A 113,687-nucleotide genomic window follows, 5' to 3' on the forward strand; every position below is an offset into this window, starting at 1 on the left:
GCTGGCTGTGTGACGTGGGATAGGTCACTTTCCCTCTCAGGGCCTCAGTTTCCTACCCCTTCCAAGGAGAATAAAGGAAGACCCTTGTCCCCATGCAGCTCCCAGTCTAGAAAGGGTCATAAGGTAAAACCTGACCAGTGACTTCAGGGGTGTATCAAAGGCCTTGACTCTGCACCTGAGAAGAAGCTTATGGAGAAAACCTTGAAGAATGGATAAAATTACAACCAGTAGAGATCGAGGCAGGGGAGAGCACCCCCGGCAGAGGAAACAGCCTGTGCTGGGAGGCAGAAAGTTCGGGGGGTGTTCGAGGAAGAATGAATGTCTAGATTCTGGTTTCTTTCTGAGTCAACAGCTCGGATGCTTTTTGTAAGCTGGCAGCCCAAGCCAGGCAGCCTCCAGTAAACACCTGTTTACACAATCGAGGTCACACACAGGGACGTGTTTGCACAATGACCTGTTTGCACAATCTCAGCCGACAGAGTATCCCAGCCAGGCCAACCCCTGCTGGATGAGCACAGCCACCACTTCCGGGTACTCACCCTGGCTGACCCGCCCCGCCCCGCCCTGGCCCGCCCTGACCCACCCAGCAGCCCCACACATCAGGGCAATAACAGAAACTGAAACATCTGACCCTCAGCAGGGCTGCTGAGAATGGGGCTCCCTCCCCAGGCCTCTCTGTGGGGTTTCCAGCCCACAGAGGACACCCTGTCCAACGGAGGAGGGGGTGGGGCAGAAGAGGTGGAGGAGGAAGTATCCAGGCTGGAGGGGTGTGGAGGGGATGACTCCACATCCGCCTCCTGCTTTTCAGCTCACCAGAGTAAACATTTATTGAGCATTTACTATGTGCCTGGCTCTGTTCCACGGGGCCTCACGTGCATAATGTCGCCGATTTCCCTCAAGAATCCCATGAAGCGGATTTTATTATTATCGTCATTTTAAAAATGATGAAACTGAGGCTCAGAGAGGTTGAACAACTTGCTCAGGGTCACACAGCTCGTATGTGGCAAACCCAAGCAGACTGACTCCTTAGCCTCTGCTCTTAACCTTTCTACATACTAATGACGCTCCCTTTAAAAAGTTCTTCCTTACATCTAACTCTCACTTGAGCTGCTGCAGCTCCATTTCCTGGTGCAGGTCAGCAGTGGAGAATGAAGCACAGATGAGATCAGTAAAATTTCGTTCTGAAATATTGAACTATGTATACAGAGGGTAAAAAAGAAACACTTTTATTGAACACCTATTATATGCTGGTTCATGTGCAAGGCTCCCCTAGCTCATTGAATTCTCACAAAACCCGCAAGAGGAGTTAATATCCCTGTGGCAGATAAGGAAATGGCTTAGAGTTGTTTAACTTCTCCAAGATTCCGCAGTCCAGTAGCCATGCACTGAGAATCCCCTGCGTGGCCTGCACTGTGCGGAGGCTGGAGGCAGAGATGAGAATATGGTTTCTGCCTTCCGGGAGTTCACAGTCTAAAGGAGGAGGCAGACAGCCCAGGCCCACTGCAGGCTCACGGGAAGGACACTCAGCACAGGCTGGATGTCTGAGCTGTGATAGAGGCAGGACTGGCTAGCCTGGCCGGAGGTGATGGGATCAGCAAGAACAAACAGTGTTCCAGAGCCTGAGGCAGGTAGGGAAACAAGCAAATTCTGCATGAAAAGCATGACTAGAGCATGAAGTGTCCACCTGGGGAAATGGAGGCAGATAAGGCAGCAGAGGGAGGCAGGGCTGGAGGAGCCCAGCGGGCAAGCTGGCACATCCAGGCGAAGGACGCAGAGACCTGACAAAGGCAAGGAGGGGAGATGGACTCACGATGTGGACAAGATAGAGCCCCATTGCCGAGACCGGTTTGGTTCAGTGGATAGAGCGTCGGCCTGCGGACTGAAAGGTCCCGGGTTCGATTCCGGTCAAGGGCATGTACCTGGGTTGCGGGCATATCCCCAGTGGGAGATGTGCAGGAGGCAGCTGATTGATGTTTCTCTCTCATCGATGTTTCTAACTCTCTATCTCTCTCCCTTCCTCTCTGTAAAAAATCAATAGATTATAAAAAAAAAAAAAAAAAAAAGATAGAGCCCCATTAAGGCAGGAACCAGAGCTGCTTTTGCACATCACTGTACCCCTGCACCTGCTCTAGGCCATGCTTTCTGAATGATGAACAAAAAGGCCCACCCGTTCTCCTTCATTCTGAACTGATTGGATGTGGGAGTATGGAGAAGAGGTGTGAGGAATGATTCCTGGGCCCCTGGTCAGGTGACTTGGGGGGATGGGGATAGTGGACTAATTTACCAAGGTGAAGAACCTGGGGGTTGGGAATAGGTTTGGTGAAGTAAAGGAAGGTTCATCCAGTCAATCCATTCATTCAACAGATATGAACTGAGGGCTCACTGTGTGACAGGCAGTGTGGTATACACAACAGATAAGGTTTTAAACAAAACAGACTGAAGCCCTTGCCTTCAGGGAGCTTCCATTGTAATGGGAGATGAGGACGGGGCAACCAATGTCAGATGGTGAAAAGGGATGCAGCGGGAAAGAAGGAAGGAGTAGGGCTTGCAGTTTCGTGAAAGGGTGGTTGGAGAAACCCTTGATGTGAAAGTGATATTTGAGCAAAGACCTGTAGATGGGGAGGGAATGACCCATATCATTGTATTTTGGGGGAAAGAGTTCAGGCAGAAGAAACAGCAAGTGCAAAGGTCCTGGGGCAGGAGGGAGCCTAACCAGTTCAAGCAACAGCAAGGGAAGCAGAATGGCTGAGCGGAGCAGAAAGGGAGAGAACTATAGGAGAGGGATCGGGGAGCAAATGGGGGTGCTCCAGGTGGAATGGGAACTTGCAGTTCATTGACAGGGGTTTGACTTTGACGCTGAGATGGGACCAATTGGGGGGTTTGGGCAGTGGATGCTGGGAACCGGCTTCTGTTTGATCAGCATCGCACTGGCTGCTAATGGACCTTTAATTAACAGGTGGAGGGACGAAGAAGAACGGAAGTAGGAGACCTGGGAGGGGGCCAGTGCAATCATCTAGGTTTGTGTGATATTTACATCCTCCAACTATTTATCATGAAAATATTCAAACAGAGCCACGCTGAACTTTACAGTGAGTATCTGTCTACCCAGGATTCTGGTTCTATTTCGAAAGAAGAATCAGTGGGATTCGCTAGCCTGCAGGGGCCTATGGGACATCTCGGGGAAATAACAGCAGACAGTTGGGTATTTCGCTCTGGAACCAAAACTGCAGCCCAGGTCGACCCCCTCACCCCAGGCTCAGAGAGCCCATTTTTTTCTAAAAGGGTTATATGTTAGGGACACTCTACTAGTCAGGTGGGACCTAACCTTCCTGGGTCATAAATCCAATAAACTATGAACAGAAAAATGCACAGAAAATTATAAACAATTGCAGGGAAATCGTGGATATAGACAATGAAAGACGTAAGATGTAGTCTGTTCCACTCCCTCAGAAAATGTCCGTTTAGCAGAATCCTTGTGAGCGAACATGACTAGTTTCTGGCGATCCTCTGAAGACCCTGAGCCTCACAGGTCTTCCCTCTGGGGTCCCAGAGTCCCCATTTCTCCTCTGCTTGGCCACAGGCAATGGTAGGAGCTGAGCGGTGAGGAAGGTGCTGCATGACTAAATGCCTGTAACCTGGAGGCTGCCCTGAGTATTGTGAGGATCAGGGCTCCAAGGCTGGTGCCAAAAAGAGGCTCAGACTGAGCGAACCTTCCAGCCAGGGTCTGTTCTGAGCGATGCTCCCCAAGGCAAGGGACAGGGGAATGGCACCCAGCTGGGCTGGAGCCTGGGCCTGGCCGGGCCTCAAAGCTTTGAGGTCAGGAAATCCGGAGACAGAGGAGGGGACATCGTTGCCACATCCCCCAGCCCCTTTAAGACCCCCAGGGCAGGAAGGCTGCCCAGCCTCACCAGCTTCCCTCCCAGGCTCCTTCCTGGGAGGAAGGGGCTGCCTGCGCCGCAGCAACAGGGCAAGGGAGGGAAGGAGGCTGGGCAGGTGTTGCAATCCACAGCCCCTGGGTCTGTCAGAGGCCAGGAGCCACTAACGACAGGCTGGGGAGAGAAGTCAGAGGCGCTGTTTTCAGGAACTTGCCTGCAGAAGAGAGCGGAGACCCGGAGGCCAGGCGGCGGCGGCTGGCTGCGGGGCTGCAGGCTCCAGCGTGAGTAGGGGAGCCCCTAGGAGAGCTGAGCCTTGGCCTTGATTGGGGCCTGGAGTGCCGAGGCCATCCCCTCCCGCCCACCCCGCCCCCCAGCTCTGCCAAGTGCCAGTATTCAGGGCCCCTAGGCCTGGGACCAGAGCTCCTGCCTTTAAGGTTTGTCCCTTGGGCCAGGGAGCCTAAGCACTGAGTCTCTTTTCCCAGAGACGTCCCCGCTTGGGGGTGGGCATCACAGACAGCTGGGCTCAGGGAAGGGCCTCCTTGTTAGCCCTCCCAGGCCTCTGCCTCTCAGAGGTGTGTCTCCACCTCCGTCTGTTTCACTCTCCGTTTCTCTTTCCCCCCCGCCAGCCACTCTCTGGCTTGCCCGGGGCTCCGAGCCTCTCTCTGTCTCTCACGTTTCCCTGTCTTTAAATCTTAAACTCTCGTGGGTATCAGACTGCTTCTCAGCCTCCAAGTGCCTCAGTCTCTCTGTGTCAACACCATCCTTGTCTCTTGGGCTCGTCTCTCCCTGACTCTCAGCGGCTCCCCTGCCTGACTTTATCTCCATCGTGTGGGTCTGCCCTGCGTAACTTCACTTTCTTACTCTTTCTGCCTCAATCTCTCTCTGAACCACACCTGGGAAGGCCTCTCCCTCTGTTCGTTCCCAGCGCCCTCCTCCCTCTCATCCTCCTGCCACAGAAACACCGCCAGGTGAACTAGAGTAGAAAGAACAGGGAGAGGGGAGGGAACTGGGGAAGGTGGAGTGGAGGGAGAGGACAGGGAAGCGGAAAGAGGGGGTGTGATGCAGGGCTGGGGCGGGGGGCGGGCAGCGGGTGTGCTGGGACCCAGAAAGAGCCAAAAAGTGCCCAGCGGAGATGGCTGGAGCGAAAGGGAGACTTGGGGGCCAAGGAGCTGGAAGTAGGGGACCCAGAAATGAGGCCTTGAAGCCATGCAGCATGACACAGACAAAGCAAGGTGGCCGTCCCAGGAGGCGGTGACCACGCAGCCTGCAGGCGGGAGAGGCGCTGAGCCCTCCTGTGTTCCGTGAGGTGGTGAAAATAACTTGGTTATTGAGTTCTTTCTCCTGGCGGCTCCGGCCCCGCGCCAAGTGTTTTTCTCAGGTCGTCTTGTTTCATCCTCACCACAACCCTGAGAAGAGGATGCTGTTCTTATCCCTCCTTCACAGATGGGGAGACTGACGCTCAGAAAGTAACTTGTCCAAGGTCACCAGGCTGGTAAGTGGCAGAGCTGTGGTTCAGACCAGCTGGTCTGACTCACAGCTGGGCTCCCAAGCTCTCTGCACACTGACCCCAAGAGAGGAGCCCATGTTCCCACAGGCTCCAGTTCTCACTCACGGGGGCTGGGAGGCACCCGGGCTGCCGTGAGGGACCAGGGACCGATGCCAGGGTCCCAGTACCCAGCAGCCCAGCGGGGAGGATGACTGGCCTCTTGGGTTTTGGGGGTTGGTTGCCCACTCTGAGCATGAGCCAGTGGTGAAGTGGTCCCTCACCAGGCACAGGCTGGGCCTGAAGCTGCCCCTGCTAGGGCAGCAGGGCTGGGTAGCACATGGAGATGGACACCAGTGTCCCAAAACCTGCCAAAGAGGATCAATCTTCCCCCAACAAGTGTGTGTGGCGGGAGGGGGGGTAATCAAACCAATGTGCTCTAGGAAGAAGGTTGCCAACCACTGAGTGGGGCGCTCTGAACAGCTGTACACAACGCTACAGGGCTGAGGGGCAGGCGGAGGCTGAAATCCAGCTTGTTCTCCAGTTACCAGGTCCTAGTGTGGGCTACGTCCAGATTAGCCAAAAAAAAAAAAAAAAAAGTAACTTATGGGCTAGCCACCTGGTATCCTGATACTGTGACTATGTGGGGAGCCTGGGGGTCTTAAGGCCCCTACAAGCAGAAAGAGCCTGGGGTATCTGGGCAGTTGTTAGCCACACCTGTGTGGGAGGGAGAGAAGCTCTCGCCCTCCTGAGCACAGAGGATCTGCTGGGCCCCCACCTATGTTTTTATGAATGCACACGCTGGCTGGTCAGCGAGTCCCATGACCTGCCACCAAGTGTCAGTTAGCGCTGGAGGATCAGGTGTCTGGCCCCCAGCCCCCAACGGGAGGGATCAAGTGGATGGTTAGGCTGGAAGCCCACCCGGCACCCTTTCTGAGAGGGGAACTAATGCTCCCTCCACCCAGGCACTGTCGCCCGGGGACATCTCTGACACTTCTGGCATGACTCACCCAGCAGAACCTGCCTCACACTCATGCATGTGCAACCTGGATGTGCCGGGCAGTTAATACCCCAAGGGACATCCCTTGACCAATGGGGACGGGAGTCGGTGCATAAGTGTTCCCATCCTCCCTCCTGTTCAAAGGGTAAACTGTCCCTTGGGTGGACAGTTCTGAGGCATGTCCACGGCTCCTTGGAAAGTCCCAGCAGACTTGAATCCTAGTTGTCTACAGAGGTGACATGTCCTTGTATTGGCTTTCCTTTCTTACCTGTTTCATTCTCCCTACTCCTTTGCTCTATTCCTGGGATCTTCCTAAATAAATTGCCGGCATGCAAGCCTCATCGCAGGCTCCTCTTTGTGGGGGGAGGGGGAAACCCAGCTAAGAAAGAAGGGCAGGGGGAGTGCTGTTCCTTGCTGCTCCCTTCCCTGCTCACTCTGGAAGGCAGGACAATAATAACAGTGCCTGTCACTTACAGTCATTTCCCATGTGCCCTGTGCAGTAGTGTGGGCTGTTACCTCCATTTTACAGACAGAGAAACTGAGGCTCACAGAGGTCAAGTAACCTGGCCAAAGCCACACTGCGGCAGAAAAGCGTTAAGCTCTGCTCTGACTCCGAAGTCCAAGGCCTTAACCGCGCCCCTCTGCTTCCAGGTGAACAGCAAGTTGGCGCGATGGTGGTGGGGCTGGGAACCTGGAGCCTGGCCAGAGCTGCCCTGATCATCCTACTGCTCCCCAGAAGTGAGTGTGGCCGGGGTGGGTGCTGTGGTGAGAGGGGAGCTACAGGGAGAGGTTTCAGGGTTGGAGGACAGAAGCATGTTCCTGCGCTGCCACGCGGCCCCTGGGGATCCTAGAGAATGCCCAGAGAATGAGACTGGGCCACAGGGGTGGGGTAGCTGGGCCCCCATCACGGACTTCTGCAAGCCGCCACCCAGGAGGAATGGTGAGGGGACCTGAGCTGGTCAGCCTGGAAAAGCCCGGGGGTCGGGGGTGGCAGATCTTTCTGCTAATCTCTGCCAGGCTGTCAGAGGAACCTCTGGCTTCTGGGCAGTCTTCACGGGCAACAAAGGGATCAGGTAGGTTTCCTCCTGAAATAAGGAAGCAGGCAGAGCCCTCCTACTACGGAAACTCTGTCTTGAGAGGTGAAGAGCCTCCCATCTCTGGGGGCATCCAAGTTGAGGCCAGGATTGACAGGGATGTTGCACAGCAGGGCTTGCCAAACTTTGTCTGACAGTAAATTTCAGGTTTTGCAGGCCACTGGCAGTCTGTATTGTATGTTCTTATTTGGTTTTGGTTGTTTTTAACCCTTTAAAAATGTAAGAACCCTTCTTAGCTGGCAGGCCATACCCAAACAGGGGACCCAGGCCCTGCTGTAGAAGACGTAGCATCAGGTGTTGCCTTGAAGTAAACAGCTTTGCAAGGTTCCTTCCAGTCTGAAATTCTGAGTCTGTGAAGTGCTAGGAGTCCCACAAATTTGCTCTGTGACCTGGACAAATTGTTCCTCCTCTTCGGGCCTCGACATCCCCATCAGGAAAATGGGCCGAAGGACACCTGAGAGAGGAGAGAGGGTATGGCGGGCAAAGCACAACACTTTATTCAATACATGTTCACCGTGGGCTACTCTGCTAGGTGCTGGGAATACAGCAGGGAGCAAAACATCAAGGTCTCTGGCCTCACGGAACCTCTGATCTAGCTGGGGAGACAGACAAGCAAATAATCACCTGGCTATAATTATGAAGGATAATAAGAGCTTTGGGAAAGTTCAGGGGGCTTGGCCTGGTCTGGTTACGTCCAAGATACCTAAATGTTAACCAGGCGAAAGAGAGGTGGGAGGAAAGGAGCCCCTCAAAAAGCAACAGCAGGTGCAAAGATCCCGAGATTGGAGAGAGCCTGGCATATTCAAGGAATTGCAAGAAGCCAGGGTGATGGAGCTGAGAGAGGGAGGTCTGAGCTGGAAGTGGGAGGATTAGGCAGGAGCCAGGCCACGCGGGCTGCGCGTGGCTCTGGGTCTTTATCCTGGCAGCAAACACTCACTGTTCTACGTGCCTTACACACGTGATCACACCTAATGCTTCCATACCAGGGTCACATAATTAACAAGCAGTAGGATCAGGCCCTAAACCCAGGCAGTCTAGTTCCAACAGTCTTGCTCCTACCTGTCAACCACACTGCCTTTCGGAGCAATAACGTGCCACTGCAATGCTGAGATCGAGGTGCGGAAACCATCAGATCTGAATTCTGAAAAGACGGCTGTGGCTGCGGGGCTCTTATCATTCTAATCACTGCTTTCTTTCACCACCCTGGGGGCGGGTGGTGAGCCGCAGCAGGCCTGCCGGAGCTAATGTGCACAACTCTCCTCAAGTTCCCATTCAGGGATTTCCGGGATGTCACCCTGGTAGCTTGCAGCCAGCCACGGAGGAATATTCCACCAGGGAAAGCAGCCGTACTACAAATCAGGATGGGTTTTTCTCTGCACAGCCGGTTGATAAACTTTTATGCACACATCACTGTCTCTGTCTCCTCCCCAAGAGCCTCTCACAGTCCCAAACGCGGCACCCCACTCCAGCTCCCACATCTTGGGAGGCGGGGGAGGCCCTGAGTCTAAGAGTACAAAGGCCTAGCATGTAGCCCGGCTCTGCATGGCAGAGGAGTCACTTGTGGCCCATTCTCTTGCCCCATCCCAGGCCTGGAGGAGTGCGGGCGCATCAGCGTCTCAGCCCCCATCGTCCACCTGGGAGATGCCATCACGGCCTCCTGCATCATCAACAGGACCTGCAGCCACCTGGATCCAGAGTCACAGATTGTGTGGAAATTGGGGACAGAGCTTCATCCCGGGGGGAGGCAGCAGCGCTTGCCAGATGGGACCCAGGAATCCACCATCACCTTGCCCCACCTCAACAACTCTCGGGCCCTTCTCTCCTGCTGTCTGCGCTGGGGCAACAGCCTGCAGATCCTGGACCAGGCTGAGCTGCAGGCAGGCTGTAAGTCTCCTGCTCTGCCTCCAGTGCCCCCCTGAGATACTAATAAGAACTCCTCTTTCTTGAGCTCTTGCTCAATAGCACTTTATGGGCACGATATTAGGTCATCTTCCCTACCAGTGGATAGTGCTGTTTGGCCCCATTTTATAGATGAGAAAACTGAGGTTCAGAGAGGGTAATTAACATGCTGAACGAAAGTCACAAACTAATAAGGATAGAGCGAAGATTTATACCAGGCAGCGTGGCCTGAGAACCAGTGTAGTAACTGCTACTTTATATGGCCGCCGAGTAAGCCCAACTCCCCAGTCTCAGGCTTCTGCACAAGCGGCAAAGGATGGAGTTTGTGCCAAGCCAATGCACAAAGACAGACCAAGGTTCTTGTGTAAGAATCAACATAGTGCTCTGAGCACTTTACATAGAAAGTCATTCCGCCTTCACAATAGCAGTGGTCGGCAAATCGCGGCTCGTGAGCCACATGCGGCTCTTTGGCCCCTTGAGTGTGGCTCTTCCACAAAATACCGGCTCTTCCACAAAATACCGACTTCTGCGCATGGGCCACGAAGTTTCAGTCGCACTGTATGTGCACGCCCGCACGTGGTATTTTGTGGAAGAGCCACACTCAAGGGGCCAAAGAGCTGCATGTGGCTTGCGAGCCGCGGTTTGCCGACCACGGACCTAGGGGACAGGTACGTTACCATTACCCCCATTTTACAGATGAGGAAACAGAGCCCTTAAGTGACTTCAGAAGCACACAGCTAAGGAGTGGCAGAGCCAGAGTGAAACCCAGACACTACCTGTCACTGTTAAAGGGGGTGGAGTTGAGGGGGTTTGAGGCTCTGTGAAGCCTGTCCCTGTGCGTGCCTGCAACTCGGCGTCCCCCCCCTCCCCCCCGGGCTGCACGGAGACAGGCGAAGAAACAAAGTGGCCCCAGAGGGAATGACCCAGAGCAGGGAAGCAAGCCGGGTGGTCCCAGTGGGAGCTTTCTGAGTGTCCTACCCAAAGCCCTCACTCTCCCCACCCTGTGCACAGACCCTCCCGCCACACCCCACAACCTGTCCTGCCTCATGAACCTCACCATCGAGAGCCTCATCTGCCAGTGGGAGCCAGGACCTGACACCCACCTGTCTACCAACTTCACGCTAAAAAGCTTCAAGTGAGTAGGGTCTCTATTCCAGTGCCATCCTGGGGTGGGGCACAGGTCGGACTGTGGGTTTGGGGGAGACAGACAGAGATGGGAGGGAGAAAGGAGCCTTGCTGTCTTCCTCTGCTTGACACCCAAGCCTGGCCTATTGGCAGGAGCCGGGGCAACTGCCAGGACCAGGAGGAAGCCATCCCCGACTGCGTGCCTGAGGACGGGCAGAGCCGCTGCTCCATCCCACGCAAACACCTGCGGCTCTACCAGAGTATGGGCCTCTGGGTGCAGGCAGAGAACGTGCTGGGGACCAGCGTGTCCCCGCCGCTGTGCCTGGATCCCATGGACGTTGGTGAGTGATGCCCTGGGTACGGGGGAGGGAAGAGGCTCCCACAAAGGGTAGACCCAGAGAGGCAGAGAGAGGGAAACACAGACCCAGAGACAGACAGACAGACATTGGAAGACCTAGAGATGGAGGAAGAGAAGAGAGAGGGAGACCAAGGGGGATGCAGTTGGAGACAGAGCTATGGAGACACAGAGACGTGGAAGAAACACAGACACGAGGAGACACATTCATTCCTTGGGCAGGATTCTTGGCGTGCCCAGTGGGTGCCAGGTACTGTTCTAGGTGCTAGGGATGCAGCAGTGAACAAAAGAGCAAAAACCCTGCCCCGGAACGTTACCTTCTAGTAGACAAAATAAATAAGATAGGCTGTCAGCTGGTGATCAGTGCGATGGGGACGTTGAAGCGGGGAAGGGTGTGAGGGCTGGGGGTGGGAAGCAGCTGCTATTTCAGTAAGGTGGTCAGGGAGGCCTCACTGAGAAGGTGACACCTGAAAAGATCCTTGAAGGAAATGAAGGAGCAAGACACTGGGTCTGTGGAGGGACAGTGTTCCAGGGAACAAACAGTGCACCCTGGGGTGAGAGTATGAAACAGACCCAGAGAGAAACAGACACATACACAGAGGCAGACCCGCAGAAACGTGATAACACAGAGATGAAGAGACAGAGCAAGAAAGAAAGACACAAGACCCCACGGATGGAGACCCAGGGAGAAAAATGGAACCACAGACAGGGAGAAGAGGGAGCTAAGGCAGGGCCTAACAGATGGGGGAGGGAAAGGGTCTGACAACCCCTCTCCCTGCAGTAAAACTGGAGCCCCCCACCCTGTGGGCCCTGGACCCCAGCCCTGAGGTGGCCCCACCCCAGCCAGGCTGCCTACAGTTGCACTGGGAGTCATGGAAGCCAACCCTGTACATAGACCAGAAGTGTGAGCTGCGCCACCAGCCACAGCCTGGAGGAGCCGGCTGGACCCTGGTGAGGTGGAGGGCAACCTCAAGAGCCTGGGGTGGGGGTGGCTGAGGGGAGGGTACATTGAGCTGGCCCTGAAAGGCACAGGAATCCAGGCTCAGAGCCATGCCTTCCTCCCCCAGGTGGGCCCCCTGCCCTCCAAGACCCTTCAGCATGAGCTCTGCGGGCTCCTCCCATCCACAGCCTACACCCTGCAGATGCGCTGCACCCGCTGGCCCCTGCCTGGCCACTGGAGCGACTGGAGCCCCAGCCTGGAGCTGACCAGCGCGCAACAGGGTAAGCGGGTGGTGAGGGGCTGGGAACGGCCAGGACCCAGTCCCACCTCGAAAGCCCTCCCTGACCAGCACCCCCTCCTCTCAACGCCATCCACAGCCCCCAATGTCAGACTGGACACGTGGTGGCGGCAGAGGCAGCTGGACCGCAGGACAGTGGACATGCAGCTATTCTGGAAGGTGACCCTCTGAAGCCACCCCTGAAGCTTCCTTCAACCCACACAGTCCCCTGTGAGCTGGGGCTCAGGACTCCACCAGCTCTGGGTGGCTTGGATGCATTTGTGTGTGATTTGCATGCACTTTGCATGTGCCTTGGAGACTTCTGAAATCTCTGTTAGCAGACACCGAAGGGTCTACCTGGCACATACTAAGGCGGGACTCACCGATGGCAAAGGGTTGGCTCAGTGGATAGTTAAGTGCCTGCCGCACACACCAACTTGCTCCTTCCTTCTCTCCCTCCTAGGACCTGGCACAGGGCAACAGAGGGAAGCAGGGAGGAAGGGAGGAAGGCTGGCCTTCCTGGGGGGGCTCAGCTCCTGCAGTCCATCCACCCCATCAAGAAGCTCTCCCCCACTCAAGATGAGATGTGCATCCCCCTATCTTTTTCCTCCTCTGCCCACCACAGCCAATGCCCGTGGAGGAAGACAGCGGGCAGATCCAAGGGTACCTTGTCTCCGGGAGACCCTCGGGCCAGGCTGGAGCAGTCCCACCCCTCTGCAACACCACCGAGCTAAACTGCACCTTCCACTTGCCTTCGGAAGTCCGGGAGGTGGTCCTTGTGGCCTACAACACCGCCGGGACCTCCCGCCCCACCCCTGTGGTCTTCTTGGAGAGCACAGGTAAGGGGCTGGCAGCTAGTAGAGCATGGTGGTTAAGCATGTACATTTGAAGGCTCGACTGCCTGGTTCAAACCTAGTCCTGTCACTTGCTAACAGTGTGGCCTGGGCAAGTTACTTACCTCCCTGGCCTCTGTTTACTCATCTAGCAACTGGGGGTGATACAGCACCTACCTCAAAGGGGTGTTGTGAAGATTAAGAGTTAAGACATGTGCCTGGCACATAGTAACTGTTCAGTACGTGTTAGCCATTATTATCATGAACCAGAACCAGGTTAAGCTATGGTGGTGCCTACACACACACACACACACACACACACACACACACACACTCACACACAGTCCATTCTGCCAAGGAAGATGGTAGAGAAAGCCCTACGTTTTTCCAACCAGAACACGATCCCTGAATTAATTGGTCATTCTCCAGGGACCAGCCACCACCACTCCCAGGTTCCTCGGAACATGGGTCCTCACAAGGTGTGACTAACAATAGCAATAGCTAATATTCCCACTGTCTAGCTGCATACCTCAGACGTTACTTAACCTCTCTGTGTCTGTTTTCTCATTGATAAAATGGGGACAGTAGTAGTGTCCCTGTCATGGACTGTTAGCAGACACCAAGGACTCTACCTGGCACATACCAAGAACTCCATGGTGTTAGCTTTTGTAGACTCTATAAGGGAAGAACTTTTATCATCATTTCCATTTCACAGATGAGGAAACTGAGGCTCAGATATTGACTTGTAAGGAGCAAAGCCAGGATTTGGACCCAGGCTTCTGGCTCTAGGGCAGTGATGGCGAACCTTTTGAGTTCGGCGTGTCAGCATTTTGAAAAATCCTAACTTAACTCTGGTGCCGTGTCACATATAGAAATTTTTTTATCTTTGCAACCATAGTAAAACAAAGACTTATATTTTTGATATTTATTTTATATATTTAAATGCCATTTAACAAAGAAAAATCAACCAAAAAAATGAGTTCGCGTGTCATAGGTTCGCCATCACTGCTCTAGGGCCTGCGTTCTTTTCACCTTCATCCCATCTTCTCCTACTCTGTCTCCAGGCCCACCGCTGGGCAGACTCCATACCATGGCCCGAGACCCTCACAACCTCTGGGTGGGCTGGGAACCCCCCAGCCCTCGGCCTCGGGGCTATGTGATTGAATGGGGCCCGGGTCCCCCCAGCCCCAGCGGCAGCCATATGACTTGGAAAATGGAGCATAATGGAAGCATTGCAGGGACCCTGCTACAAGGTGAGGCAGGCCTGGGAGACGGGGAGGCAGTGGGCCAGGGGCAACCCGAACCACCCTGGACAAATAGATTCCCAAGTCTTTCTTGACCCTTCACTGGTCTCACCTCATATCCGCAGAATCAGGAAGTTCCTCTTGCAGTCTAACTGGACCCTCTCTTGCTACAGCTCTGACCCTGCCACCCTTCTAGCTCTCTCTCTCTTCCCCTTGTTTGCCCTTACCCCGACCAAACGATCTGAAGAAGCAGCTAGGCCCAGGTTAGCCCGACGAGAGGTCTGAGGTTAGCTCCTGATCATCGGCAGAGGTTGCCCCTAACCAGGGTGCCTCCCTATTTTCTCTCCACAGAGAACATCAGGCCCTTCCAGCTCTACGAGATCACTGTGACCGCCCTGTACCAAGACACCCTGGGACCCTCCCAGCGCATCTACGCCTACTCCCAAGAGACGGGTGCGCCAGCCACCAGGCCCCTCCTCAGAATCTCCTCGATCTCAAGGCCTGCCTAGGCCCCACCCACCAGCACTAGGAGGAAGCATTTCCTTCTTCCCCAACCTCTGGCCCAAGGAGGGGTCCCCCCCAGCCCTAAGATCACCCCTGGCTTACACTGGCTCCCTGTGGCTACAAAGAAGTCAGGTGGTGGGGTGATAGAAATTAGGCAGTGGGTTTGGCGGAATGCAGGGAGCAAGTCTGGCAAAACTCAGTCCGTTGTCCTGACAGAAATAAGGTGTCACGTGTGATAGAAATAGAGAGAGGGCCTGGCATCGCTTCAGAGAGTGAGGGGCAGAAATCGAATAGTGAGTAGGCCAGATTCAGGCCTGGGAGGAATCAGGGAGTGAGGCTTTGGAGTCAGAGAGAACCAGGTGCAGATCCTGACTGGGCCACTTCTTAGAAGTAGATGGGATTCGGTCCAAGTTCCTGAGACAATGAAGCTGGGATGGGCATCCCCTCGGACTCTGATGTCTCCCACCTCGCAGTGTGTCCCAGTTCTTGGTCTGAGGAGTCACGAGAAGTCCAGCCGGGCTCTCCACCCGGCCCCTGTCAACCTGCACCTCTCTCTTCCGGCAGCCCCCTCCTACACCCCGGAGCTGCATCTAAAGCACATTGGCAAGACCTGGGCCCAGCTGGAGTGGGTGCCCCCAACCCCTGAGCTGGGGAGGAGCCCTCTTACCCACTACACCATCTTCTGGACCAATGCTCAGGGCCAGTCCTTCTGTGAGTCTGTCCTCAGCCCCAGAGTGCCCGGGAGGGAGCAGCCTTGGAGGGAGCCTCAGCCTTGGGGCCCAGCTGACCATTCTCCTCTGTTCCCAGCCACCATCCTTAATGCTTCCGCCCATGAGTTTGTCCTCCCCGGCCTGGAGCCTGCCAGCTTGTACCACGTCCACCTCATGGCTGCCAGCCAGGTGGGGGCCACCAACAGTACAAGCCTCACCCTGATGACCTTAGCCCCAGGTAAGGGGAGGAAGGGGCTGGCCAGACAAGGCTGTTGGGAGGGTGCCTCAGACAAAAGATCTTCATTTTTAGAGTAGACAAGGCTGGCCTGGATCTCCTCCAGGTCCGAGGGAAGAGACCTAGCCCTGCCCTTGGATCCTAGTCTGAGAGAGGAGGACCAGCCTTACTCTCACACACTCTAATCTCTCCTGGCTTTCCCCTCACCCCAGGGGAGTTCGAGCTGCGCATCTTCCTGGGCCTGTTCGGCCTCCTGCTCTCGCTCATCTGCCTCTGTGGGGCTACCCGGTTCTGCTGCAGACCCAGGTGAATCCAGAGATCTGACACCCAGATACCCCTCCCCACAAGGAACCGCAGGCCCACCCCAGCCTTCTCAGGCCTCAGGGCCCGTGTCTGGGAGTCAGGCCCTCCACCTTCTCCTCTCTGCACTAAGCAGCCATGCCTTCAGCTGTGGGGGGATGGGTGGGAGACAGGCTGGAAAGATGGGGCGGGGGTTGGGGGGGCATGCCTGGCCCTACCTTACCTGCCCCCTTCTCCAGCAGGAAGAATTCCCTCTGGCCAAGTGTCCCAGACCCAGCCCACAGCAGCCTGGGCTCCTGGGTGCCTAGCATCCCTGCGGAGGTGAGAACCCTGGAGGAGGAGGGAAACGGGACTGGGGGTGTGGGCCCAGGCTCAAAGTGAAGAGCTGCCCCTCTGAGGATGAGTACTCAGGCCTTCCCTTCACTTCCTAGCAAGGCGCACTCCCTTTGGAGTAAAGCAGACCTGAGTTTACCCAGTTTATCCCAGCTCTACCCATTTCAAAACCTCAGACATCCCCCTGTGAAATGAGACTAATCAATCCCACACAGAACTGTTGGAGAGATTCGCCAAGATGAGTCTGAACAGCACATAGCACAAAACTCGAACATATGAGGAGCTTTGCAGGTGCAAATCTTCGAGTTTCAACCGACAGCCGCAGAAAGGTCCCCACACTGACCCAGCTCAGGCAGGGACAGCGGCTGGGGCAGACATCTGAAATGAATCGTGCCCTCACCCCATGTTCCTGTCTCCAGGAGATCTTCCAGCTGCCCAGCCTTTGGGACACCAGCATGCCACCCATCACCAAGATCACGGTGCTGGAGGAGGAAGAGAAGAAGCCTGGGCCCTGGGAGTCCCATGAGAGCTCAGGAACCTGTGGCCTTCCCGCCCTGGTCCAGGACTATGTGCTCCAGGGGGACCCAAGAGCATCTACTCTCCAGCCCCAGTCCCAGTCAGGCAACAGTGACCAGGTCCTTTACGGACAAGTGATGGGCAGCCCCTCCCGCTCAGGACCAGCGGACTACATCCGCTGCGACTCCACTCAGCCCCTCTTGGGGGGCCTCACCCCGAGCCCCAAGTCCTATGAGAACCTCTGGTTCCAGACCAGCCCACAAAGGACCCCAGAGCCTCTAGTTCCCAACCAGGAGGATGACTGCATCTTTGGGCCACTGCTTGACTTCCCCCTCCTGCAGGGGCTGCAGGTCCATGGGGTAGAAGGGCTGGGGGGCTTCTAGGGCTTCCTGGGATGCCCCCGCTGGGTCTGCCTCTTGAAAGGCTGGGGCCATCAGAGAGGAGGCGAGGGTCAGAAGGCCCGTCACTAAAAAACCACCCTGCCCCAGGACAGACAGGAAGGCTCCCGGCACCCCTCCCCATGTGCCTAGTACCCATGGGCTGGGCCCTCCCACTGCAAAGGTCAGGAATGGCTTCCCCCAGCCTGTCCACTACAGTGCCCTCTGTGCTTATTTCCTGTCATTTCCATCTCTTAAACTGGTCTATGGTTCCATTTGACTTGGTTTTATTTTAAGAAACTCTTCTGTGTGCCTGAGTCTCTGTTCTTTTCCTTTTCAGGACCCTGGCATTTGGGGGCGGGGGTCTGTACCTCTCAGAATTGTTGGTTGGTTGATTTTTTTCCTTCATTCATTCAACCAGAACCCTACTGGCAGCAGGGACTCAAGAATGCCTTGGCTTAGTAGTCCATTCTCAGAGAGCTCCATTTTAGTGGAGAGTCGAAAACTGACCACTAGGACCCAGTGGCCAGGGTTACCTGGAGGGAGTCACAGAGTGCAACATAGGAATACAGACCTCAGAAAAAAAGTAACTTCTGTTGGGGAAATATAATTCAAAACAAAATCTCCCACCAACCCAGAAAAACTTCTCTACAAAGGCAGAAAATGAAGAAACCAGTTTTATTACTGAATGAGCATTAAACCAGAATGTGATGTGCACCACAGGCAATTAGCTAAAGATCTTGCAAAAACAAGAAGAAATCATACTCTTGCCCGGCTGGTGCTGCTCAGTGTGTGAGCGTTGACCTATGAACCAAGAGGTCACAGTTGATTCCCAGTCAGGGCATATCCCCAGTGTGGGGCAGGCAGGAGTCAGCTGATCAATGACTCTCTCTCATCACTGATGTTTCTATCTTTCTCTCCCTCCCCCTTCCTCTCTGAAATCAATTAAAAAAAAAAATACATTTAAAAAGAAATTGTGCCCTAGCCGGCTTGGCTCAGTGGATAAAGTGTCAGCCTGCAGACTGAAGGGTCCTGGGTTCGATTCCAGTCAAGGGCACATGCCTGGGTTGTGGGCTCGATCCCCAGTAGGGGGCGTGCAGGAGGCAGCCGATCAATGATTCTCTCTCATCATTGATGTTTCTATCTCTCTCTCCTTCTCCCTTCCTCTCTGAAACCAATAAAGAAATATATTTTTAAAAAAAGAAAAAAAGAAATTGTACTCTTTTATATAGCCAAGTGGATCTGACTTAATACATATATTTTCTCAAGATAAATAACTAGTTCTTAAGCAAGAAGACCTGACAGCATCATTTGTCACACAGGGGTCATTCTAAAGTCACCTGATAAATGGGGTAGTCACCTGTATTTGCTAATTGCATTTATCCAAAAGAAAAACAAATTTCTCATCCTATATAATAAAAGCATAACATGCAAATCGACCGAATGGTGGAATGACTGGTCGCTATGATGCATACTGACCACCAGGGGGCAGACACTCAATGCAGGAGCTGCCCCCTGGTGGTAAGTGCGCTCCCACAGGGGGAGTGCTGCTCAGCGAGAAGCCAAGCTCACCACTGGTGAGCACAGAGGCGGTGTCAGGAGCCTCTCCTGCCTCCATTGCAGGCAGGCGGTAAGGAGCGAGGGGTCCCAAACTGTGAGAGCACTGGATTGCAAGAGTAATGTCTGAGTGCTAGGGATCGGGCCTAAGCTGGCAGGTGGACATCCCCTGAGGGGTCCCTGACTGCGAAAGGGCACAGGCCAGGCTGAGGGACCAACCCCCCCCCAAGTGTACGAATCTTGTGCACCGGGCCTCTAGTATCTTTATGAGAGGACATAGGTTTGCAACTTGGAGCTAGGCACCAGCTGAAGTTAGGCTCCTAGCCTGCCTCCCACAGAAACTGGGAGGGAGATAGGAGCACGATCTTCCTTAATAACTGCATTTCAAAGAGATGGCTCCGAGGTCCTAGGGCAGTGGTTCCCAACCTGTGGGTCGCGACCCCTTTGGTGGTCGAACGACCCTTTCACAGGGGTCGCCTAAGACCATCCTGCATATCAGATATTTACATTACAATTCATAACAGTAGCAACATTACAGTTATGAAGTAGCAATGCAAATAATTTTATGGTTGGGTCACAACATGAGGAGCTGTATTTAAAGGGCCAGAAGGTTGAGAACCACTGTCCTAGAGGAAGGCACTCCTGGGTTGTAAAACTGGCAAGAGGCTTACTTAGCTTTTAAAAAAATGTACACACATTTCAAAAGGGCAGAAAGAATTCACAATTAACAAGTATTCTTTTCTCTTTTTTGCCACAGGGAGAATTAAGTTTTATTTTCCCTACTTTTCATTTGGGTTTGTCCTTACATTTCACAAATATTTTCACAGCTACTGCTTATTGAATGTTCACTAAATACCAGATGCTTCGCACACAACTGCCTCAATTAACCCTCCTGCAACCTAAAAGATAGATACTGTTACTGCCATCCTCCTCTGATGGATGAGTACACCGTGGCCCAGAAAGGCTGGGTGGCTTGTCCACAGAATCACGCGGTGAGTTAAGGGCTGAAGTAGGATTCCAGCCCAGAGCTGTCTGACTCCAAAGTCAGCGACCTTAACCACCAGGCTACGAAGCTGCCAGAGAGGAGGCTGATACCCAGGGCCTCATCCTGGACTTGGGGGGTGGGGAAGGGAAGGGTGAATATTAGGTTCGGGAGAGAAGGCTACAACAGACCCCACGGAAGCCCCCAAAATAATCGGGGCCGAGATGAGAAACGCAAAGTGGGATTCAGGGCGGGGTGCGCGCCCGAGAAAAAGGGGCATCTTAAAGTGTAGATGGCACCGCACCCCACTAACGCGGTCGGGCAACCACCAAGTCCCCCACCTGGAGCGACCGCTAACCCCACCTCCCCGCTCGCGCCGGCCCGCGTCATCGCCGAGCCCCGCCCCTGCGATCAGCCGCTCGGTCCTCCTCTGCTCCGGTCTCGCGGCTGCACTCGATTGGTCGAGCCTGAGCCAGCATGGCGGCGCCCATGTAACCCGCTCCGCACCGCGAAGGCCACGGCGCCGCCGCCGCTGGGGTCAGAGGCCACCATGCTGAGGGCGGCGCGGAGGGTGCTGAGTGCCGTCCGGACCCAGGCCCCGGTCCTCGGGCGGCCGGGGGGAGGGTGCGCCCGGCTTCCTTCCGACCCCCGGGTCCTCCCCTCCCCTCCCTGCGGTGAGGAGCTGAGAAACGGGACTGCAGGAGTAGGGGAAGGGTTCGGCGGAGGTGGAGGCGGGTAGGGGAGAGAGGGAGGGTGGCGGGTAGGGAAGGAGTGAGACGAGGAGGGGGAGGCACAGGCAGCGGGGTGCAGGAGCCATGGGACGGCGTGAAGGCGCAGGGGTGCGGGAGCCATGGGACGGCGTGAAGGCGCAGGGGTGCAGGAGCCATGGACGGCGTGAAGGCGCAGGGTGCGGGAGCCATGGGACGGCGTGAAGGCGCAGGGGTGCGGGAGCCATGGGACGGCGTGAAGGCGCAGGGTGCGGGAGCCATGGGACGGCGTGAAGGCGCAGGGGTGCGGGAGCCATGGACGGCGTGAAGGCGCAGGGTGCGGGAGCCATGGGACGGCGTGAAGGCGCAGGGGTGCGGGAGCCATGGGACGGCGTGAAGGCGCAGGGTGCGGGAGCCATGGGACGGCGTGAAGGCGCAGGGGTGCGGGAGCCATGGACGGCGTGAAGGCGCAGGGGTGCAGGAGCCATGGACTGCGTGAAGGCGCAGGGTGCAGGCACCTTGGAGGAGGAAGGGCCGTAGAAAGGAATCAAGGCTGGACTATTAAGGCGATGGCCTCAGCCTCTCTTTTCTGCACAGGTCTCCTCCCGGCCGCCCGCGGCTATGCCATCCAGAGACCAGGTAGGAGCTCTCGGACGGGACGCGGGCGGAACTTGGGGCGGAAGAGAGTGTGCCCCGGAGGCTTGGGGTGGCGGAGAGGCCGGAGGCGGCTCGGTAGCCACGAGGTGGGGTGGGCCCCAGGTCCCACAACAACCGCGTCCACCTTGTCGCAAAGCTTCGGCCTGAAGCCCGCGTGCGGGGCGTGGGGAGCCGGGGCGCGGGAGCAGGAACCTTCCGCCCGGGTGAGAGTGGGGGGGAGCCAGGCAGGGGGGCCTCCCCAGGCCTACCTAGCAGACAGCCAGCCCTTGCCTTTCTGAGGGGCAGGGGGGTTTCCGCTCCGAGGCAGTCTGCACGTCGGTGAGGAGTCAGTGATACTGGGCAATCGCTTCCTCGCTCAGTCTCATTCTGAAATGAGTGTGGGAGTATCTATTTGAGCGGATCGTTGTTGGGACTCGATGACACATGAAAAGCATCCTTAGTACTGTGTGCAATAAACGGTAGTATGTATTTGTATTTGTTGCTATTCTTTGCATAGCGGCAGAGTAGGGTTTGACCGGAGGGGACAGGTTGCTCTCCCCCATACCTCTCCCTCTCCCTCACCTCCAAGCGAAGACAGGGATGCACACGCCAGGGCTCAGCGTTTCCTGTATTTGGTGCTTACAAGTGTCCCAAAGCTAGGGCTCCCTCCTCAACCCCCTTACTTCATTCTCGCAGCCAGCGGGCAGTTGTTTTGTGGAGTGCCTGTTCCGTGCTGGGCTATGGATCCGACTCGGGGCAGTGGGAGGGGAGATTCAAAGGAAGTTACATTCAGTCCACATCCTGTTGGGGATGTGATAACTGTAGAGCCAGACAGGTGTGAGAGGTGACAATACGGGGTCTTGGGAAAGGCCATCTACTCCCAGCGTGAAATATCGGGGCAGGCGCCCAGGGAGTTTGCAGAGGAGAAACCGAGCCCACAGATGTCCACACCTTGCTGGAGACCCTGGGCGTCTCTGATGGAGCTGGTGAGAAGAGTGAAGTCTGGGAGGATGGGCAATGAGAGTTAACTCTGGGTGTTTTCCATCCTTCCACTTGACAGTCCGTCCCAGCCAAGAAGATGACCCGCCCCCTTCCACGCTCCTCAAAGATTACCAGGACGTCCCTGGAATTGAGAAGTAAGCAGGAAAAAAATCTCTTTGGTGAAGCAGGGGGCCCTGGGAGGATTGGCGAGGAGAGGGGGGAGACAGTGGCTTCCAGGCCCAGCCTGATCTATCTGAAGCTTGATTATAGAATGGGGCCGAGAACTGTAGCAGCCCAAGCATGGTGAGGGTGAGTGGGCAGCAGGGACAGGTGGAGCTTGTGGGGCTTAACTGATGACTTTTTTTGTGCTCTGGGTGAAGACCCTATACCAGTGGTCGGCAAACTGCGGCTCGCGAGCCACATGCGGCTCTTTGGCCCCTTGAGTGTGGCTCTTCCACAAAATACCACGTGCAGGCGCGCATGTACAGTGCGATTGAAACTTCGTGGCCCATGCGCAAAAGTCGGTATTTTGTGGAAGAGCCACACTCAAGGAGCCAAAGAGCCGCATGTGGCTCGCGAGCCGCAGTTTGCCGACCACTGCCCTATACTATTAGATACCAAGGAGGTAACATGCCTCAGGTTTTTTTTAGAAATCTCTCATGTCTTGATCCTCTCAAAAATCTCTGTAAGGTAAGACATACCATCCTCTGTTATAGATTATCAAGCTGCCCAATGTCATACAGCTCCAATGGGACAGAGCTAGGGTTTGAATCCCCGGCCAAACACCACCAAGGCCGGGATCCTCCTGCTCGGCCTGTTGTACGGTGGTAGCTGGGCAGTCCCTCTTGCCCTCCCACTGTGCAGTGTGACTTGAGAGAGAAACAATGATTATAGAATTGAAGTGTCTCAAAACAGATTGAACCATATTCTAGCTAAAACGGAAATCCTCCTTTACCCTCCCTATGGCGATCCTGGAACACTCGAGCTGACAGCCTCAATTTTCTGTAGTTATTACGTCGTTCCATGTTCTCAGCCCAGCAGGTCAGATGCGGGTTGACTTCTAAACTGTGGGAGATGGCTCCCGACTTCCAGAGAGACTCATTTGTTGTAAAAGAAGTTTTTTAATCATCCTTGCTTTGCCAACTAAAATGAAAACAGCATTGCTTCCCTTTTCTCCTCTACCCTAACATCTCTCTCTCATTGCTATGACTTTTCCCCAGGGTTGATGATGTCGTGAAAAGACTCTTGTCTTTGGAAATGGGGAATCAGGTGAGTGGCCTGTGCCAAACCTTGGCCTCCCTCAGTCCTCTCCTCTGGGACTCCCTCCTGTCCTGGTAACACCTCCCATCCCGTGCTTTTCAGGTGGCAGCACTTATACAGTGTCACTCTGTCTGCTTGTTAATACCTCGAGACTGAGCGCTTAAGGGCAGTAACAGTCTTGTTCCCCACAATACCCCTAGCACCTGACAAACAGTAGGTGCTCAATAAAGATCTGATGTCTGAATGAATGAGCAAGCTTTAGGGACATTCATCCAACTAGCCGTTTCTCCTGTCAGTAGCCTTGGCCTTGGGCTCACCTAGATGTGACTAGCCAAGTGGTTGGCCGAGGCCAGGCCCTGGTAGCAGAGTGAAGTCAGGCCCTGAGCTTATGGCCTCGTTGCTATGACTGAAGCCCATGGCCTTGGGGGTGTGAGGACCAGTTCTTATGATGGGGTAGCAGACGTCATAAACTCTCTCTGTCTTCAACAGAAGGAGAAGCTAAAAATCAAGAAAGAACAATTGATGAACAAGGTTGTGGCAAACCCTGAGGACACCAGATCCCTGGAGGCTCGAAGTTGGTTAGGGGGCCCTTGGGGAGTGTGGGTTAAGGGGGGGCTGCTAGCTGGTACTTGATCCAGGGCCCTCATCTGCAAATACATAGGGATTAGATGTGGCTTATTAAAGGAGAGACAGAAAGAACCATGGATAATGAAACTGGACTGTGTGTCCTGAGCTGTGTGATGTTGGAGTCACTGCCCAGATCCTGCTTCATAGCTCTCTGTGAGCTCAGGCAGGATTCCTCAGGAACCCAAGTTTCTCTCTCTCTCTCTCTCTCTCTCTCTCTCTCTCTCTCTCTCTCTCTCTCTCTCTCTCTCCACTCTGCAGCTAAGGTGGTGTGAAGGGACCATGGGGCCAGAGCCAAGGTTCCCACTGCCCTGTCTGAGGGCTCCCAGAACTCAATGTGTGTACAGAAAGGGCCTACCATACTTTCAGCCTCTCCTTCGGGCCACCTTCTGCTTTGGCCTTTGCCCACCTTTGCAGGAATCAAACAAGAGGATACCTGAGGAAGGATATTCTGGGGCTTTAGGAGATGAGTGGGAGTTGATAATTCTGAAAACTCATTTGTTAAAAACAGAGATAAGGGTGGTAGCTGGAAGGGGAGAGGCAAGGAGCAGACCCTTGGCAGTTCGGGAATTTCATCTTATTGCATTGGCTAGGACCTCCAGTGCAGTGTCGAATCATTAGCCATGATAGCATGCATCCTAAACTAATTCCTGAATTTAATAGGAATGCTCTAAAGTTCTACTGTAAAAATGCTATTTGCTATGGTTTGGGGATATAAGATTAAGGAGCTTCCCTTCCTTAGGCTTTGCTTGCTAAAGCAAAGATAATCCAAAATCTTTTGAGATCTTGGAATTACAGAGAGCTGTACAAAAGCCTTGGTGATTGTTATTCCTTGAGGTCTTAATACATAATCCAGGCCCCTGGCCCCAGGCCCGGGGCCCTTCCTTCCTCTGTGCCCAGCTCTCACCCTCTGTGGTTTGTGGTTTCAGTTGTTGCCTTGACTGTCAAGATCCGCAATTATGAAGAACACATGCAGAAACATCGAAAGGTAAGCCTTAAGCATCACTCACAGCTAAACACCAGCAACTGGGCCAGAGGAGCCTAAGAGGTAAAGGGCTCTGGGTCCTAAGGGTCAGCTTGAGATGCCAGGAGGCTACAGCACCAGAGTGCCCACTCCTCAGTGAGGTAAACATTTCCTTTCTGCCTCCAGTAGAGAAATGGAAGCCTTTCAGGGCTGTGCTGAATGTCACCCATGGTCACAGTGTCTGGCACCTAGTGGATGCTCAGTAACTATTTGTTGAATGCATGAATAGGGTCAGATTGCTCTGGGTTCAAATCCAAGCTCTGCCACTTCCACTTAACTAGTTAGGTGATTCTGGGAAAGTTACTTTACATGTCTGAACCTCAGTTCTGTCTGTAAAATGGAAATCATAATATCTACTGACAGGATTGCAAGGACTATATAAAATAAAGCAGCCAACATGATGCAAATATAGTATTTAGGCTTCTTCCTAAATATTTTACATGCATTAGCTCATTTAATCCATCTTCCTGTCCCACTTTACAGAGGAATAATCTAGGCATGGAGAGGTTAAGTTATTCTCAAGGCACAGCACTAGGAAGTGAGTGCTAGGACTTCAAACTAAGGGGTCTGACTCCAGGGCCCATATTCTTAACCCATATGCCATATCTCAGCACAGTGTCGGGCACAGAGCTGCTGTAATTAGGCAGTTGCCAGTATTTTTAACAAGCACACAGTTTGTGAATGCAGACCGGTCCAGCTCCAGGCTGGCATCTCAGTGTTCTCCGGAAGCTGGTTGAGCCTGTTCCTCGGAGGTCAGAGTTTTGTTCTAGAATGTGGAACACCAGCCACACTGCAGAACTTTCTCATGGAGCAGTACCTCACTGTGGGTAGGCGTCTCCAAGAAGAGTGAAAGTTCTTCCCTCCTCTCTGCTCCATCTGAAAGTTTGCTGAGCTCTGGAGAGGCTGAGTGAGTAGTATAGGGAAAGAGCATGAAATTTAGAGTGAGATGAGTATATCAATATTCAAGACCTGATAACATTGCTGACCCTTTATTTTCCCATCTGTAAAATAGGAATAACAATACCTACCTCAGAGTTGCCCTAGTATTTGCAAGAGATTGTTGGGAGACTTCAGTGAGATGATGAAATTACTATCCTTTGTTACTATAAAGTGGCACACCACTTATTTATATAATACTGAAAGGGATACCAACCTTCTTCCAGGACAAAGCTCTCAAGCGCTATCTGATGATGAGCATTGACCAGAGGCAAAAGATGCTCAAAAACCTCCGTAAGACCAACTACAGTGTCTTTGAGAAGACGTGCAAGGACCTGGGGATTGAGTACATCTTCCCCCCTATGTACTACCGAAAAGCCCACCGCCGCTGGGTGACCAAGAAGGCTTTGTGCATTCGGGTATGAGTCCAAATTGCTGCTTTGGTTGGTCCCGTTCTGGGACCGTGGTGGAAAGAGCAAAAGGGAGGGGTTGTCACTTTCTGATAAAGGCATGGAACTGGCGCCAAGGCCTTAACCCCATGGAGAAAGGCTGTGTTCACCAGCTAGGGGAGTCAGTTCCCAGCCCGTTTGCTCCCAGTCAGAGTTTTCACATAGAATTACAAAGTCTTTTTTTGTAATCTCCAGGTTTACCAGGAGGCTCAAAAGCTAAAGAAGCAAAAAAGGGCCTTAAAAGCAGCAGCAGCAGCCCAGAAACAACGCCTGATGAACCCAATAAGCTCTCCCAAAGCTGAACCAGAGGCAGTCAAGGAAAACCAATAAATTTTGTGGAAGTTTTATCTTTCTGTCTTGAAGAATAATAGAAGGTGGGGCTCTTTGTGGCCTGAGGAGTTCATTCATTCATTGTCATTCAGCTCTGGGATCCCAGGGTTGTCTGAGGCAGAGTCCCTGCCCTCACGCTCAGGCAGAACACACTCTCACAGCACCTCACACATGCACAACTCCCTGTCATCCAAGTGGTATTTCAGTAGAGGGGAGACCACAGCAGCAGAGGAAGCATGCTGGCTGGCTGCTGGGTGAGAAGGCCAGGGAAGTGTAGATGACTCTAGAAAGGTAGTTGGAGTGCCCTGAAGGCCATCTATCAAATAGCAGGAAGCCGCTGAAGATATGTCATGTTGAAAGTGGTGTCTTCTGAAATTTAGCCTAGCAGCCAGTACGGCTGGAGGAGAGAAAGGAGCAGTAATATGGAGGACCTTAGCGATGCAGACAGAGTAAGAAATAGAGGAAAATAGAAATATTTTGGTGGAAAAAGCAGAACTTGGTGACATAATAGGACCCAGGGCGATAGAGTTGGAAGCCTAGGCTCAGGTTTCAAGTCTGAGTGGCTGGAAGGAAAGATGATTAGTAGGTTTTACAAATACTGAAATTTTACAGAAATGGTTGCTCATCAACTTAAAAATGTGCAGCAGATGAAGGAAAGGTGATCCTGGAAGGCAAGATGGGGGTGAAGGATGGGAAGCTGCTTAGCAGCTGGAAGGAGGGGCGCTTGGGGCTCCCAGCACAACCTCCAGGAGCGAGCAGACAGGATTGGGATATAGGCCACTGGGCTCCACTCCAAGTGGCATTAGGGAGGACATGCAAATAATTCAAGGACTTCTGGTCCTTGCTGCATCTAAAAGAAGAGTCGGTTACATTAGTGCTTTAATGGCACTTGACATGATCTCACTGATTCTTCAGCAACCCGATCCGCTGGGTGTCCTTTCCAATTTAAGAAAAAGGAAGCTCCTTACTAAATGGTTAAAATAGACTTGCAGGCCAATCTTAAATAGGGTGGGAGGGGCTGAGGGTGGGGTGGGCAAAGATGTTTTGATATAAACAAAACAAATGCACTTTGGGTGTGTTTTGGTATTTTTCTGGGGCTAGAGGGTGGGTTGGGATGTCCCTGTAGGGTAGTTCCAGAACGGGCTGTCTATATATATATTGTAGTAATAGGCATGTTTGACCCTTGTGAAGGGACATTAGTGGCTGCTGCAGGTCCTGTTTGGAACCCCATGTACAGTTCCCAGTTTTTTGTGTCAGTGCGGGAGGCATTTGACTCTTGTGTTTGTATCTCCTTTTTATGATTGCTGTACTGACCCGTGTCTTTTGGGGGAGGGGTGAAAAGAGATTTGAAATAAAACTGTTTAGAAATTACTTCCAAAAAGAAAAAGGAAGCTCCGCCTCTACACGGCTGTGCGGTCGCACCCTCAGCTCCGAGACTGCTCTAAAGATTCGCCTGGGTTGTCCTCGTTCTCGGGCACCTGCGCACGCGCCCGGGCTGGGTGAGGGTGTCACGTTCCTCGGCGCCAGCCCCTGTCGCCCACCAGCCTGGCCCGGCCCTCGCCCCTCCGCGCAGCTTCCGAAAGTCAAAACCAGCGCTCCCGCCAGGGGCCCGCCTCCGGCCCGGACCAATCGGCCGCGTAGGTCTCGGGCACCAAGCCCAATAAGCGTACTCCCCCGGGCGCCTCCCAACAAGGGGCCTGTTGATTGGTTAGTTTTGCCGTCCGCTGCGTTGCCCTAGCAACCAGGTTACGAAGACGCGGTGGTTGGGCCTCCAGGTCTCAAGCGACCCGGTTTTGGGTCTCTTCGCCAGCTCTCCGCGCTTTCGGCATCATGTCGGTGCGGACGCTACCGCTGCTCTTCTTGAACTTGGGCGGGGAGATGCTTTACATCCTGGACCAGCGGCTGCGGGCCCAGAACATCCCCGGAGACAAGGCCCGCAGAGGTGAGAGACGCCCGGCCTGCACAGCCAGCCCCCTTATAGACTGACCAACACCCCTGCACACTGCGCTCTTATAACCGGGGACCCTTCTCACGACGTCCACACGCCCATCCAGTCAGGGCACCTCAGGAGCCAAATTCCCCCAAAGGTCTTTTCACAGCAGAGGAATTTAATACCCTCCTTGGATGTTATTACGGTACCTCATGCCCCCTCCCCCAATTCTCTCCTCCCCTAATTGGCGAAGTGATTTCCCAATCTCTCTTGACAACCAGTCCCTCCCAAATACCTGGTGTCATCCTCTTTGCTAGTCCAAGCACCCTCTTTCCCCGCATGGACAGGTTCTGACTCTCCATTCCTCTGTGTGGTATCCCTCTTTTTAAACTGGAAGCCAATCTTACTAATTTCAGAAGCTATTTCTGGAAACGTGAGGTCCTGAGATAACATAGATAAATTAGAAAACATAAGAAAAGTATAATTCTTTCCCATCCCAATTGTTGGAAGAGAATATAATTGTGGAAATAATTATGTGACAGCTTCTAAAATGTAAAATCTGTCTCCCATCTACACCCCATCTAATCCCCAGAGAAAGGACCACCCAGAATTCTCTGCCATCCTTTCTCTCTCCCTCTTTTCCTCCCTCTCAACCAACAATTGCTTTCACCAACTTTCCTGGGATTACATATTATATTTCAAGGTAGAGGAAGAAAAGTTGATATAAAGGTAACTGGCATGGTCACAATTAAAACATTTATTCCCTTCAATAGTATCTGTATGCTCAGTTGACGTTAAGCATACATATTCAGATATTCACCATTGGGTCTGTGCTATTGAGTCCAAGTCCATTCATAAAGAGAGAAAAAGAGCTCCCTATAGCACACCCCTCCATCCATTTCATACCCTGCTGCCAGTGCACTTTTTGACATGTAACTCTGTCCATAGTCCCTGCTACTTAAAACCCTTTGTCAGCTTTCCACTGCTGTCTGAGCAGAGGCCAAGTCCTTGTCAGGACATTTCAGGACCCTTCCTGATCTGATTTCTGTCCACCTCTGAAGTCCCACCTTCCACCACTGCCTGCCTGCCTCCTACTTTGTCTATTAATACCAAACTGCCTGTGGGTCTCCATTTAAAGCATGTTCATTCCTGTTTCCATGCTAGTAATCTCCATTCTAACCCCCAATCTCCCACTTCTGTGCTAGGTAAGTCTCCTCTTGTCCTGCATTATTCTGCTTAAGATTCATTTCCTTTCCCACATGGGAAAGAGCCCACACATACTCCCATAGCACCCATCCGTGTCCCTCTACCTTATCACTGACCATATTACCCTGTATTGGTCCATGTATGTGTCTCCCCCCACATGATTGTCTTATTCATCTTTGTACTCCAGCCCCTAGTATACCTAGACCAGAATAAATTGGTGCTCAGTAAATATTGAACTGATTATTTAAATTCATTGTTTTTGTGTAACATTGCCACTTCTTCCTCTAGAACAGTGGTTCTCAACCTGTGGGTCGCGACACCTTTGGGGGTCGAACAACCCTTTCACAGGGGTCGCCTAAGACCATCGGAAAACACATATATAATTACATATTGTTTTGTGATTGATCACTATGCTTTAATGATGTTCAATTTGTAACAATAAAAATACATCCTGCATATCAGATATTTACATTACGATTCATAACTAGCAAAATTACAGTTATGAAGTAGCAACGAAAATAATTTTATGGTTGGGGGTCACCACAACATAGGAACTGTATTAAAGGGTCGCGGCATTAGGAAGGTTGAGAACCACTGCTCTAGAAGGTTCCGTTTTCCTTGGCGCCTATGTTGTGTGTGTTCATTTGGGTGAATGTCATTACTGAGCTGGCAGTCAGCTCTTAGATGGGTAGTCTCCATCTTGGAAGGCGGTGTAAATTAGCAATTAAGAGCATGCTCTCTAGAGTCATACAGATATGGGTCCCAATTCCAGCTTTGCCATTTAACTAGTTGTACGACCTTAGAATGTAACCTCTATAAGCCTGTTTCTTTTTCCATAAAATGGGAATAATAATACATCCTATTAGCCAAGTCGTAAGGATTGAATGAGATAATGTATATATTCAATATATTTAGCATAAGAAGTAGCAGATGTTGTCTTTCAAGAGGAGGTCTGGACAAGACCTGTGAATACTGGGGGACTGGCTTCTTTGTCTTCAGGAGAGGTAGTCCTTAGGGGTTCACTAGATATAGCTTAAGGGAGTGTCAGCCATCTTTGGTCATTCACATTCACAGACTAATTCCTTCCACAGTTGGGAGACACTGAGATGCTGAGTGGAGCCTGATCCAGCCCTTCTGCACTTTCACTGGAAGTAGGGCTTTTGATCAGTCTGGTTCAGTAATTGATTCTAAAAGCTAGAGGACATCGCTTCTTCATGACAACAACAACAAACATTTATTAAGCACTTACCATAAACTGAGGACTTCCCTGAATCCCCACAACTATCCTATCATGTAGGTCAGTGATGGTGAACCTATGACACGCCTGTCAGAGGTGACACGCAAACTCATTTTTTTGGTTGATTTTTCTTTGTTAAATGGCATTTAAATATATAAGATAAATATCAAAAATGTAAGTCTTTGTTTTACTATGGTTGCAAAGATCAAAAAATTTCTATATGTGACACAGCACCAGAGTTATGTTAGGGTTTTTCAAAATGCTGACACGCCGAGCTCAAAAGGTTCGCCATCACTGATGTAGGTAATACTACTATCCCCATTTTACAGATGGGGAAACTAAGGCTAATTTGCCCAGGGTTACATAGCTGGCAAGAGGAAGAGTAAAGAATTTGAACCGAGGCCATCGGGCTCTAGAGCTCATACTCTTAGGCACTGCACTACACTTCCATCTCTGATGGTTACTGTACCAGAATCGTTGTGGGGGTTGGAAGGTCAGGAGGAAAGGGAGAGGTTTTGGAAAAAAATATATCCAATATACCAACTGATTTTTTTTAAAGAAATGATAAAAAGTATCCTGGTTGGCAGATGGGGACTTGTAGAAGGTAGAGTGAAAAAGCAGGGCTGACAGTTTGGGATTCAAAGTTGAGCAACACTAATGTATGCCACTATAGAGATGGTGTAGCTACAGGAAGCAGGAGCCGCTGTGACAGATGCCTGTGCATGGAGACCTATAAAACACCCGACACAGTAAGCTAGTCTTCGTTGAAGCTTTGAATGGAAGCCATGTTTCTTCTAGATGTTTCCATTATCTTACACAACTAAGTGGCGTCCTGGAGGCCATCCTGCTCCCACAGGGCCAGTGCAGATAGTGCAGTCCCCCCTGCATCGCAGCCTCTGGCTAAGCATTCAACAGAAAGGAAGTGCTCTCTATGGAGCAACTTCTGAGTGTTGCCTATTGAGAGTTGTCCCACATTTTAAGAAATAGTGAGAATAATAACACCTGCCTCTGCCTCATTCCCATCCTCTTAAAAATACCCAGAAATAAGACCCTATTACATTTTGTTTACCTTCTTCATTTTACAGAAGGGAAAACTGAGGCATGGAGCCATTCATTGATTTTTCCAATACGTGAAGATCACATATTGGATCCAAATGGTTGAGGTTCTATTTTTATTTTTCTAGTTCCAATGGAACAGGCAGCTCTGGATAGCCTTGGGCATGCCTCCCACTCAAAATATAACTGTAGTGGGATTGTCACAAGCAAGTCTTCTGGAGAAATGATGGAAAAAGAGGACATGATTTCACTTCCCCTGGATCTGCAAGTAGACAGGAACCCTGAGCGCACAGCACTGCAGGGACCTCTGCCGGAGCTGAGCTTCATTGCCTGTGGGAACGCCTCCTCCCCCTGGGCATGCACTTGCCAGCTTCATTTCGTCAGCAGCCGTAGTCCCTGTCCCTTGGAGTAGATGAGCCCCTTGCAGCATCGTTGTTCCCTAACACACCTTGACGAGGGTCGAAACTCCACCTTTCTGAATTCCCACCAGCCTCTTAGGCAAGACCACCTGTAACCTAAATGCCACGGCAAGATAGCAGATGTGGGCATTATGCTACCGCAGCTGGTATCTGCTTTAAGAAGGCCTGACTCTTGGTGCTGCTTCCCCAGTGTTTTCTCTCCAAACACCTATGATGGTGAATTTTCCCAGAGGAGACTGATCTGACAAAGGGAGCCCTTTGCAGCCAGTTAGGGCTCAGCATGCCTGTGTTTCCAGACTGGTCTATTGGGAACTATTGTTATTGTGCATTGAAGACACATACATGTTTTTTTATTATAACTGCAGAAATTACCTTTGAAACAAGCTAGTGGCAGATGTTTTCAAGGGGGACCATTAGTTATGTTTTTTAAATGTGGGTGTGTGTAGATTCTGTTTATCTGGCAGTGGTTTTTCTAGATTGAAATCTCCCCAAAATATAAAGGGGGGAAAAAGTCATCTTTCATTCTTTATGGATAGTGCCCAATGTCCTTCAGTAGAGAAAGAGGAACTAAAAGAGAAGCCAGCTAAGTGCTTGATATTTCATATTTCATCCCCACAACCCTATGAGGTAGGTTCCGTTATGATCCCATTTTACAGATGAAGAAACTGAGGTTAAACAAGTTGGCTTGAAATTATATAGCTAGTAAATGATAGAGCCAGGTCTCATCCCATAAAGGTTCTTAGCTCTTACAGATTTCTCTAGACAAGTACATTTTCCCTTATTTGCATTCCTTTTGACATCCCCTGATTGCTTTTGTCCTCAAGACTTCTCTTTACAGAGGCCCCATCATTACTCCCCTCTTTTTACCTGGAAGTCACACGTCTCTGTATAAAAAGTAAGTCAGAAACAAATAGACATTTTTTTCTTTTTAATTCATGTTTTCTAATTTGAGCAGTTCCATCTGTGCTCTAGAAAGGGAAATCTTACTTTATAAAAAAAATCAGGCTATACGTAAAGGAACTCCTTTGTCTACCTGTTCTTGGAATTACTCTTCCTCGTGGAAGTTAATGTGTTTTGAAAGCCTTATTTTGGATAATATGTATTCTCGTGGCATTAGAGAGGATGACTTCTTGAGCCTTTCAAGACAAAGCCCAGGGTAGCTAGTCGATCTGAGTTTCCTCTCCTCCTAGGCCACTCTCTGTAAGTTCGAGCCTCTACGGCGTTTTTGAAACGTCTTTATCCATCATCCCTTTAAAAGTTTCACATGGAAGGTAGAGTATGCACATTAGACATTGATGCAAACATGACAACGTTTCATAGACCAGATAGATCATTGGTATTTTTAAAGCCTCCTTGAAAATGATGTTTTTGCTTCATGAACTGGTGTTTTCTTTTTGTATGCTTCGTGTAGATGAATGGACAGAGGTGGACAGAAAACGAGGTATGCTATCTCTGGGTTGCATGTATTCAGTCTGCATCCACAGTTCAGCCAGTCCTCTATCAATTGGGTTTAAAGTGGGACCACTCTAAATATCTATATCATAAAAGGCCTGTGGCCATCACGCCATAACGGCGTCAAGACCAAACTAGCAAACCATCTGGATCAGGGCATGGGGAGTGGTGCTGGCAGGCCAACCTCATGGCCCCACCCCCCTGCCAGCCTGTCCCTGATGGGACTCTCCCACCCTGATCAAGAGCAGGGTGGCTGGCCAAACACCCCCTCCCGTCCCCCCAGCCAGCCCTGCCCCCAATCAGCCCTCCCCACCATGATAGGCCTGCAGACCCTCCCCCTGGCCAGCCTCCCCTGATCACACCCCACCACCCCAATAGGGGGCGGGGCTGACCGGCTAACCTCCTGCAGCTCCTCCCCCTGGCCGGCCACGCCCCTGATGGCCCCCACCACCCTGATGGGCCTGCAGCCCCTCCCCCTGGCCGGCTCCACCCCCTGTGGGCCCCCACCACCCCGATCAGGGGCAGGGCCAGCCAGCCCACCTCCCACAGCCCCTCCCCATGGCCAGCCCCGCCCCCAATCGGCTCCCCAACCCCAATTGAGGGTGGGGCCCACCGGCCAATCACCCATGGCCCCTTCCCCCAGCCGGCCCGCCCCTGATCACCCAATCAGGGTGGGCTGGCTGGCTGGCCAACCTCCCGGCAGGCCCAGCCCCGATCCTCCCTGATTGGGGCTGGGCCAGCTGGACCCCACTCATGCACGAATTTGTGCACTGGGCCTCTAGTTTTAAAGAAAATAGTCATGTGTTTCTCTTTAGCTAAGACATTGGTTATACTATATTTGAACCTCTTGTGTAAAAACAGCATGTAAGATAAAAACCAAGCAAACTTAGGCACAAGGCCATATTGCACCTGAGGTACTTTTCTCTCTCTTCATCTTCTAGGCTTTGTGGGGACCTCTGGGGCAGTAGTTACACTTCTGGGCAGGTTGTCCTGTAGTGTAGTCCTTAAAGCAATTCTGTGATAGTATCATGTTACCAAAGAATTGTGGTTCAACATGAGTGGCCTTCCTTGAACCATTCTCCTTAGCACGCAGAGATATCTGTTGAGCAACTGAGGAAAATGGAAGCATGTGGCTGCATGGCTGCCAGGGTTGTGGGCAGGAGGCATGATATCATGCATGCAGTATGGGCCTATCATGCCAGATCTTCAGTTTCTCCTTCACCTGCAACCAGCAGCAAACCTGAAAAAGTTGCCAGTTCCTCAGAGCAAAGCCTTAGCCTTTCTCCTCTTTAAGTGTCATGAGTAGCTCTCATCATTCGGCATTTGGGTGCAATTTATGCATGTCATCAGCCATCGTCCTCAGTATTTTAAATGCTCTCACCACACCAAGTATGCTGAGGAGATAACATAAAAGATTTTAGAGGAAGGGAAGTTGAATCAAACAGCCCCATTCTAATTTCAACTCCAGCACTAGCTGTGTGACCTTGGACTTAACCTCTCTATAAGACTCAGTTTTCCTCCTTGATAGAATAAGGATAATAATCCAGAGTTGTCTTGGGGGAGTCAAATGAGATAATGCATGGAAGGTTCTAAGCCCAGTGCCTGGAACATGGTAAGAGTTTGAAGCATTGTAACCATCCACAAGTAATAGCTTCTCTCTTTTACCCTAGGTTCCAAATTGCATGTTCCCATAAACAACAGAGGTTTCAGTTAACTGGGGTATATTAAATACTCAGGCCAGGCTCAAAGAAAAGCCCAATAGGAGTGCTTGATATGCTTTTATTATATTTCACAACCATCTTTGGCCACTTCTCTTGAGCAGTTTCTTGCCCACCTCTTGATGTGTGGCAGAATTTCAGATGAGAAGTGTGGGTTTTGAGGGCTTTTTGTATACATAACTGAATCACTGGAGTCAATGTTAACGTAAGCATTCCAAAATAATGAGCAGAAACGAACTTCATAATCTGACCTCAGGATGCACCTGTGAAGTCACTTCACTCCCTGGCCTTAGCCTTTTCCTGATGGAGCCTGGCACCTAGAACATTCCTGCCTCATGTGACTGCTAAACACTCACTGAAATAGACTGACAGGTGTGGTCAGACCCATTTCTCAGGTTTCACTGAAATAGGACCGGGACTGGTTCTCCAGGTGAAGGACACCATGTCCTTCCTCTGTGCGCCCTGGTGTTTATCTCAGTGTCTGGTACGTAGTAGGCCTGCCTCATCCAAGTGCAAGGGGAAACGTTGTGAGATGTAGGCTTGTCCCCCATATTCTTTTGTGGCCCCACATTCTTTCCAAAGAATTGTATGAGGGGGGGACCCTGGGTTCTGGGGCTCAACCATAGAACTGCCCTTTTCTCCTTGGGGACATTTGTGGTCACTGCTCTCTCAGGGAGAGGGCCTGCTGTGCTCTCTCTCCAACCAGTGAACTTCCTGGGCATTCCTGTGCGAACAGCCGTGGTGACATACAGCTTATTCCCTTCCCAGACGGAAAGGCCTCGTTTTGCTTTTTACTTTGCTAGAGTGGCCAGCAGTCTCCTCGCGACTTTCTTTCTTCTAGCACTGACTTATTTGGGGGGCGGGAGGGTAAGCTGTTTTCCTGGATCCTGCTAAGAGCTGAAAGACAGACACGCTCAGCCCCGAGGCGAATGGCAGCGCTCTGTAGCATTAACACTGTCAGAGCGGGTGTGATTCTTTGAGTTCCTCTTTGGACCTCCTCCCTGGCCTACAGAAACCTGTGGAAAGTTCAGACTCTCTCCTTTGAGGCCTTAGGTGTGGGTTTTCAGTTGCACCTGTTTCCTTGCCGATTCTGTGTTTCATATAGGCTGCAGGAAGGAAAAGGTTAGGAAATCCAGTTACCGCAGTCCTTGCTTGTTTAGGTCAAAGGTAAAAGGCTATGCATGAGGCAAGTCCGGGAGAGTTATGTCTCCAAGCTGTCCGCACTGGGGACAGGTTAGCGTGCATTAAGGGCAAGCTGTGGTGGGTTGGAACGGTAGGATGTGAGGGATGCCCTGCTTTGGAATGGAGTTGGGTCTTCCTCACAAATAGGAAGGAGTCCAGCATAAAGTCCAAGGGCAAGTGTGAGTCAACGTCAGTAAGAAGTGTTAGTTCTTCTGTGTCAAGGTCCTTTTCCCCTCTCCCCTTCCTCCTCTCTCTGTAGTTCTTCCATTAAGATTTAAATACATATAGAATTGTATACCCGAAACCTATATAATGTTATCAACCGATGTTACCCCAATAAATTCAAAAATAAAAAAATAAAGATTTAAATACAACCAGCCCTGAGCTTCCCCTGCCCACCCCCAAAAAATGCTCTTGGACCTGCTTAAAAATGCCGGTCTGGGCCTTCAGGGTACTCCGATCAATTACTTAAAGGTAGAGAGGGGGCCTGAAGTCTCGACCTCAATGCTCACCTTGCCTTCACTCTCATAGATTTTTGGCCACAGCCAATGCCTGGTGTGTCCTTTTGTGGCAAAAGAAAGAGGCATTTGTATCTTTCAGCAACAATCACTCGTGATTAATAATTGATTTTGCATAATTATTTTGAGTAACCAGTTTTCTTTCAAATTTTAATTACTATGAATGTATATCTTTTAGGCAAAAATATACATGGTTTAATTAAGAATAATCTGTGTTCATCCATCCTTGTTTCTATTTCTTGTACCAGAGGGTTTTCCTAGCCCTCAACTAATGATATTAGAGTAGCAAAAATGTCTTAATGAATGAGTGAATGAAGGACTAGATTTATAGACACTTTGGTTTGCACACATCTTAGGACCTTTTATTCTCACTAGATGAAAGTTTTCCATTTGAGCAATAGTCTGAGACATAGCACTACAGTGTAATATCAACATTATAAATCAAATGTAAAAATTAAGACATTCTAAAATGGTACTGATCTGAAGTACATGTCTTGTAGAAACATTAGAAACATTTTAATTTCTAACCAGTGGGTAGACTTGTCAATTTCCATAAAATATTTTACCAAAAATAGTCAACTTACCATTATTGGTCCCATTTTTATAAAATGTAATTTTAAGTAAAATGTTATAGATTTGCTAAACAAACAACAAGAGTGATGCTGTTTCTCATGTTAAGGAAGAGATCTAATCTAAAATGTTTATAGGAACATTTTTTTAAAGAAAGAAGAAACATTTCTGCTATCACCAAGTGAGAGAAGTATGTAAAAGTGATTTGTAACCTCTCATGACACATTTGTACATTGTCACATGTATGTTAGCCCTGAGATGGCCTCATCGGGCACTCTGGACCCCTCCTTCTATTGGAACCTCTGTGTGGTTTCTCCGCAGGGAGCAGATCTCACCAAGCATATCAGCATCCCACTCTGCTAGGCTGGCTCCTCCATCACACTTGTACAGAGCATCTCCTGAATTAAGCTTCCTCCAGTACCCTCCTTAGCTGTATATTCTCTCTTGTCTCTACAGTTCTTCATGACATCATCTTAACCATGTTCAATAAAAGCTTTATAGAGGAATTGTTAAAACCCCAAGAGCTCTACTCCAAGAAGGCCCTCAGGACCATCTATGACCGCCTGGCTCATGCCTCCATCATGAAACTGAACCAGGCCAGCATGGATAAGGTGAGCGAACAGTTGCCTCTAGCCCCTTGATTGCATGTCATGTATCTTTGGTGGATGATTATAGACTGGAATCAAATGAGATGATGTAAGCAATGATGCCTTGTAAGAAAAATGGCCTTGTAAATATTAGTTGTTGAGTTTCGGAGTTGGAAAGGACCTCAGACATCATCCACCCCAGTCCCTCTATTGTTTATGTCCCTCCACCTGCCCAAAGAGAGTGCTGGTCTTCATGCCCATATTTATGAACACCTTAGCCCCACCCTAAAGACTTTAAATCTGCTTCATTCTTGAATCTCAGCTCTGACAACCAGGAAGTTTTTGAAGCAAATTCAGAACTGCTCAGTCTTTACTTATAACAGGGACATATATATCTTTTGGGGGAACAAATTATTAGGGCACTCTGATTTTTTTAAGTTAAGTCCATACATTTTTAAAATGTGTTTTTATTGATTTGAGAGAGAGACAAACATCAATGTGAGAGTGAAACATCAATTGGCTGTCTCCCGCACAAACCCCAGCCTGGGATTGAGCCAAGCCTATATAGATTGGGGTTGGCAACCTGGGCATGTGCCCTGACCAGGAATTGAACCAGCAATCTTTTGATGCATGGACGACGCTCCAACTGACTGAGCCACCCAGCCAGGACAAAAATCCTTTATTCGTTAATGTCTTTTCCACAGCTAGTTTTGTAATATCTTTTTGCCATTTTTAAATTAAGGTATAACTTATATGACATATAATTCACCCTTTCATAGTGTACAATTCAGTGGTTTTTAGGATACTCATAATGTTGTATAACCATCACCACTATCTAATTAGAGAACATTTCCATCAGTCGGTAGTAATGTCCTTTGTTTCATTTCTGATTTTAGTAATTTTAGTTTTCTCTCTTATTTTCTTGGTCAGCCTAAGTAAATAATTGTCAATTATCTAGCTAAAGGTTTGTTGGTCTTTTCAAAGAACCAACTTTTGGTTTCATTGATTCTTATCTACTGTTTTTCAACTCTTCATTTCATTGATTTCGGCTTTAAACATTCTTTTCCTCCCTTCTCCTTGGTTTCAATTTAGTTTGACCTTCTTTTTCTAGTTTCTTAAGGTGAAAGGCTAGGTGTTGATTGGGGAAATGCAGGCATCCACTGCTGTAAATTTCCCTCTGAGCACTTCTTTAGCTGCATTCGAGACTGTTTTGTGTTATTTTTTTAAAATATATTTTTACTGATTTTAGAGAGGAAGGGAGAGGGAGAGAGAGAGATAGAAACATCAACGATTAAAGAGAATCATTGATTGGCTGCCTCCTGCATGCCCCCCACTGGGGATCAAACCCCCAACCCGGGCATGTGCCCTGACCGGGAATCAAACCCGGGACCCTTCAGTCCGCAGGCTGACTCTCTGTCCACTGAGCCACACCAGCTAGGGCTTGAGACTATTTTTTATGGATGCGAAAACTCAGGCTCAGAAAGATGAGAAGACTTCACCAGGCCCATTCACCTAGTCAGTGGCAATGGAGGGCTTATTTTAGGGATTTTGCTCTCCAACTCCAGCACCCAGTCTAGGGCCCCCCAGCTGCCAATATTGTTTCAAACATATTCCATCAGCAATAAGCTGACCAGAAATCCTGGTTTGCCCAGGAATGTCCTGGTCTAACCCTGTTGTTCTGGCTTAATTATTATATCACCCCCCTTTTACTCTCAAAAGTATCTTGGTTTGCTCAGCTGGTGTGGCTCAGTTGGTTGAGCGTCATCCCATACAATAAGAAGTCACCAGTTCGATTCCCAGGTTGCAGGCTCGATCCCCAGTATGGGATACGCAGGAGGCAGCCAACCGATAATTCTCTCTCATCGATGTTTCTGTCTCTCTCGCTCCCTCTCACTTCCTCTCTCTATAAAGTTAATAAAAACATACATATTTTTTAAAGTATCTTGGTTTGAGGGATAACTGATATAGTCATTGAGCTGTATAATATACCCAGTACTGGTTTTCAATAAACGCTTGACTGCTTCATTGTGTGGAGGTTCTAACATCTGCTTTTATGATCCCATTTATTTTGTCTGCGTATGGGTTGGCAGCTCTATGACCTGATGACTATGGCTTTGAAATATCAAGTACTGCTGTGTCCCCGTCCCAAGGACGTGCTGCTGGTCACTTTCAACCATTTAGATACCATCAAGGGACTAATCCAAGACAACCCAGCCCTCCTGCATCTAGTGGATGAGACTCTCCGGCAGCTGATTGAAGTAAGACACCATCAGTTTATCACCTCTCAGCCCCATACTGGCTCTCATTCCTCTGTTAGGAATGGAAAGATTCTATGGCAGAGAGAACAGGATGAGGAGTGGCAAAACCTGCCACTCTCCCTGAAAACCCTAAAAATCTCCAAGTATCCATTTTGGTCATACAAGAGGCATTATCATCTTAGGACCTCTTAACTGTTGCCTTCGAAATTGGGAAAGCAATGATCCAGACCCTGGCATTTCCTCCTAACTTTTCGGAAAGGGGTTGGTGGTGGATGTTCTGCTAAATCTTGGGGAACGGCTTCTCTGGGTCTGTGGGGGACAGGAGAGGTGGTGTGCCCTGCTCGGTGTGGCGTGCTGGGGTCCGGGAGGGGGCAGTGCTGGCTCTCCTGCTGCCCTTCTCGCCCCAGCAGCCGAGTCCTCGCCTTGCTGTGGCTCCCATCCCTGAGCGCCCACCTACCCCACCTGTCTGCACTTCTCACCTCACTTCTGAAAGTGAATTGCTTCTTGCTGCTTTGCCTCTGCAGGTATACGGTGGCCTCTCCGCGGGGGAGTTCCAGCTGATCCGGCAGACGCTCCTCACCTTCTTCCAGGACCTGCACATCCGGGTGAGTGGTGGCAGGCCCAGGAGCACCCCGCCACTGCTGTCCTAGGGAAACGGGGTGCCACGCAGTCAGGCAGGCAAGGGCTGAGCTTGCCCAGTGAGTGGTGTCCTCATTGTTTGGCTCCATAAATGATCAACTTTTTTTTTTTAATCTTTTTTAAAAAATATAATTTTTTATTGTTGAAAGTATTACATATGTCTCCCCCCCCCCCCCCCATTGACTCCCTCCAGCCCATCCCCACCCCAGGACCTCACGCCCATTGTCTGTGTCCATGGGCCATGCATATACGCGTACAAGGACCTTGGTTGATTACCTCCCACCCTCCCCGCCTTCCCTCCAACATTCCGCACTCTGTTCCATGTTTTGAGTCTCTGGATCCACTCCATTCATCAGTTTATTTTGTTACTTAGATTCCACATATGAGTGAGATTATGTGATACTTGTCTTTCTCTGACTGACCCATTTCACTTAGCACGGTGGTCAGCAAACTGCGGCTCGCGAGCCACATGCGGCTTTTGGGCCCCTTGAGTGTGGCTCTTCCACAAAATACCACGTGTGGGCGCACGTACAGTGTGATTGAAACTTCGTGGCCCATGCGCAGAAGTCGGTTTTCGGCCTGGGCGAGTCTATTTTGAAGAAGTACTGTTGGTATTTGTCTCTGTTGACTGATGAGTTTGCCGACCACTGACTTAGCACGATACTCCCCAGGTCCCTCCATGCTGCCTCAAATGATCAGCTTTCTGATAGCAAATCTCAGCAGTTTTTAAATGGACCAAGGAAGACAGCGAGACTGACTCCTCCCGTTACCTGTGTTCCTTGGTGTCTTCCCTTCTCCAGAGGACGTGCTCTCAGAGCCACCAGCCTGATCTGAATCGCACAGCCTCCCCCAGACCTCTCGTCTCGGGGACTCTCCAGTCCCTGAGGCTGTGTGAGGCTGCCCTCCTCCAGGAAGCTCTCGCCTTCCCTGGTGTCGGGCACCACGCCATCCTGGCCTGCCCTGATCCTTTCCATCTCTGCGCCTCTCACCTTCCTCTCCCTCTTCCTGTCGCCAAACCTTCTCCCCTCCACCCGCACCCTGCTCTTTAGGAATCGCTTCCCTCCCCACTTTCCAGCCCTTTCACCCGGAGTCTAACCTCCACCCCACCCTTGCCCCAGCCCTGCCATCGAGACCAGCATCTCCACCTGAAACTCCCCACGAGGATGCCCACCCGTGCCTACAATTTCGTGTCTGTACCTAAACTCACGTCCATGGACTGGGAAAGACAAATAGATTTCAACTCTGAGGCCAATTTTATTATTAATCCTCATGAAAAATTATACTTGCTATGGGTGGAGCAATAATAGCATCCATGTAAATGAAGATCTCTAATAGTCATTGATTAAAATAAAAATATGAAAGTACAAATATGATTAAGTTTTGCATTGATTTAAACTATTGAAAACTCTGCATCATGTTACCAAGACTGTGCATGCTTGGGCGTTATTTGATGCGTTGTAGTAACATAGCAGCCATAATGACTTCTCAAGTCTGACAAGATCAAATTAATTATAATGAAAAGACATTCCTAATAATAAGTCTATAACAAAATGATTAAAATATATTAAACCACAAAATATATTAAGCTTTACTTGCTAAAATGGGCACGCAATAAAACATCAGAACATTCATTAAGAGAAATAGGACTTCCACCTCCTGGCAGAATTCAGCCACTGATTTGTAGCATTTGGCTGGTTTTCCAAGTCTGAATGGTTTTCGGCTCAGCTGCAATTTGTGATTGCCTATGCCCTATACAGATTGTCTCTGTTTTCAGCCATCTTGATAGTTTTTAGATTTGCTAGCAAAACCAACCAACTAAACAAAGATAACACAGCTCTGACTAACATTTCCTTGTTCATTGTTTAACCAAAACTCCTCATCTGATAACCAAAGCTTTCTGCAATATCACGAGTCACTGGAGTGCTCTGAGCGGCCCAGGCCCTGCCCTGCTCTGCTCTCGGGCCTGGCCAGAGACCACTTCCATCTGGAATCCTGAGCAACCCCTCTCAGCCCTCCAGAACTCCTCCAAGGCTGCCTCCTACAGGGTGGGCCCCCAGGTCCCCCACCCTCTCCCGCTCTCATTCCCATTCACACATCCTTCCACCGTGCACTTTCCTGTGTTCTTTCCATTGCTTCCGTTGTTGGAAAATATCATCGCCTCGTCCTGGAATGTTCCTTAAACCTCCACTCCACTATCCACTCCTCTTGGAAATGTTTCATGCCTGGAAAACCAGTCTAACAAATATTTCCTAAGTGCCTACTCTATGCCAGCACTGTTTTCAGTGTTGGAGATAAGTGAGCAAGGAGGCGGCCCTGCCTTAAGGGGTTCTCTGCTGCGGGAAGAGACGGAGAGGACAAGTCAATAATATTCTGGTTCTGACCACTTCTAGGAAGACGGCAATACAGGGTAAAGTTACAGAGGGCAACTGGGATGGGATGTCGATCAGGCCAGCACCGTCCAGTAGAGCTTTCTGTTGTGACGGAAAAGTCCTATATCCCTGTTTTAATTGAGACTGTGACTAACAACAGAGATCTCAGGAAAGGGCATCTAAATGGAAGTGACAGCAAGTATGAAGGCCCATGGATGGGAAAAAGCATGAAGTGTTCCTTGGACAAGGAGAAAGCCAATCTGAACGAACCATGTCGAGGCCGGAACGATGGTCCAAGTTTACAGCCTGTGCAGCATGGGCACTGGCTAATCATAGCAGGTGCCAGTTATACACAAGCTGGTCCCTACAGCTGACTTACCTTTAGACCCCAGTAAGGAGTTTATTCTAAGAGTGAAGAAAAGATTTGAAGCATTTTAGGGTGATCTGATTCGTGTTCTGGAAGATGAGCTATATGAGATCAGGGCAGAGGTAAGACAGCAGTTGGAAAACTGTTGCGGAAATTAGGTAAAAAATGAAAGTTCTTGGATTGGGTGCTACCAGTTAAGACAGTGAGACATGTTCACATTCAAGATATACCTTCAGAGCAAGATGAATAAGACTTACTAAGAGATCAGATGTGTATGTGGGGATAGAGACTTGATTTGGAATGGTGAACACACAATACAGTGTAGAGATGATGTGTAGTAAAATTGTGCACCTGAAACTTGTATAATTTTGTTAACCAATGCCACCCTGATAAATTCAATAAAGGCTGAGAGAGAGAGGAATGAGAGGAAGAAGAATAAAGAACGAATACTAAGTTTTTGTCCTAAGAAACTGTGGTGCCCTTTAGGCATCCAAGTAGCAATATCAAATAGGCAGTTGGTTATGCTGCAAGCAGTTGAGTATGGCTGGAGCATGGGGTTCACGGAGGAGCATGGCTGTGGAGAAGATCGGGGGCCAACTGGAAGGTGTATAACTTACCAAAAACCCGGAGCCGGGGAGTGGCCCAGCTAAGATGTACCCTAGGCAGCCCACCGTCAGAGCCTAAACTGGCAGCTTACAAATTCTTGTCACTTTGCATTTTCACTGCCTGGCATACAACATCCTTGATGATATTACAAATATAAAGGACTTATTTCACACATAAGAAAGCTAAGATCCAACAAAACTGCTACAATGTTTATGGGATTTAGTCTGACCAAGACCTCAATACAGAATGCACAAAACCCAGGAGTAGACATAAGCATAATGGTGTTTTCAGGCACATAAAGGACCTTCAATCCATTGCCGGCTGGATTCTCCCTCTCCAGCCTCTTGTCACCAATCCTGCCCGGGCTAAGAGTTTGTGCTCCAGAGTCAGATACACAAGGGCCGGCTTGCATCCTCCGCTCTGCCCCTGTGAGCTGGCTGGCCTTGAGTGAGTGTCTTAATCTCTGAGCTGCCGATGCCTCACCTGTGAAGTGGAGATAGTGAGGTTCTTACAGCACTGTCGGGGTATAGCCTTTCTGAGAACAGACTTTATGGAAAGGTAACAGGGAACCAAGGAATGGGTGTGGCATTTGGAGTCAGCCTTGGTTTCGAATCCTTGCCCTGTCTCTTACTGTTCTCTTTGGGCAAGTCACTTTACTCTGTGACCTTGGCTTTCTCATCTTTAAAAAGGGGGTAAGCCAGACTGTGTGGCTCAGTGGTTGAGCCTTGGCCCATGCACCAAGAGGTCACTGGTCCGACTCCCAGTCAGGGCATATGCCCAGGTTGTGGGTTGTGGGTTGTGGGCTCGATCCCCAGGGGGGTGGGGGTGTAAGAGGCAGCCGATCAGTGTTTCTCTCTCATTGATGTTTCTATGCCTCTCTACCTCTCCCTTCTCTCTCTAAAAATCAACGGAAGCATATTTTAAAATAATAATTGCCAAAAAGGGAGGGAGAGAGTAATGCACCTCACCTAGATTTTCTGTGAGGCTCAAAAGGAGTTTTGTTCGTAAAAAGCACTGTAACTCTGCAGATGTTAGCTATGGTGAGTTTTCCTCGTATTGTTATAACCCACTAGGTAACAGTCCCAACCCACTGCAGCTTTCCATCCTCACAGTGCTCACGTCTATGAAAATCTACCAGGAAAAATGATAATAAGTGTATTTTTTTTTTCAGGTGTCCCTATTTCTAAAGGACAAAGTTCAGAATTCCAATGGTCGCTTTGTGTTGCCAGTGTCTGGGCCTGTTCCCTGGGGAATTGAAGTTCCCGGACTCATCAGGTGAATTCTCAACAAGAATTGTCAGGCCAGGGTTTGGGGTTCCGGGAAGCCAGTATGTGGGCCTCCACCCAGAAGGCAGCTCGGTGGGCCCTTCCCTTCCTCAGTAAAGCACAGGAGTTAGGAGGTCAGGCGCTAGTCCCAGCTCTGCCACGTGGCAGACACTCACGGCAAACCACGCCATCCTCCAGCATTCATTCCCTCATCTATTAAATGGGCCCATCATTTGTCTTCCCAGACCTGAGGGTGAATAAGAATGATGCTCTCAAACGCTTACCGAGCACCTGGCACACAACATGCACTCAATAAATATCGCTGTGTCAATATCATTACCACAACCAGCACCTTTATCTGGAAAGGGCACATGAATGCCTTTTTGTCCCACAGTACAAAGAATAAAGACGCCTCCAGGACTACCCAGGCTTGGAGAACGTTCCATCGTGTCATACTTTGTATTGCAGAATGTTCGACAACAAGGGCGAAGAAGTGAAGAGGGTGGAATTCCCGCACGGTGGAAGCTATGTCCCTGCGCCAAAGGAAGGTTCTTTTGAAGTTTATGGAGACCGAGTCCTGAAACTAGGAACTAATATGTGAGCAAATCCTCCCTCCCTGAGTGAGTTCGAGTCCAAGGGAGTCGCCTCGTTTAGAAAGCCAGCTTGACTTCGACCCTGAAATCCTGCTGACACCTGCAGTGGTTTCCCCTCAGACACAGTGCATGCCGCGCCCCCCACCTCCACAGGGCGCCTAAGATTTCCAGACATCAGGTCACTCATAGGTTTAAAAGATAAATAATTTTATGCCCTAGCTGGTTTGGCTCAGTGGATAGAGCATCAGCCTGCGGACTGAAGGGTCCCGGGTTTGATTCTGGTCAAGGGCACATGCCCAGGTTGCATGCTCAATCCCCAATAGCGGGCATGCAGGAGGCAGCCGATCAGTGATTCTCATCAGTGATGTTTCTCTCTCCCTCTCTCTCTCTCCCCTTTCCTCTCTGAAATCAATAAAAAATATATTTTTAAAAAAGATAAATAATTTTAAGTGGCCCTGGAGATTCAGAAAGGCGAGGTGCTTCCACACAGCTTCCCAGGTATTTTTCTTTGGGGAAAAAGTAAAATTTGAGCAGTTGACAAACACTTACTTGTATGTTTAACTCCCAGCACCTTTCTGGATGCTTTTAAACATCTCAAAAGCCCAGCTGGCGTGGCTCAGTGATTCAGCATCCACTTAGGAACCAGGAGGTCACAGTTTGATTCCCGGTCAGGGCACACGCCTGGGTTGCTGGCTCAATCCCCAGTGTGTGGCGTGCAGGAGGCAGCCGATCAATGATTCTCTCTCATCATGGATGTTTCTATCTCTCTCCCTTCCTCTCTGAAATCAATAAAAATGTTATTTAAAAAAAAAAAAAAGCCATGAGCTATACTTAGGTGTTAGAAGGAAGTCAGTTTAAAAAGCTAAACAACGTTTTCACAGTTTTCTGTTGACAACCAGGTACAGTGTGAACCGGCCTGTGGAAACCCATACATCTGGAACATCAAAGAACTTATCTTCACAGGCACAGGTGAGCCTCTGCCTCCTGTATTTATCTTCTGAGCTTACTTCTAGATACAAACGTCCAGATGGGGAGAAGGGTGGGAACTCTGGATTTCAAAGCTAGCCAACATTTCCCTCATTGTTCGCAATCTTCTCGATGCAGCCTTATAAGTACACAGGTTTTTAATTGTAGTTTCCCATGGAGACCTCCAGTGATCTGACTAATTAGGTAATTTTAGGCTTGGTTCAATCACCATAATTAAGTGGGAACCACACAGCAGGACATGTGAAATTAGCACCAAACCAGTGCCATCGGGTCCGGGGCCGCTGACCTCAGCACCTTATCATTAAAACGTCCCTTTTCAGTGCTCCCCTTATTGCGATAGCTAAGCTCAACGTGGGGTTTTAGGTTCTCTGGATTCCATCTATACAGACTCTCACTGAACTAACTGCCAGCTAGCCACAGGACAAATCATGGAATATTCCGTTACTCGGGAAACATCCGTTGAACTGCTATGGGCTGGGTACCCAGGGACACAAAGCTGGCTTCGATGGGTCTCATCCTGAAGGGGCTTCTATAGTTGGGAAGACAGCGATAGAACAAACAACTTTCACACAGGGGAGGCTCTGAACGAAGTGCCGTGTGTTCTGTCCAGTGGGCTGGGAGCAGGGGGCTGAATCAGGAAAGCTGTTCAGGGGGTGACATTCAAGTGGAGCTCTGGAGAGGATAAGGTACTCAGCAGCCGGAAGGAGAAATGGGGGTGCAGACCCAGGTGACAGTTTGGGCAAAGGCGCCAAGGGGCAGGAGAGCATAGTGTTTGGGGGAGCAGGGAGGAGCACCTCTCCCCCGTGACTAGGTCACGGCCTACTTGAGGCAGGTGGCCAGAGGTCCGGCTGTACAGGGACACCGTTCGGGGCCTGAGTAGGAAGGAGCGTAAACAATTTGGGCTTCACCCTTTAGGCAGGAGACGGAGGGGTTTATTTCCCGCAAGGAAGAGGTGAGAGGAGAACTGTGTTTTAGATAACTGGCGGCAGAGTGACCGAAGAGGCCGAGCAGGGGAAGGCCGGGTTAGAGAGCCATGTTAGAAGGGGAAGGTGGAAGTGGGCAAGACTGAGCGAGGGAATGGACGCAGGGTGTGTGCACCATGGTCACCACCAGAGGGCAGTGTGGTAGCTCCTACGCAATGGGTGCCCTGGGAGCGGGAGACCTCAGTGTGAGGGCACCAAGCTGCCTGAAGAGGAAGCAGTGTCTTCAAGGAGGGAGGTAGTTGAGGACAATGGGTCCCTGGGGCCTTCCACTCGTCCTGAAAGTGTGAAGGTCTCTGGTTTGCTGCCCTGCTAGAGTCCCTCCGCTTCTGACGCAGACTGTTTCTCTGTTGGTTAAGCCTGTTTAAGCCTGTTTTCTATGCTTTATTTGGACCCAGTTCTTCCCAGAAATAATTTAAATAGTTATTGCTTTGCCTGGGTTTATAATACCACCCTGGGTCTCTGGGTCTCAGCAGGAAACATGATCACTTTCATGTGGCTAAAAATCATGACATTTTTTCTGCAGCAAAGCATTGCTCCAAACCCTCTTGCTAAAGAAGAGCTGAATTTCTTGGCCAAGCTGATGGGAGGAATGGAGATTAAGAAAACCAGTGGCCCTGAGCCAGGATTCCGGTTGAATCTCTTTACCACTGACGAAGAGGAAGAGTATGTTTTAAATCTGTCTCTTTAAAGACCTATAGAAAAATCCTGAGTGTGCTAAGCCAAAAAGGTGACCACCATAACCAGCGACACTTATAAATACACGTGTAAAGACCACAGATGACTGCCAGCCAATTCAATAACCTGGTTAAGAAGAGCCCCCCAGTGTGAAACAGCCTGAACTCGCTGGATTCGTTCACAGCACAGCTGAACAAGAAGTATTAGAAGTCAAGATAATCAAATCAAGGAACGTCTGTTTAGAAGCCAGAGGAGGGAGGTCAAAGAATGATATCTTTGAGATTAGATAGCCTCCCCAAAACCAGTAGCAGTAGTAACTGACTGAGATTTATCGTGCTTTACGGTTTACAGAGCACTTTTGCACTCATTATCTCATGTGATCCTCCTCACAACCAAATATTTGGGGGTGGGGGTGCCTTCTATTTCCCTATCCATTGAACTGCCTTCTTTTGTTCATGTCTGTGTGGCAGGTACTATGGTAAGTGCTGGGAACACAAAGATGGAGCGTGTGACCGAGGGCCTGCCCTCGGGACTCCCCGCGTAGCAGGAGAATGAATGTGTACATAGGTCATGTCAGTGCCAGGTCATAAATGTGCTAATGGAGGACACAGTGGTTACTTGCACTGGCAGATTGAAAGAGTTGGCATCTGAGCTGGGTCTTGGAATGTGCCAAGCAGAGGAAGGGGGAAGCATTCTTGGCAGAGTTTAGTACGTTCAAAGGCACAGAGACATAAAAGAATGTGACTTTCTGGAGTGCGGGGGGCATTGGTTGGGCATGTAGGAAACAAAGTTGAAGGGAAATGGCAGGAGATGAGGCAGAAAAGAAATAGGTTGCCCTATTATCAAGTGCCAGTTTGTCATGCTGGCAGGGAGAGAACTCTAACCTTTGACCTATTTCTCTACCATCTCATGCAGACAAGCAGCGCTAACCAGGCCAGAAGAGTTATCCCATGAAGTTGTCAACATACAAGCTACTCAGGTGTGTCCAGGGAGGGGACTCCATGTCAAATCTTATTCCCCTCCTCATCCTGTAATAACTTTGACCTTCCAAGGCCATACCTTCTCTCTGATCCAGCGGTTCTCAACCTGTGGGTCACGACCCCTTTGGCGGTCGAACGACCCTTTCACAGGGGTCGCCTAAGACCATCCTGCATATCAGATATTTACATGATGATTCATAACAGTAGCAACATTACAGTTATGAAGTAGCAACGAAAATAATTTTATGGTTGGGTCACAACATGAGGAACTGTATTTAAAGGGCCAGAAGGTTGAGAACCACCGCTCTAATCAGTATGATGAGCTGAAATGCATCACAGTGGTGGGATAAAAATGAAATACCAACTGCATGTCTCGTTTCTCGAACAGGACCAGCAAAGGAACCAAGAGCTGGCTCGGATTATGGGGGAATTCGAGGTCATGGACCAGCCAAGGTGGAGTGCCAGCAAGGGGGATGATTTGCTGGCCATGATGGACGAGTTATAGCTGTGCGGACCAGGCACACCCCTCCGCTGTGGGAGAGGCTGCCTGACATGGACCCTGGGGGATGCAGAAGGATGCCGCTCATTCTCTGCTGAGTGAAGAAGCATTACCTCTTGTTCCCCTTCGTGTTGGGACGGACTGCTCCGGTCTCTCAGGAAGCACACTCCCGGAAGGCACACACATACACATCTACTCCCATTTTCCTTCTGCTTTAATGACAGCCCTCCAGAGCATTCTGGGCCACAGGTTCAAGCCTCGGAGTTGGTAAGGGGCGCTTCCATCCCTGCTTTCCTGTGGGGGCCTCCAGCTCACAGATGCCTGCGAATCGTCACCAAACTTCAGAGCTTTCTGGGATGGCTCCTGCCTTGTGAGCCTGAAATAAGTGGAAAAGGCAGTTGCCTCACGCAGTTGGGGCCCAGTTTAGACAGCCCTCCTCTCCCTGGCACCCTGGGAACTGTAACCTCAGAGGCAGGGGAAGCAAGGCCGTGTGACGGGAGCAGCAGCTGGGTCCCCCACAGAGCACGTGGGCACCTGCAGTTCGCTGCACAGCTCTCCATCCATACGCGGTGGGGGCTTCTCCCTCATGGAGACGCGCACCAGGGAAATAGTGCTTCATCCCCAGAGCCTTCTAAAGACACCCAGCACGGTGCGCCAGGACACCGGCTCCTCTGCCTCTCACCCCGGGGCCAAACAGAGCCTTAAGCTGGATTCATGGGAGGCGCACGTGGTGAGTCATTTTACCTTCCGTGTCCCAAAGGAGCTGCTTCCCTGGCACGATGCCAAGTGTAGTTGGGCTATCAGACCGGGGCTGCCTTCCCTGTTCCAGGAAGGCCTGGGACTGAGTAACTGATGGGCTCAGGGCCACCTCATGTCCGGAGGTCCAGGCCCAGTCAGCCCTGTGGAAGGAACCTCCAGGACGGCAGAGGGTAGGACGACGGAGTTGCGTCGGTCATCGCCTGAGATTGGACCGACCAGAGGGAACGCTCGGGCCCTCACCCTGGCAAGGGGGGAGGCAAACACTTCTGGAATCTGAGGGCCCGGGAAGCTGTCCCTTAGCTTGCCACGGCATAGTGTTTGATCGCAGACAGGTAAATCACCAAATAAATGTAATTTGCCGCCTTCCCGTGAAGTTACACTTTCTTGCCTACAAAGACGCCCCCAAAAGGTCCTTTGGGGAGGAGAGACGTTTGCTGTAAAACGCCTGTTACAGGCTTGCAAACTGCTTTCTCCTTTGGTCTCCTCCAAGCAATCCGGGTGCCAGAGGAAAGGGAAGGTTCTGTCCAGTTCTGGGTCTGGCTCCGCCGCGCTGCCACAAACCTGGACTTCACTGTCTGCTCTGAGCATGTCCCGGGACTTGGAGGTTGCCACCAGCTGCGGAGAGGCAGCAGCCTCCTCCCTCCACCTACTCCAGAGCAATGCCGAGGGTTTCAAATGTATCTGTCCTCTCGGTAAATAAACAAGATACAGATCTCTGGTAAGGCAGCCTAGTGATGAGGCAATCTGAGTTTCATGTCTCTAGACTTGCACAAATATTGAGACAAACAAGTTGATTGGCACGGTGGCTCAGGGCATCCAGAAAAAGCAGGGGAGTCGGGAGGAGGCGAAGAAGAAAGGAGGTAGGGAAACTCTGGCCAGTGTGCGGACTGAGTACCAACAACACATCAGGTTCGTTTAAAACCTGGCCACGGGAGCCCGGCCGGCGTGGCTCAGGGGTTGAGCATCGACCTATGAACCAGGAGGTCACGGTTCGATTCCCAGTCAGGGCACATGCCTAGGTTGTGGGCTTGATCCCCAGTAGGGGATGTGCAGGAAGTAGCAGATCAATGATTCTCTCTCATCATTGGTGTTTCTATCTCTCTCTCCCTCTCCTTCCTCTCTGAAATCAATAAAAATATATTAAAAAGTAAATAAAACCAGGCCACGGGGAACAAGGGTGTCACACACAGTGCCCAGCGCGCTTCAAGGGGAGGCATGCTGTGGTCAGAGGCAGGACACTGGGTTCTGGTCCCGTTCCTGCCCCCAACTCCCCATGTGCCCTAGGCACTTACCATCCTGAGCCTCAGTGCCCCGTCTGTAAGAATGAGGAGGAACTAGCTCACTGGCTGGGACAGGCTCACCCACACAAGTCACTGACTTTGGTTTCCTAGGCCCTGGCCCGGGGGGGGGGGGGGGGGACCCGGGAATTGGAATGTTTGCCCGTGCTGGCCCCAGCTCCATGCTTCGGGGGTTTGCTCTCTCTCAGCTCTTCTGTGCTAACCTCTTCTCAACTAAGTTTCAAACTGTGACGCTCCGTGTCAGAATGCCCTACAGATTGCGCAGGCAAAACTCTAGAAAAGCCTTCGGAATAGAAGTTCTTTAATGATTCCCAGAAGAAAGATGTAATAAAAATTGAGACCGAAGAGGGAAGACAAAAGCGGGCAAAGTGTGTTTAGCCCTCAGTTGTACGAGGCAAGTCACCCCACGGAGCCCATATCGGTATCTAACAATTTTTAAAGTGAACTCACTTTTTGCCTTGTACGGATCTAGATGCTGGTGGGCAAGGAACGAACCTCAGCACAGTCACCAGACCCTGAGACCCCACGTCCAACCAGGATCAGGCTCCCTCACCCACTCCATCTGGTTTATGGCTCTGGTTTGCATCCCGTGAGACCAACTCGAGCCACAGGAAACCTCAGAAAGAGAAATGCAAATTTTAGAAAAGATTGATCAGACAGAACTCAGGAGACAGAATTCAGAAGACAGAACGTACACAGAACCTACAACAGAAGAACTTCGCTGGAGAGAGCATGGCAAAAGATCCTGGACTGAACCTGACTACAGAAATTGGCAAGAGAACCTGACTAGAACCTGGTGACTGAACCTGGCTGGAGAACCTGGACAGAACCTCTCTGGAGATCCTAAGCAGAACCTCTCTGGAGATCGAGACCAGAACTTGGCTGGAGATCCTGGCTAGGCTGCTGATCAACTGAACGCTATCTCCGTGTCATTCCTTCTTCGCCGACTCCGTCCATACCTTTGGGGACCCCTGGACCCGCTGGGGTTGGACCGCGGCAATCATTAGCCCAGCTCAGGTGGCTCAGTGGTTGAGCATCAACCTATGAACCAGGAGATCACAGTTCCATTCCCGGTCACGGCCCATGTCCAGGTTGCGGGTTGGGTCCTCGAGAAGGGACATGCAGGAGGCAGCTGTTCAATAATGCTTTCTCATCATTGATGCTTCTATCTTTCTCCCTCTCCCTTTCTCTCTGAAATCAATAAAAATACATTTAAAAAAAAAAAAGATTGATCACAATAACTAATCATAAAGACCCAAATGAAAATCTGAAAACTCCTAGTCCCATTACCTCCCCCTAACTCCCTTGACATAATGCCCTGGATAACTCCTCAGCTGCTAACTTCCTGGACAGCTGATCAGCGTTCACAGGGCGCGGCCGGGAAGCCCCTCCACAGTTGAGGCTTCCCTGCACAGTTTCGGCATTTGGTGAGAAGTAGCTTCTCAGATCATAACGCGCCCCTTTTCAAACGAGAATGTCAAGATGCATTCCAAGGACCAAGGGAATTCCTTGAGTTATCTGATTACCTTAACCACCTTCCCACCTCCCACCCCCCCCCCCCCACACACACACACACACACACTGCATTCTTTTTGTTTCTGGGCAGTGGTGCCTCTGCTGTCAAAAATAACACTCCCTCTCTGTTAGTTCCCCAAACTGCATGGACCCGCACCCCCAGCACAGCCCGGAAGAGCAGGGCCCGAGCCCAGGGCTCCTCCTCTTTATAAAGCTCCCTCGCTTCCTTTCGAAGCTGGGCCTCCCCAGTTTCAGGTTTTCCCTCCGGGGAGTCGTGGTGTCAGCAGAGAACGTTTGACCAGGTGTCTGGATAGCCCTACGACCTGTCGGGTTCACTTATCATTGAGGAGATAAAACTTGTTTTGTATGACCTCCCTCATCTCTCTGCCTCAGCATTATGGTTTTTACACTCTTCCCCTCCTCGGTCGCACCCAGCCTCCTTTCTGCACCTCAGATATTGACCCCATGGCTCCCCTCCTCCCACCCGCCCTCACCCGCACCTCCAACCTCTGCTTCTCCAGGGCCGCTCCTCTCCATCCTCACTCCTCTGGCTGCTCAGTGTTCCTCTCCCTCCGCTCACCAGCCCTCCAGGCGTCCCCACTCCCTCCTACACCCTAGAGCTCCTGTCACCACACAGCCCCCAATTCTGTTGTCTCCAGGCCCTGGCTCTACTAGATCCCACAGCCTAACACCCTTGTCTTCCTAAAACCCTCTCACCCGTCGGCCCTGGTGGCTCTAATCATACCACTTTCTGAATACACTTCCCCTCCCTTCCTCGGTGGCTTCAGAGTGGGGGTTGCCCTGTGTGATACAGATGTTGACGCAGCCATTTTTAAAAGCCTGTCAAAAGGCCGGGTCATTTGCCAGATGACCTTTATTTCACCCCTGGCTTTATTCCTGTTCCTCCTCCTGATCTCATCTCTCCCTCTCACTCCATTTCTCACCCTCACCCTCTCCCGCACTCTGACCCCACTACTGCCCAGATGTTTGATGTGCCCTTCAGTGCTTCCTTTGCATTTTTCTGCAAATTGTTTTGCATCCCCCCCAACCCCCCCTCCAGAGAGGCCATTACTTTCAACCATTACTATTGACTCACAAATCCCTGCACCCCCCTCACGTGGGCAGCAGGCTCACTTTCCCTGGGATGTCCCATATCACCTCACACATCAGTGTCATCTTTATTTAGTACACGTACTTCACTTTCAAAAGGCATGAAAGAACCTAAATATGAGAGGAAATATCACAGTGTTCCATTGAAAAGAACGGAACGTGAAGGATACCAGAGACTTCCTAACAATGGAGTCAATAACCCAGCAAAGAAACGAGTTGCTGGAGTTGATCACAGGAACTGTGGAGGGGATTTGGGCGCTGGGTGGCAAGTTGAAGCAGGAGACCTGGGAGCCTCCCTAATTCAGGGTCCTGACCATTGGAAGCACCACTGAGTTCATACAAAGGGGACGAGAAATTCAGTCTCCCCAAGTGCACTTTGTTCAGGGGGGCCTTGTACTGGTTGGGTGGCCAGTCACAAAAAACTGAAACCAATTCTGGCTACTGAAGTAGAGAAGGAGTTTATGAAAAGGGACCAGGCAACCCACAGAGTTGTTGGGAAGACGGGAGAACCATGAGAAAATGGCCAGGAACCAGGGAAGGGTAGGCAGGTGGGGAAGGACTCCAGCACAAGCAGCCCCCCTTCCCGGGATGAGGCCCTGAAGGACGCAGACACCAGGACAGAGAAAGCCTAGACAGTCCCTGCTGTTTGTGCCGCGGGCTCCAGATTTAAAGTCGGATAACGGCTGCGTTTAGGTCACATGGCCTTGTTCACAAGAATCAGAGACAATATCTTACCTTTAAATCGTCTGTAGTGGGAAGCCGATTCTCACCTGCCACCGAAATTCACAGAATGTCAGATTTCCTCAAACATGGGGAAAGGAATTGAGTGGCTGAGTAGCCAAAAAATGAGGTCTCCTCCACAGGCATGACCCCCATCCCACCCCAACCCTCTCACTCCTATCAATGGGCCACCGTCTCCTTGGATACCCAGTGTTACCATTTAAGTCATTGATCCCTTCTCTTACCACCCACACTGATTAGCTGTTTTCAGGGTCTTTAACATTCACCCCTTTTTCCCATTCCCACTGCTGCCTTCATTCAGATCCCTATCTTCTCTCCACATTCATAAAACCGGGGTTCCTCATGCAGCTGTGGCTGGTAGTATGGAGCACATCTGTGGGGCCTCCTAAGGCTTCTCTGTCCCAACACCCAGGACACCAGCAGGGGAGGTACGATTTATGCAAATAACTATCAAGAATCTACATGCAACACGCAAACAGATAGCAAGCAACGAACTCTAGGGATCATAGGACAGATATTACTCCCAACTGGAGTAAGCAGTGAAGACTTCAGAAAAGTATACCAATTGAGACAGGCGGGCTTTGAAGGAGGGATTGGACTTGAGATCCAAAGTTAAATGAAAGAGGACTCGAGGCAGATGGAGGAGGCAGGACAGCAAAGGCAGAGACAAGAGTGTAGGGTCTGTCTGGGGGTTGCTGAGTGGCTGAGTCTGACTAGAGAGCAGGACAGTGGGTCTCAGATTTTTGTGCGTACTGTTAGATGTGCAGACTCCCTGGGCTCCACTTCGGATTCTGTAGGTCTGGCGTTGGGTTTAATAGGTTTTCCAGGTAACAATGAGGCAACTGGTTCCCAGACCACACTTTAAGAAACATTGGTTAAACCTGGATGGTATGGCTCAGTGGTTGAGTTGACCTATGAACCAGGAAGTCACAGTTTGATTCCTGGTCAGGGCACATGCCCGGGTTACAGGCTGGATCCTCAGTAGGGGTCATGCAGGAGGCAGCTAATCGGTGTTTCTCATCTCATCAATGTTTCTATCTATCTCTCTCCTCCTCCCTCCCTCTCTCTACAATCAATAAGAACATAATTAAAAAAGAAAAAAGAAAAACACTGGTTGGAGAGTTTGTGCAGAGAACCTGAAGCAGATCCAGCTGCAAGGTAGGGTGGAATCAAATCATGGAAAGCCTTACATGTCAGTATCAGAAGCTTTATTCTGCCGGCTGATAAATGATAAGATCATACCTATGTATTTTGAATCTGTTGGGAAAGGATCATGAGACACAAAGGCCAGTAAGATGGTTTTTATAATGATCAAATGAGGAAAAAAAGGGTCTCAACTAGAATGGTGGCAGTCAGAATAAAAAGGCAGGTGAAGGGTGGGAGACAGGCTTCAAAGAATCTGCAGGGCTCAATGGCTCTAACAGGTGTGGGGGAATCAAGAACTGATAGAAGTTGCCAAGTTTATTCAAGGTGCCCAACCGTGGGTAGCTGAAAAACGGTGGTAGAAACTATAAAGATTAAAAAAAAAATGCAGAGCAGCAAGTGATTTAGGAAGGACTTGGTGAATTTGCCTGTGGACATGCTGAGTTTCAAGTACCAGTAAGACATATGGGAATAAGTAACAGACAGATGGCAAATGGAGCTCAGTGGAGCAGTCTGGGCTGGAGACCTAGACAAGGGACTCAGCATGTAGTAGTTAATGGCATGGAGATATATGTGACCATGAAGACATCTGGGCTGGGAATACAGCCCCAGAGAAAGCACATTTGGGAGCAGGAGAATGAAGTGGAGAAGAAACCATCAGGAAACGTGGGGGAGGGGGGACGATATAATGCCCCAGAAAAAAAATCAAGGAGGAGGATGGGCAATATGGTCAAGCAATGGGGAGGACCATGGAAATAAGACCTAAGAAAGGAACTAACAGTTTCATGAACACAGAATCATTAGTAATCTTTGCCAGAGAAATTAGTGGAATCTTGGGAACAGAAGCCAGATTACAGTGAGGTGAGAAAGTATGTGAAAATCCTCAGACTAAAGCAGCAGTTCTCAAACTTTTCCGTGTCAGAAACCCTTTGTAATCTTAAAAAATATTGGAAACTCCAAAAACCTTCATTCAGTTTAAAATAACAATAAGAAACTCATTTTCACATTTTATACTAAAAGTAGTAATATTTTCTCCAAAATAAATTGAGTGAGAAGTGACATTGTTTTATATATTTTGCAATGTCTGTCATACGGTAGAAGACAGCTAGAGTCTCATATGTGCTTCAGCACTTTTTTCCCCAAACAAACTTGAAAAAAATATTTCATGATATATAGAACTAAAATGAATCCATGCAGTTTTTTTTAAAATTACAACTATTTTACCCTTTTGTCTTTTTCATTAATATATTTTCTAATATATATTTTTAAATGATAATGCCTTCAAGATATATAGCATATAAAGCAAGATCATTTTTATCAATAATTTCTCTTAGCCCTAGCTGGTTTGGCTCAGGGGATAGAGCACTGGCCTGCGGACGGAAGGGTCCCAGGTTCGATTCCAGTTAAGGGCACATGCCTGGGTTTCGGGTTCAATCCCCAGTAGAGAGTGTGCAGGAGGCAGCCGATCAATGATTCTCTCTCATAATTGATGTTTGTAACTCTCTCTCCCTCTCCCTTCTTCTCTGAAATCAATAAAAATATATTAAAGAAAAAGTAATAAATTCTCTTGGGGGGAGGTAAAAATCTTAAAGTATAACCCTACAGAAAGCAAAGTAAACTATGAAGCAAAGGATAATCACAAAGTTCTCAAAGTAGATATGTGTGGCTTAAAAACAGCAGCTCAGCCGGCCAGCGTGGCTCAGGGGTTGAGCATCGACCTATGAACCAGGAGGTCACAATTCAATTCTCAGTCAGGGAACATGCCTGAGTATTGGGCTCCATTCCCAGAAGGGGGCGTGCAGGAAGCAGCCGACAGGAGGCAGTGACTTGCTGTTTCTATCTCTCTATCGCTTTCTCTTCCTCTCTTTCTAAAATCTATGCCACTACAAACCGGGAACAAAGTCTAGCCTGCTCTCATTAAATGTGTCATAGACACACTAATAAATGTCAATGAAGTGATAAAATGCTAAATTTGGTCTTATCTTCCACACAAATTAAGATGGAAGGGGAGACACTGGTCAAAAGTACTTAAAACTTATTTTTTCCTAGTGATTCCATAAACTCCATGATCAGCATTTTGCACTAATTCACACAGGGCGCATTACCATTTACTATGTAACATTACATTTCCAGTCAAGAAAACAGTCACCAATGAGATGAGAAGCACCAGGGGGAAAAGCCAACCTGCTGAGGAGGATAACTGAGGGGAAGGACAGAAGGAGGGAGGATCCTTTATGATATAGTTTAGGCACTATGCTGATTCTGGAACCATCCACCTCCAGACTCCTTGCCATGAGAGATAATTAAATGCCTTTGGGTTGGTTTGTTGTTGTTTTGTAACCAAAAGGCAGAAGGAGGAAGAGAAGGAAGAGGAGGAGGAGGAAAAGGAGGAGGAGGAGGAGGAGGAGGAGGAGGAGGAGGAGGAGGAGGAGAAGAGAAGGAGAAGGAGAAGGAGAAGGAGAAGGAGAAGGAGAAGGAGAAGGAGAAGGAGAAGGAGAAGGAGAAGGAGAAGGAGAAGGAGAAGGAGAAGGAGAAGAAAGTAACTGGTCATAAACTTTTATATAAGACTAGAGGCCTGGTGCACAAAATTTGTGCACGGGTAGGGTCCCTAGGCCTGGCCAGCTATCAGGGCTGATCTGTGGGGTGACCAGCGGGGCAATCAGGAGGCCCCTGCTGGCACCTGCCTTGGACAGCCTGGCACTGCCCGCTTGCCAGCCCCACCCCCCACCACTGGTAGCCTCCCTCTGCAGGGTGACCAGCGGGGCAAAGGGGTGGGGGGACGGGCCCTCTGGCACCTGCCTTGGCTGGCCTGGGGCCTGCAGGCTGGGGGAAGCTCCTGCGTTGAGCGTCTGCCCCTGGTGGTCAGTGCGCATCATAGCGACCAGTCGTTCTGCCTGTCATTCTGCTGTTCAGTCAATAGTAGTACATATGTCTCCTTTTTTTCCCCCCATTGACCTTCCCCCTGCCTCCCCTACCCCCCTGATTTTATTATTTTTTAAAATATATTTTATTGATTTCAAAGAGTAAGGGAGAGGGAGAGAAAGATGGAAACATCAATGATAAGAGAGACTCATTGATTGGCTGCCTCCTGAACGCCCCCCACTGGGGATCGAGCCTGCAACCCGGGCATGTGCCCTGACTGGGAATCAAACCATGATCTCCTGGTTTCTAGGTTGGGGCTCAACCACTGAGCCGCGCCGGCCGGGAATATATAAGATTAATTTTGAAAATGTTTTCTTTTTCTTGGAACGAAAATGGTTAAAAACTTGAGTTTTCTAAAGAGACTTGTATGAATATAGAGCTGGGAAGATACACAAAGTTGAAGTATCTGGAATCATTTTGCTGCCTGTAGTCTTCAGAAAGATCACCAAGTGCTCAAAAATTCTTTGACCTTTTCAACCAGACAGTTTGTCTTTAACGTCTTCATTAACATCCAGTGTTAAGATAGGCATTTCTTGTAGATCAAAGCTGGCTTTCAGCGTTCTCTGCAGCAGCCAGCTTCCATGCTTATAGTGAAGCTTCTGTATGAGAGTGAAGGAATCAAACAGGCCTAACTCACTGAGTTTCTCCTTTGTGCCAGATGCGGTCACACATTAATGAAGGCCACTTAAACCTTACAATTCTCTGAAATCGACATTGTTTTTTATTTTCTAATGAGAAAGTGGGGACTGAGAGAAGACAAGCAACTTTTCCAAGGCTCTACAGAGTGACCTTTCAAAAATGTAAATCAGATCTCGTCACTCCCCTTTGATAGCCTATCATTGCACTTCTAGTAATAGATGAAGAAAGCGGGGCACAGAGAGAATAATTAACTTGCCTGAAGTCCATTTGCAAAGAGCACATTTGAACCCTGGCACTGCCTCCAGAACCTACATGCCTAACCAAGAAAGCCAAACTCCTTACCTTGGCTTACAAAGTCCTGAACACCTGGCTCTCATCTTCCTCTGTGATCTCTTGTCACACCACTCTCCCCAGTCTTACTGGCCTTACCGTTTTTACAAGTTGGCAAGCTCATTTCCACCAGGTCTTCACACAAACCGTTTCCTCTGCAATGCTCCTCTGCTAGTTTTCACAAGGTTGACTTTATGTCATTCATCTCAGTTCAGATGTCACCTTATTAGGACACCCCTGACCATCCAATAAAAGGCCACCTAGTCTCTATCACATTACCGTATTTCAATGCTCTGAAGAACTTTTATCATAATGTTCTTGTTTTCTAATTGACATCCCTCCCTGCCCCCGCCAGTAGATTTAAGGGTCAACAGATCAGGAAGCTTGTCTCTTTGGTCACCGCTATGTCCGGAGCCTTGGAAGGAGCCTTACACAGGGTGATGGCTCAATGAATATTAGTTGAATGAATGAATGAATGAATGAATGAATGAATGAATGAATGAATGAATGAATGAATGAATGAATGAATGAATGAATGCAATGAAGGAGACCTTCCAATGAGGTAGGCCAGGGGTTGCAAAAGCGTGGTAGCGCGGCGCTCGCGGGGCATTCTGGGGATTGTAGTTCAAGCTCGGCCCGTGGTGGCGCGGACCTGCGCAATGAGCGCTATCTATGCTCCCAGGAGCCAGAGCGGCCTGGTTGTTGCTATGGTTTCTAAATCCCGCAGCCGGAGGAAGGCAGCCCAGCTAGGCGCCCGCTAGCTTCCGCTAGAACGCGGACCGGGAAACGGAAAGAATCCCGCGAGGTGCGTCCGGGGAACCCGGGGGCGGAGCCGGAGGGGAGGGTATACGGAACCGCGGAGGGCTGTGGGGAGCAGCGGAAGCAGCGTCTTGCCGATTTGCGGAGCGTAGCTCCTCTCCAGTCCACTCCCACGGCTCTGTGAGTAAAGGCTCTTCACCATCCCCATTTACCAGGGAGCTAACTGGCTTGAAGCTAAGTGGCTTGGGAGAGGTCTCCCTTCCGGAAAGCGGCAGAGCCCGTCCTAGAGCCCATGCCTGACTGCAGTCACTGTGCAGCCCGGGCGTGTGTGCTCGGGCGCATGCTCCTGGCCATGCTCCTGGCGAAGCTGGTGGGATGCTAGGCCCTCCCCGCCCAGCTCCCAGCCCACCTCCTCTGCGGCGTGGGCTGGCTTGCCGCACAGTGCCACCCTGTCCAGCCCTGTCGGAATCCTGAGCGAGGTCTTAAAGTTCCACCTTCCACTCAGAGCCTGAATGTAAGGATAAGGAAGGCAAAGTCACATTAATAAAATATCAGGGCATGTTGAAAGCAAGGGCAAGCCCATTCAATGTGGGGAGATTCTGTTAGCCTCATTTAGCCTATGGTTTAATAGATGTGGAAGCAGCCCTAGCCGGTTTGGCTCAGCCCATAGATCGTCGGCCTGCGGACCAAAGGGCCCCAGATTCGATTCTGGTCAAGGGCACTTCCTTGGTTGCAGGCTCCTCCTGGGTCAGGGCGCTTGCAGGAGACAACCAACCAATGTGTTCCTCTCATATCGATGTTTTTCTCTCTTTCCCTCTCCCACTCTCTCTAAAAGATCAATGGAACCTTAGCTGATTTGGCTCAGTGGATAGAGCGTCGGCCTGCGGACTGAAGGGTCCCAGGTTCGATTCCGGTCAGGGGCACGTGCCTGGGTTGTGGGCTCGACCCCCAGTAGGGGGCATGCAGGAGGCAACCAATCAATGATTCTCATCATTGATGTTTCTATCTCTCCCTCTCCCTTCCTCTCTGAAATCAATAAAAATATATTAAAAAATATAAAAGATCAATGGAAAAATAGCCTTGGGTGAGGATTAGCAACAGCAACAAAAAAATAAATAGATGTGGAAACAGGTGTTCAGAGACTTTAAGTAACAGCCCTAGGTTTACAGAGTTTGTGGGTGGAGGGGAGATCCCAACCTAGGTTTCGCTGCCTTCAAACCTATGGCTTGCCCTGGCTGGTTTGGATCAGTGGATAGAGCGGCGGCCTGGGGATTGAAGGGTCCCAGGTTCAATTTCAGTCGGGGGCACATGCCAGGTTTGTGGGATCGATCCCCAGTAGGCGGTGTGCAGGAGGCAGCCGATCCATGATTCTCTCATCATTGATGTTTCCATCTCTCTCTCTCCCCCTTCCTCTGTGAAATCAATAAAAAAAATTTTTTTTAAATATATTTTATTGATTTTTTACAGAGAGGAAGGGAGAGAGATAGAGAGTTAAAAACATCGATGAGAGAGAAACATCGATGAGAGAGAAACATCGGTCAGCTGCCTCCTGCACATCTCCCACTGGGGATGTGCCCACAACCCAGGCACATGCCCCTGACCGGAATCGAACCTGGGACCCTTCAGTCCACAGGCCAATGCTCCATCCACTGAGCCAAACCGGTTCTGGCAAAAAAAAATTTTTTAAAAACCTATGGCTTTATATGCTACCTTTTTAAAATTAATGAGCCAAATTTCTACTTATATGGCAGCTGCATTGTGTAGACCTGAGAACCGCTTAGAAATGCACATTCTTGGGCCCCACCTCAGACCCTTTGAGCTAGAAATTGGGAGTGGGGCCCAGGATTATGTTTGAATAGGTCCTCCAGGTGATTCTGATGTTTGAGAACTATTGATGATTTCACCCAGGGTTCATGTTCAAATGCATGTCAGAAGGTCTTGGGAGAGACTGGAGATTCTGCATTTCTAACAACTGTCTGGGTAATCCTGAAACTGCGGGTCCATGGACCGTACTTTGAATATAGCAAGAGTATAAACTACGTCTTAGAGCAGTGGTTTTTAAATGTGGGTGCGCATTAGAATTACCTGGGGAGCTTTTAAAAGATAGGATACCAGTGTCCCATCCCTGACCAAATGAATCAGAACCTCTGGGGTGTAGCGGCCAGGTAAAACACACTGGGTGATTCTAAGCTATGGTGAGGGTTCAGAACCTCTGGCGTGTTTTGGAATAGGGTAGCTATGGATTTGAATCCTAGCACCTCCATTTATCAACTGTTTGACCTTGGGTAAGTGACTTAACCTCTCCTGGCCACATTTTCCTTGTTTATAAAATGAATATAAGTAATCCTTGGCTTGCAAGGTGGTGAGAGGATTCTCCGCGGTGTGTCCATGAAGCACCTGGCTCATAAGGGCGCTCTAGACTCACAAACTGGGGAGGTGGGCAAACGGGGAAATCTGTGCTGGGGGGTTGATACTATATATAACCTGATGGAGGTGAGTTGGCAACTGCACCCTCCTAGCCTGCTAAAGCTCCCATCTGTGTGCTCCTCCCTCAAGCAGCCAGCAGTGTGGGAAAATGGCAGTGAGCCACTCGATGAAGGAACGGACGATCTCCGAGAACAGCCTGATCATCCTACTGCAGGGCCTGCAGGGCCAAGTGACCACTGTGGACCTGCGGGATGAGAGCGTGGTCCACGGACGCATAGACAACGTTGATGCTTTCATGAACATCCGCCTAGCCAACGTCACCTACACGGACCGTGACGGGCGTCAGGCTGAGCTGGATGACCTCTTTGTAACAGGCCGAAACGTCCGTTATGTCCACATCCCAGATGACGTGAACATCACCGAGACCATTGAGCGGCAGCTGCAGATCATCCATCGTGTGCGCCACTTTGGCAGCCTGGGGCAAGGCCGGCGGGAATTTCCCACCAAAAAGCACAAATGAGCCTGTCCCTTCGGCAAGCCCTAGTCACCACTCAGGTTCCTCCAGAGTTCTACTGAGCCAACTGCCTGCCATCCATCCCTGCCCGGAACCTGGGAAGGGAGCAGGGCCAGCCCAGAAACTGGTATCTGGCTGACAACACCTATCACACCTGCCTTTCACAGGGTTACACCTCCCAGACTCACCCTGGGATGCACAATCCTGTTTATCTGTGGCCTTGGGGTAGATGAAAATACCCCCTTTTGACCATTTGCATCTGAGTCGATGATTTACTGATTCAGGGAATCTGCCCAATTGTTTTTAACCCTCTCCCGGTGAGGATTATTATATGTGCTCAACCTCGGCCACCCTAAGTGTCCCCAGTTTTCTTGCAATTGTGTCTTTTTTCTTATAAAATTAAACTTAGACAAAAACAAGTGTGTGCCTCATGCATTTCCTGATGAGTATGGGCTCCCTGTTGGTCCTGTGTCCTAGGGTGCTGGGTCTCAAACTTGGCTGCCCATTGGAATCACCTGTCCCACCTTCATCTATTCGGATTTCATTGGGATCGGGTATGGCCTGGGCATTGGATTTTTGTAAGTTTCTCACACAGTACTAACAGTCAGCAAAGTCTGAGAATTGTGATAGGAGAGTCCCTCAGTCTGGTTAGATAGAAAGTGGCTTTTCCTGGGGTGGAGAAGTTGGAGTAATCCTGGGCCCTCCCCTCAAGTGTGGGAACTCATCCCATAACAGCACAAAATCAGGCTCCAATTCTGGGAGTCTTTGGGTCTTCAGGGAAGAAGGGGTTCTGGAAATTAGAAGCCAGGTCTTTGTTGTCACTGCTTTGCAACCATACCAGCCCTCCCACAAGCAAACAACCATCTCAGTAAACAGCTCTGTCCCTTGGCACTAGAGCAGTGGTTCACAACCTTGGCAGCACATTAGAATCACCTGGGAATCTTTTTAAACTCCTGAGGCCCAGAAATCAGGATTTTAAAAAGATTCCCAGGTGATTCTAATGTGCCGCCAAGGTTGAGAAACACTGCACTAGAGAGTTTGTCTTCATCAAACAAACCTCAGCGCAGCTGCTGTGGGACAGGCCTTATGCTGAGCACACATTGACAGTAAGATGTGGTCCTTTCAGGAGAGGGGCTTATAATCTAACTAGAGGCCCAGTGCACGGATTCATGCACCGGTGAGGTCCCACAGCTTGACCTGTGCCCTCTCGCAATCTGGGACCCCTCGGGGGATGTCAGAGGCCCAGTGCACGGATTCGGCCCAATCCCCACAGGCCAGGTCGAGGGACCCCACCGGTGCACAAATCTGAGATTCATATGTCTGTTCCATGTTTCCATGGGTGTGCATTGAGTGTCTGCCCCCTTGTGGTCAGTGCATGTCATAGCTACCGGTCAAACGGTGGCTTAGGCTTTTATATATGTAGATGGAAGAGGTGGTCAAGAACCACAAAACTGAAATCCAGTCTGAGTTGAGTAAGGCAGGGCCCTTCACCTTAAGATGCTGTTATTTCTTGAGGGAGATTTGATAGGAGTGTTCATTTGGGCACTAGCAGCCCAAGGTCATTGCATCCCATTCCAGCACAGTCTTTGTCAAAGTGTTGTCCTTGGACTACCTCATCAGAACCACACACACACATACCACTACCACCACATTTCTTGGAATTGGTTGAATTCTAGGGCACTTCCTTTTAAGATGCCAACGCATGGGAAAGGTAGCCTGATCTGGTGGTCACCCCGTCACACTAGCATCCACTGAGATGGCCCGTGCTGTTCTGGCCTTTTGTTTTCAATGCACTCAGGTGGCATAGGTCCACAAGGGTTCTGTTCTGGTGTTTTGTCATCAGCCCACTCAGGTTGCTGTTGAGTTGCTTCTCCTTGACCAAAAGACCTCCTGACGTGCCCTTCAAGTGTAACCCATCCCCCTCTCAATGTTCAGATTTTTTATCCCACTTTTCCCAGGCCAGCCAGGCATAAATTCTTTTTTTTATTATTGATTAAGGTCTTACATATGTGTCCTTACCCCCTCCATTGCTCCCCACCCCCAGGCCTAAATTCTTAAGGTCTCGCGTTAGTTAGGCCCTGTGTGCCCAAATGCAACATACAGCTGTTCCTTCAGAGGTTGTGTTACTTCTTGGCACTCCACCAGGAAAAGGGGCACAACTCTTCCTGCTTTCCCGGCCCTGAGACCTAGCTGATCCCCTCCAGCTACACGGCTGAGGAGAATCTTTATTCTCAGGGGCTGCTGCCCCCCAGTCAGGCTCCCAGGTCCCCTGTTACACAGTTTTCTAAATTTGTATCTGCTCAGAAATGCTTCCCATTCCTCCCCGAAGGCTAGGCCTGTAGAATTCAGAAGCTAAAAATGAACTCTGCATTCTGTTGTAGCAGTTGTTTCCTGACGTAAGGAATGCAGATTAACCTAACTAGCTGCATAAAGGCAAGGCCCGGGGACACCAAGGAAAAGATAAAAGGCATATTTCAAATGTCATCACCCCATCGGAGTTTGGGTTTTGTGCGACTCATGTTGTAGCCTTTGTGCAAGCCCACATGTGCATCAATGTGGTGTCCTCACTGATGACAGCCCTCGGGAATTCTGAGTGTTCAGGTGGTACAGCATGTCCGCTCCCTCTCCTCCTGTTCCTGGAGAGAAGAGGACAGGGGTCTCTCTCTCATTGGCGGGAGGGGACAATCACCATGGTTCAGAGGAGAGCGGGGTGGGCAGGTAGCTTGACATTCACATCTCCCTGACACAACAGCTCCAGCTCTTGGCTGGAGGGGACTTGAAGGAGAACATCCAGTTCCATGAGTTCCAGTCTGGCATCCCTGGCTGAAGGATCCCTGAGGGCAGTAGGGGTCCCGTGAGTTCTTGTCAATGTTCCAGAGGGACCCAGAGAAACAGTACAGAGTAAGTGAAAGGTAACCGAGCTAGCTTGGTCTCTGCTTTGGGCTGGAATTACACCAGCAATATGGTGGTGGTCACCTGGCTTGCTCCTCATGACCACAAGCTCTAATGGCTGTGATACGAGGCTTTAATTAATAAAAAGGGAGAAATGACTTGCTGCAGGTTGTACAGGAGACAAAATCTTGCCAAAAGTGAGGCTCTTGCGGAGAGAAAATACTAAAAGAAGCTTTGAAGTGAGAAGGTTGGAAACCACTGATCCTGTCTGACCCTGTCATTTTTGTGTGTGTGTGATAGATGCTCAATATAGCTTTACTTTACGTATTTTCTCAACCTAAACTTTAACAGTACCCAGGAACAAGTACAGTGGGGCCTTGACTTATGAGTTTAATTCGTTCCGTGACGGAGCTCGTAACTCAAATTACTCGTCTGTCAAATCATAAAGTGAACGAGTGAGACACGTGATGCTGGGCTGATGTTGTGGGATTCACTGTGATGTTCGCTGCGCCAACTAGCGGTGGGATATCTGAAGCTGGCTCGTAACCCGAATTTTCGCTCGCAACTCAAAGCAAAAAATCAACGGAGAGACGGCTCATATCTTGAAAAACTCGTTAGTCGGGACACTCGTAAGTCAAGACCCCACTGTACTACAAAAGGAAACAGCTTTAAAAGATTAATTGCATGCCCAGCCAGTATAGCTCAGTTGTTACTAGTAAGCAGGTCACGGTTTGATTCTCAGTCAGGGCACATGCCTGTGTTTCGGGCTTGATCCCCAGTGTGTGCAGGAGGCAGCCCATCAATATCTCTCCTCTCCCTTCCTCTCTGAAATCAACAAAATATATATTTATTTTTTTTAAAAGAATGAGACTGATTGTTGTTGTACTTTGAACCTAGCAAATGCAGTTATTTTTGTTTTAATATGTTATTTTAATTGATTCTTCAGAGAGAAGAAGGGAGAGGGAGAGAGGGAGAGCAACATCAATAATGAGAATCATTGATCAGCTGCCTCCTGCATGCCCCCTACTGGGGATAGAGCCGGCAACCCCAGCATGTGCCCTGACTGGGAATCAAACTGTGACCTCCTGGTTCATAGGTCGATGCTCAACCACTGAGCCACACCAGCCGGGCCATTCACATTCTTGAGACTCCACTGTGTTAACTCTGACCCTGTTGCCCACAGTTGCAGGTAGGAACCTCACCTTTGTATTTCCTGTGGGTAACCCTGTCATTTTATAGTTGAAGAAACAGGCCTAGTTTCCTCAGGAGAAGGGACTCTCCTCAGGTCCCATGATTAAGTTAATGGCAGAATGCCAAGATGATCAACAGAAGTAACTATGGATTGTTGAGTCTCACTGTGTGCCAGGCCCTGTGCCAGGGCCCTACATGCTGCAGGAGAGCAGAGCTGTATATAGTCTGTTCGGTTCCACTGGATCACTAGTATCTGGCTCAGTGCTTTGCACCTAGCAGGCCCCCCATAAATCTTTGTGCAATGAAAGAATTATCTCATTTCATCATTATAACAACCCTGGAGGGATATATTAATAGCCCCATTTTACAGCTGAGAAAACAGACCCAGAGAGGTTAAGTGACTTGCTCAAAGTCGAAGAGCTAGTGAACAGCAAAGTGGGATTTGAACTCAGGTCTGTATGACTCCAACTCCATGATACTACACTACATTATTCTGCTCCCCAGCACTCCTGACATCACACTGATGACAGAGTAAGATAAGCAGTGCCCTGCTCATCTCAGTGCTGGTTCCCAGTCACCAAGTGTGGGCCTGGCACTCAGAACTTGCCATACCCAGGCCTTGGGGCTTGGCCACAAAGAGAAGCCAGAAGACAGCCAGTAAGAAGGATTTGCTGGGTTTAAGAAGGCTGAGTAAGCTCATCAGGGTTGAAGGTCTCCTCCTCTCCTTCTGTGATAGGCCTGCCTATACCTCATCAAGCAACCATCTCATGCTATTGTCATAGGCGTCACTTTGTTTTGGCAGCATTGTCTGCCAGTATGCCCAGAGTTGGAGAGCCAGCAGGAGAGTGTGTCACCGGGTTTGTGTGTGTGTGTGTGTGTGTGTGTGTGTGTGTGTGTGTGTGTGTATGACACACAGAAGTCTCATATTGATGTCCTTTCATTTCCTCTGGCTGGCACCTTTAGTTTCTATCCATTACCTCTTCTCCTCCCCACTTTCTCTCCCTCCTTCTCTCCTTTGTTAAAATCCTATATTTTGAATCAGCTGGAAGTCTCCTGGGGGTAGAGGGGGGTGGTGTCAGCTCCTAGTGATTCATCTAGCTGATAATTAGAGCTCTGGAAAACCCAAAACTCATTCCTGTCAGAGTCAGGGCTTCCGGAATCCCTAGGCTTTTCCCTTTGTCAGAGAGGAAATCTTTGGGGGCAGGGGCTGGCTTCTTTGTGCCTGACTGTGTCATCCACTTCATCAGAGCTCTGTAACTGAGGTGCGTATAAAGCACTCTTACTCGCCAGGTCCTGCGAGAAGCCGTTTCCACACACTGAATGCTCACAGTGATCCCATGAAGTGTTATCCCTATTTTGACAGGTGGCGAAGGTTGAGGAACTTACACTCATCAGTCAGCTTGTAAGGAGTGAAGTAAGGATTCAAATCCAATCTTTTCACCATCTGCCAGATTTGGTTCAGATCACAGCCCTGCCATTATAAGCTGCGTGTCTTTGAACAGCTTATTTCCCATCTCAGAGATCTAGATTCTTCATCTGTAAATAGACTCCTAACCTGATGTCTCTAAAGTGCTCGACACGGGTTGTGACACACAGCGGGAGCTGTTTTGATGACTGTTGTTATTCAGCCCCATCAGCTCAGTGAACACCAGACATTCAGATAGACACAGGAGGAGGCAGTCAGATTCATACACCAACTCTCATGTCCTGGCACTGCCTGTATAGAGATGACAAATGCACATACAGGTAAGTGCCTGGCCACCTGCCCTAGTAAAACCCAGCAGTGCACACAGGTTTGGACACGTGTGCCCACACAAGGGACAGCTAGCAAGACACCCAGGAATCAGGCAGTCATATGCAGCAAGCACCCCAGCGCACATCCTCTGAAACAAAGAAGTGACGGCCATGGTCGCGGGTGCTGCTGCCACTGAGCCCTTTTAGTTGCTTCTGCATGCCAGGGGAGGGAAGCCAGGCTCTCAGAGGGCCCCAGTGAGTCACCAGCCTGATGCAATCAATCCCTTTAAAGGGCTCATCTGCTGGTGTAAGAAGCTGATTCATGGAGGGCGTGGTTGCTGGAGGAGGTGGAGAAAGGGACCGAAACTGCCACAGGAGGGGCTGAGGTTAGATGACTGGAATCATTAATAGAACTGTTCACTGTAAACCTTCCTGGTCAAGGCTTCAGGGATCTTCAGGTGGAAGCGGGGCGTCAACAAAAGCGAGGGGCCGGAGGAAAAGGAATTGTGAGGGCTACGACAGGAATTCCTGTCATTTATTGAATCTAACCGCAGCGCTCTCCGCACAGAACTCCAGAAACCGAGAAATGGGGTTCTAGGAAGAACCATTTTTCTGATAAATACCCTACAGCTGGCCAACTACTGGAGACTTCTCCAAACCTGGCACAGCGAGACTGTAGGGCACGCGAGGTGCGGCGGAGTCGGGGAGGGGGCGGTGCCTCAGGCCCAGCCTCTACGCAGACTTAGATAAGCGGTAAGTACCGCCCCTTTAGCATCTCAGCCTCCAATCGTTTCACAGGTCTCGTCCCGGACCCCACCCCGAACCAATCCGCATTTGGAATCTGGCCTCTTGCCTGAAGGCTTCCGCCCATCGTCAAGATAGTACCCAATCCCAACGCCGTGAGGCCGAAGACACGGCCGAGGGGCGGGGCCCGGAGAGGGGGCGGGGCTGCGGCTAGGGCCGGGAGGAGGGGGCTGTGCGTCACTTCCGTTGTCAGGTGGCGGCGCCGCAGCCATGGAGCGAGGCGGCGGCGGCGGCGGCGGCTCGGGCTGCTGCGCTGGGAGGCGGCGGTGAGCGGGTCCCACGCCCCCGGCCCGGCCCCGGCCCGGCCCCCCCGAGACGGAGCTCCGAGCAGTCCCGGCTCCGGGCTACGGACTATGGGCGAGCAGCGCTGAGCAGCGGGGGAAGGTGAGGGCGGGGGTCCGGGAGCGGGGAGCCGGGCGGAGGGTGCGGGTTTTCTGGGCGGGCCTCGGCGGCTGAGGTGATGGGACTGTGGTGACAGCCCGAGGCCGTCTGGCTGTGACAGAAATGGCAACAGAGAATGCCCCCTCTTCTGCTGGGGTCTGCGGTTCCCGGGAGGCGGGGGCGGGAGCTGCTGCGCGCCGGGGCCGGGGGCCTCGGGGACCCTAGTGTTGCGGAAGCCTGGGAGGTGGGCACTGCCAGCCTTGCCCAGAGTCACTCCGCCCGTAAGTGAAGGCACCGGCGTTTGAACCAGCCAGGTTTTCCCCAAGAGATCCCTCTGCCTCTCCATGCTTCGCTGCTGATCCGAGAGTGACTTGAAAGTTAGAACGAGTCCCCAGGGTGAGCCAGCCCGGGCTTCCTGCGGGAGCCCTCACCCGTGGCACGGGCACCATCACTGCTGGGGAATTTTCGCTTCCCGGGGGCGTCCAGGTGCGGGTCAGAGCTATCTGCTCGCTAGTGCTGTGTTTTGGTCGGCCTTTTTCAAGGAGAGTGCTGTGGTCACTCTTTCACCTGTCTTGCTGGGTCAGGCCCGCCCATTCCCACGCCACTTGGCCTCACCTTCCAGCCAGTAGGTGGGGCGTTGGGTTTCTCTGCGCACCCCCACTCCGTAGGTTTGATGCCGGTTTGTTGGCGGAAGGAAGAGATGACAGCCGCCTTCTGTGGCAGGATAGACTTTGCTCTGTTTTAAGTCACGGGAGGAAACCGGTTGGCTTTGCTCGGTTTTGAGCGCAGCGGGGAAGAGGGTAGTCACTCTGGGCTGGGCTCCTTTCCCTCTTGGCTTAGCTTTCATGAGATAAGGAAGAGCAGAATATGTAACTGTTTGTAAACAGTGCTTGTGAGCTGCTTCAGCGCTTTGACGGCCCTGCCGTGCCAGCTGTTTGTGGGTTAGATCTAGACAGTCTGGAGATAGCCCTCATTCATTCATTCATTCATTCATTACCCACAAGACAACAACAGTAAGCTTGCCTGGAGAGGCAAGTAACCTATATTATAGTGGTTAAAAATGGGCTTTGGAAGCCCTGTCCAGGTAGCTCAGTTGATTAGAGTGTCCTCATTATATGCCAAGGTTGGGGTTCAAACTCCAGTCAGGTACATATAAGGAGCAACCAAGGATTGAATAAATAAGTAGGACAACAAATCTCTCCCTCTCTCTCTTTTTTCCTCTCTCTCTCTCTCTCTCTCTCTCTCTCTCAAAAAATCAATAAATAATTTATTATTTTTTAAGAGATTGCTTTGGAGTCAGATTTCCTGAATTCAAATTCTGGCTCCGCAGCTTTCTAGCTGTGCGACCTTGGGCATGTTTGTTTAACCTCTCTGTGCCTCGGTTGTTCTCATCTCTAAAACAGGTGATAACATAGAGTTGTTAGGAAGATTTAAAAAGTTAACACATGTAAAACACATAGAACCACCGTCGACCACATAATAAGAGTTCAGTAAATGTTAGCTATTATCCTTATTTGAAGAAGCCTATGATCTGGTAAAGGGGACTGCCCTATAGACAGGTAGTTGAAGTGTGGTATGAAAAAGCTAGTAGCAGCAGGAGCAAGAGGCTTGTGGGAACCCAGCAGAGGAACCTGCTAGCTCAGCCTGGGTAGGGGGAGGGTCTTGGGAAGGTTTGGCCAAAGTGACTACGTGGGAGCTTACGGATGGGATGTCCTAGCCAGGTGAGAGTGAAGAAGCAAGGTGTTCTACTTAGAGAGAGACAAGTACACTCATAGTTTATTCCAGAAACCTCAGACTGTTCCATATGGTGGCATGAAAGTCAACATGGTGCAAGGTAAAGCAGTATAGGTTGACAAGAGAACACCACATTAACAATTTGGGACTTTGTGCCAAGGGCCATGGGGAGCCTGTGAGAAGGTTTTAAGCAAAGGAGTGTCATAATTGGATCTAGTTTTAGAACTGTCTCCTTTGAGTCCCAACAGAAGAGGAAGAGGAGAGACTAAAGGACTGGAGACCTCTTCAGAGGCCATTGCAGGCCTCAGAGTGGAGACGTGGTGCTGGGGTGGTAGGTCTTTGCTGAGAAAGCACTCTGTGCTACCAGTGGCAGGTGACAAGCTCCCTCCATTGCCCTGGACTGCTCTGCTTTACAGAAGGGCCTGGTACATGTGCCCCTTCTTCCTGGGATTGCAGATTGCTTAGCAGCTGGAGAGGCGAGCTGCCCTCTCAGAAGGCCAGTTGTAGGGGGTCCTGCATTTGCTCCTTTGTGCCTTGAATTTGACGTTTTGGGAAGGCAGCTGTTTGTAGTGGTGAAGAGCCTACTTGGCTCTGCAGTCATTCTGGGTTCTAATTCCAGCCCTGCCAGTCACTAGAGGGTTACTTATTCTCTCCATGCCTGGCTTTCTCATCTGTGAAATAGGGACAGTCGGAACCCCTCCCTAGCAGGGCAGTGGTGAGGGTTAGTAAGATGTGGCAGGTTGAGCGTTTAACACACACCAAGTATTAGCTGTTGTTACGGCTGCAGAAAAGAACTTCCACGAACTAGTCAATGCAATTAGTGGCAACTAGTACTGTGTCTCAATGAGCTGGCAGAAGTGTCCTAAGGCATCACAAAATCACAGTTTTATTGTATTCTTTCTGAACAGAAAATCTGGGGGGGGGGGGGGTTACCCAGTCCGTATAAGAGCCATTCGAATGATTCAGCTTGGCTCTTTAAAAGAACCATTTTTTAAAATAGAAATAGGAATGCTGAGAGAAAGTATTAGAATTTCTTCCATGTGTGTCCCTATTAGTGACCTAGTCTGGTGTCTGAATTAGTGTCAGCAGGAAACATATTGCTGTGTGTGATGGCTCCAAATCCAGCTCTCGGGTTCCACACACACAAGCTCCCATGTGTTGCTGAGGATGTGATAGGTATAGGGTGGAGGGGTGATGGGGGCAGAAGGAGAGCAGAGTGGTAGCAGCAGGGACAGGGCAAGCTCCTAACCAACTAACACTTGCATAGAGCTTGGCAAGTCTCTCACAGAAGTCTGTGCAGCATATAGTGGGAACCCAGAGGAAAGACCGATTCCCCGGGAAGATGAGGAGATTGGGGAGAACTTTGGAGAGTCCTTAGAGCTTAAACTGGATCTTGAAGGGTGAGCTGAGTTTTCTGAGGGCGCATGAAGCACTCCAAGCAGGAGAGCAGCAGGGCACAGGCCTGGCTGTGTGCTGGTGTGTGTGCACTTTAGGAACCACAGAGGTTCAAGCACAGGGTGTGAAGGCACCTGGCTGTAGGACATGCTGGTGGAGTAGGCACCAGGGCTAAACTGCTTGAACTAAGTATTCTTTTGGTGATGGGATGCTTTAAGTGGAGGAAACATTAGACTTGCATCTTCCCAAGAGCCTTCTGGCTGTGGGTAGAGAATGGATTGGGGAGAAAGCAAGTCTGGAGTCCCCGTAAGAGGCTGTTGCAATATTCAAAGCAAGGATTAGTGGGGGGCTGGATCAGGGCAGAGGCAGTTGGGATGGAGAGGAAGGACAGAGAACAGGGCTGTTTGGGGGGAAATCAGCTAGACTCTGGGAGTATTTGGAAGTGATGATTAAGGGAGGAGCAATGGTGGCAGGTGACTCAGAGGTTCCTGGCTTGGGTGACAGAGTGAATAATACTGTAGAGATAGGATGGCTAGGAGAAGACAATGACCAGTGAAACCCGCCAGCTCTATTCAGTAAGCCCTGCGCACACTCTCACGGGACAGGATCAGTTGTGAAGCCTGTGGCACCCTGTCTGGCTTTGGGCCAGGCTTCCCTCTGGTTTGGCCTGAGTCAGTGCCTGAGAGAAGGGCAGCTTCCCTTCTTTCCCCTTCCCTCCATGCCGATTTGCCTGGGGAGGTTAACTCTTCAATGTTTCAGAAACTCAAGTGGCTGAGTCTAAAAAGCTCCCATAATTTCTTCTGCCTTCAAATGGCCCTTCAGTCTGACGCCATCCACACAATTCAGCAAAGGACCGACTGATGAGGTCTTGCACAGCAGCTACCCCCAGGGAAGGATGGCTTTCCCAGCTCTGGAGATCTGATCCAGAAAGAGACCCTGAGATTGCATTTACTCCAGAGGCTGGGTCAGCAGACTCAGTCCCTCTTCTCAGGAAGGAGAGGTGTCAGCCAGAGGCTCCCTGGGACTCACTCAACCAGAAGGGAAGTGCCCTTATCTCCCTGAGCTCAAGGGGAGTGTAGAGCTAGACCTGAATGGGATTGGGCTCTGGAGAAGGATGTGCTGGTCTGCAAGGCTTCAAACAGGCCCTTTGGAATTGCGGAGCTCTCCACAGAATTTCTCCTTGCACTTGTGGCATGGAAAAGAAAGTGGCCTGAATAGGAGCACATCTTTCTCCTCCACCTGCCCAGGTGAAACTGTGGCTTTGAAGGTCACCCGGGCCACAGCAGCACCGCATATCCTCTGGGATTTGTAATCAATATCCCCCAAAGGAGAAAGGATGCTATTGCTTGCTTTGATTTGCTTACTATGTTAGAGATGGTGCCACTTTGGTACATGCACGTCTGGATCATTTGAGGCTACATTGTGTCTTCATCTGTGTATCATTTATTCATCAGGCTCTCTACTGATGTACTTAGGTTATTTTCTGTCTTTTGCTCTCCAAACAAAGCTGAAGTGACTGTATACATGTGATCTTGCCCAGCTTAGATATCTGCAGAATAAATTCTAGAAGAGGGGTTGCTACTTCAAAGAGGTCTTACAATCTGGGACTCCCTCGGGGGATGTCGAAGAGCCGGTTTGGGCCTGATCCCCGCAGGCCAGGCCAAGGGACCTCACCGATACATGAATCCATGCATCGAATCTCTAGTATGCATATAAGATCTTTGGTTAATCTTTTCCCGCCCTCCCCTATGCCTCCCTTCCCTTTGAGATTCATCAGTCTGTTCCATGTTTCCATGCCTGTGGTTTCTGCTCCTGCATTGAGCGTCTGCCCCCTGGTGGTCAGTGTGCTTCATAGCTACTGGGTGGTCATCTGGTCGGCTGGTTGCTTAGGCTTTTATATATAGAGAGACTATTAATAGAATTTCTAGCCCCCCCCCCACCCCATTTTTTAAGGATTTTTAGAATTTATTTGAGCCAAAATGACAATGATTGCCAGGAAGCAAAATCTCAATGGGTTGAGAAAATGCTCCCTGGGCCCCTTTTAATAAGCTGAAGCAACCTGCTTTTCCCCCAGCAAGCAAAAGTAAACTTCTGGGGTTGAGGTCCTCCTTCCTAAGGGGGCTACAGCCCAGTGCTAGTCATTCTCTTTGGGCTAATGGCTGTCTGTCCTGGGTGTGAGTCTAGGCTCCCTAATATAGCAGTATACAGGCCTGATGATTCAAAGAAACTCTAATTGTCGGAAGGCATAAAGGTAGCAAAACTGAGGTCTCTTGTCATTCAGAATGAAGCTGTCCCCTCTAAATATGCTGATACACTGCTGTCTTCTTGGCAAAAAAGATAGAGGGTCTCTAGCCTTTAGGGAGTCCCTGACCCCAGGTACCAGATGGAAGAGAAAGTGGCCTGGACGTTGCCATGGGAAGTGTCAAGGACAGGACTGGTGTGCCCTCATTTGTCTTTGGGTTCAGGGCAGAGCTGGTTTGAGATGTGATCAGGGAACAGCAGGTGCTTTGGGAAGAGGCTCAGGTTCATCCCCTTGGGAGACCTTTGGACTGCTGTAGCCCAAAATTCTGTGGGACTTTTGGAACCCCACTGCTGGCATCTGCCAACTCTGGGGGCAAGAGTCCTGCTCCGTTTTGCAGTTGATAAGGAGCTCCTGGCATTACTGTGTTTGGGGCAAGTTCCACAGGGTGTGTTCTGTTCTGACTCCGCTCTCAAGGTGGTCTCTCCTGGAGGAACAAAGGAAAACAGCCAAAAAGGAAGGATCCCCACATTTTCCAGGTCCTTGGCTAAGTACTCTGCAGTACATACTGAATTCTTCTCACATTTAAGGAAGAAGGAGTTATTTCCCTTTCAGAGGACAACCCCCAGGCTCAAAGGGCTTTAATAACCTGTACACTGTTACACAGCCAGCAAGGAAGAGCCAGCCCACACTTGTGTGACTCTGGAACTCATGCCATCTCATTCCTCCATCCTAGCCAGACCCTGGCCCCAGGGAGCCAACCACATGGAACCTTGGACTCATAGAGCCGTGGAGCTGGAAGGGACCTTGACAAAGCTGAAGGAATCCCTTCTTTGTCAGAAAATGGAAACTGCCATTGCCTGGAGACAATTCCACCTGCCCCCCCCCCCCCCCAACCCCCTGCCACAGCCCTTTGAGTAGTGGGTTAGGAGACTTTCAGCCATGTCAACCAGCAGTTCTGCCACTTGCCAGTTGAGTGACCTTGAACAGGTCACTTTCTATCTCCAGCCCCAGTTTCCTCCTCTATAAAATGGACATAATACTTCTTGCTGCTAAGGTAGTAATGAGGATTAGACACGAGTGTTACTGTCTATAGCAGGTTCAGCTTGTGTCTGGCCTGCAGTCCGCACCCAGGAGCTAGCTCTAGTGAGAGGCCCAGATGAGCTCTTTGCTGGCAGGTCTGTAACTGTCCCAAAAGCCGTGTCATGAGCCAGCTTCCAGGTCTCCTGTTTAAACCGTTTGGTGGCCTGCCCAGCCCTTTTGGGTACCAGGTGGCAAGCAGGAAGTTCCTTGTGTTTGCAAGTTACCTGGGAGAGCTTAAGTGTTACCAGCAGGGGTGATTTTGTTCCTCCCACTCCCCACTCTCCTGATGTAGCCTGGGGTCAGCACACAGACCTGTACATTTAGGGCACTTACTCTCACACTCGTGTTCTTGTACCATACATACTCCCTCTGTGTGCCTTCTTGGAGGCCCAGCCTCCCCCGATTCCATTACTGCTCTTAACAATTTTAATGGATTCAGAAAATTTTTAGAGTTTTAAAAATTATTATTATTATAGTCTATGGTAGAATAGTTATGGAAGCATATAAAATAACACTCTCCCTCCTCTCCTCAAGCCCCTAGTTGCACTGCATGGAAGTATCCATTGTTAAGTTTCTTCTAGAAATTTCCTAGGTATATTCAGAGGTGTATATAATCTTTTTTTTTTAATCAAATGGGATTGTATTATACAAATTGTTCTGTGTTTTGCTTTTTAAAAATGTAGTGTGTCATAGACATCTTTATCAGCAGGTGTGGCTTTAGTCTTAAAGACTGTGTAGTATTCCATTGTCTGGAGGGAACATGGTGTAGTGAACCAGTCCCTTCTTGGTGGACCTGTCTGAGGGGTGTATGTGTGTGTGTGTGGTTTTGTCTTTTGTGGTTTTTTTTACTGCTACACGTGAAGACCCTGGAGCAATTAATGTTTGTGAATTGGTGTGAGTATATTTGTAGGATAAATCCCTAGAACTGGCAGTGCTGGGCCCCAGGCGTGTGCATTTTCTTTTACTTTGTTGGCTGTTATTTCATGCGTGTCTTCTGCGCACCTATTGGGCCTGTGCAGGGTTCTCAGGAGGACAAGGCCCCAGGCCCGGCCTCCAGGAGCTCACCCTCTCGAGAGACACAGGCGAGCAGACATACAAGGAGCGTTTGCTTGCCAGTGTCTGTCCATGGAGGCTTGTGGCCCTCGGGATTGGCCATGGCTGGCCTCCCAGAGGCAGAGCAGGTGAGGCCCTCGTGTTGGTCCACCCCTCTGAACGGCCCACTGAGGGGCATTCTGATGGCCAGGCCTGCCGTCTGCCTCTGTAATCTTGCCCTCCAAGCAGCCACAGCCAGCAGCATTCAGTAAAACTGCAGAAAGTGAACTGTGTTGTTCATTGTCAAAATTGTGGAGTTTAATTGAATTTAATTTTTGATAGAGGCAGTTAAGGAAAGGCAGTTTGCTGGCCCCAGTCCTAATTGCCTTTCTCACCGGATGACTGTAGTGATTTCTGCTATTAAAAACAGTAGAAAGAGAGAGAATCGTTGCACCTAGGCCAGGCCTGGGCTCTCCCGTATGTCTCTCTGGAAATCTGGGGTAGAAGGAAACTTAGCATTTGTCAAGTGCCTCCCACACTCTGGCTCCCAGCAGTCCTCAGGGAACCTGTGTGAAGCATCACTGTCTCTCTCACTAGGTGGGAAACTGAGGAGCAGAGAAACACGTGTCCAGGTCACACAGTGGACACAGAGGTGGCCCTCAGACTCAGCCAGCCCTCCTTTAGTCGCTTGCTACATTCTCTTGCCTGATTTGGACCATTGTGAGTGGCAAGAACCTGAAGTCCACATGGGACCCTGTGGCAGGCCTTCTTGCTGGGCTGAGTCACTGCACAAAGTAATAAGTGATGGTTTGAGTTGAGGGACCTCCCTGTCATCTGTTCATGCCAGGGTCCCCTAGTTGTAGGGAGGCTGGCATGCTGGGGAGGGCTCTCAGTGACCCAGTCTGCCATCACTGCTCATGGCAGAAGTCCCCCTCCCCTGCAGAGCCAAGAGGCCGCCAGGAAGGTCTCCCAAGACAGGGCTCTTCGCCGTTTCCCCAGGCTGCTTCGCTGGAGGGAGATACCAGGGCAGCACAGCTCAGAAAGAGCTATTAAGTCTGTTCCTTCCTCCTCTGACACCCACTCACAGTGACGGATTATTTGTTGTCACATCAGCTGCTTCCGGAGGCCCTTGGGCGGGGTGAGCTGGTGGCAGGGCTGGTGATGCTGCCCTGGATTCTGCTCTGGTGGCTTTTTGAGTGGCTGCTGGTGAGGTCCTGTGACCCATCTGCAGGAACTGGTTTCTTATGCTGTTTATCTTTTCCCCAGAGGGGTCTACGGGTCCACCTCTGTGTGCACAGCCCTGGAGCCTTTTCTCCCAGAATCACTCTGAGACACGTTCTCCTGGGCAGGGGCCTTTAGCCTCCAGTCTGTCCCCCCAGCCTTCATGGAAATCACAGAGGAGCCCAGTGAGGACTTCCTCGGGGCAGTGGGGTAAAGACGGACATCACTGATGATGGAGTCTTCTTGTTTGTATAACCTTGCCTCCAGGAGGAGACTAGAGCTGGACCGTGAGCAGCAGCCACTGGGCTTCCTGTGAGCGGCGGGGTCTTCAGGCCCCGGCAAGCCCCCAGGACTGCTGAACTCAGCATGCTGTAGTCCTATGAGGAAAGGCAGTGACCGAGGACTGAGGGGGAGCAGCTGGGCACAGAGCCCTCTTTCTGACTGCCCCTCCCACTTCCCACTGGCTGAGTCACTTCCTCTCTGGCTGCTGCAGGTACTCACCCCCAGGCCCGAGAGCAGGGCTTCAGGGGGTGGGGTTCACCCTGAGCAACAAGAGGGAACTCTGGTTGAACGCAGCAGTGCACTCTGTACCCCGAGGCAGTGAAGCACTGCATTGAAGAATGATGTGATGTTATATATTCTTGACAAATTGGAGCTATACATATCCTGCATTTTAAAAAGGAACAAAATCATCACACTGTTTTGGAACAGTGAAGATGACAGCACAGGCATGAATCTTTGTCATCAGGGAGTCCTGGCTGTAGCCTAGGGATTACTAATCCGCCTCCCCACCCCCAGCATCCATCCTGAGCGCAGAAGCAAATGGCTTCCAGGGGCTTCCTGGGGAGATTGCTTATGGCCTTCAGGCTGCCTGGGAAAAGGTTCATGCCTGCTTCAGAGATGGCTGTCACTCAAACTCAAAGGAAAAGCCCTCAGACAGAGCCCCCTTCCAGGAAGCTAGCAGGAGTAGAGAACAGGCCGCAGGCAACCTCCTCCAGGCAGGTGAGCTGGGCCAGGATCCCTGGGCTTTGACTCGTCAGCAGTGAAAGGGGGAAATCTTTCCCTCATAAAGTTGTGAGAATTGAAGAAAATCTCAGGAACACTAAGAGCAGTTCTTGGCAAGCAATAGACGCCCATTAAATGATAGTTTAAAAGGTATTTGCTTGGAGAGACTTGTCACCAGGAAGGTTGCTCAGCATGGAACAGGGAATGCTCACCTTTCATCCAACGTAGCCCTCGAGACCACCAGCCACAACATCCTGTCGGATCCTTCAGTCATCCCACTTTAGAGATGAGGAAACTGAGGCCCACAGAGTGGAGGTGACTCTCACAGAGGATTGGTGACTATTTCAGGGTCACAAAGCAAGTGAATGAGGCAAACTGAAATTTGAAACCAGGCCTACCTGACCCCCAAATCCACCTTGCTCTCCCATCTGGCATGTGAGTGACTGGTCCATCATCTGAAACACTTGGTTCTGTGAATTCCTCTTGGTTCCCTGGGTTGGCTTTGTAGACGGAGAATAGGCCTGTAGGGAAGATGGTGGCGCTGGTAGAAGCACCTATGCATGAATATTGAGGTGCGGTGAGGGTGACTCCCAGAGTGTGTGAGTCAGGGAGGGGTGTAGGACACTGCCCTGTTGTCTGGTGGGAGGATGTGTTAGTAACCCCGCCTTGGACTCAGCCCTTTTCTCCAGGGGGGCCCTGAAATGCACCTCCTCCAGGGCAAGCATGACCCCTCTCTCCCTGCTCACCTGATGCTTTCTGGCTTGGCAGCTCCCTAAATTCCAGGAGAATGATTGCTTGTAAGGAAGTCCAGAGGGTCCTGGACTCTCTGGTTGGCATGCTAGAACCACAGCAGACATCAGGTGGAGAAAGCAGCTAAGGAAGCAGTGTGGTCAAGTAGAAATATGTGGGATTCAGAGTTGGAAAACCTGTGTTCACATAGGTGAGCTCTTTCAACAACTAGGCAGGAGACTAAGCAGGTCTCTCAGTATTTCTGAGCTTCAGTTTCTTTTTCTAGAACACTAGAGGCCCAGTGCACGAAATTCGTGCAGGGTGGGGAGGGGGCTGTTGTCCCTCAGCCCAGCCTGCACCCTCTCACAGTCGGACATCCTTAGTGCTGCCACGGAGGCAGGAGAGGCTCCCACCACCACCACTGCGCTCGCCAGCCATGAGTCCAGCTTCTGGCGCACTGACCACTAGGAGGCAGCTCCTGTATTGAGCATCTTCCCCCTGGTGGTCAGTGCGCATCATAGCGACCAGTCATTCCTTCGTTTGGTCGATTTGCATATTAGCCTTTTATTATATAGGCTATATTCTGGGGGCGGGGCCAGTTAGTTACAATAGTGTGTCTGAAAGTGCACTGTAAGCTATAAAGCCTTGTACAAAGTTAGTTAATGTCAGGTGTGGGCTTCCCAGTAGGTCCTGAGCCCAAAATTCACCATCCAGAAAGGGGCCCAGGAAGTTTTCGAGGGAACTGTTTTCCCTCTCGTGTGGAGGGGTCTGCTCTATAAAGCATGGATCCACAGATCATCTTAGTTGGATCTTGTATTCAGGTTTCACCCTGCTCACCTCAAGTCTCATCATTCATGGCAATACAGTCAGCTAAACACAAAGCTGGGCCCGAAGTTCTCTTTTCTGGGGAAAGTAAGAGTGGTAGGAATTTTTCTGACCAGCAGAAGAACCTTCACACTTCAAACCTGGAGTGGCCAGGAGGACTGTCCCTGGTGGGAGGGGCAGGCCATGCTGTCACTCATGCTCCACGTCTTACTGCGGGAAACAGATCTTTTAGCTGAATTCAGCAAAAAGGGGCCTGGCCTGTCCTGCCTGTGAGGGGTGGGCCCAAGCTGCAGGCATGCCGTGAATGGGCTTCATTCCTCAGTGGAGGCTGCTCTCCAGCAGCAAGCACTGTCTAAGCACAGCCTCTGGCCATCAGCCAGCCTAGAAAGCCATGCCTCAGGCACCCAGACATTTCTGACACGAGACTTTTCCTGGACAGACTCTTCCCAGCACCACTGCAGCCCAGTCACCTACCACTATGTCATCCCCCACACCCCATCTCTCTGATCCTGGATTCTGTCTCCTGCCATGAGCTGGTAGACCATCCATACTTCTGGGTCCCACTCCAACCCCTGGCTTCTAGTTGGGTGATCTCAAGCTCTGTCCCCCGCCCCATATGGGCTTTAGTGCCTTCCGGGTGTACAACAAACAGTTCTGCACCCTTCGTTTTCTCATTCAGCAGTTTTCCAGGCACTGGGTGAGGTGCAGAGAAGCAGAGATGAATTGGGGTTGCTCCCAAAGGGTTGCACACAACCTGGGGTAGGGGCATTCAGGAAGGTAAGCCAGTGGTACAGCACAGCAGGAGGGGACAGGTATGCTCAGGTGCCCTGGGAGCTGGAGTTGAGGACTTAGTGCAGAAAGTGGCAAGTGAGGACTAAGGGAGAAAGACAAGCCAGAAAGACAGAAAGGGGAGGGCAGGCAAACCTGTTCATTGCACAATCAAGGAATTGTGTCATTTGGTGTGGCTGGATGTAGGAGGCATAAAAGGGCAGTGACACTGGAGAGGTAGCCTGGGTCTAGCCGGGCTCACTGAGGAATTTGTTTCTTCCTGAAGACCACGGGAGTATTGGAAGACCCCCCACAGCAGAGACAGACAGATACTACAGCCCCAGGTCCCCAAGCAGGGGATCAAGTGCAGCTGCTGGAATCTGTTTGTCCAGCCCCAATTACATAGGCAGCTGAGGTGGGGTCTTCTAGTGGAGTCATTCCTGCATCCTTCCTGATCAGCATCCTGGGGAGCAGTGTCCCATCCTGGTGCCAAGAGAAACCCTTTTTAAGATGAGCTGCAGAAAGACGCCACCAGGCGGCAGACCTGGAGATTGCACAAAGGCATCTCCCCACCCCCATCCCCATTCCTTTAGTAGTGTTTGGGGTGGGGAAGGAAGGGGGACAGTCAAGACAGAACTTCTGTTCATGCCAGGCTGGCTCTGCCCAACAAGTATGAGATTCCAAGTTCTGCCACTGTGGGCTGTGTACCCACCAGAAATCCCTTTGAACCTGTGAATCTGGACAGCATATTCCTCCAGGGTCTGGGGAGCTTTTTCAGCAGGTTCACTTTCTCCTCTGTCTCCAGGCACCTGAAATGAAAGGAAATTACATCATGACCCTTCACCCCCATACACTAGCATCTATCGCCTAAAAAAACAAAGACAATCTCCTACGTCCTGTACTATTCCACAATACAGTTTTCAAATTCAGAAAATTTAACATTGACACAATACTATTATCTAATACACAGTTCATATTCAAATTTCTCCAGTTGCCCAGTCATACTCTTCTTTTAACTTTTTAAAAATCAGAAAGAGAGAGAGAAACGTCAGTTTGTTGTTCTACTTACTTATGCATTCATTGGTTGATTTTTATGTGTGTCCTGACCCGGGATCAAACCCACAACCTTGGGCTTCCGAGTCATATTCTTTTTTTTTTTTTTTTTTTAACATATTTTATTGATTTTTTACAGAGAGGAAGGGAGAAGGATAGAGAGTTAGAAACATCGATGAGAGAGAAACATTGATCAGCTGCTTCCTGCACACCCCTTACAGGGGATGTGCCCGCAACCAAAGTACATGCCCTTGACTGGAATTGAACCTGGGACCCTGCAGTCCACAGGCCGACGCTCTATCCACTGAGCCAAACGGGTTAGGGCGAGAGTCATATTCTTTGTAATTCCGCTCCCCCCCCCACTCCCACCCCAGGATGACCCATCGTATTTACTTGTCATATGTCTTTAGTCTCCTTTAATCTCAAATAGTTCTTCCGCCTTTTAAAAACCTACCCAACATTGATGTTTTTGAAGCATATAGGCCTGTTTTGTTGAATGTCCTTCAGTTTGGGTGTGACTCATGATCAGATGTGGTTTATGCATTTTTAGTTAAAAAAGAAAAAGTAACATAAGTGGTGTATCTTTCTAAGTGCATCATATTAGGAGTAACATGATGCCAGTTTGTTCTGCTATTGGTGGTATTAACTTTGACCATTTGGTTAAGGTTGCAGCTTGCTTTTTTATTAATTTATTTACACATAGTGACTTTCACAGATCTTTTAATTGTACCATTCAGTCGTTTTGACAAGTGCAGAAAGTGACAAAAGTTATGTCCTTAGATAGTATAAGTTTTATGGCCCAGTATATGTGCTCTGTCCCACTCCCCCAGTCCTGCTCCAGGAGATCTTGGACTAGTGGCACTAAGTCTTAATTCCATCACCGGATCATAATGGCGGACCCATTTGAGATGGCCTCATCCTCCTACAGTCCCTTACTGTGCCCGAGTTGATAATTGCCAGCTGGTGCTCCAGCTTTTGCTTCCCCCATAGACCAATGAACAAAACAAGACGATGAGATGAGGTGTGCCTCTGCCCAAAAGAGTAGGCGCTCCCCTTGGCCCACAAGGCAACTGTACTCTGCCCTCTGCTACAGAATGCACTGGCCCTGCCCACAGCGCTCTACTCCTCCGCAGCGCAGTTAATGCCCAGGCCTCTCCTTTCCCCCACACTGAGTTGAGCATGTCACTCAGGCTGGCCATCAGATCCCCGGACTGTAGTCTCAGGCCAGCAGACAGCAGGTTTAAGGTCTCTTCAGCCTTTAATCTGGTTACCTTCCGTCTGCTCCCCACCTTCCTAACTCAGTACCTAACTATCCCCTTCTCTTTGGGCAGGAGAAATTCAAAGCTACTGTGTTTTAAACGAACAGCACAATTCATCACATGCTTACAATGTGCCAGTTGGTACTCTGCTGAGCCTGTTGTGTGGACTATCTCACTCCATCCTTAGACCAGCCTTGGAAGGTAGATATTGCACACCACTTTGCAGATACAGAGCAAATCATTTGTCCAAGATCTCATCACTACTAAGTAATGGGGCTAGGCTTTGAACCCAGGTGTGGCTCATCCAACCCTTGCTCTGACTCAGAGGTTCCCATCCAGTTCCCATCCCTTCAGCCTGAGGCATAGGATGGGGCCACCCACAGGACAGCTGGAGCCCCCAGTCCTTTCACCCCCACGTGCTATATGAGTTTCTCTTTGTTTGACAGGTAAAAGACCAACACGCATTGCTCTAACCACTTTGTTCTGCTGCCCTGGTGTCCTGTGAGCAGAGACTCACTCTGGCCTCCTCCTGGGAGCTGCTGTGGCAGAAAGGATTGAGGCTAGGGGTGGGTGGGAGTTCTGTGTGCATCCAGGTGCCAGGTGGGCTGGATAGAGGTGTGGAGCCTGCTTCAGCAGGCACTGCCCCAGGTCCAGTCCAAAGGACAGAATCCTGTACAGCTCAGAAGCTTTTTGTTGATTTGTTGGTTTTATTTTGACTGACCCAGGAAACATGGGAGTAGGGATAGGGGCTGCTGACAGGAATGGCTTCAACATTGATGGCTTCGGCCCAGCCTGATCCTGCAGTGTAGGCACAGTCCTTTGGCTCCTAGCAGGAGCACAAAAAGAGGCTGCTGACAAATTGTGGCTTCCAGCTGCTGTTGTCACACATGCACACACAGCAAGTGCTGCACTGGGCCGAGATCACAGGGACTGCCCTCGCACTCTGCCTTTACCGGTTTGGTTTGCAAGGTCACACATGTCTCCAGGAACCCAGAGCAAGAAGCCTAGGATGAGGTTGAATGCAGAACTTTCTGCACATGGGAGCAGGTCCCACAGCTGCCCTTCATGTTGCGGGGAGTGGAGGTTTGCTCGGGCTCTGTGCACATGTGAGTGTCCCCTGCCTAGGGCCATGCGTCTGCACATGTGTGAAGGCCTGGGGGGTGCTTCTGGTGTGAGTGAGGGTCTCCTTGCCTTGGCCAGGCTTCAGCTGCTTTGTAGTTGGGTGGAACTGAGGAAGACTGAGCTTGGGAGGCCTTAGTACCGTCTCTCTCTTTAGCCCACCTCCTTTTGGGGTTGGTGGTATGTCCACCATGTTGAACTGTGCCCTGCCATAGTGTGTTCTGCCGGGCTCTACCCCACCCACTATGCTGTACCCTGTCACACTACACCCCTGGACTCAGCTAGATGGGACTTAGAACCTTATGTGTTGCTAGTGGCCTGGCCTTCATTGCCTTCTGGGAGAGCTGGGCCCATATGGCCAAGCAGCTTTGGGGTGACATGACCTTAACCCCAAATTGACAGGGTAGGGCAGGCCTCCCCTCTTCTGGGCATGCCATGATGGCTGTCACAGAGTTGGCCCTTATTCTAAGGCCCACAATTTGCTCCCTAGGCTGGGCCAAGCAAACGACCCCCCAGCTCCCACTATCCAGGTTGAGAAGCGCAGCCTACAGGAGGCAGGGCTGCCAGGCTGGGTTCTCTTTCAGTGCCTCCTTCCCAGCCTCCACCCCTCAGCCCCATTGCTGCCTCCCTAAGCTTCCTGTTGAGTCCAGGTTCTAAGGGAACCAGCCATGATGTGGGAGGATACCGCACGAATAGTTGGCAGATTTAAAGCTCCAAAGACTTCCAAGCCAAGATTGCTAAGTTCCTGGGGAGCTGAGCAGTGCACCCAGGAAGCACCAGCAAACGGCTACCACTTAGACAGGCTGGGTCAGGGCTCTTCACCCCACCTGAGGACCAGTGTCTCTGGAGGAGCCTGGCCCCAAGTCCTTCTAAGACAGCGGTTCTCAACCTGTGGGTCGCGACCATCAGAAAAAACATAGCATTTCAGATATTTACATTACGATTCATAAGAGTAGCAAAATTGCAGTTATGAAGTAGCAACGAAAATAATTGTATGGTTGGGGGTCACCACAACATGAGGAACTGTATTAAAGGGTCGCGGCATTAGGAAGGTTGAGAACCACTGTAAGACCAGAGTAGCCAGAGCTTCCACATTGCAGAGCTCGCTGTGAAGGCAGGATGCCCCCAGGGAGCATTGGTACCATTTGCAGGTGTGCCTCTGAAGGGGGACACATCAGGAGGATTTGAAAGTGGGCACACCCTCCCTGTGCATTAGTGGGGGTTGAGGGGCAGGAGGGTCTGTCCTCAGTCTTTGCTCACCTCATTAGTGAGCTTGCAGCAGCTTCCGCTTTTCCAGACGCCCCTCCTCATGCTGCTTCCTTTGCATCCGCCAGCTCTGCGTGGCAAGAAGGGATGCTCAGGAAGGAAAGCAGCCTTGCTTCCCCTCCCCTGCCAGCAGCATCTTTTCCCTCTCCCTGCCCGTCTGCTCCCATCCTTCTGTCTGCCTACATTTTGGAGCAGTTCCCATGCCATTTGCTTGAGTTGAATCTTGAGTGGGGTGGGTGGGGTCAAGCTGAGCCCACTCATTGTCTGTGCTGCAGCTGCTCGCAGCAAACTGTTGTCTAGTCTAGACCATGCCTGTGCGTAGGCGCCTCAGCAGCGTCTATACAGATATGATGAGGCCTCCGAGGTGCTCTCCAGGGAACCAGGGAAAGAGAGGAGGCTTAGTGCTCCGTTAGAAAGGGGACAGGGCCACAATGGCGTGAAACCAGCTTATCTACCAGGACAGGGGCAGCTCCAGCTCAGGGCTGCTGACCTGTGAGAACTACCCACACCTGGAGGGAAGGCATCCAGCCAAGTGTGGAGTATCTGTGGGGCCAGGCACTTGGGGTACAAAGGTGTGTTTTTTTCTTATGGAATTTTTTGTCTCGTGGTGGGGGTAAGACATTAAGCATATAAACACACAAATAAATATATAACCATAAAATACGGAAAGTGCTACAAGTGAAAATTACAGGAAGCCAAGTGAGACTAGCTGGGACCCACTGGTGGTGGGGCTGTCCAGGAAGGCTTCTCTGAGGAAGTGATACTTAAATTGAGAAGGATGCATAGAAGTTAGCCAGGCAAAGAACAGGAACACTGCTCTAGGCACATGTGCCCAGCTGTGAAGTCTAAAAGCTGCTTTGTTTTTCCCTGCTTTTGTGTGAACGATTTTGAATCTGTTTCCAGCATGAGCTTTGGCAGAAGTCAAGGCGGAGCCTAGCCATGGCTTCTCCATCTGTGGACGGTCAGGGCCTACGGAGGTACATGGCCCCAGCTTCTCTCATAATGAAACCCTGGGGCTGCTCCTCAGTGACACAGCTCTGAAACAAACGGGCTTGACGGGAAGCCAGCCTGGGAGGGGCTAGAAGTACATCAGGCCATCTCTCCTACTTCCAGTTCACTGCTGGAGTCAGTCTCCTGGATTTAGAAGAAGGGCCAGAATGACAGCGTGTAAAGAGTTAAAGTAACCTGACTAGTGGATCCACACATGTTCTCAGAGTAGAGACAGCCTTCCAGGAATAATAGCAAAACAAACTAAAGGAAAAGAGAACTGTTTAACCTTTTTTTTTTTTTTCATTTTAAAAAGTTAAAAGATTAAGAAAAATGACATCCTGTGCCAGTTATATTCTTTTTTTAAAATTCTTTATTGTTTAAAGTATTACATATGTCCCCTTTTCCCCCCATTGACCTCTCTCCCCTGTTGTTCCCAGTTATATTCTTTTTTTTTCTTCTTTTTTAAAATATTTTATTGATTTTTACAGAGAGGAAGGGAGAGGGATAGAGCTCCTGCACACTCCCCACTGGGGATGTGCCCACAACCAAGGTACATGCCCTTGACTGGAATCGAACCTGGGACCCTTGAGTCTGCAGGCCGACACTCTATCTGCTGAGCTAAACCGGTCAGGGCCCCAGTTATATTCTTAATGTATAATTTCTAAAAACCAGTGTAACTAATACACAACAATAAAAAAATAGAAAAATATGGACTGGAAATTCATAAAAAATAATACATACAACCAGTAAGCATGTGAAATAAGTTCAACCTCATGAATAACTAAGGAATTATTAATTTAAACAACGATATACTTTTTATTGCCCATCAAATTGGCAGTCTTTAAAATAAGGACATAGTCCTGGGGCAGGTCCTGGGCCTTCTCGCCCACACCGCTGATGAGATATCAATTGGCTCAGCCTCCCTGAGAGCAGCCTGGCAGTATATGTGAAGCACCTTTAAAACATGCTCTCCTTTTGACCCTGCAATTCCACTTCTTAGAATTTATCTTGAGGGAGAGAGACAAGTACGCCAAGATGTAGGTGTATGGCTGTTAATAAAAATATTTAGAAATGGATAGAGTAGATGTCCATGAATAGGGGTGTGGTCCAATAAATCATGACATATTTTTACCAAGGAGACTGTGCAGCTATTTCAAGTGATGCTACAGAAGAATATTGTCATGAGGGAATGTTAATATGGTGTTTTATTTTAGTTTGTTTACAGCTTTAATGAGTTTACATACCATAAAACACTGTAAGCACACACCTATACAAACACACACAGGAAAGTCTGCTTGAATGTTAACAGCGATTACATCTGGGTGGTGAGGTCACGGATATCTTTCTTATTTTTGCATATCTGCATTTTCTAGTGTTTCTGCAGGGAATGCCAATTACTTTTGTATGAAGAAATAAATTACAGAAGTTTAGGGCTGATTGTTAAACCTCTAAAGTTTTCACTCCTGACATGGCCATCGGGTCCCCTAGATGTGGTCCTGGCCCCTCCTCTGGTCACCTCTCTCCACTCCCTGCTGCTCACTGTGTACTCCAGTGACACAAACTGCTTGGAGTTGGCTGCTTATGTGTCATTTCTTACCTTCGTACGTTTGCTCACCCAGGTTCCTCTGCCTGGCCCATTCCAGTACCACCTCCTCAAAGAAGTTTCCCCTGAGCCCCCTCACCTACCTCGGGCCAGGGCCTCTCCTTGGGATTGGGCAGCCAGCCTTCCCTGGGCATCCCTGTGGCCCTCTGCCCGCTCTGTGGAACTCATCTGTGTGCATCTGTTTCCTTGCCCCACCTCCAGGATGCTGCATTCCCAAGGTGTTAACTATAGAGAGCTAGAAGGAGTGACTCCTTTTTTAAAATCCATTCTAGCTTGTCCAGTGAGGCTCAGTGGTTGAGCATCGACCTATGAACCAGGAGGTCACGGTTTGATTTCCAGTCAGGGCACATGCCCAGGTTGCGGGATCAATTCCCAGTATGGGGTGTGTAGGAGGCAGCCGATCAATGAGGTTCTGTCTCATCATTGGTTCTATTTCTCCCTCCCTTCCTTTCTGAAATCAATAAAAAAATATATTTTAGAAACAAATTAAAATCCGAGTCTAGAGGTGTACATCTTCTAGCATCTAGCTCCTGTGTCAACCTTTTGTTTTAACCCTGGAGGAGATAGGGATTACCAGGCAAATCATAGTGATAATGACCTCCATTGGTGTTCTTTATCTGGCTCCTAAATGCACAGTATTTTTCTTAAAAGCAATTTAAGAAAATTTTGAAGATAGGAGAAAGGAAGAGAAAGCAAACTTAAAACAGCCATCCTACCCCACCCCCTGATTGACAACTTTGGGATGTTCTTCCATCTGAGAGGATTTAAGGGTCAAGGGGAGTTGGAGAGAGGAGATTCTTGGTAGTGACCTGTACAGTATACTTTGTGGGCACAAGAATCCCCGGGGCCTCATGTTCACCATTTCCCGGGGTCCACACCCCACCACACCACAGAGGTCAGAACATTGGGGGTGGAGTGGGACTCAGGAATCAGCCCTCAGGCCACTGGCTATAGGAAATTGGGGGGAAGGCCTTACTTTGGGAATAGTAAATTCCCAGCCAGCTCTCCTCTCTGTGGTGATCTCTTGGGGAACCCAATTTGCATCTGCACAAAGCCCAGTGTTCTCTCTGCATTTTACCGGCCCCTTTGAGGCAAGCTGGCTGCCCACCTCCGTAACCAGTACACTCCCTCAAGCCCCTAATTAATCCCAAGTAAAGGAGCCCTGGTTCTTTGTCACCGGGAACCTTCAGTTCTCCTCTGGGAGGGGGAGGAGGTAGCAGCGACAGCGACAGCAGCAGCAGCAGCAGCAGCAGCTGTGTGACGCATCCCCAAGTCAGAGACTTGGAGGCTGGGTTAGCGTAAGGAAATGCGCTGACTTGCTCAGTGAGAGGGGCTCTTTCTGTCTTGTCTAGAGCTGAGGATGAAGCGGAGAGCATCAGACAGAGGGGCTGGGGAAACGTCGGCCAGGGCGAAGGCTCTAGGAAGTGGGATTTCTGGAAATAATGCGAAGAGAGCTGGACCGTTCATCCTGGGTAAGCCTCTCCCCTCTGGGTGAGTGGGTGCTGGGGCAGGGGCAGGGCGCACTGGCATGCACAGTCTGACCTGCGGACGTGCAGAGTGAATTGTCACACCCACCACAGTGTGGGGTCCTAACCAACCCTGGGTCTGGCCCAGCCTCACCGCCTTAACTAGAGTCTGTTCATGGCAGTGGGAGACCCAGAGCTTTAGGTCACCCTGTACCAAGAGTTGTCACCTTTGTTGTAGAGACACCAGCCTTAGATCAGTCTTAGCTGAGAGCTAGACTATCTGTTCCCCTACGATGTCATCCATGGGAAACACACAAGCTGCACTGAATCCCAAGGGCCATCCAAGTCACTTTGTGGACCACTCTTGGAGAGCATAATTAATTCACACAGTGGTCAATATAGCCCCTGGAACTTCCTGTAAAGTTAGCACAGAAATCCTGTAGAATTGGGTATTCCCAGTGGTCCCGAGGAGCAGCTGGGCCTTCTGCGTGATGTTAGAGGTCCAGCGAGTCCTGGTTATTTATGCTCAGGGTTGCAGGTGGGGTGGGCTCTGAGGACCCTGACTCCCTAGCAGCCAGAGGCTGGGTGTGAGTTTTGCTGGGGGAACAACATCTGGACTTATGGATACAAGAGAGTCCAGCTGCAGTCATTCAGTGAGTCAGTGGTGCTCACTCTGGCCAGACCTGTGCTGTTTGCCGGGGTGCAGCAGTGAATGCGACAGACCAGTTCCTGCCCTCACAGAACTTAACATTCTAGTGCAAAAAGAAACAGTAAACAACACACAAGATCCTCACTGGAAGGCCCGGTAGGTGCCTTTAAGGAAGTAAACAAGGTGATGTGAGTAAGAAGGACCAGGAGATAGTATAGACAAGGAAGGTTCTGTGTAGGAGATGACATCGAGCTGACACCTGAGGATAAGAAGGAGCCAGCCATGTGAAAAGCAGGAGTAAAGCATTAGACAGAAGGAACAGCAAATGCAAAAGCCCAGAGGCAGTAAAGGCCTTAATGTCTTAGGAATTAAGAAGCCAGTGTAGCTAGAGCCATGGTCGGCAAATCACGGCTCTCAAGCCACATGCGGCTCTTTGGCCCCTTGAGTGTGGCTCTTCCACAAAATACCAACTTCTGTGCATGGGCCACGAAGTTTCAATCGCACTGTATGTGCACGCACGCACGTGGTATTTTGTGGAAGAGCCACACTCAAGGGGCCAAAGAGCCACATGTGGCTCACGAGCCACGGTTTGCCGAGCGCAGCTTGCTGACCACTGAGCTAGAGTGTGGTGAGTGGAGTAGAAATACACCCAGGTAGGAAGATGGGCAGGAACCTAATCACGCATGACCTTGGATGGCCACAAAGGAGTTTTGATTGCACAGTAAGAGCTGTGGAGCACTGTTACGAGTTGTTAGCAGTGCAGTGACATGGTGACATCATCGGCTTTATGCCCTGAAAGCTCAGGCAGGGTGCTCTCACAGGACAAGCAGTATACTTCAGAAATACACAAGTTCCCAAAAGCTGGTCCTTGGACCGGGGCCAGGTGGCTATATCAGGCTACCGTGGGAACCTGTCAGAGCTGTGGTTTCCTGGATTCTACCCTGGAGTTGCTAATTCAGAGGGGCACGTTGCAGCCGGGAGCTCTTTTTTTGACACATGCTCCTCAGAGAGTCCAGCCTGCACCCACTGTTGAAAACCCCTCTTTTTTAGAATGGGACTGTAAAAGCCACGTGTACCTCAGGCAGATGCACACATACCCTCCATTTTTGGAGGGGAGACCATGAAATCTCTCCCCCAGGAGAGCTGTTGTGGGGGAGTTGAGTGGTGCCCTCTGAGGAGAAGAGCGAGCCAAAGACCAGGTGGTGATGGTGCCACTCTAGATAGGCTTTTGAGCAGTAAGGCAGCTGATCTCTGTGCCGCAGGTCCCCGTCTGGGCAACTCACCGGTGCCAAGCATTGTGCAGTGTCTGGCGAGGAAAGATGGCACAGATGACTTCTATCAGCTGAAGGTAAGTGAGGCACCTGAGGCCAGGGTCCCGGGGACTCGGCCGTCCTGCCAACCTGGCTCCCTTTCCTCTCCCTTCGCACCTGCACCACTTGTGAGCAAGAGTGGCACTATTTCTTCCCGAGAAACAATCAAGTTCACAGGCTCTCTCTGAACAACTCTTGATTTAACGAGCTTTACCTGTGCATAAATTACATTGCCGTCACATTAAGAAAAACTGTTGCACTTCGTAGGTGTGTGTGTGAGTGTGTGTGTAAGTATTGCATGGGAGAATGTGACCCCCTGCTTTTCCTGTTCTGGTCACTCTGCTCTATAAAGTAAGGTTTTTTGGGTTGTTTTTCTTTTTGTGTGTGTGTGTGCCTTCCTAAAGATCCTTACCCTTGAGGAGAGGGGGGACCAAGGAATAGAAAGCCAAGAGGAGAGGCAAGGCAAGATGCTGTTACACACCGAGTACTCTCTGCTCTCCCTCCTCCACACACAGGATGGCGTGGTTCACCACCACGGGCTCTTCCAGGTGAGTGGCTGCCTGTTCCCTCCTTTCCCTGACCCCCCACCCTGGGCTGGCACTTGCTAGGGCCACACCAGTACTTGGAGCAGCTCATCCTTGTGACCCCTGCGTGCTGGGTGTGTCATGACTTTCTGGGCCGGGCGAGCTAGAGCAGCAGTCGCCAACCTTTCGGACCTCACAGACCACCAGTGGTCTGTGGATCACCGGTTGGTGACCACTGGGCTAGAGGTCAGACTGAGTCAGCCCCACAATCCTGCTGTGATGATCACAGCCTAGCAGGAAGGCACACAGTTCGCATCTTACAGCTTTTCTTTGAAAAGCTGATTTTCTGAGAAAAGAGGAAAGCAGGAAGTCATTTAAAGACACAGGCTCATTCTACTGTTTTGTCAGGAATTGGCCTGGCCAGGGTAGAAGGGAGGGCTGTGAGGAAGAACGGGCACTTGGAGCCACCTCAGTTGTTTTTGCACCAACAGTCCTGTCCGCCCAGGCATTCCAGTTTGTTCAACAAGTGTCCCTGAGCCCGTGCCCCGATGTCCCAGGTCCCTCAGGAAAGGTGCTAATTAGCAATGTGTACCCTGAAAAGAGCCCTCCTTGGGGCGGAACTGAAATTGTGTCTTCAGAAGTAGAGAAGCGGCTCAGATGCCCAGGAGGCCGCCTACTCAGGACTCAGCAGAGCCTGCGCAGTGCCCTTAGCCAGCCGCACTGGCCGGGGCCCCTTCTTGCTCCAACGGACCTGGTGCAGGAAAGGCAGCATGGCAGGGGGTACACAAGTTTTGGAGCCAGCAGTCCTGGGTTCAGGTTGTGTGACCTCGGGCAAGTCACTCAGGTCCCCTGGCCTCAGATTCCTCATCTTTGACATGAGGATAACGACAGTGATGTCCACCTTGTTCAGTGGTGGGAAGATGAATGAGTGTGCAAAGCCCCGAGCTGCCCCGTTTGCACTCTCGTTGTGGCTGTAATTTCAGGCAGTAAAAACTCCTTGTTGGCTTGATTTCCCGAAATACAATAAATTAGAATGCCTCTCACCCCACACATATACCCCACTAAGGTCTTCATTCTGAGGCACAATTACAGGCACCTCTGTATCATTAGGCAACTCTGAAAACTAGTGTTTCCCTTAAGCATGAAGTCAAACTGAGGGAGATTGTGATTTCTTAGTACTTCATTTCTGCCAGCTTCCAAAGCTTGGCCTGGGCCATATCATTGTAGACAAGAGAACCTGGGTGATTAGTGTTTCTAGAGTCAGCTGCGTGCCAGACACTGTTGGGTCTCTGGGGAAGGGAGAACCAGAGGTGTGGATGTTCAGTCCCCGGGAGCTCCCAGGGGCTGGGTGACACCGAGGGCCTCCTCACGCTGGTAGGTCCCCGTGTTGTGCCTGTTTTTTTTTTCTTACTTGAAATGTCTTTTCAGCAAGGGAGTGGGTGCAGAACTTGCAACCGTGGTGTTGGTAGCAGGGCCCACGTAATGAGCCCTGGCTGGGGCGGGGGACTAGCACTCAGTCTGGTTGTCTTATTCCCAGGGACCTGTGAGGCAGGGGTTCCCGGCTCCCATTTGCAGGTGAGGAGCCAGAGACTGCCCATGAGTCCCTCTTCCATGTGAAACAGTTGTCTGGGACACACAAAACACTTCACAGCCACCACTTGGACATTGGAAGGAAGTGTGCTGTGGTCGTTGCTGGGATCCCTGGAGTGCCGTGGAGGGGAGGGTGTCGAGGGTCCTGCGTTTACAGCCTCTACTCTGGACTCAGGGGACCCTTTGGCTTTAAATGCTCAGCCCTAATCCAAACCCTTAGTATTAGAGTCAAAGCATGAATCTTGTACATGAGCTACTGTAACCTCATCCCCTGCTCGGCCTGGCACTGGTACATGGGAAGCCAGGCATTGCCCCATGGTCCATGCTGCCCAGGCCTCAGGCCTTCATCACCCACACACATGCAGGCCTCTCCCCGGCTCCCTCATTGCTTTGTGTTTGGCTCCAGAGGAGAGTCCCAAAGCCCTGGCCCCAGTTCCATCAGCCCCTTGCCTCCCAGGACCGTACCTGTGAAATCGTTGAGGACACAGAATCCAGCCGACTGGTTAAGAAGACAAAGAAGCGCATCTGCCTTGTTCTGGACTGCCTCTGTGCGCACGACTTCAGCGACAAGACCGCCGACCTGATCAACCTGCAGCACTACGTCATCAAGGAGAAGAGGCTCAGCGAGCGGGAGACCGTGGTCATCTTCTACGACGTGGTGCGCGTGGTGGAAGCCCTGCACCAGGTGAGGCTGCCCCTCTGCAACCTCCCCTCTGGCCTGACAGCATCCTGGGCCCCACAAGCCATAGAAAGCCACCCTCTGTCCCGCCCTCACCCAGGTGTGCTTGCAGCTGGAACAGCTGGGAGTGTGCAGAAGGAAAGTGGCCAGATGACATGTATGCCTGGGGAGGCACAGTGCCGCAGGCATCAGCCCACCATCCTGGGGTGGGAGGTGCCGCAATGGGCACGGAGCAGAGCCCAGAGCAGGGATCCCTCTCACGCAAGGAGCTAAACATGAGCCTCCCATCTTGGGTGCTGACTGTGAGATATCCACCGGGGCCACAGCCTACCTCTGAGCTTTTCCTAGGATTGGAGGTGTCAAGTACCCCAATGCCCAGGTTAGGAGAGCCTCTTGCAGACTCACAGCGTCTGTGGGCCAAGCCTGCAGACTTGGTCTCCAGAGTCAGGAGAGTTCATCTCTGATTCCGGCTCCAGGCAGATGCTTAGTTTTCAATAAGAAGTTTGATAGAGGTGGAGAAAGGACTGGGTTTTCCCACTGGCTTCTGCCCTGAGGGGAGAAGGCTGGGAACCCGCCCTGGGTGGGGCAGAGATTGCCTGAGCTCACCTATTACCCCATCCCTACACATGGCTAATGAGGTCTTAGAATGGTCCTGGTCTGTCTGGGGCTTACAAATCAAGGCAGAGCCTTAAAAGGCATGTCACAGAGTTTTTATCCCACCTTCCCAAACACCTTGCAGGCTGGGCCGCCCCGAGCCCTCACTCACCTTCATGGTGCAAACCATTTTGTTGTCTTCCAGAAAAACATTGTGCACAGAGACCTGAAGCTCGGGAACATGGTGCTCAATAAAAGGTGAGACCTGCTTTTCTTCCTGAGGTAACTGTGGGGTTGGAGTAGGCTACATGCTGCAGCTACCAGCTGCCGCATGCCTGCAGATTCCCAGGGGGAGTCTGGCTTACAACAGCCCACTTCTCCCAGGAATCCCGGTGGTGGGGGTGGGATGCCTGCTTGTTTTCTTGCTGCATAGAATGTGAGGAAGGAGTCTTCAAAGCCGCAGACAGGGCTCTGGGAAGGAGTGCAGAAATCCTCCCTGGTCCATTCATTGGCCATTCCTGGTGGGTGCTCAGTAAGTGACTGTAAACAAGGGCAAATGGGTGAAAGAATGACAGATGAGCAAAATAGGTCAAGGTCCCAGGAAGCAGACTCAGATGTATGCAGGAGTTTTACTGGGGAGAGCTCTCAGGGAGGAAAGGGCAGGATTGGGCAGAGGCAGACGCTGAACTCTGGTGAAGTCCTGACATGGTCTCAACCTGGAAAGCTTGAGAGCCAGGTGGCCCTTCAGATGTCCCAGATCAAGGCAAGGGGGCACAGGGCCCTGCACCCCTACTGAGGCAGCCACTGACTGTGGCCCATGCCCAGGGTGGGGTGTAAGCTTAGGCAGTCTCCTTTGGATAAGGGCCCTTCCCGAGAAGGACACAGCTACGAGTAGTCAGAAACCAACACTCCCAGCAGCCGGAGAGAGGGCCTTGATCTTGGAAGGGATCTGGTGGCTCGCCCCGAGGGTTGCAGGAACACAGTCAGGGCTCCTGCGCTGTGACCACCCCAATGCCTCAAGCCTCTTCGTCTCCGCGATGGATTTGCTTCCAACTCTCAGTTCTCTAGGCCCCTTCATTCGGGGAAGGTAGTCCAGAGGTCACACCTCTCTTGAGTAATGCCAGTGTGTGTGTGCGCGTGTGTGCGTGCGTGTGTGTGCGTGTGTGTGTGTGTGTGTGTGTTTCCTCTGATTGCAGAACACCAACACCTCATTCAGACCCCTCGTCTTGGCAGCAGTCCTTTAATCTCACAATCCCTTCTGTGCTGGTCAGACGGAGGTTCTGGCCCCCTCTCCCTTGACTCCCAGCTCTTCTGGAAGAGGGCAGAGTGGCATGGTGCAGAGAGACCCACACTGAGAGTCAAGGGCCCACCCCTGTCCTCTCCAGACCTTGCTTTCATCCTTTCAAAGTCAACCTGGACTCGCTTCCACCCCTTCATGCCCCTCAGGCCAGGCCCTAACTCCAGCTGGAGAGGCAGGCAGACAAGCTGGAGGACTTGCCTGGTCCTCACAGCAGAGAGTGCTCCGGGGAGGAAACGGGAGAAGTGTTTGCCAAGCAGCACAGTGGCAAGTCCGCCCTGCTGTGGATGAAAGGCACGGGTTGAAATCTGAAATCCCCTTTTGGGGTTATGTGAGGTTTGCTGTGGGTTCCTCTTCCTCCTTTCTTTTTGGGTAGTCAAATTGCACACCAAGTTCCTAGAAAAGGAGAATAACACTGTGGTAGCCCAAAGGGCCATAGCTAAAGAGTGACTCACTCAGAGCGGATCCTGCTGACACAGAGCTCCCTTCATCCCTCACTTCCCCCGCCCCTTCTGCCAGGACTGACGAGCCTGGGGGGTCTGGACTCCCAGGGATCTGTGCACCACCCAGGCAACTCGGGCGGTGGTGGCCCGGCAGGGAGCGTCGCCAAGCTTCAGGAGGTCTTGGAGCTGACCATGTGGTTTCCTGTGGGAGAGGCTCCAGGGTCCTCAGCGGGCAGAGCAGTGAAAGCCAAGTGGACCCTGCTGCCCACCCTGCAGAGTCTGGCGCGTTTTCCTCCAGCCCCCCCCCCCCCCCCCCCGCCTCACACTTACTAGTAGAGGGCTGGCAGAGGCACGTGGGCTCCAGCACCTGTGGACACAAAGTGGCACCTCTCTCCTGCCCCTCAGACATGGTGCCTTTCTCAGGGTTCTCCTTTGGCAGCTTCTGCCCACTGTCGGGGGATGACATGCTAATCTGAGCTAGCAGTTAGTAATCAGTGACTGTTCGCCAGGCCCTGGGCCCAGTGCTTGCCCTGAGATTAAGTTCTTATCTTGTTAAACCCTAACACAGTCCTGGGAGTTAGGTGCTAATATTTTCCCTGTTTCACAGACGAGGAAATTGAGGTTTAGCAAGATACTAAATAGCATGCCCAGGACCACACAACCAGGGAGTGGCAAAGCCAGGAACGGAACCCAGGATCTGACTCCCAAGCCCACCAAACTGCCCACTGCGCTGTCTGCCCACAGTGTCCCCAGCCTCAGAGAACGCCTGCAGGAGGCGCTGCAGCTGCCAAGCCGTCTCTGAGCAGGGAGGAAACCCAGTGCCTCTGCTCTGGGGACCATGAGCTTGAGAGGCTGGGCAGTCTCACGTTCAGGACAGTGACATGGCGGTTCAGAGCGGGAGCCATCCACGGCTTGACGTGCAGTGATCCCTGCCTGGACCCTTTGCCTGCTCTCTCAGGCTCCAGCTGCCCTAGGGCCACCAGTTCGACTTCTGTGGCATCTGACGGGCGGGCCTGAGAGGAGAGGAGAGTCGACATTTCCATTCGGAATGCAGAGCACAGACTGGCCTTTGTTTTGCACCAAGCCCTGTGCCAGCAGAATTCCCCGGAGAGCTGAAAGGCTCGGGAGCATTTTGGACGCAGCTTCTGGGGAATTCCGCCCTCAGCCCCACACGACCTGCACTCTGAGCCGACTCTCCTCCATCCTCAAGAGGCGGCCCCTTGTGCTGCTTCCCTGCCAGCGGCTGCCAGCAGAGCTGCCAGTAGCCCCTGCTCGTCTGTGGGCAGAGAAGCACCCTTCCTCACTGGCTGTCCCCAGTGGGGCAAAGAGGCCTTCCCTGGCCTCTTGGAAGGGGACTGCCCCCTAACCCCGCCCCCGCGGGATGTGAGGTACCCTCTCTGGGCCGTTTTGCTTACATGTGACACTCCCAGAAAGGATCAGAGCCCAGAGCTGCTCAGCCACGACTCCAATGGGGGATCCATGGCTTTCTAGGTCAGGGGAGAATCTGAAGGGCAAGGCGGGGAATGAGAGAGTTGGGGACTGTCCAGGACACAGTGGGTACCTGGGTTAGTCTACAGGGCAGGCCCTAGGGTCAGACAGACCCAGTGTGGATCCTGTTCACTGCACCCTAGCTGTGTGACCCTGGACAAGTCCCTGCACTTCTCTGTGCCTTAGTTGAATTGTCTTTGAAATCCCTCCTAGGCGTGTAAGGGCTGAATGAAAACAGTCATCACCAGGCACTGAGGCCAGTAAGTGCTCAGTACGCATTCGCTTTCAGACTGTCAGTGATGCGGATTGATGACATGGGGTGGCCGGAGGACTCAGCAGAGGGAGACAGAAGTGGCACCTAAGGGTGGGCGCCAGCGCTCTGCGGGCGTTTCCTCGTGTGGAAATGCGGGAGTTGAACTACCCCTGATCACTCCCAACCTAGACGTGATGTGAGGTTGTCTGGGGACTCCCTGCAAATTGTTCCGAGCCCCCCCAGACTCAGCTAGGGAAGCAGGTCAGAATGACTCCGATCCCCGCCTGGATGGCTCAGCAGGCGGCAACCAAGAGTGAGTGGCCAGAGTCAGCACCATGGCACGCTCCACACGGCCCCAGGAAGGCAGGAGGCCTGGGGAGCAGAGGGTGTGGGCAGGAGGTGAGGGCAGCAGAGGTTCATGGGGACCAAGGTGTCTTCACTCTCTGCTTCCCACCCCCAGGACGCATCGGATAACCATCACCAACTTCTGCCTCGGGAAGCACCTCGTGAGCGAGGGGGACCTGCTGAAGGACCAGAGGGGCAGCCCCGCCTACATCAGTCCCGACGTGCTCAGCGGTAGGTGCGGGCAGGGGCAGTGGGCCCAGGCCAGCACACGGCCGTGCTCAGCGGTAGGTGCGGGCAGGGGCAGTGGGCCCAGGCCAGCACACGGCCGTGCTCAGCGGTAGGTGTAGGTGCGGGCAGGGGCAGTGGGCCCAGGCCAGCACACGGCCGTGCTCAGCGGTAGGTGTAGGTGCGGGCAGGGGCAGTGGGCCCAGGCCAGCACACGGCCGTGCTCAGTGGTAGGTGTAGGTGCGGGCAGGGGCAGTGGGCCCAGGCCAGCACACGGCCGTGCTCAGCTGTAGGTGTAGGTGCGGGCAGGGGCAGTGGGCCCAGGCCAGCACACGGCCGTGCTCAGCTGTAGGTGGAGGTGCGGGCAGGGGCAGTGGGCCCAGGCCAGCACACGGCCGTGCTCAGCTGTAGGTGGAGGTGCGGGCAGGGGCAGTGGGCCCAGGCCAGCACACGGCCGTGCTCAGCGGTAGGTGGAGGTGCGGGCAGGGGCAGTGGGCCCAGGCCAGCACACGGCCGTGCTCAGCGGTAGGTGTAGGTGCGGGCAGGGGCAGTGGGCCCAGGCCAGCACACGGCCGTGCTCAGCGGTAGGTGTAGGTGCGGGCAGGGGCAGTGGGCCCAGGCCAGCACACGGCCGTGCTCAGCTGTAGGTGGAGGTGCGGGCAGGGGCAGTGGGCCCAGGCCAGCACACGGCCGTGCTCAGCTGTAGGTGGAGGTGCGGGCAGGGGCAGTGGGCCCAGGCCAGCACACGGCCGTGCTCAGCTGTAGGTGGAGGTGCGGGCAGGGGCAGTGGGCCCAGGCCAGCACACGGCCGTGCTCAGCGGTAGGTGGAGGTGCGGGCAGGGGCAGTGGGCCCAGGCCAGCACACGGCCGTGCTCAGCGGTAGGTGGAGGTGCGGGCAGGGGCAGTGGGCCCAGGCCAGCACACGGCCGTGCTCAGCGGTAGGTGGAGGTGCGGGCAGGGGCAGTGGGCCCAGGCCAGCACACGGCCGTGCTCAGCGGTAGGTGTAGGTGCGGGCAGGGGCAGTGGGCCCAGGCCAGCACACGGCCGTGCTCAGCGGTAGGTGTAGGTGCGGGCAGGGGCAGTGGGCCCAGGCCAGCACACGGCCGTGCTCAGCGGTAGGTGTAGGTGCGGGCAGGGGCAGTGGGCCCAGGCCAGCACACGGCCGTGCTCAGCGGTAGGTGTAGGTGCGGGCAGGGGCAGTGGGCCCAGGCCAGCACACGGCCGTGCTCAGTGGTAGGTGTAGGTGCGGGCAGGGGCAGTGGGCCCAGGCCAGCACACGGCCGTGCTCAGCTGTAGGTGTGGGCAGGGGCAGTGGGCCCAGGCCAGCACACAGCCGGTGCCGGAGCAGTTCGCTCCTTCCGCAAACCCTCTCTGTGGGCTTCCTGGTGGCTTCAGCCAGTACTGTCCTGGGGGCCTCATGGAGGAGGAAGACGGCAGTGGCCACACCAGTGCACATTGAGTTACTCTCTGAGATTAGTGCTTGGCAGGGAAGATTTCTGTGCGTGTAAATAAGGCACTTGACGGACTTCCCCAAGGAAGTGACATTTGAACTGAGACGGGAGGGATCAGTGGGAATCATGGGGAGTGTGGCTAGGGGGAGGCAGCACAGCACATTGGAGGAGAACCGACTGAAGGCCCTGTGGTTGCTGCTCAGAAAATGAGCCTGGCTCACGGCCAGAGAGGTGGGCAGGGGCCAGACCATGAAAGGGCTGATGGAGGCCTTACTGAGAAACAAACATCATCCTTTATTCCAAATGCAAAAGGAAGCCATTGAGCAGGTCTTCACTGAGGGTGCCAGGATGCGATTTGCATTTCAAAGACATCACTCCCTTCGTTCTCTTTCACTCATTCTGCTGGTATTCCTTATTTACTGATGAGAAAACCGAGGCTCCGAGAGATTAAATCTCTTGTCCAAAGTCATAGCTAATAGTAAACCCGGAGGCTGCTCAAGCCCAGGCTCCTGTTTCACCAGAGGTTTTCTTTCCTTTTCCCGCTCATTCTTTACCAAATTGGGTCTCTCATGCTGACCCCGTAGGGGACCAGGGGTTTCTGTCAGCTGCTGTCTATTCCATGTGAAGAGGGCCCAGGCTTGTCCCCGGGGTGTGTAACCACCAGCACACACAGGCGTCCCCTCTCACAGTCGCAGAGTCGCCCTTGCCTTCCTGGGAAGCCGACTGCTGTCATTTACCATAAGCATCTGTAGTCCCCTTGGAGGCCTCCCCAGCCCAGGCTTCTGCTGGAATGCCAGGGCTACCCGCCTGTAGAGGGTAGTGGTGCCACTCTCCAGACCTGGGGGGTTTGGAATCCCTTCGGCCTCTGCTGGAGGACTCTCTGGGCAACCCCTGTCCAGCTGGACACCCTCCCTGAGAATCCCCAAAGCATCTCTGTAGGTGAAAGGAGCCAGGAGGAACAACCGGGTCTGTGGGTGTGCAGGCCTGGGGGTGGCAGGGCTCTCTGGTCAGGACTGTCCTTCGCAATGCCAGGCTACGGTGGCCTCCATGTGCCCACATGCCCATCCAGGGCAGCTGGGGTAATAAGGGCCAGGCCAGGCCCTTTCCTGAACGCCCCCGCTCCTTCCCCCCGCCCGCCCCCTCAAAAGTCCAATTGTAGCAGTCACTGGCTGCTGCCCATGGCTTCTCTCTCTGGTCCTTCCAGACTCATCCCCATTTTGCAGGATGAAACAGAGACACCCACTGCACCAGAAAGAGACCCAGACTGAGAGACCAGGGCCCGGGCTCTGACACTGGCATTGCCAATTAACCAGCTGTGTGATTTGGCCTTCACCCCCTCTCTGAGCCTCAGTCTCCTCACGGAAACGGCCCTGCCTCCCACACTGTTCAGACGCAGGGGCCCTCAAACTTTTTAAACAGGGGGCCAGTTCACTGTCCCTCAGACCGTTGGAGGGCCGGACTATAGTTTAAAAAAAACTATGAACAAATTCCTATGCACACTGCACATATCTTATTTTGAAGTAAAAAAACAAAACGGCAATGAATACAATATTTGTATTTGCATGTGGCCCGCGGGCCGTAGTTTGAGGCCCCCTGGTTCAGAGGATGAAGCGTGATGCTTACGTACAAGCCTGCATGTGGGTTCTGGTCACAGGTCTGCTGCTCCATTTGTTCTGTGTGCCAAGCACAGCCCGGGCCTCGGGCGTGGAGCTGGGTGAAGGCAGTCATGGCCTTGCCCTCGTCGAGTTTATGGTCTGGTTGATAATGGGGACCTTGGGAGAGTTACTGACCTCTCTGGACCTCAACTTTCTCATCTGTAAAGTTGGGAAGCTAGTAACACCTACTTCATTGGGTCCCTGCGGGATTAGATGAGGCCTTAACTTCATGTCTGGCTCAGCAAACATTAGCTGGCATCATCATTACTAAAGGAAAGCTTGAAGGTTAGTGTTTCCCCAGAAGCCAAAGCTCAGCGAAAGGTCGCCTGCTGGTCAGAGCTTGTCTGCTAGAGGCGGCACCCGGCTGTCATCTCAGTCCAGGGCAGCTCGGGCTGGCGCTGTTCCCCACCCTCCTTGGCTGAGGCTCCACCTGGGGCATCTTGGCGGGGACCACCTTCCCGCTGCTGCAGGAGAGGCAGTACCCTCTGTGGAGCGGCACAGAGCTAAAGCAGTGGCCCAGTGGGCTCTGTTGGTTTCCCACTTGGTAGAGCAGGGCCTGGGAGCAAAGGTCAGCATCCGGGGTTGGAAAAGGGTGGGGCCGCGCTGCCTCAGGGTGAGAGAGCTGGGCAGAGGCTCATCTGCACACAACTGCCTGCTGCACCAGCCTCAGCTGCCTCATGGGGTCTATGTCTCTCTCCGCCACTTAGAGAAGAAGTCACAGGCGTGGTGAAGGGGGTCCGTGGTACCTTTTGAAGCGCAGGCTGAGGTCTGACAGCGCCTCGGTGCACAGTCCCATCCCCTTGACCTTCAGTGGGCCCAGGGAGGCCCTTGGGAACCAGTGTCCTCCACCCCTAAGGCATCTCCAGCCACCCAGGAGGCTTGGGGACCCAGCGGAGGTTGTCCCGGCACTGCCTGGTGCCCAGCAGTGTCTCCTCCACCTGGGAGGGCTGAGTTGTGTCCAGGGAACCTGGTGCTGCGGAGCCTGCCGGTGTCCCAGGCACTGGCGGCAGGGGCGTTTTGAGAGCTGGCGTTGTTCCCACATCCTACGTATGGAGCAGTTCAGGCAGCGGCTGCGTGTGGGAGGAGCTCTGCTGTTGAGGGCTGATGGACAGATTGCCCTGGCAACGGGAGAAGCAGGGCTTTTCCATCAGCCATGTGACCTTGGGCAGATCACATCCCTGGGCCTCATTTTACTCTGTGGACAAACAGAAAATATCTAACTCACAGAGCTGTGCTAGAGGTTTAATGAGATAGAAGTGTTTCTTCCAGTGTTAGCACCGAGAGCTGACCCAACTGGACAGTCATTCCCTTCGCCAGTGAGAGCCCATGCTGGGTGCTGGGTGCAGGGCTCGGCGGGGAGCGAAGCAGAGGCCCCTGCATGTGAAAACTTGCCTTCCCATGGGGAGACGGGGGAACAGACAAAGAAAGGGGTCCTTACAGGTTGTGCTCAGTGCTCTGAGGGAACCGTGATGGGTGTGGCGGACTTGTCCTGAGCCGCACAGCTTTGTTCCACATGCACACTGGCCACCTGCTCTGTGAGCCGCTCTGCTAGGAGCTGGGCCGAGAGCTGGCAGCCCGGCTGGTGCCTTGAGGAAGTGGCAGGAGGCATGCCCGAGGGGGGTATCGCCCTGCCAAGCTGGGTCTCCAGAGCAGGAGCTAAATCTGCCTGAAGAGGCGGCGGAGAGGGGGGAGGACCGGATAAGAGCTTGCTCTGGGAGGAAGGGGGGCAGCGTGACCAGAAGTGAGGGTGGTAAGGTAGAGGGGTCCCTGGATAGACTTCAGCAGGTAGCTGGTAAGCGGAGGGAGGCCCAGGGCTGTCTCTTTCCGGGGTTTGTGCTAAGTGGGTGCATCTGTGTGCCCATAGGCCGGCCGTACCGGGGCAAGCCGAGTGACATGTGGGCACTGGGCGTGGTGCTCTTCACCATGCTTTACGGCCAGTTCCCCTTCTACGACAGCGTCCCCCAGGAGCTCTTCCGGAAGATCAAGGCCGCCGAGTACACCATCCCTGAGTGAGTCCGGGTCACTGGGAGGGGAGGGAGGCTCATGGGGCAGAGACAACACAATGCGGTTTGGAGTCCTGGGTCCGAGACCCAGGCCAGCCCACCCGACCTGAGCCTCCCCTTCTCCCCCTCCCCCATCAGGGACGGGCGGGTATCTGAGAGCACCGTGTGTCTCATCCGGAAACTGCTGGTCCTCGACCCCCAACAGCGCCTGGCTGCCGCCGACGTCCTGGAAGCCCTCAGTGCCATCATTGCTTCGTGGTGAGTGGACTGGTGCAGGGCTGGGTCCTGCCCATCCTGCCAGGAAAGAAGCCTGAGGTTGGGCCTGTTTCTCTGCCAAGCAGAGTCCAATTTCCAGATTTTCCCCAGGGGCAAGATTGGGAGGGTGCTGGCAGCGCTTGGCTCTAGCACCTCCTGCCTGCCATTGATGCCAGTGATGGAGGGCATTATCTCACTGAGTTCTTACCACACACAGCCTGTGAGGTAGAAATTGTCCCCTATTATTGGATGAGAAAACTGAGGTTTGGAGAAGCAGAGTTAATCACATCAGGAAAGGGCTGAGTTGGGACCCAGGTCTTTTGACTTCAGCCAAGTCTTAGAGCAGTGAGGACCGGGGAGTAGGGGCTGGGGGCTGCTTGGAGCCGAGCTGAGGTGTGACGTGACTCCTCCCCTGCAGGCAGTCCCTGTCCTCTCTGAGCGGGCCTCTGCAGGTGGTCCCTGACATCGACGACCAAATGAGCAATGCGGACAGCTCCCAGGAGGTGAGTTGGGAAAGGCAGACAGGTTGCTACCCAAGTCCTGGGGGACCAGCCTCCAAGGAAGGCAGGCTGGGCAGGGACAGAAGGTGGCAGGTCCCAGCAGGCCACAGGGCCTTCTCAGCTTTGTCCCCAGCTCTTAGAGTGGGAAAGGGAGACCTAAGTCCTCGCCCTGTGCTGCCTGGGGCCTGCCTCGTCCAGCTCAGTTGGCAGTTCTGTGGCCTGAGAGAGGGCAGCTGAGGTGGAGGCCCACAGCGGCCCAGCCCAGCCTCCCTCAGCTTCCTCTTCCTGCCATGGGCTGGCCCTTTAAACAGTCACATTTCTCTGCCCCTCTGACTCACATGGTTCTCTCAGCCTTCCTGCTTTTCATTTTCCAAATGATTCATTTTCTCCCCGTTTTCTCTCTTCCTCTGTTCCCCACACTGGAGAAAGTGCTGGGCAGAGTGAGGGCAGAGACCTGGGCACAGGCAGCTTCTGGGTGATCTTAGGGCGCCCCCTGGAGGACAGAGGTTGGCCAGGCCCTTGGGAGGGATGCACTGGGCAGGGAGCACCAGGAGGCACCAGCCTGGGGCCACAGCAGAGCCTCCTGGCTCTGGGAAGAGAGTCCCAGGCTACCCCCAGCTCCCACCGGCCCCAGGTTGTTCAGCAGCTGAGAGTGATCACCAGTGGCACATGAGGAATGCCCACATGGCACGTCTCGTTCAGTCCTGTGTGGCCTGTGCTCTTATCCGCATTTGCGTTTCACAGGAGGGAACTGAGGTTCAGAGGTAAAATAGGTTTCCCAGAGCCACACAGCTGGGAAGTAGTGGAGCTGAGCCTTGAACCCCAGTTGATTCCATCGCCCTGCTTCCCCCTCAGCTGATCAACATCGGCACCTTCCGCTCAGTCTGTCCCGTCTGCCTGGGCCACGCCAGCTGTGGGGCAGGATAAAGAAGCTCTGCTGCCCCAGGCCTCTTTTTTTGTTAATCCTCACTGAGGATATTTGTTAGCGAGAGTGGAAGGGAGAAGGAGGGGGAGAGAAACATTGATATGAGAGAGACACACTGATTGGTTGCCTCCTGCACGTGCCTGGACCAGGGCTGGGGATCATACCTACAACCCAGGTATGTGCCCTTGACCAGAAATCAGGCCCGCGACCCTTCAGTGCACAGGCTGATGCTCTAGCCACTGGACCACACCGGCCAGCCCCAGGCCTCTTTTTTAACACTCGCCCTGCACCAGGCCCTCCCCGGTGCTTGACAACCTCTCTGAGGGGAGATTACTGTCCACTTCGCAGGCGAGGAAGCCAAAATGTCAGAGTCAGTGAGTGAGTTAGGAAGGGGAATCTGGCTCAGATCCCAGGTCTGCTTCAGTTGGAGTGACACCCAGGGTGGCCAGCAAGGCGAGGTCCAGGTCGGCCGAGGGGCTTCAGGGGCCCACACACTCTGCCTCGGCTGGATGGGGTCCCAGGGTGTGGGGCCTGGGGACGGACCTCTGGAGCCAGGCGATCTAACACTCACTCCCTGCTCTTCTCTGTCCATCGCCCCCACTCCTCTCTCTCCCTCTCTCTCCCTCTGCCTCGCAGGCGAAGGTGACAGAGGAGTGCTCCCAGTACGAGTTTGAGAACTACATGCGGCAGCAGCTGCTGCTGGCCGAGGAGAAGAGCTCCATCCACGAGGCCCGGAGCTGGGTGCCCAAGCGGCAGTTCGGCAGCGCACCGCTGGTGCGCCGGCTGGGCCACGATGCACAGCCCATGAACCCCTTGGACGCAGCCATCCTGGCACAGCGCTGTCTGCGGAAATAGCCGCCTCGGGCTGGGGCACCGGCACCACCCGACGGGCACCACCGCCCGACGCCTCTTCCCGGCCCCCAGCCAGTGAATGCCCTGCTTCGGGTCAGGGCCCTGGAGTGCTGGACTCTCTCCGGGCTGGCACGGGGCCGCCAGGGACAGCCCAGGTCACACATGGGGTCAGCAGAGGTACCACAAAGCTACCTTTTGGAATGATTGCTTGATTGTTTGGTTTTTTAATCTGAGAAGCCTAGATAACTAATCTGCTTTTAATCATGACGTTTTAATCTACCTCTGTCTCTCTAACCATGCTGTCTCTGGACTGAGTGAGAGGGAGGAGGAGGGAGCCCCCCAGCCGCCGGCCCCCGGCAGCTGCTCCCCACAGTCCAATAAGCTGGAAGTGCAGCTCGCTGCTGGCTCTCCAATCGAATGCCCACTCCCCACCGCTCTCCCTGACCCCTCCCACGGTCACTTTTCCTCCCTCCCCTCTGACCCCAGGCCCCTCAGTCCAAGCTTGGAAAACCTTCACCTCATCTTAAGTGGAATTCAAATATATTTATTTTTATACTGAAACCAACTTCTCTCCCATCATCAGGTGGCTCGGCCCATGGTCACTCCCTGCCCCAGCCTGGCTAGACAGCAGGGCGGCCACAGCTCGCAGATGGGCCCTCCTCACCCCTAGGCTCAGAAGCCCCTTCTTGCCGGCCCCTCTCCACCTCCTGCCCACCAGTCCCTCCTCGCTTCTGGTGATGGGGAGGCCTTTCTCAACTTGGTTCACTTTCTCCCATCTCAGTAGCTTCTCTGAGGTGCTGCACACTCGCATTAACCCTGGTTTCCTTCTCCACCTCAGCGGTACCGAGGTAATGCCAACATAGATGTGAAAGAGGTGCCTGGGGCGGGCCGAGGAGGGTGCGCAGGGCTGTCCGCGGACAGGTGCCCTGCTGGTATGCCCTCTCGCTCCCCACACCCCCCTGCCCTTGCCTCGTAACAGACATGGTGTCGCCCAGCAGACTCCAGCCTGGGCTCTTGGAAAGAACTGTGGGAACTGGGGGCCTGTCTGGCTTGAGAACAGCCCTGCTGCCCTTTCTGAGCCGAGATTTTGAAGTGGATGCCCGTCTTGCCAGAAATGCTGTTCTCACCAGAAGGCCCCGTCCGTCCCATGCTCCCTCACTGGACTTGGCCCCTTGCCCAGTGCCAAGCAAGACCTTCCCCTGCCTCCCCACCATCCCCCTTGGAAAGGCCAAGTGTCCCCTCCAGGCAGCCCTGGCCCTTGGGCCCTGCCTGCCTGTCCTTGCTCCCCAATGGGAAGGTGACCAAGGTCTGTGTGACCTTGTTTCCCAGTGTGAGCTGCCCTCTCCCCAAAAGCTGACTCACTGTGAGTGACTTGGGCAAGTTCCCAAACCTCCTCGTGCCTCAGTTTCCCCATCTGGAAAAAATGGGGCCACCTCTTGCCAGCAGTAGCAGGGCCACCCATGCCCCTTCCTCCCCACACCCCTCTCCCAGCACTTGGGCATCTCGTGCCTCTGCCTCAGTGGGTCTGAGGGAGCCCGCCTGAGCCTAGCACTTACTCCCCATGGGCACCAAGCTCTGCTCTCTCAGCCGTCGCTGCTGAGAGCCAGGGTGTCCTGCTGTGGGGTCGGGGATGCCCTCTTTCTATATTTATTTCAAAAAGAAGTCTCCTAAGGGAGTAGAAATGCAGTCTGGCCCAGGGCTCCCGCCCCTGTGACTCCCTCCTGTGAGGGCTCAGCTGTGCCCTTGCCCAGCAGCCGGCCAGACCCTCCGGGCTGCTGGCCACGTGTGGTCTTTCTCCTCCTCTTCAAAGCAATATCCTCCAGGTCTGCGAAGCCCTATCAGACAGGGGTCAGCCACGTGTCTGATGACATTGCTACAAAGCAGACAAGAGGAGGCTGGGTCTGCCCTCACTGACTGTCACACGCTGAGAGAAGTCCAATTGTAAAGAAAACAAAACAGAAAACGTCACAAAAAAATTTGTATAAAGACATATTTTTGTACTACATGGGGACTCTTCCTGCATGTCAGCAATAAAACTTCCTGATCTGGAGCCACCGCGGCTGTGCCGTCTGCTCTTCTTGCCCTCCTCACCTGCGTCTGTCTCCCGCCAGCCGCCAGCCGTTCTCCCTCCATCCCAGCAGTGGGGCAGGATTCCTGCAGCTCTTGGTTCTGCCACCAGGTGCACTGGATAGGCACCCCCCTCCCGCCCCACCACCATGACTGCCACCTGGGCAGCCAGCTGGCCACAGGCCATCACTGCCTTGAGTGGGGAAAGGGCCAGAACTGCCCAGCATTCTCCCGACAGGCTGGTCCAGCCTCCCACAAAGTGCCCAAGGGGAAGCCTCCTGCTTGGCCTGGCTCAGCCGGGACCTGTGCAGGAAGGAGGCGTGGCCGCTGCTTGCAGAGTACTGACCCTCTCTCCCTGCCAAACCCCATCTGGGTTGGGGAGGACTTAGCCAGACAGAGACCACCCATGTGCCCACATGCCCATCCAGGGCAGCTGGGGTAATAAGGGCCAGGCCAGGCCCTTTCCTGAACCCCCCTGCTCCTCCCCCCCACCCGCCCCTCAAAAGCCAAGGGGCTTCCTTCCTCTCTTCTTTCCTTCCTTCCTTTGCTTAAATTTAGACTTTGCAGATTGAGCGTTGGAACGGTGAAGCTAGAGATAGTCTGGCCCCTCCCCAGGCCACCACCGGGCCCAGGCCCTTACCTTTGTGTCCAGGACCCACACAGGCCAGGTCACAACAGGAGCAGAGGTCCCTGCAGGAGAAGCTCCTTCCCCGTCACTGTCCACACAGCTGGGGGTGGGGGTGGGGCGGTACCTCTCCAAGATGTGAGAAGGCCCTGTGGATACTTCAGAGCAGACCCCCAGGCCTCATCCATGCCTTCACCCACAGCCCACACCCACCCCAGCATCCACGTGGCTCCATCTTCCTGTCCCCTCCCACATGGATGGAACTTTGCCCACTTCATCTGGCCCACATCTACCTGCCAAGCTGCCCTGGCCGCACCTCCCTCCCAGCCCAGCACTGCCAGCTGCCGCCCTGGCCTTGGCTCCATTTCAGCCTCCTTCCCGTCCCCACCTGATCAGCCGCCGTTCTGTGCCTGGTATCTCCTCACGCGTCAGGCTTACCTTCAGCAATACCCAGACAGGCTGCATGTGGGCAGGGACTTTTTTTTTAAATATATATTTCTTTATTGATTTCAGAGAGGAAGGAAAAGGGAGAGATAGCCGAAACCGGTTTGCCTCAGTGGATAGAGCGTCAGCCTGCGGACTGAAAGGTCCCAGGTTCGATTCCGGTCAAGGGCAGGAGGTGGCTGATCGATGTTTCTCTCCCATCGATGTTTCTAACTATCTCTCTCCCTTCCTCTCTGTAAAAAATCAATAAAATATATTTTTTTAAAAAGGGAGAGATAGAAACATCAATGATAAGAGTCATTGATCAGCTGCCTCCTGCACGCCCCCTACTGGGGATCGAGCCCACAACCCGGGCATGTGCCCTTGGCCGGAATCGAACCTGGGACCATTCAGTCTGCAGGCTGACGCTCTATCCACTGAGACAAACCAGCTAGGGCGGGCAGGGATTGTCTTGCTCACTTTTTTTTTTTGGTCTTACTCTTGTATCCCAGCACCTAGAAGGGCACGCAGCTCGCATGCCAGAACTGTGTGGTCAACAGCCTCCTATGCACCTAAACCAGTGGTCAGCAAACTGCGGCTCACGAGCCATATGCGGCTCTTTGGCCCCTTGAGTGTGGCTCTTCCACAAAATACCACGTGCGAGCACGTACAATGCAATTGAAACTGCATGGCCCATGCGCAGAAGTCGGTATTTTGTGGAAGAGCCACCCTCGAGGGGCCAAAGAGCCGCATGTGGCTCGCGAGCTGCAGTTTGCTGACCGACCACTGTCCTAAACAAACAGAACCTTCGCCAGTTGTAGCCACTGCCTGGTCTGCCCTCAGGGGGGGCAGTTTCAGAGAGAAGCCAGCCAGCTGCCCTGGGAAAGGAAGTGAGGAGATGGCGTC

At 51.7% G+C, this 113,687-nt stretch overlaps 5 protein-coding genes and 2 long non-coding RNA genes across 17 annotated transcripts; 5 read left to right on the forward strand and 2 right to left on the reverse strand.

Annotated features, from left to right (window-relative positions):
• Positions 1 to 3,955: 3,955 nt before the first annotated feature.
• On the forward strand, positions 3,956 to 17,236 carry CSF3R (colony stimulating factor 3 receptor). 4 transcript variants are annotated; one of them, XM_059690157.1, is made up of 18 exons: positions 3,956 to 4,156; positions 5,319 to 5,367; positions 5,802 to 5,909; positions 7,010 to 7,096; positions 9,040 to 9,336; positions 10,363 to 10,486; positions 10,630 to 10,817; positions 11,613 to 11,782; positions 11,899 to 12,052; positions 12,149 to 12,228; positions 12,674 to 12,887; positions 13,946 to 14,134; positions 14,477 to 14,578; positions 15,194 to 15,340; positions 15,437 to 15,577; positions 15,787 to 15,880; positions 16,114 to 16,195; positions 16,627 to 17,236. In XM_059690157.1, the coding sequence occupies exons 4-18, from the start codon at positions 7,030 to 7,032 to the stop codon at positions 17,104 to 17,106; spliced, it is 2,529 nt and encodes an 842-aa protein (XP_059546140.1). In that variant the 5' UTR covers positions 3,956 to 4,156; positions 5,319 to 5,367; positions 5,802 to 5,909; positions 7,010 to 7,029; the 3' UTR covers positions 17,107 to 17,236. The 4 variants fall into 4 exon arrangements, with proteins under 4 accessions (XP_059546140.1, XP_059546141.1, XP_059546139.1 ...); XM_059690158.1 differs by having other exon boundaries at positions 5,806 to 5,909; XM_059690156.1 differs by lacking the exon at positions 5,802 to 5,909.
• Positions 17,237 to 19,919: 2,683 nt separating this feature from the next.
• MRPS15 (mitochondrial ribosomal protein S15) lies at positions 19,920 to 26,603 on the forward strand. Its single transcript, XM_059690165.1, has 8 exons — positions 19,920 to 20,313; positions 20,944 to 20,985; positions 22,043 to 22,118; positions 23,184 to 23,232; positions 23,713 to 23,797; positions 24,777 to 24,835; positions 26,035 to 26,226; positions 26,452 to 26,603. The coding sequence occupies exons 1-8, from the start codon at positions 19,932 to 19,934 to the stop codon at positions 26,584 to 26,586; spliced, it is 1,020 nt and encodes a 339-aa protein (XP_059546148.1). The 5' UTR covers positions 19,920 to 19,931; the 3' UTR covers positions 26,587 to 26,603.
• Positions 26,604 to 27,637: 1,034 nt separating this feature from the next.
• Positions 27,638 to 51,808, forward strand: OSCP1 (organic solute carrier partner 1). Of its 2 annotated transcripts, XM_059690162.1 has the most exons (11): positions 27,638 to 28,528; positions 33,846 to 33,875; positions 38,331 to 38,485; positions 40,552 to 40,719; positions 41,244 to 41,324; positions 45,872 to 45,975; positions 46,434 to 46,562; positions 47,458 to 47,527; positions 49,052 to 49,191; positions 50,119 to 50,182; positions 50,572 to 51,808. In XM_059690162.1, exons 1-11 carry the CDS (start codon positions 28,417 to 28,419, stop codon positions 50,686 to 50,688), a joined length of 1,170 nt encoding a protein of 389 aa, XP_059546145.1. In that variant the 5' UTR covers positions 27,638 to 28,416; the 3' UTR covers positions 50,689 to 51,808. The 2 variants fall into 2 exon arrangements, with proteins under 2 accessions (XP_059546145.1, XP_059546147.1); XM_059690164.1 differs by lacking the exon at positions 33,846 to 33,875 and having other exon boundaries at positions 27,645 to 28,528.
• On the reverse strand, positions 50,929 to 89,621 carry LOC132231309 (uncharacterized). 2 transcript variants are annotated; one of them, XR_009452022.1, is made up of 7 exons: positions 88,564 to 89,621; positions 84,585 to 84,681; positions 82,297 to 82,423; positions 81,949 to 82,071; positions 72,457 to 72,681; positions 53,190 to 53,355; positions 50,929 to 51,058 (listed from the first exon to the last, which is right to left on the reverse strand). It is a non-coding gene; the product is annotated as an uncharacterized LOC132231309 (long non-coding RNA). The 2 variants fall into 2 exon arrangements; XR_009452021.1 differs by having other exon boundaries at positions 81,949 to 82,104.
• Positions 61,800 to 65,258, forward strand: LSM10 (LSM10, U7 small nuclear RNA associated). 4 transcript variants are annotated; one of them, XM_059690168.1, is made up of 2 exons: positions 61,800 to 61,944; positions 64,458 to 65,258. In XM_059690168.1, the coding sequence occupies exon 2, from the start codon at positions 64,474 to 64,476 to the stop codon at positions 64,843 to 64,845; it is 372 nt and encodes a 123-aa protein (XP_059546151.1). In that variant the 5' UTR covers positions 61,800 to 61,944; positions 64,458 to 64,473; the 3' UTR covers positions 64,846 to 65,258. The 4 variants fall into 4 exon arrangements, with proteins under 4 accessions (XP_059546151.1, XP_059546152.1, XP_059546149.1 ...); XM_059690169.1 differs by having other exon boundaries at positions 61,805 to 61,944; positions 64,455 to 65,258; XM_059690166.1 differs by lacking the exon at positions 61,800 to 61,944 and adding an exon at positions 61,945 to 62,078.
• On the forward strand, positions 71,645 to 111,722 carry STK40 (serine/threonine kinase 40). 3 transcript variants are annotated; one of them, XR_009452019.1, is made up of 12 exons: positions 71,645 to 71,844; positions 92,515 to 92,634; positions 94,540 to 94,625; positions 94,992 to 95,135; positions 97,159 to 97,386; positions 98,180 to 98,232; positions 101,916 to 102,031; positions 106,996 to 107,140; positions 107,273 to 107,392; positions 107,808 to 107,892; positions 109,451 to 109,843; positions 110,505 to 111,722. XR_009452019.1 is itself a non-coding variant. In XM_059690160.1 (11 exons), exons 2-11 carry the CDS (start codon positions 92,523 to 92,525, stop codon positions 109,667 to 109,669), a joined length of 1,308 nt encoding a protein of 435 aa, XP_059546143.1. In that variant the 5' UTR covers positions 71,645 to 71,844; positions 92,515 to 92,522; the 3' UTR covers positions 109,670 to 111,722. The 3 variants fall into 3 exon arrangements, 2 of the variants coding, with proteins under 2 accessions (XP_059546143.1, XP_059546144.1); XM_059690160.1 differs by having other exon boundaries at positions 109,451 to 111,722; XM_059690161.1 differs by lacking the exon at positions 92,515 to 92,634 and having other exon boundaries at positions 109,451 to 111,722.
• Positions 97,381 to 101,686, reverse strand: LOC132231308 (uncharacterized). The gene is made up of 3 exons (XR_009452020.1): positions 100,045 to 101,686; positions 99,182 to 99,667; positions 97,381 to 98,514 (listed from the first exon to the last, which is right to left on the reverse strand). It is a non-coding gene; the product is annotated as an uncharacterized LOC132231308 (long non-coding RNA).
• Positions 111,723 to 113,687: the final 1,965 nt, after the last annotated feature.

The sequence above is a fragment of the Myotis daubentonii genome, chromosome 3 (genome assembly GCF_963259705.1).
Source record: "Myotis daubentonii chromosome 3, mMyoDau2.1, whole genome shotgun sequence".
In the NCBI taxonomy this organism is placed as follows: Eukaryota; Metazoa; Chordata; class Mammalia; order Chiroptera; family Vespertilionidae; genus Myotis; species Myotis daubentonii.

Excerpts from the sequence above, each read along its gene's own strand:
- CSF3R (XM_059690157.1), top strand. The coding sequence starts at position 7,030 with ATGGTGGTGGGGCTGGGAACCTGGAGCCTGGCCAGAGCTGCCCTGATC. Across the intron at positions 9,337-10,362 it reads GGCTGAGCTGCAGGCAGGCT|ACCCTCCCGCCACACCCCAC; the intron begins GTAAGTCTCCTG and ends CCCTGTGCACAG. Across the intron at positions 15,881-16,113 it reads CGGTTCTGCTGCAGACCCAG|CAGGAAGAATTCCCTCTGGC; the intron begins GTGAATCCAGAG and ends CCCCTTCTCCAG.
- MRPS15 (XM_059690165.1), top strand. The coding sequence starts at position 19,932 with ATGGCACCGCACCCCACTAACGCGGTCGGGCAACCACCAAGTCCCCCA. Across the intron at positions 20,986-22,042 it reads CTATGCCATCCAGAGACCAG|TCCGTCCCAGCCAAGAAGAT; the intron begins GTAGGAGCTCTC and ends TCCACTTGACAG. Across the intron at positions 23,798-24,776 it reads CAGATCCCTGGAGGCTCGAA|TTGTTGCCTTGACTGTCAAG; the intron begins GTTGGTTAGGGG and ends TTGTGGTTTCAG.
- OSCP1 (XM_059690162.1), top strand. The coding sequence starts at position 28,417 with ATGTCGGTGCGGACGCTACCGCTGCTCTTCTTGAACTTGGGCGGGGAG. Across the intron at positions 38,486-40,551 it reads ACCAGGCCAGCATGGATAAG|CTCTATGACCTGATGACTAT; the intron begins GTGAGCGAACAG and ends ATGGGTTGGCAG. Across the intron at positions 45,976-46,433 it reads GAAGTTCCCGGACTCATCAG|AATGTTCGACAACAAGGGCG; the intron begins GTGAATTCTCAA and ends TTTGTATTGCAG.
- LSM10 (XM_059690168.1), top strand. The coding sequence starts at position 64,474 with ATGGCAGTGAGCCACTCGATGAAGGAACGGACGATCTCCGAGAACAGC.
- STK40 (XM_059690160.1), top strand. The coding sequence starts at position 92,523 with ATGAAGCGGAGAGCATCAGACAGAGGGGCTGGGGAAACGTCGGCCAGG. Across the intron at positions 95,136-97,158 it reads ACCACCACGGGCTCTTCCAG|GACCGTACCTGTGAAATCGT; the intron begins GTGAGTGGCTGC and ends CTTGCCTCCCAG. Across the intron at positions 107,893-109,450 it reads ATGCGGACAGCTCCCAGGAG|GCGAAGGTGACAGAGGAGTG; the intron begins GTGAGTTGGGAA and ends TCTGCCTCGCAG.